The sequence below is a fragment of the Podarcis melisellensis genome, assembly GCF_964234715.1.
Source record: "Podarcis melisellensis genome assembly, chromosome: 3".
Classification (NCBI taxonomy): domain Eukaryota; kingdom Metazoa; phylum Chordata; class Lepidosauria; order Squamata; family Lacertidae; genus Podarcis; species Podarcis melisellensis.
The window spans coordinates 25394189-25508195 of record NC_138530.1 but is presented as its reverse complement, the minus strand read 5'-3'; the positions used below and the strand labels follow the sequence as shown (position 1 = coordinate 25508195).

General features: G+C 43.4%; 2 protein-coding genes across 3 annotated transcripts; one reads left to right on the top strand and one right to left on the bottom strand.

Moving 5' to 3' along the window:
- Positions 1 to 32011: 32011 nt before the first annotated feature.
- Positions 32012 to 61558, bottom strand: DTL (denticleless E3 ubiquitin protein ligase homolog). Its single transcript, XM_081903954.1, has 15 exons — positions 61234 to 61558; positions 58963 to 59088; positions 58382 to 58480; positions 57947 to 58008; positions 56914 to 57034; positions 55775 to 55840; positions 55458 to 55573; positions 54906 to 54979; positions 54154 to 54257; positions 53110 to 53214; positions 49817 to 49929; positions 41593 to 41682; positions 39746 to 39881; positions 33965 to 34761; positions 32012 to 32605 (listed from the first exon to the last, which is right to left on the bottom strand). The coding sequence occupies exons 1-15, from the start codon at positions 61418 to 61420 to the stop codon at positions 32537 to 32539; spliced, it is 2265 nt and encodes a 754-aa protein (XP_081760080.1). The 5' UTR covers positions 61421 to 61558; the 3' UTR covers positions 32012 to 32536.
- Positions 61559 to 61682: 124 nt separating this feature from the next.
- On the top strand, positions 61683 to 104356 carry INTS7 (integrator complex subunit 7). 2 transcript variants are annotated; one of them, XM_081903836.1, is made up of 20 exons: positions 61683 to 61883; positions 64133 to 64262; positions 64663 to 64809; positions 65209 to 65346; positions 66184 to 66230; positions 67019 to 67218; positions 67963 to 68085; positions 78409 to 78526; positions 80076 to 80210; positions 80843 to 80940; positions 81836 to 82075; positions 85063 to 85200; positions 86395 to 86601; positions 89308 to 89502; positions 91254 to 91357; positions 92115 to 92183; positions 96555 to 96687; positions 98690 to 98788; positions 101242 to 101427; positions 102070 to 104356. In XM_081903836.1, the coding sequence occupies exons 1-20, from the start codon at positions 61793 to 61795 to the stop codon at positions 102361 to 102363; spliced, it is 2892 nt and encodes a 963-aa protein (XP_081759962.1). In that variant the 5' UTR covers positions 61683 to 61792; the 3' UTR covers positions 102364 to 104356. The 2 variants fall into 2 exon arrangements, with proteins under 2 accessions (XP_081759962.1, XP_081759963.1); XM_081903837.1 differs by lacking the exon at positions 64133 to 64262 and having other exon boundaries at positions 61744 to 61883.
- Positions 104357 to 114007: the final 9651 nt, after the last annotated feature.

Below are 114007 nucleotides of genomic sequence, written 5' to 3'. Positions count from 1 at the left end.
TCTGGAGGGCCACAGGTTCCCCATTGTTGCTTTCAAGGATGGGGTTGTTGCTGCCTGTGCCATTGGACTGATGGGTTGGGAGTGCTGTGACATCACATTATTAATAATAATAAATAATAAAATTTTATTTATCTCCCGCCCTCCCCAGCCGAAGCCGGGCTCAGAGCGGCTAACAACAATAAAAGTAACACAGCATTCTAAAATCAATTCATTCTAAAATCAATTCAAAATCAAATTAATGGCAACCACTGAGCTAGAGTTCTATGAGGATTACCAAAGGAGGGGATCAGACTGTGCCTTGGCCAAAGGCCTGGTGGAACAGCTCTGTCTTGCAGGCCCTGTGGAAAGATGTCATGTCCTACAGGGCCCTAGTCTCTTGTGACAGAGCGTTCCACCAGATCGGGGCCACAGTCAAAAAAGCCCTGGCTCTGGTTGAGGCCAGCCTAACCTCCCTGTGGCCCAGGACCTCCAAGATGTTTTTGTTTGACGACTGTAAGGTCCTCTGTGGGACATACCAGGAGAGGCGGTAGCCTGTATGAGTCTGTGTCCCCACTGACCACAGTTAATTGGCTGTGTGTCATATATATAGGTGTTGTCAATGACACAGTCTTTGTTTCTATGGATCCTGGGTGTGTGCCTGCCCTTTTGTGCCATTTTCCGTTATTTATATTCCCCCCCTCCCCTTATGGAATGAGAGGGTATGGCATAGCAGTGGTATCTCTCTTTCGCTTCACCCTGTGCCACGATATAATTGTGGTGTAAGATTGCCCAGTTAATCCTCTTAACTGCGACACTTTGCATTTGGGTCTGCAAACTAGTTCTTTTGTTTTGCTGGCTTTACTAGCTGCCATTTGTATTTCATGTGACTGTGCTATTTATGGAGGAGTAAATATCGCCACGGGGGTCTGTTTAAAAAGGCCAATGACCTGGATTTTTTTTTCCATTTGAATTAACTGCAAAAATCAGACATGTTTAACCACTGATCTTTTCCCTTATAGCTGTGGACTATAAGTCATTTTAACATTTTTGACACACTATCAGGCAGAAAAGAAGATTCATTTATATGAGCTTAGTTCAGAAGGCTAATGCCTTTTAACAGCTATTTATTTTTATGGAAATGTAATGAATTACCAAAAGAAAAAAAAAGGAACTTATTTTTAACAAGGACTGAGATTTAATATGTTTCTATGGTAAATATAGTAAGAACATTTTGTTGTTGCGTAATAACATGAAACCAAAATAGCTCAAATAACAAGGCCAGTGTTCTGTGGCTTCAGCATGTATTTATTTATTTAGTTCTAGCATTTATTCTGCCATTTAACCCAAAGTGTTCTAGTGTACAAATTGCCTACAGGAAATAATAATAAATATGGCTCTTGGGGGAAATGCTTTAAAAACAAACAAACCCCCAAAAACCACCAGACATGTCAAATGCATAGCATTATATACTTACAATAAGAAAATAAGAAGAGCCCTGTAGGATCAGACCATTTTATTCTCATAGTGGCGAATGTTATTCTCATAGTGGCGAACCAGATGCCTATGGAAACACACAAGCAGGCCAAGCTTTCCTGCTCATGTTCCCCAGTAACTGGTATTTTCCAAGTTAAAAAGCTACAGATATTGTAACTTTTACAGAGGAATTGCTCCAGCCCCTTGGTTATTCTGGTAGCTTTTTCTGCCCTTTTCCTAGTATTATAATATTATTTTTGAGGTGCGGTGGCCAGAATTACATAGCCGACTGTTGTACACTGTAGATTTATATGAATGCATTTCAGCACTGGCAATTTTATTTCCAATACCTTTCCTAAAGACCCCCAGCGTGGAATTTGCCCCTCTCTTTTTCACGGCAGCTGCATGCCATGTATAAAATGTCTCCGTCGCTGTCAAGCAAAAGAGTAGACTTGAAAGTGAGGTCTTTTGGAACATGTGATATCCTTGATGTGGCAGACAGCCTTTCCGCCACAGAGGTCAATTTGTTTATTTTATTTTTTTACGCTCTCAGATTAACGGACATTTTTCGGTTGTCATCTTCGAATTAATGCAGTTTAAACATGGGGCAGAAAATATAGAGCTGTGACCCTGTCTTTCCAGTCACCCACTGCCTGATCCTTTTCTGAAGGGTTAACAGAACCAGGGCTTTTTCCTACCTGGGTTCCTAATTCTGCAAACCCACCTGGATAAAGAGCAGCTTAGGTGCTTTAAGGTGTGTCCCTCTTTGACCCCATTTCTGCCTTTTTCTCATTACAGGTGCAGAAGTCTGCTTGCATTATGTCAAGTACAGTCCTGGAGCCTAAGGTGATGCTGTAGCCCAGCTTGTAACCCATTTACCGCTGTTTATATTCTCCTTGGCATTTAGATGACAAGCCCTAATTAAAACAAACAGACATTTTTGTTAAGAATATGCAAGATGTATTACCGTAACTATTTTTACTGGAGCAGGAGGAGGGTTTTTTGTTAACTCTTTCTTTCCTTCCCTATTAATAAATCCGTGCATACGTTGTGTTTATTAAAGACATCGTTGGCTGCAGCTAAACACAGAGCAGGCATTGTGCTTGCTTTTATACACACAGCGCTGTCCCTCATCATCACACAGGAAGCTCATTATATGCAGATCTTGGGGACTTAACTACATGGGGAGAATGGGGCAAGGACATAGTTGCCACCAGCTGAGTTTCCCTTTCATGCCTCACTGGTAATTACCATATTTTCCATGTATAACATGCCGCCATGTATAAGATGCCCTCTATTTTTGGGGACTCCAAATTAAGAAAATGAGGGGAGATTGCCCAGAGTTGCTGAGCTTTTTTGGGGGATGATTGCCCATAGTTGTTGAGCTGTATGGGGGGAGGCAGAGTGGCTGAGCTTTTTTTAGGGGGGATTACAGAAAATCGCTCACCCACCTGAACTACACTGCCACTTGCACTATCATCTGTCACCTCGCCGGCAAAAGCCGCCAATTGCCTGCCCAATCGCCGTAGCAACGTCCAATCAACGCCAGCCCTTGCCACAGCCACCAATAACACACCCAATAGCCATCTCCGACTTGCTATGCACTATCCGTGTATAAGACGACCCCCAATTCTTAACATAATTTTAAAATAAAAAAAAAACTCGTCTTATACACGGAAAAGTACGGTAATAGTAAAAGAAATGTGTGACATGACAACACATCCAGGATTCACGCTCCTTCATTTGGTAGCCAGTGGAGGGTCGAGGGAAATGTTGAACAGGACGACATTATATCGCCTGTTGGCCAAGGAGGGATTTGAACCCAAGTCTCCCAAGTCCTAGTCCGATACTCTAACCCCATTTAGCACAAGGGCTTTTTCCTAGTCATTTAAGTGAGCTGGAACAAAGCTTACCGAAGCATACGTGGACTTAAGACACTGCTTTTGAATCCCCCAAAGTAAAATGGGTTAAAGAAAAGAAAAGCAGATTACTAGAGGAAACATATACCATAACATCAGGCATACAGGCTAACACACACAAAAATAGCATATTAGATATTAAAGGATACAATATACACAGATTGTCATTGTCCAGGGAGTTTTCTTTGAAACATTTTATGCAGGCAGAAGAGTTCAAACCTAGATAGCGAAACTATCTGCACAGGCTGTGTGTGCTCAGTTTCTTTAAAGAAAAATCACACCCCCAGTTTTGAGTACCAGCCTCTTAATTCCAGTAGTAATGTGGTTCTCTGCCAATCCAAACAGGCCTGGGTTACATTTACAAACTAGACAAAAGAACTTTAGAGAGGTGACTCATCACCCACAGGAAGAGGGGTAATTGCTAAGTACTTAGGAAGCACCTGCAGGAGTTGTCTTGCTTAGTGGTAAAAGTCAATGGTTATTCATTATGTGAAAACACATTTGGATATTAAACAAGATAGCTCAGTTTAAAGCTGTTGTGAACAGTTTGGCTCAGGCAATATAAATCAAACATATCTTTATATATCTGCCATACAGCTGCAAAGAGGAGTACTTTGTTTAATTAAGGCAGAGTATCCTTGCCTGTTGGGTACTATTCAGTCACAAGAGATGATGACTTGATTTAATGTCTGAATATGGGTGTAGCTTGCATTAGATACAGCACTGGATTCCAGAGTTAGTTGGGGCAGGGTGTGACCTGACAGTAAGGCTGACTAAGCTACAGTGGTTCCCCCAATTATAATTATGCTCTCATTGCTTTGACTAAAGCAAAGTTGCACACACACTTACAGGGCATGCACAGAGTTACAGCTGAATTTAGATTTTCAGTAACTGTGTGTGTCCATGTGTGAATCAGAGGCCTTTCTCTACACATCAATTTGTGTGTGAGTACCAATGACACCAATGTGTGACACCAATGAGCCAGTGTGGTGTAGTGGTTAAGAGCAGTGGACTTGTAATCTGGGGAACCGGGTTCGCGTCTCCGCTCCTCCACATGCAGCTGCTGGGTGACCTTGGGCTAGTCACACTTCTCTGAAGTCTCTCAGCCCCACTCACCTCACAGAGTGTTTGTTGTGGGGGAGGAAGGGAAAGGAGAATGTTAGCCGCTTTGAGACTCCTTTGGGTAGTGATAAAGCGGGATATCAAATCCAAACTCTTCTTCTTCACAATTCTCAACAATTCCAGATAATAAGTAAGGGGAAAGCTGTGTGTACCAGTATCTCAATTTGAAAACAACGATGTTTTGGAAACAAATCTATATCACAGATTGAAATGTGTATGGATTAGTTGCATCTAAAAGAGATACCATACGTAAATATATGCTTTCTAATCAGAAGAGAGGAATGCTAAGGAATTTTTTGGAAATGAAGCCTTTCAAAATGGTGGCCTGTCAGTTGCTTTCCCCCCCAATGTTCACTTTCAGGCCCACTGTGGGGAGGTACATTCTCTCACGACGAATCAACATGCCTGATTTTATATGGCAAATGTTGGAGGATGGACTTTTGGCCAGAATTTCACCATTCTTTGACTGGGTCTCTCCCCCGCCCCCACCCATCCCAGTCTCTTTTAATTCCCCATAGGTTGGTATACAGTTACAGATGGTGGCTTGCCCTGGGCCAGAATAAGAATGCTTCACCTCCCTTCAACCTTCATCTCTCAGCAGCCCTCAGTGCCTTTTGAAGCCTCAAATATTAATATTATTTAACTAGGAGTTGCCTCGCTCTAGTTTTCGGGGTGAATACCTTTGAGACCTCTCATTCGTATTGCTAAACAAGAATATGCAAGTTGCTTGCTGGCTGCATTATTTTTTTGTTCCAAATGAAACTTAACAGAAGACTTAATAGGCATTCAACTGCTCATAACAGATTGCAGTGACTTTATGTATGCCACTCCCTCCAGCCTCTGCCAACATTCAGAAAAAGCCTAAGGGGAGATATCAAAGCTGGCTGCTGTTGTATTTTAATGTATTGTACTTGAGATTTGTTTGAAGAAAAGAACAGCAAGCGTAGTTCTGCTTCCCATAAATAATTATAGAGTCCCCCTCCTTGGACATGTTTTCTGACAGTATATTTACCAAATTAAAACATGAAATGAGCTTAAAAGCAGTAATATCGGCGTTCTGAGGTAAATCTGACAGAACAGACATAATCTTCCCCTATTGCTTCTCTCTAAAGATTAAGGACTCTGTTGCCCCACATTTAAACAAGTTTTCTTGTGGGTTCCACTGAAGTCTAGAATAGGGCTAACTTACTAGGGAAATACATGTATAACAAGTGCATACATGGAGTGAAATCAATTCATGCTTTATTCCCATTTGAAGTTCCTACACAGGACAGGGTGCTGGAACAAGTCTTGAGTTCATCCACACCACAGGCAGAGACTTCAGGGTGATTTGGGTCTTAAGCTAAGGCTAGAAAACAGTTTTGCCATTCATCCCATGGAGACTTTGTGGCAGGACTGGCTGCAAATGGAGGGAGAATGAGCCTGCCTGGAAGCTTCCTCAGCGCATCCCTTTTCAGCCCCTTCCTGGTTCTGGGAGACAGTGGTGCAGGACTGGGGAAGCACCTGGCCCTTCACTTGTCTGACTTGCTTCTGCCTCCTCTTCTTCCCATCCATCTTGTGCTCTACCCTCCGGCTCCGAAGCTTCCCCTGCCTCTGATTCGTGCCTCCTGGCTGGTACAAGGCCCCACAAACCACTGCCCCCCATCCTAAGTTCCCCCTCCAGCTCCCCTGCCCCTAGGGCACACTCCTCAGCGTCCTGCCAGTCCCAAAGATCAAATCTTGAGAGTCACAATTGTTTGCACAATTACCAGCTCCTGCAGAGCAGCAAATGTTGCTTTCTTCCTTTTTAATAAATGGGCATTCGGACAGAAGAGAAATCCCACCTGTTGCAGCCAGTCAGTTAGAAGCTAGGCGGATTTGTTTTGAGATGTATTAGGACATTTTGTTCCAGGTCCAGAATATTTAAGCACAGCTAAAGACTGATTGTCTTTCATTGTGTACTCTGAGCGTCATTTCTCATGTTTTGAACAAGGGGCCGCAGTGTTATCGTTGGGTCTGTGTTCAAAACAGAGAAACAAAGTATTTTTTTAAATCTGCAAACAGACAATGCTACTTTTATATTTTGCCTCATAGCTTCGCTATCTCTATTAAAAACCAAAACAAAAACTCCTGTTTTGGCTTTAGACACTGATCATGCTCACAGATTGGCATAAAGCACTCACATTTTCAACTACCTTTCATCTGTCTTTATATTTGCTTTCTAATTCATGGTTGACATTAACTACAGCTGTTTCCCCCTCCACTAGAAAGGCAGATATTCTTTCTGTGGTTTGTTGTCTTGATGCTTACAAGAGATTCATATTAGCTCAAAGCCAGAGTAAATAGAACAAGCTTCTTGTGTTGCCCCAGAGCAGGTGGAAAGGGGTCTCTGCCCCCATGACTGGCTTTGCTCGCCGTTGCGTAAGTGGAGACAAGGAAAAGGCTCTTGAAGAGGGGGAGGGATAGGAAAAGTGTTATTTAATTCTTTACAGTTGTCCTCGGCTTTTCTCTAAAGTGCTCAAATCAACTGAGGTGTCTCCCAAGAACTCCTTAAATTGTAGGTTATCATGAGACCCAAGAACATATATGGAGTTTCACAGCCGATTAGAAATTTGAACTGGTTTCTAATATTCAGAACAAAATTTGGGCTCTTCAAACAAACAACAAGCATTTCTCTTGTACGAGTCTCACGCTTGCCTGTGCTGATCCTTCTAAATTTGCTTTGGCTTTGAAAAGTGCATTGAGATTGGAACAGTCCCCACCAGAAGCAGCACACCCAACTCAAAAAGTTTGCCTTCACCTGGAAGCGCCGTGTGTGTGTGTGTGTGTGTGTTGTGAATGACGGTCTATATGGCATATGCTGTTGCTTCTTGAAGGCACTGTTTTTGTGTTCTCTCTATTTCAGTGCCAATAGTTATATTTTTAAAATCGAATACATCTAGGATTCTGTTCTTGAGTCTCTTCTGCCGTGTGGATTTATGGATCAGTGAATATATGAACATTGGCCCGCCAACACCTACTCTTTTGTAGACATGTTTCATTTCATATGTAATGATCATCCTGGCTTCTCAGATAAGAAAATGTGTCCTGCTATTCATTACACCATTCTTCTGATATACTGTGTTTTGTTTTGTTTTTTAGGTCCAAAATACTACAAGAATGGTGACTGAGAAGTAATGAATAATTGTTAAGGGGATAAATGATGATTGTATTAAACATGGGGAAACACAATAAATTGGCATTGTGATGAGTTGATCAGTCAACTGTAGTCTCAAGACTGAAACTCCATTGAGTACTGAACTGGCATCCCAAGGAATGTGGGGCAGGGATTCAGTCTGTGCCACTGTATTTGGTTGAACCACTGTGTTTGGTTCAGATTTATGCTTAATCAAGGCTTAAGATCAAGAGGTTATAAGGCAACAAGAGGGTGCCAGACAGGCCACATGTAGCTTGCACAGCTCTAACATGACACCATTGCTCCCCACCCTCCAGCATCTGCTGCCTGAGGAGGTTATGTTATGCTGCCTAGTGCGAGTTCTGGCCCTGATATGTGTTGCGGTTAAACAGAAAATGTACAGCCAGCCTTGCCTGAGCCACTAAGGGATGGGTGAAAATAAACTGAATCAGCATTTGATTCACTGGCTGCTGCATGTGGGCGGAAGCGAGGTTTGTCTCACTGAAGAAAGAGGTGCTATAGCTCCCTTTTTCGGACCGATTGGTACATAGCTTATTTTTTGCTACTAGTTTTGGGTTCTAATGGATGTGCGTTATCCTTTTTTTTTCTTTTCCAAAAATACAGATAAATAAAAACCTATCTGAACAAGAAAGCCTGAATGTACTCTATGTCTACCTTTACTTAACACTTCCAAGCCTATTTGGCTTTAAAACAAGCTCTTTTAAACCTGGATGGTTAACCTGAGGGTCAAATCTGGCCCAAGAAACCACAGGAAGTTTCTCCACAAGTCCTGAAGCTTGATCTTCTGATCTCAGTCAGGCCAAATCCCTCTGCTTGCCCTTTAGTGATTGCTCTATGAAAACGAGTCAGAGCACCTCACAACCTGGTCTCAGTGCTGTGGTGGTCAGTATTGAGATTGGGAGATTTAAAATCTCTCTCTAAACAGCAGGCAGGAGGCCCTGATCTCCTGATCTCAGTGCTGAGCATCACCATAGAGAGATGTACAGTGAAAGGCAGTATTTTCCCATACTGCACTGGACAAGTCCTATATGTGATGGGGATGTCTTTATAAGAACCGTCATCCTGCCAAGGAAGAGAGCAAGTGCTGTATATATGTAGAAAGAGAAGGATTGTTGTGTGCCTGTATGCTTTGATTTAAGCTCTGAGTCATGCTAAGAAAACTTAACAACTGCTACTGGTAGCATAGCTAATAAATTCTGAAACAACACACACACACACACACGTGATACATACCATTTGGCTAGATGACACAGCTGTAATGAGTATACTTATAATTACCCCAAATATAATTTTAAATTTGGCTACAATTGTGACTATCAAAGCTATTAATAGGGGAGAAAGCCTTGGTAAGCAAAGAACAAATATCAGAATCAAATCCCTTCTGTATACATTTATTCAGAATTTTACAAAGCTTTAAAATCGGGAATGAGTCACCTTGCTAGCACTTATTCATGCAGAAAGAGGATTGTGTTTCCCTTTTAAGCTCCACAGTTTTGCACGCAGTTTTGGGGGTACTGCTCTTTTGCACCTAGAACATTTTAAAGTCAAACTACATGGAAACAGTGGTATGTGGGTGTGGGTGTAAGAGAGAGAGAGAGAGAGAGAGAGAGAGAGAGAGAGAGAGAGAGAGAACAAGAGAGACAGTAGTGTGACACTTTTTTTCTGCCCATGGCAGGCATTTTTTGCCAGCATCCACAGCATGTTTATCAAGATATGAGTACCAGCACCTCATTCTCCCACTCTCCCAAAAAGCACTGAGCACTGTATAGGAGACACATGCTGTGCGTGTGTGTTTGTGGTGTGTGAAAAACAACCTTGTAGGTTGTATAATCAGGAGCAGAACAGTTAGAGAGGGGCTGGTTAACCCTCTTTCTTCTTGCGTTTGGCTCAGAATCACTCCCTCGAGGGGTGGAGGAACAAAGATTGTAAAGACCTAGTTTGAACTTAAATCATTATCAAAGTCTGGGGAAGCACAACATTCGAGATCTCAAGCATTTATTTTGTATCTCCAGCTTGTGCGGAAACATTGCCTCAGGAAGCAGCTAAAGATGATTCATGCTCTAGTCTAGCTAGAATGTGTCTTAAAGCAATAACATTTCAACACCATTGTGGTTAACAGTTCATCATCAAGAATGAAAATTAAATAGAGCTTAATGAGGTAAATAGTTTTGTGCACCTTGTAGGTGATACCTTTAAAAATATGCAATTCGTCATTCTTTCGCCTCCAGAAAAAAATGGTGGTGGGGAAACTCTAGGACCCCGTCAGAGCCTCATGCTTCCTTTCCGAAGCATGCTTCTTCACTTAGCCAGCTCTGGGAAGTCAGCACAAGGGCTGGGGGTGGGCATCAAAATTTGGCCTTGTTTCCTCCACCCTCTGCATGACAATACAATGTGCGGCCTGCTGGTTCCATGTCAAAGTACTCTTGCAGCCCACTTGTTATGAGAAGTTGGATCGCCCTGAGCTAGGTCAAGCAATCAGCAGGGGAGCCCTGTCAGTGATGCCCTGTGACAGGGTCTTGTTGGTGGTGGTTCACCATTTGTGGAATTCCCTCCCTGCTGAAGTGTGTCTGTCTCCCTCATGATTGATTTTCAGGAGAAATGTAAATAGAGTACTGTTTGCCCAAGCAGTTGATGGCTAAAAAATACGGGCCTTGGCTACCTTGAACATAGCAACTGGAAGGGTATGTGATTGTTTTATGTGTTCTTTGATGTTCTAAATATTGCTTTACATTGTTTAAACCTTTAACATAGGCTTTTTTTTGTTTTAACTTGCACTGTTTCATCTTGCTTATGTTTGCTGCCCTGGGTTCCTTTGGGAGAGATGACAGAACTAATAATGACAATAACAACAATAATAACAATAATAGCACTCCTCCCTCCTGCCTGCCAATGCTCCTCTAGAAATTTTTCTTCTGCCCACTGAAAGTGAACATCACTTTCACCAATGCACTTGGGTTACCTCAGTAAATGCAGGTTCCTGGCCATGGGTTTGCCAGAATGATGTCTAGTTTGGCTTTCAGTCACCTAGCAGGATCTGAAAGGTTGGTTTGTGTTATGGAGATGGGCCCATCCCTGAAATACTCATAAATTTATTTGCTGTTTAATATATATATATATAAATCTAAACAAAGACTTTTTTGTACTTTAAGAGAACATTGAGGAAGTAAAGCACGAGAAGCCAGCCAGGTTAAAAGTACAGAAAACCAGGCTTTGAATGCAAGTGCTGGATTTGGACAAAGAAGGAATTTGGTTTTGGGGCAGAGACTGAAGTGTTATGAAAATGTTAGGAGGAGGTTTAGAACTCTCCTGTACTCCCATGAGCCATTGGCTCTTGCAATCAGCAGCTGCGTTTCTTCAAGGGAAACACCAAGTATTACAGAGGATGACTTGTAGAACAGCACACTGAGCAAGATTGAATAGGGTAACTGCCTAAGGTATGCCATAGATCATCTCCTTTTCGAAGGCTGTTTCCTGAGCAAGGCAAAGGGAAGATTCAACCAAACAGAAAGCTATTAAGTGTTTTCCTTTCTTAAGTGTGGAGCTTTTACAGTTTGTGTGTGTTTGGAATGCTTCCCAGTCAGATGCCATGTGCTGCGAAACAGGTTTTGGACTTCAGGTAAGAAGCACCCTGTGCAAGAGAAGGAAAATCATGCCCCACAATCCCTCATTGCCTCTCTCCCTCAGGTGCAAATCTCCATTCCAATCTCATTCGGGGACTGGAGAGATAAGCTTCCCCTATCTGCATGCTGTCTTCAGAGTGATAATCGGGCTCCTCTGCTCCATAATTCATTAAGGAGGCTCAGGGCTGGCACTGCTTGGAGAGGTTTTTGTTCAAGTAGTTTATACATTTTCTAAAGCAAATAAATAAAATATGGTGCACCCACAATCCAACTCCTCTTTGCTCCTCTCTCGCCATTCCCAGCTTAACTTTCTTCTGTTTTGTTCTTGGTGAAGCGGCAACACCTAAGGATTGGTAACAACAGCAACTGAAGCACCACTTTTTCAAAATTATAGCAAACAAGTAAAAGTGGATTCAGTTGTAAGCTGAAGAAGAGGCACTAAAGCACTTGGATGATTTGTTCTGGATAGTGTTCTCGAAGCTACCAGCATGAGTTTGACCAAACTGCGGGAGGCAGTGGAAGACAGGAGTGCCTGGTGTGCTCTGGTCCATGGGGTCACGAAGAGTCGGACATGACTAAACGACTAAATAGCAGTAACAACAACATGCTAAAATAGGCATGGATCCACACACCAACTCACAGTGTTTACTTGCTGTGGGAATGAAGCCTTTCATAGATTAATAACGTTATAAATTGCAGGGGTCAATCTGGATGACACACCTGAGGTTCCTTCCAAATCTGTGACCCTGTAATCAGTGAGGCAAAATGAGTGAGTGGGAACCTGGTGGACCAGCCAAACAAGTCCCTTTGCAAAGGTAATGGATCTATCTAGGATCAATTGGCCTCCAGCCAGATAAGGGGGGGGAGGCCTCCCCTCTCATTGGAGAGAACTAGCTCTATGAGAGGCTGATGAGCAATTAACCGACCAGCTAAAGCCATTACCTTTGAGAAGACATAGATACAGCCCTACTCAAAAATTACAACTTCAACATTTCAAAATATAAGTTACAAATGAAAAATAGGGTATTAAAAGGTAATGTGAATACTCTAATATACTGTAGCTCTCCTACCTACCACAAATGTATACCTATGCTATTTTATATTTGACTTTTCTTCTTATTTAATTGTATTTACTGATGCCTGTCACTACTGCATGGTATGCACAACTGACATATCGCTAATTAACAGTACTTATTAATGAATCTCTCACTTTGAATGTCCTTTGTCCTTTTAGAGAATGTACAACTCATTTTTCAGTGTGAAAATTTTCAAAGTGAGAAACGCGCACGCACAAACACACACTTCCCATATGTTTCTGGCTGCCGCAAAGGTCATTCTATTTAAAGTGCCTCCTTATACTTCTCTCAGGTTAAATCAAGAGCTAATTTGCATGGCGAAGTCTCATGCTCCATTGACTTGCTTGCATGTAGTCTGCTTTTACTTTTAAGTTGTCAAAATCCAAATTAAAAATGCCAACACATTCTGCACATAAAGAACAGACCCAAGTTAGAGCAGGGACCACTATCTTGGATGCTAACTTCCTGCTCCAACCCCCTCAACTACAGGCTGAGGTAACTCATGCACAGGAGTGATACATTAACATACGTTCTTGTGGACCCCTGCATGTACAGAATGTACTATTGTGAGTTGGGGGGGGGGAGGTGGGTCAGGCTGCATGCTTGAGTCCCTTCTAATTCCTGGATCCGACAATGATTCAATTGCTGGTATACTTAGGCCAGCTTCCTGGTGAAGCAACGGCCTAAGTATGGGTTGTTGTTGTTGTTGTTTAGTTGTGTCTGACTCTTCGTGACCCCATGGACCAGAGCACGCCAGGCACTCCTGTCTTCCACTGCTTCCCACAGTTTGGTCAAACTCATGCTGGTAGCTTCGAGAACACTGTCCAACCATCTCGTCCTCTGTCGTCCCCTTCTCCTTGTGCCCTCCATCTTTCCCAACATCAAGGTCTTTTCCAATGAGTCTTCTCTTCTCATGAGGTGGCCAAAGTATTGGAGCCTCAGCTTCAGGATCTGTCCTTCCAGTGAGCACTCAGGGCTGATTTCCTTAAGAATGGATAGGTCTGATCTTCTTGCAGTCCATGGGACTCTCAAGAGTCTCCACCAGCACCATAACTGAAAAGCATCAATTCTTCGGCAATCAGCCTTCTTTATGGTCCAGCTCTCACTTCCATACATCACTACTGGGAAAACCATAGCTTTAACTAGTTAAGGTAATAGACCCCCTTCCTCAACTAGCTGTTAGTTAGAAGGGGAAAAGCCAGAATTTTGTGTGAGAGTTAGAAGCAGAGTGCAGGCCAGGCATGCCATCTCCAGGGAGTCCTGGAGGCCTGTTCATTGTGGGTGCCCGGGCCGCCATTCCTTCCTTGCCATGGCCTCCTCCTCCTCTGGTGTGTACAGTGACATGCAAAAGCAATTTGAAACACAGTACAGAAAATAACCTTACCACTAATGTGTTTTTAAGCCGTTAATGTATACACAGCCTTTGTTATGCCTACAGAATGCTGACTGATAATTGAAGGGGAACTGGAGAAGGGGGGCAATGCAATGGATTATTCTGAACAAGAGCACTCCATTTCACACTGCAACACTTTGTTGCAGATTCCAGTTTATCTCTTACATTTCAAGCTCTGTGAATCTGGGTAACTTGGTGAGAAGGAATCTGTCATCTCAGCAGAGCTTTGCAAAGTCGTAGCTATGATTATCTTAACAAAAAGCCTGTTTGATGGAGATGCATCAGAAAAGTGACAGGTCAAAGGGCTGCCTCTTGACACTTGTTTACCTCATGGGCTGTATTCAGCTGAGACACAAGTAGTCACAACTCCTCCTTAAACTGAATCAGAGATGCATTTGCCGGAAGCTGAGGCACAATCTAACCACATATGCTGAGCATCAAAATGACTGCGGTTTCTGTTTGATTCCAAGCCAACCGTAAATAGGATTGCCACCTTATTTTATGAACAAATGGCCGTGTCAGTCTCCCAGAAGAAATACAGAAGTAAAACCAGTATGTGCAAATGAATGCATGTGGCCCCAATATGTTTTAACTCCCACTGGTTCTTCTTCAAGAAAAACATGAAAATTTTATGATAATATTATCTAATAATACTTCTTTTTTTGCCACAGCAAACACTCTCAAAAATAATACTGTTTCCAATTTCTCATTTCAAGTGGTAAACAGTCTCAGGGCAACTTTTTTATTGCAGGGTCAATTGCCATGCAAGAACAGAGCACTAGAGAATCATGGCATGTTTGTAGCATATCTGTCTAGTTAGAAAAACAGAAACTGAACAGAGTGGAGAAACTGCCACACAGGCTGGCAGTACTGAAAAAGCATCAGGTCCTTGCAGTCAGCAGGACAACCGTGCAGCTCCTTGACACTCTGAAATATACTCGGAGATGAGTGTGAATTTCATGCTCTTTATTCAGCTCATAGTAGCAATGAACAAAACTTTTCCCAAAAACGTCTAGCTATATATACATTATTTACACAATGGGCCCCACGTGATTGGCTAATTCCGGGCTGCTCCTGCAAGCCAATCAGGTTGCTGATTCAATTCATCCAGGAGCCTGATTGGCTGCTCCTGCAGGCCAATCAGGTTGCGGACTCACTTCCACCTAGAGCTGGATTGGGTGGCTCCTGCGGACCAATCAGACCGCTCCATTCTGGATCCTATTGTTCTAGGATTCAGCTCAATACATAACACACTCCTTGGTAGTCATGTGCAAAAATTTAAGCCCAATCTATATAAAGTGGTGCCTCGGGTTAAGAACTTAATTCATTCTGGAGGTCCATTCTTAACCTGAAACTGTTCTTAACCTGAGGTACCACTTTAGCTAATGGGGCCTCCCGCTGCCACATGATTTCTGTTCTCATCCTGAAGCAAAGTTCTGAACCTGAGGTACTATTTCTGGGTTAGCAGAGTCTGTAACCTGAAGTGTCTGCAACCCGGGGTACCACTGTATAATAATGGGCTACATTCAGGTGTTACCAACCAGAAGTTGCCAGTATGGAGACGCCTCCTGCGGCACCCAATAATGCTTGAAAGAAGCATTATTTTAAGCTCCATACATTCAGTTGCAGAAGGTGCTTGTTTACAGGATGAGAATAGTGCCCACAACAATTTATCTGATTTGCAGATGCCTCCATAATCCCACAAAGGTTGAAAACCCTTGCTGTGAAGCAGGGTTCCCTTCCCCAAACTTATCTCTCCAACTGTTTTGGGGCTACAATTCCCATCATCCTTGACCACTAGTCCTGCGAGCTAGGGATGATGGGAGTTGTAGTCCAAAAACAGCTGAAGACCCAAGTTTGGGAAACCCTGCTCTAAAGCAGAGTCTAGCCTGACATGAACGAGTGTTAGCGTCAAGAACTGCTGATCGTTGTCCCTGATGCAGTGAACTTCTCAACGGCAACATCTCAGTAAAGAGCCTTCTGGCTCTGAACTGACTCAGCCTGCTAGGCATTGGCTCCTCCTGGAGAGGAAGGAATGTAAGAAGACTTCCTGCTTTGCTTGAGCAAGAAGGCCAACCTGAACTGTGCTATGCCTCTGTGTTTCTTTTGGTCCTGCCTCTTCTTGCCCTGATTGCCCTTTTATCCTGACTCTGGTTCCCTTCCTGTTTCCATACTGGTGCCCATGGCTCAACCCGTAGACTAGGTGACCAACAGGCAGGGGCAAAACTAGACTTTATTTCACCTGGCTCAAAGAACCAGTTTGGCAAAAAACAGAGAACCCCACATTTGCTTACACACACACAAATGCACACACACGCACGCAGAGGCTGGGAGCCTTAATGGTACTCCTCAGGAGGCTTCCCCTGGGGCAAAACCCCCAGCTAGGCCCCCACCCCATAGCTATGGCACTGCCATCAGGCATGCACTCTTGCCCCTTTCCCTAGGCTTACTCATGCCATACTAAGCCATGCTTTAGCATGCCATCCAAAAAATGCAGCCGTTGGGTTTCTTCAATTGACTTGCAGGGCAGATCATAAAACTCTTATTATTGTGCTTGCGCTGCGGGGCAAGAGAGGTAATGCTGTTGCAACAAAACAAAGCAAAACAAAACACCAAAGCAGTTATGCTAAATAAAACTATTAATGTCTTCTGTTTTGAAAAGAATGGCTGTCAAAGTGCAGGGCATTTTATAGTGAAAGAGACTCTGTCTTGAGCAGTAATAAGGTGTTGTGAGTCACGCTGTCCTCCTAGGGTGGGACCTGATTAGAGTGCGGTGGAGCAGTCAGTAAGCTGCTCATTCCCTAAAACCTCCTTTAAAATTCAAGAGGGGGAGCCTTGCTTATTCTGTAGCAACAAAAAGAACAAACAGTGTTGTGGCGCGTTAAAGACCGCTAAGTTTATTGTGGCAGAAGCTGGTGTGGGCCAGAGCCATCTCTAATGACTGCATCAAGGGGAGCCTAAGTGCTTGGGATGTATACCGGTACCTTGAGTGCAGAGAGAAGAGCGCTGTTTCTATTTTGTTTTTGTCCGTCCCCCCAAAGTAAAAGGTCATAAAGGTCAAGCAATGCAAGAGATAGCTGTAGGTAACCTGGGTCACACCTGCCTCCAAGGTATGCTGCAGATAAAACTGGTTTACCCAGTCTGGTCGCAGGGAGTGGGGGAAAGGAGAGTTGAACAGAGTAATTTGTTTGGCAGGTGAGAGGAGAATGAATTGGTTCTTGATTTTTGCAGGGAGAGGACAGGCCTTGCTTTGGAGATAACAGTGACCGCCTCTATCTGCTTGCTTTTAAACCCCTATACCAGTGGTTTTCAACCAGGGTGCCTTGAACGATGGTCAGGGGCAGTGGCGTAGCATGGGTTGTCAGCACCCGGGGCAAGGCAAGTAATTTGTGCCCCCTAACCCGTGGATTTGCGCCCCCTAACCCTAACCCCCAGATGTTGTGCCCGGTGCGGCCGGGCCCCCCTGCACCCCCCACGCTACGCCACTGGTCAGGGGTGTTGTGGGCAACACTGGCCTCTGTCCCTCTTTCCTTCCCTCCCTCCTCTGATGCCCTCTTGTGTCTCTGCCTCCAAAAGGCTTGCACAGGTATTCGTTGCAGCAGCCCTAGCTACAAGCTCCCCAGGTGAGTGGTGCCTCTAGGGCTGGCAGGGGGGGCTTCCCAGGCCTCTGTAGGGCAGTGTGAGGAGGCACCTCTCCTTGGGGTGGGGGCAGGGCAGCTCAGAGACCAGGGGCGTCAGCAGTGGCTACCCGGAGGACTCCCAAGGAGAGGGAAGAGGAGAGGAGGCTGAGGGAACACTCCACAAAGGAGGGTGTTCGAAAAGGAGTGAGGGGCTGCTGGCTCTGTAGGCAAGGGGTGACATAACTGGGCTCCTGAGCCCCACAGGGGTGCTACAGAAAGAATGTAGTTGGTCGAGGGAGCCGTGGACCCAAAAAGGTTGAAAGCCTCTGACCTACACTATAGTAATTGCTCAAACTATGCTTAAGAGAGCCAGTGTGGTGTAGTAGTTAGAGTGTTGGACCAGGGAGACTAGGGTTCAAATCTACTTAGCCATGAAACTCCCTAGGTGACTGAAATATACTCAGAGTCGAGAGTGGATTTCATGCTCTTTATTCAGCTCATAGTAGTGAGGAATGGAAGTTCCCCCGAAATGTCTGCTTTATACATTATTTACATAATGGGCCCCACGTGATTGGCTAGTTCCAGGATTCTCCTGTAGGCGAATCAGGTTGCGGACTCACTTCCACCTGGAGTTGGATTGGGTGGCTCCTGCGGACCAATCAGACTGCTGCATTCTGGATCCTATTCAGCTCAGTACATAACAGTGACTTTGCTTTAGTCATTTCCTCTCAGCCTAACCTACCTCACAGAGGTGTTGTGGGAATTATATAAGGAGGGGGTGAACAGTGTACACCACCTTGAGCTCATTGGACGAAAATATATAAACGTAATAAATTACAAACTTTTGTAAATAGATGGTTTCAAAGACAATAGATGTTTCCAGTGTTGCATTATTGAAAGGAAAGGGTTGCTCCAAACTTTCCATAGTCTGGGAAAGGACAAGCACACAGAACAATAGATTATTCCCTAATGCTATTTAATTATGCTGTACCTAAGGATATATATCGGAAAGGAAAGAGGTTTAGAAAGCACTGCTCAACCCTGGAGGGTAAAAAGGTATTATACCAACTCAGAGAGCTGTTGACATGAAGCATTTGATAATAATAGATTTCATCATTTCCTTCCTTAAACAGTTCTTTAAGGTTGCTGTGCAGCCGAGAATCTTTGCAAAAGCAATGCAGAGTGGGTGGGGGAAGAGTATGGGCAATATTTGCTGTGTTTTACCATGAATCCCACTGAATGAATCCACAGGGTGGCCCAGTTCAGATGCCATGAGAAGACTATGCTTTGGCCCTTTGGAACATGCTGCGGACACAGGTCCTCCTTTCTCCCACTTTCTCAGCTTCTTCTCCCCTCTTCCTGGTTTCTCGTAACAATAGTAATAATAGTAATAATGATAATAATAATAATAATACCGCTTCAAACCATTTCCCCCAATTATGATTTGAAGGCAAGCTATGGTACAGTCTGTAGCAATACATGCCCAGTTTGGACACCAATGTAAACTATGATGACCGCAAATCAAAAAGGAGAATCAGTGTATGGGAGGAGAGAAGGGGAGAGAGCACATGACCTCTGCAGTTCATTTCTAACTACCGTATTTTTTCGCTCCATAAGGTGCACTGGACCATAAGGAGCACCTAGTTTTTAGAGGGGGAAATAAATAAATAAATAAATAAATAAATAAATAAATAAAAATTCTCCCAGAGCTTCTCCCAGAGCTTCTCGGGACTGCTGGGGGAAGCTGGCTGTCTTGGCTTTTGCCATAGCCACGCGCAGCCTCTCCCAGCTGGAGAGGTTGCACGTGGCTAAAGAAGAAGCCAAGACAGCGAGCGCGATGGATCCCGCTCGCTGTCTTGGCTCCTTTAGCTGCGCGCAGCCTCTATGGCAATTCCCCCACCTCCCGCAAAAGCCCACAGGAGCCGCGCACCCTTTAAGGAGCGTGCGGCTCCTGTGGGTTTTTCTACGCTGCGTCAGCCCCTTCTCCCTCCTGGGGAAAAGTCAGCAAGAGCTGCGCGGAGCTTGTGTGCGGCTCTTGGGGGCTTTTCCTGCCTGCCTCCCCCCTGCATTCGCTCCATAAGACGCACACACATTTCCCCTTACTTTTTAGGAGGGAAAAAGTGCGTCTTATGGAGCGAAAAATACGGTATGTTTTGACCATGACGTTGAAACTAAGCTTGAGAATCAGAACCTACCAGCACAGCAACACCATAAAGATATTTCTTTCAGGACAGCACCGCCATGCTGAGACCTATGGATAAAGGACGATATACAAAATTAATAAAGAATAATAAAAGTACACAGGCAAGCTGGTTGAGCTCCAGCCAGGGTCACACTGAGATTTTTATTCAACAGAACACACAATCAAGCCTGACTATCCAGAATCTGCTTTGCATGCCTGTGGTTAACTCACCAATAAGCAGAGGTTCATCCTGCACAAGTTCTGATCAGTTGCACCTCCAGCCTCTCAGAGGATTCAGTGAACGTTGTTTTGGTCATGCTTGACACTGCAATAAAACAGGAGGGAAGTACCTGTCAGGCTATGATACATGGCTGGTGGATGGGACTTGGCTTGGCAAACCACAAGTTACGCAAGTCTGGTTTAAGGCTGTGCACACGTTATTTGTTTAGTCCATTGCTAGTGTTTGCTCATGACATTAGCCACACTCCTTATGTATCCTGAAGTCCCAGGAGCTGAGAAGGTCAGCAATAAAACACCCAGTGTCAGTGAAGTTAACTCTTTATTCGAATAAACCAAAACAGCACAGGCCTAGTGATCACAGGTGGTCTTGCTCCAATGAGGTAGTTGCAAGGAACGAAGATCCCTGCCTTCCTACAGCTCCCAGTGTGGTGAGTGGTTAAGAGCCAGTGTGGTGTAGTGGTTAAGAGCGGTAGTCTCGTAATCTGGGGAACCGGGTTCGCGTCTCCACTCCTCCACATGCAGCTGCTGGGTGACCTTGGGCCTGTCACACTTCTTTGAAGTCTCTCAGCCCCACTCACCTCACAGAGTGTTTGTTGTGGGGGAAGAAGGGAAAGGAGAAGGTTAGCCGCTTTGAGACTCCTTAAAGGGAGTGAAAGGCGGGATATCAAATCCAAACTCCTCCTCCTCCTCTTCTTCTTCTTCTTCTTCTTCTTCTTCTTCTTCTTCTTCTTCTTCTTCTTCTTCTTCTTCTTCTTCTTCTTCTTCTTCCCTGTCTCCTTCCCCAGGTCCTTACCCATCAAGCTGAGGCTCTTTTGCCATGTCTCTCTTTGCTCCACCCTCTTCATTCCTCTTCTGGTTCTGCGAGACCAAGGGGAGGGGAGCTGGTCGCAGCAGAAGGGGATGACTCTCTGGCTTCTTCACCAGCCTCTTTCCACTGTGCCTCTTGCCTCCGCTCCTCTCTAAGCCTTGTTTTCAGTTTGTACCTTTCCAACCACATCCATCCCAACAGACCTTTCCAGACAACCCTACAATTCTCTTCTTTTCCTGCTGTCCCCATTGTCCCCAAATATTTGTTTTCTCCTTGTGGTGAATGCTGGCATCGCACTCCCAGGCACAGTGCGATCATACAAAGCTGTTCATGCTCAAGCATGTGCAGATGAGCAGTGCTCTTCCAGAACCACATCAGCAGAGATGTATGACAGGCAGTGGCAAGACAAGGGCGGGGTTAGGGCAATGAGCCCCATAATTTAACCAACGACAAATTTAAACCCTTCCTTTGTTAAACCACGTTACACCAGTCAGCAGCTGGCGTAGCCCCCAAGATGAAAATCAGTGTTGGAATAAACTTTTATCAGCTGCATACTGTATCATTAAAGGCTTGCCTACTTTGCAACAGTAGTAATTTTTTAATTCCAGAAAAAGCAGATGAGCTTGCATCACTGTCAAGCGAGCTCGGTCAGGGTATGGTGGTTCAGCGCGGAATCATTATCTTACCGCCTGTGGTTTTGTTTGACATTGCCGTGTAACCTGCTTTGTTTTTACCCAGCTTTTGCACAGGAAGTTCATTCAGTCACGTATGTATTTGCAGGTGCCTTCTGCTCATCCCCCAATGTATTTCCCATCAATTAAAAAAATGGGTGTGGCATGAGCAAGTTTTTATTCTGAAGGTTTGGCCCAGAGAATGAAATTTTGGAACTACTGGGTCAGAGCACACAACAATATGAAGCGGCCCCACCTTCCCACAGAAAAGTTGGGCGCAGAATAAGAGAGTTGTGAGAAAGCGCTGGCAGATCCACTGGCAGAAATTAGAATTCTTCTGAGGCAAGAGATTTAAGGCTCCCTGGGCTTCTCAAGAGTTAGCGATGGCATCAGAAATGCATACCACTGCTCAGCTCTGAATACAGTGGTACCTCAGGTTACAGACGCTTCAGGTTTCAGACGTTTCAGGTTACAGACTCCGCTAACTCAGAAATAGTACCTCAGGTTAAGAACTTTGCTTCAGGATGAGAACAGAAATTGCGCGGCGGTGGCGCGGCAGCAGCTGGAGGCCCCATTAGCTAAAGTGGTACGTCAGGTTAAGAACATTTTCAGGTTAAGAACGGACCTCCAGAATGAATTAAGTTCTTAACCTGAGGTACCACCGTACTGAGGTTTGTTCACCTGTAAGTTGTTGGTTCTGGGCCACTGGTTTCTGGTAGGCGACATCTTTGATACTGTGGCTATCTCATCTGGGGGAAACAAATATACGCAAACTGGAAATGCCAGTGTGAAACTTTTCCATTGCTTAGCTAGGGAGCTGTTTAAAAAACAAAAACAAAAAAAGAGCAGGAAAACACCGCCTCGATATGGCCAAATGGATCTGGTTAGCAAGCTGCCAAAAGTACAAGCTGTCTGGAGGCCATTCCGTCAGCACACAACAAATAATTTGGAATGCTGCCTTCACCGACATCCAGCTCAGCAGCCAGGAAGTGTGTGGGATCCTGTTTCACTATCAGACACCTAAGGGACTTCATAGCTCTGCTCTGGTACAAAGCAACTGGGGACAAAAAATACCTTAGCACCATCAACAAGAGCTTTTTCACACACCCACACCCTCTGGAGTCGATATTTTGCCTACGGAGTTTTACAAAGTTTCACTGGCAGACATTTCTTTTAAATTAGAATTTGTTTTATGGGTGATCTCAATTTACTGGTGTAATTTCGCTTTTACATTTAAAACAATCAGCCCATCAATATATAAACAACTAGCAGCCTTGTGCGTGGTGTTACTTAGGAATTGTAAGAAACCAAAAAATGGATGCAGATTTGAAATCAGTGGTTAAAATCACTGCAGTTTTGAAAGGTTCGGTCTGTCATCTTGATTCAAAATCCGTGCAGTCCACTATTTCTAAACGTAGACAGAAACCTGCTCTTTGATCTCAGGAACCATCATGCAAAATTTGGTTATGGTATTTTCAGAAAGATGTCCAAATGCATAGTAGGATGACTTTCCAAAATATATAGTGGTATAAGGAGTTCAATATGGTAGACATGCTTTCCCCACCAACTGCATTATCACAACAACCCTGTTCAGACTCTCTCTCTCTCTCAGCCTAACTGGCCCAAGGTCACCCAGTGAACTTCATGGCTCAGTGTGGTGCTGAACCTGGTTCTCCCTGCTATTACCTTCAGCTCCAACCACTTTAGCATAATAGTATACTTGGCTAATGCAATAATGTGCAGAATATGTATATTTTTGATAGATACACATGTGACTATTTCCCCCCTACGTGCTTCTGAAATTCAGCGAAACTTTTTTTAAAAACCCTACTTGTTACTGTTTGTTTTTTAATCCCAGTGGATTACATAACCAATGTCTTTTTTTAAAAATAGAGATGCATGCGTATTAACCTCAAGAGACAAGTAGTCAAATGGGGACAAAGTTACAAATAGACAGTGACTTTGCCAAGACCGAACTTCACACAGTGAAACTGAACCATCCCTAGACCTTATATGCGGAGATAAACTAGAGATTGCTTTGTTTGAAAAGGAGAAAAGTGGGAGGCAAAATTAAATTTCTCTGCAACTTTCTACAGTGTGAATTTAATGCACATTCAAGGTCCATTTTGGACATGGCACAAAGGCATAGTTTAGCATTGTGTCAGGGGTGGGGAACCTTAGGTCCAGGTGTCAAATGTGGCCCTCTAGGCATCTTTACTTGGCCCCTGAGATGATCCCCAGGTCACGCCCTCCTTAACTGCTTTTGCCCGACTGGAATGTATTTGAACTATAGTGATGGTTCTTGTATGCCTGGGAGAGTGTGTGTGTGTGTGTGTGTGTGTGTGTGTGTGTGTGTGAGAGAGAGAGAGAGAGAGAGAGAGAGAGAGAGAGAGATTTGTAGAAACTTCTAGCTTCTGCATAGCTGTAATGTAAGGTAAGTGTCCCACCATTGCTCCATTTTGCTTCTGGCCCTGCCCACCACCTTTCCAGACTGCTCTTTTCCTTTGGTGTGCAGCTCTACCTACCTAGAAGAACAGGAAGCCTTTCTGAAATGTATCCTTGAGAGGACATGCATTGTTGGAAAAGTCACTTAAATAACGCAGGCGACATCCAGAGAGAAAATAAATCCTGGTGCCAAAAGCTGAACAAAAAACACCCAGCATATAATCTGAGGAGAAAGAAACAGAGAGATTTTGTCTTTCTTACTTCAGGCCTTGTTCATAGCAGGGACACATTCAAGCAAATATACAGACAAAAACTCCTTCAGAACTACACAGCCAATCAGATCCCTTGCCTCTCTGGGGAGAGCATTCCACAATCGGGGAGCCACCACACAAAAGACACGTTCTCTTGTTGCCATCCTCCAAAACTTTCTGGGTTGTGGGGAGGGGGAAGGGGAGAGACATAGAGAAGTGTCTCAGATGACAAGCGCAGGGTCGGGGTCAGTTTGTATGAAGAGAGACGATCCCTGAGGTATTGAGGTCCATAGCCGTTTAGTAGTCATCAATTACCTTTGTCCTCCAGGAATTTGGTTAATTCTCTTTGAAAGCCATCCAAGTTGGTGTCCACCATGAAGGATATGTAGCACCCTGCTTGTGGTTAACGCTTAGCTGGAATGAAATATTCAACGCAGCAACAGAGAAATTAAAATAATAATTTATTTGTCAGACAAATAAATGAGAGGCACAGTGGTATATGGTTACCAAGCTCTGGCCTGCCTCCTGCCATTATGGCCAGCACTTATATTCCCTTAATCCAGCCCCCTTTGCTCCTCCTTGGGCTGCCTCTGTTCAATCAGCCTGGTTGGATTTCCTATTGGCTGATTGCTATAACTAATCACAAAAAGATACACCCATATCCTCCTGTCCTTATATGGAACACAAAGAGCTATATATAAATGACAAATAAGTAATAATATATCTTACATGGAATCTTAATTACCAGCTCACCTCTTGCCCTCCTTGCCCTATTGCCTTCTAAAACAAATGGTTAATCTTACATTTTTATCTTCAAGGATCTTGAGTTAATCATCATTGAAAGATCTCCTTCATTTGAGGGTCTTTTAAACAAATGCCTGACAACTATATATCAGAAGTGTTCGATGGCGTCTCCTGTCTGGCAAGGGGGGCTAGGCTCATTTGCCCCTCTGGTCTCCTATTGCAATATGACTCTATGAATCTAGCATTTCTTAAATCCTTTGCATAATTACATTTAAGCCAATATATTTAAGCTAATATATTTCATACATTATCATAGGTAGCCTTTTAAAAAAATAAAACCTTTGTAAAATAAAAAGGAAGGAACTCAGTAAAAAACAGCTTTTAAAGATTTCCCAAAAATGCTCTCATTCTTCCAGCCAGTTGCCTTTTTCACTGCTCTAATGAAAGGCCCATGGTATCATTTTACTATTTGCCCATTCCTAATTGTGTTTTCTCAGCCTTTTTTATGTTCTGTAACATGCAGGATCAGTGTCCTTGCTCTCAGTCTGTAATTTCCTCTTTTTTTTAACGACTTTGAGAATTGTTTTTCCTGCTATAAATCAGGGGGGGGGGCCCTTGTTCAGGAGGAAAACATTGCCAAGGTTCCTCTGCCTGGCATGAAACATTTGAAAATCTAAGCCCATTTAATTTAGGAACCTGATCAAGATATAAGCCAATATAAGTCTTGATTAAAAATGCAGTCTATATTCAGATGCCACAGATAAGCCTATAAATAAGTCAGGATGGCTATGATCTACCTGCACGGTTGAAAGCAGTATGCCTGTAAAAAACAGTTTCTGGGAATTACAAGACTCAGCTCCTGAACCCGTTGGGCCTTTGGCCTGAGGCAGCAGGTCTTCTGTTCTTCCTAGTCTATGTTTCTAAGCTGTTCCACATAAGAATGATTTTTTCCTTCCAAGTGCTGGGTTTCCTCACCTGCGTACGTCTTGGCTTCTTCAGGTCTCTCCGTTAAAAGACAAAAATAGCGAGAAACGCACACTCTCAATTTCAAGCCACGGTTACCATTCAGCTGTTTCTTTTGTGTTTTACATTTTGTCACGTCATTCTGATTTGTGAGCCTACAGCCTGGCAGTTATACAAATTCCATCCAGGAAACTTCTCTGTTTAAGTGACGGGAGAGGAGAACGGATGTACCACCGAGCGCCAACACTTCAAATAAGCCAACAGGCCCTCCGTGATCCTGGAACCTGATATACGAAAGCCTCACAATTCAACCGCTTAAGTGTTTTGATTCCATTTTAAAAATATCTCTGGGCTGGATGCGTTGTTTTCCCCCCCTGGGGTCGCCTGAAGAAAGGAACCATTCCATTTTTAGCCAAGGTGCATGTTCTCCTAACAAGAAAAGCAGAACTGTAGAGATTGTGTAACATTTGTTCGAATGGGGTTGCCTGGCAACCAGCAGGAACTGCGCTGGAGAATGAGACAGGCCTCAGATAAAGGAAAGCCTCTTAGGGGTGGGGGAGAGAAAGAGAACCCTGGCCACAAAATGCATTCCTCATGCCCATGTAGGAAACTTTCTGCCTGCTCTATAGTCTCTCATTGCGGTGGGCAGGAGCTGTGCTTCCTGCTGAAGCTGCCTGCTTATCAGAGTGTCATTTCCAGCATTTTACCAATGAAAATAGGGACGTGCCATTCCATAATGATAATTTTACTATTTATACCCCTCCACATCTTACTGGGTTGCCCTAGTCACTCTGGGCAGCTTCCAACATATATAAAAGCATAATAAAATATTAAACATTTTAAAAAAACCTTCCCTATACATCTGATTCCCTTCAGATGGTTCCCAGGTTGGATAACTCCAACATTTCTCCATTGAAAATAGGGACATGCTAAGGAAAAGTGGGACTTTCTGGGATCAAATCAGAAACCGGGATGGCTTCCCCAAATTTGAGACGTCCCTGGAAAATATGGACACTTGGAGGGTCTTGGAATGTAGTAATTATAATTTAATTAGGGGAAAGGTTTTGGGGTGGAGAGAGTCCAAGCTTCCTATGATTTTGTTGGAGTTTCAACCATGGAGGCTTCTTTTGAATGCATAGAAAATGAATTAGAAAGTTGTGAAACTCTGGCTTAAGCAAATTGGATCTTCAGCCAGACCTGCTAAGCAGATTGGGAAGAGAGCAGCAGAGTGCCTGAATAGCACCTCAGATTCTATCCCTGGTATCTCCAGTTAAAAGGATAAAGTCGTGGGGTCAATGCTACAATCCTGGCTTAGATGGACAAAATAGTTTGATCTGGTGTGAGGCAGCACCCTGTCCTCAGAGATCAAGCAAGTTCTAAACTCTAAAAATGAAGTTTACTTTAACCGCGACACCACTCACCTTCTTAGAAAACATAGCTTTCAAAATAATGTATGTGGGTTTACATACTCCTTAAGAAACAGTCCTTTGCTTCAGATAATTTAAGCTACAGGCCAACAGCAAATGTCCCATTCTTGGGGAAGGTATTCAAGTGAATGGTTGTCAACTAGATCTTGGGTCTGCTGGATGAAACCAAGATCTGATTAGGTTCAGGCTTGGTTTTGGCACAGATATCACCTTGTCTGTAGGAGTGAAAATAAAGGATGTAATGCTTATCTGAACACTTGCATATCACAAGTTCTTTAGGATGACCTATAGACACAGGGGAAGTGTGACATTGCAGGTTCTCCTTGATCGCTCAGCTAATGTAGGCACCATTATGGTATTTTTTCTGGGACAGCTGTTGGAGCTAGGGTGGAGGGCAGCACTTTGTGGTTCTGCTGCTACTTGAATACTGGTCTCAAAAGGTTGCTTAGTCCCATGGACCCTCTAAATTTGGGGTTCCACGTGGCTCTGTCTTATTCTCCATGAAAATAAACATGAAGCCACGGAGTGGGATCATCCTGTTCTGCCCCTTAGCATATCAGGGAGCTAAGGGCAACCTTTCAACAGTATGCCAAAGATACCCATCTCTATTTCACTGTAGCATCTGGATCAGAAGAGGCTATGCATGCCCTGGACCAGTGCCGAGACTCAGTGGTGGACTGGATGAGGGCCAAGAAGCAGACTCCAAACACTGGCAAGATCAAGATCATCATCATCATCAACAACATGGCAAGATCAAGATCATCATCATCATCATATTATTATTATTATTTATACCCTGTCCATCTGGCTGGGCTTTCCCAGCCATTCTGGGCAGCTTCCAACAAAACATTAAAATACAATAAATCATCAGATATTAAAAGCTTCCCTAAATAGGGCTGCCTTCAGATGTCTTCTAAAAGTTGGGTAATTGTTAATTTATTTGACATCTGATGGGAGGGTGTTCCACAGGGCGGGTGCCACTACCGAGAAGGCCCTCTGCCTGGTTCCCTGTAACCAATCACAATGCTCTTGTAGATACTATCTGTACAAGGCAGGACTCAGGCCTTTAGTGTGGAAACAGCCCCTCTTTGGAACTTCCTCCCTTCATATATCAGATATATTGTCTTTTTAGACTGATGAATGTCTTCGTTTTCCAACAAGGCTTTTAATTAGAGATCTTTATCCCAGTTTGTACTGGATTTGAAACTGTGTTTATTTATGGAATGTTTCAGTTTTGTCGCTGAAGTCATTTTTCATATTGCCGTTTTATTGTTAACCGCTTTGAGATCTTTCATAGGAAGTGATTCATAAATGGAACTGAATAAATGATATTTTTTCCACTGTTGATACGGCATCGGTGCCATTAATTCCAGTCAGGTGTTCTTTTGTTTCACATATCTAAGCACTACAGCAGTTATTTGAATATAAACCCCCGTGATGTGCTTCGTTCCTGCGGTGATATTGTGAGGAAAAACTTGACTTTAGTATTGTGTCCTCAAGCTTTGCCAATGAAACAATTAGCATTTGGTGCAGTGTGTATTATTCCCCAGTCTCTATTCTTTCCAAGGTTTAGGAGTTTAATCTCCTAAACTTGTACAATTAAAAAAGGTGCTGAAAACCACACTTCTACCTAAATAACAGGGCTTAAATCACTGTTGATGACACTTCACTTGAGGGGGGAAAATAGGGCATGATGAACTCACCTACTTTTCCGCTGCCTCATTGTGAAAGAAGGCTTGCTTCCAGGTAAACACAGATAGGACCTGGCTGCAAAGCCCGAAACTATAAAAAGCACCTTGCAGCGAAACTGGATTATGAGAAGTTCCAGAGAAGTGTCTGCATTAAGTGTGCCACAGCAAATACAAGAAGCCCACAGCACCTGGAAAGGCTCTAATAAGCTGCAGCATAAACTTTCATTTGGTAGACCCTATTTCATCAAATACACGAAGTCATGTCTTAAGTGGGTAGGTATATATACTCCAGAGAAGAAAAACAAACTCAAAAAGGTCTAGCGATGCAAAGCAGGAATAGGTGTGTCACGGTACTAGGCAGTGTGCCAGTGAATCGAGGCTCTGATCACAGGATATTGTAAACAAACACTCTAAAGGCGGGCAAATTACTTTCTGCGGTGATCCAGCCATTTGCAGGATTTGCTGAGATCAAGCTCCACTTTGCTAAATAATCCTTTGCATTGCTTGACCCTTTGGACTCCCTTTGCCCAAATAATAATCTCCCCCTTTGTTACTCAGGTGCCTGCTCTGGCTGGGATCCCAGAGCAAGAGCTCTGAGTGTATGCTAATGCTCAACTCGGCATTTGATCTGTTTGCTAGGTGCTGCCTTCCAGCACAAGCATGCGCCTCCATTTGGCCATGAAATTTTCAGCTCTGGCTGGTTCAACCAACTACAGCCACTCTTGTACTCCATGCTCTGGGAACTTCCAGACTGGATGATTGCAACATGCTCTATGCAGAGCTGTCCTTGAAGACAACTCAAAAACATCAATTGGTTTAAAATGCAGTGGCCAGATTATTGGCTGGGTTCCATTTAGAGCTCACATAACCTGTCTGAAAACAGGTTCAGGGTGCTCATGTTAGTGTTTAAAGCCCTAGATCGCTCAGCTTTGACTCAGGCTCCAAATAGCTGAAATGCTGCCTCCTTCCTTACAGACATCCTTGGGTGTTAAGACCGGCAGAAGGGGCCCTCTTGGTTGTTCTACTGCCCTCAGAAGTGGAGGGTGTGGCGGCCTGGAAAAACGCCTTCTCTGTGGCAGCCCCAAACTTGCAGAATTTCTTCCCCCAGAGGTGTGTCTGGCACCTTCACAAAAACATTTCATTGAATGCTGAAGACATACTTCTTTAGCCTGGGATTTGACACACCGGCTCCCTTGGCCAGTAAAGCGAGATGAGCGCTGCAACCCCAGAGTTGTCCGCGACTGGACCTAACAGTCAGGGGTCCCTTTACCTTTTATATGAGTGTAAGACACCAGAGATTTGTGCGAGTGCAAGTTGTTTTAAACGGATTTTAACATTGTGTCTTAGCTGTTGTAACCTGTCTTGGGACCTAAGGGTGACAGGCAGGTTACTGATATTAATAGCAGCCCTGACAAAAATAAAGTCGTCCTCAATTAGTATTGTCCCTACCAGTCAGTAGATGTTTGTATCACTTAAGGATGGATTCACACTCAAGGCCTCTTCTAGTCTCGGCCATTTGATTTGTGTCTCAGCTCTCAGGTGCCTTCTCCTCTCAAAAGCCCAAGTTATTTTAAGTGCTTGTCTATGGAGGACCATGCTGTTCAGCTTTCCTGGGAACTCTCTCCTAAGACAGAAAGCTCCAAATGTCACTAGTTTCCCTCCCCTACCTGTTCCCTTGCCTCCTACCTGTTTTTCCCCTCGTACTATCCAGAGATGCTTGAGAGAATATGAAGGCATGCATTGTCCCCTTAAATCAATTTTCTATTCTAGGAACTGTACTTGGAAGGTTCTGAAAAGAACCATTCAGTGATTAAGATTACCTACAAAGGCATACTTACCTTTGGCCACTCACAACTGACATTTTCCTGGATAAACCAGACTGATTTTCAGTGCGTGCAGTCTATGGGTTGTGTTCTGCCACTATAATAGCCTTGGTATCCAGTCTTAGTCCTTGACCCCTTGGTCACAGTGAAGGTTTCTCCTTCTATTATCCTTGGAACAGGAGTTTCAATCCTTCTGTTTTTGTCATTTCTTCCCTTGGGTGGTTCAATTCCCTACCATTTACATTTGAACTTTTCCTGGAATACGTAGGCCTCATTTATTACAGCCTGGGAGATTCCTCCCACCAGTTCCCATTCCCTATACAGTAACAGTAATACCGTATTTTTCGTGCTATAGGGAATACCGGCCCATAGGGGGCACCTGGTTTTTTGGGGGGTGGGGGAATAAAGGGAAAAAAAAAATTCCCCCCAGGCGCAGGAAATAAATTTTTTTTTTCCTGACCCCAGCCCCCAGAACAGGCTGCTATCCGCAAGCCTTGGGAGCCCTGCAGGAAGTTCCGCCGGGCTCCCAAGGCTTGCGGAGATGAAGGCTGCTATCCGCAAGCCTAGGGAGCCCGGGGGGAACTCCTGCCGGTCTCCCCAGGCTTGCGGATATCTGCCCGAAGCCTGGAGAGCGAGAGGGGTCAGTGCGCACCAACCCCTATCACTCTCCAGGCTTCAGCGAAAGCATGCATTCGCCCCATAGGACGCACACACATTTCCCCTTCATTTTTGGAGGGGGAAAAGTGCATCCTATAGGGCGAAAAATACGGTATTCCTTAGAATACCTAGATTTGTCCCTATCATAGAAACTAGTAGAGTAGAAGATGCTAGGTCCAGGGAGGGTGGAGCATTGAAGGCTGTGCACACATTTTACTTGAACTAACCATTGTAATCTCTGCAACTATGTCGCTCTAGCAATTGAACTACACAACTATTTCAGTCTTTGACCCCAATTTGGACATCTGTAACAAATGAATTTCTCTTGCATCTAACTGGGACTCAGGGGTTTTTGCTAATTCATCCTAGTAACTTTCTTACGGGACATGACTCTGAGCTCAGGTTCCTGAAGTTATTTTTGAGATGTCCACTCCATGTATTTTGTAAATATCTTAGAGGCTGCTGTTGTGCAACCAAGCAATCTATAAATTTTGTTAAAAGAAAATAAAAACAGAGGGTTGAGAAAAGAAGTGAGTCTTTCGCATGTCAGGGTGTTAGGCTTTCTGCCTCACTTCTCTGAACTACGGTGACAATAATGCTCTCACTTAGGAATTCCTTCAAATGACGCTTCAAGGCATGGGTGAAGTATTTCCCCCAGTACTGTATTAAATGTTTTTCCCTCCTCCCATTCATATGAACTCCATTAGAAAAGAAGGAAAAAGTAGCCACGGGTGTTAAGAAACTTTGCATTCATATAAAACAAGTCACATTTACACTGTTGCAAAAATGGAAGAATGAGCAGCACAAAATATATTTATTTCAATGGGAGTCAGAGGCTCAGCTAAATATCTAATTTTACCATTAAAGGCAGGGCGCTAATGTTGTACTTGAAACCTCCTTCCATTGAAAGCAGTATGCCAGACATGGCAAAACATATTTCCAACAAAGAAATACAAAGGATTTGAGAAAAAGGTTGTTAGAAACATTACAATTAAAAACACACACTACAGTTTATATTTTAAAATCTATCTGTTCCTATACATTAACTGAGCAGATATCCCCCCTTAGTTGGTGTATTAACTAATTAAATGCAATAAATGGATAACAGATTTTATAATTTTTTTAAAAAAATGAATCAGGAAGTTAATTTTATTAAGGTCCAAAGACAACAGTGTCTTTCATTGGGTGGTACAAATCCACTCACAGTAATATCAAGTATGCTACAACTTTACAGAAAGTCTAGAAGAATGCTACTCGTCAGTTTTTCTGCAATTTTCGCTCAAAGTATGTGCAAATCTTCCTCATGGGAACCAAAGTAGCTACGCCCTGTGAGGGGAAAAGAAATACAGAGTTATTTATCAGGTCAGACACACTTATACACATTGGATATGTATTTTCTTTTTGAAAATGTTATCCTCTCTAGAGACATTCTAGTTCAGAAATTCAAATCCTAATAATGAACTTCCTCAGGATCCTCATGTAGCCAAAACAACACCATTAATGCTGAGGTGCCAGCAGTCTCTGGGGAACCCCAAGGTTTGCAAAAGTACCAAAAGGGACCTTATTTTAGAATACTTTTGTCGCATTCCTCTCCCCACCACAAAGTTCTCCAACTGGCACAATATGGTTGTCCCCCCACTGCAGACAACATAGTTGTGCATGGATGTGAACCTAGATGCTATCAAGCATCATGTCAAGTCTTACACCTTACTGGCTCTTGAGAAGACAACAAACCGCAGAATGCAAGCCTTGCAGTCCATAAGTATCAAATTGATGCTGCTGACCAAGGGCAGAACTCCCTTCTTCTCTCAAGGAAAGGGCAGCCCTGAGTTACCCACTCATCATCTGAGTGAGGTAGTGTTATTCTCACTGCAACTCTCAGAGTGCAGGATCTGCACTATGAAGTACCACTGCCTTCCAGAAAACATAATCAGAGAAATTAAGCAAGGTGAAGCAAGAGAGCCCCAATTCTGTCCTGGTCTCCAAAATGGCAAATACGTTTCCCATAACCCCAAAGCAAAGTGTCCTTCCTATCACGGAATGGAATGCAGCAGTCCTGTTATAAATGTTTCCATCCCCATTACACAGCTAAGCTCCACTTCCTTGTATCTATTGCTGCAGCTTTGCCTGCTGTGACAGAGCAGGAAAAGAAACTCAGATAACAATGGATGATTTGCTTCCCGGTGCTGTTTCCCGCTGTCAGCAACAACCCTCATCAAAGCCTTTAAAATGGGATTGAAGGGAAGGCAGAAAACACTTAAAAATGCTCAAGCCACTCTGAGCAATAGAAAAAGGGTGGGGTAAACATTCACATAAATGGGCTGCCCTACTTCATCTGTGCCTGGTATGTCCTAGTAAAAGGTAAAGGGATCCCTGACTATTAGGTACAGTCGTGACCTACTCTGGGGTTGTGGCGCTCATCTCGCTTTATTGGCCGAGGGAGCCGGCGTACAGCTTCCAGGTCGTGTGGCCAGCATGACTAAGCCGGTTCTGGCGAACCAGAGCAGCGCCAAAATTTTTTGAAAGGGGGAAACCTCCAAAAATAGCATAAATTAAACATTGGGAGTGGCATGTAACAAGTGGAGTATCTGAGGGACTGCAGGGTCTCCTCAGGCACCACACACTGGAACCCCCAGAAATAAACTCAAACATCAAAGATGCGGTAGCCACGTTTAATGTACTTACAGGCCCTGGTGACACAATTCCTGTCCCAGATTCCTGTCGCCTCGTGCTCAGATTCCGCAATGGCTGGGAGCTGCAGCCAGACCCATTTGGACAAGTAGGCTTGTTATTCCGTAGCTTGTCCCCTAAAGCAGACAGCCAGTTTCTTTTGTCTGGAGAACCGTTCTCCTTGTCAGCCATTTTCCCACAAGGGGCCTTGAGAGGAAGTGAAAGGTTTGAGAAGATTGCAGGGGAACAAGGATTTCCAGGTGGGGAAGGCCCTTCCAGGCTTTCAGTGGCCTGAGCTTGACCACTGAGGGTCAGGCAGCCTTCCCCTTCTAAGTCTGTTTCCAAAGTGTCCTGCTGCGGCCTGGATTTTTTAGGCACCGGGTGAAGATCAGTCACGCAGTTGCAGGTTCTTAGGCACTTGGTAGGTCCTTCCTTGCTGGAGTCTAGCCTCCTCTTGGCTCGCACCTCAAACCTCAGACGTGGTGATTCAGAAGTGGCGAGGACCTGAGAAATCTCTGCCATGGCTTTCACATGGGAAGATACATTTGGAGTCTTGGTAACCCACTGCCGTATGGACATAACTGAAGCAGGAGCTGGTTTGGGCACTGTATCTGTAGCGGTTTCCTTCTGCCTTGTTGGAATGTAGGCCGATGTGGCTGGAGGTTTGACCGATGACGATGTTGCTGTGCTGGAGGGAAGAGGAAGATCTCCAGTGTAAGCTGGAGCGCACGCTGCAGGCTGCGGCGAAGAAATAGGGGGGCTGCCCGTCAGAGAGGCTTTAGCAGGAGTTCCCTGGCTGCTGCTTTGAGTTCCTGAAGGTAAAACACAAAGCCCAGATGAGGACAAAGAATTCCAAGTGTGAAGAAAGCAAGGGCACAATCAGGACATACTAGCATTCCACATAGTCAAAGGGTCTCTCATTGCAAACTTCTGAGGATTGCAGCCTAAAATTATGGATGTGCGTGCAAGTAAAACAAACACTGAAGCAAGACTCATCTTCTTGAAGGATTCAAATACTTGTACGGCGCCCTGCCTCCCAGCTTATAGCTCTGAAGTGAGAGGGAAGAAGAGCTTGCTCTATATTGCAGTCAGTTTAATAGTCTCTGCACAGCTGCAGCTTTTGCCAATCACTAGCTGGTGCAAGTTTTATTCAAATAAAATAGTACCTGGTTAAGGCAACAGTGAATCGGAGTGCAAATAACTATTGTGTGCACATAGCACATGTTTGGTGTTCGAAAAGCCAAAGTATGTAGGAAGCCTGCTTATATCTGCATGATCCTTGCACTTCCTTTTCCATTCCTGAGCTGAATAAAGAATAAGGTATCACATTTTTTTCCTAACAAGAGCCAACTTTTTGACTGTAAATATCCAGCACGGACATCACTTGCAGTTTTCAAGCTGGGAGATTTAACAACTACTTCTGTATCAATAGGAAGTTGTTTTTTTAAAAGTAGGTTTCCTAAGAGGACAATGACGTATGCATGTGTACACGAGATACACACAGCACGAAAGAACTGGCACATACCCTCCTATTGTTCTGCAAGTTTCCTGCGAGTGAATTCTATGTTGGCAAAACAATCCCTTTCTTCCATTTCTCTGGGTTGAAAGAAGCCATTTGTGAAGGTGAAAAGCAGTATCTGGGATACCCTCTCTTGTGGGTCTGGCATAGGGGTTCTTACATACCTTTTGGGTTTGTTAGGGGTTTTTTTTAAGACAAACTCATGGGATTTGGGATAGAATTGAAAAACTTCTGGTCCCCAAGATCAAGATATTAGGTCTGGTGCCAATAACTTGCTACACAGCTGCAGACCCATACAAAATTGCTTTAGTACATCAATTGGACCTTCACAAATTGTAGTGGTTATTAATAGTTTGAAGTTCTAGCTCATTTACTTGTAAAACTAAGCTGAACAGAAAGGCAAGGACTGCAAAGCTTCTCGATTCAGACAGAAACAGCAGCAACTGCAATTGTTCAAGGCAAATCCCTACAAGCTCCCTGCTCTTTTGCACAAGCCACACTTCCAATTTGCTATTCAGAACCTAGGGCATGCTAATGTCCTCTTTTATCCTCTCCACTAATGCCCCCTTTTCCTGCAAATAACATGTAAGGAAGAAGAACACTGTCCTGAATAATTTGCCACACTATTTCTATTTGCTCTGAATGGACTGTAGGGCAGGAAAAGTCAAGTCATAATTTAGTGGCCTGGACTGAATGCATATCCTTCCTGTTACCTCCACAGAGTAGGGATCTGTCTTGCACTCACCCTGTTAAGTGCCAAGCACACTGACAACAGTACAATAAATAGCGTAAACCTGCCTGGTAATTCTGTTCACAGTAGGATTTCTGGATTTGAGATTACAGTTTAGCAACTATGATTGTATCTGCCACTGGAGTCCCATGGATAGGCAGGATACAACCCAAGGAGGTGCTTAGGGCTGTGGACAAAGCCCAGGAGTACTGATTTTACTCAGGAAACTTTTGGGGTGGGGATGGAGGTTGTATAAACCTTAGCTCTGAACCACTAGTTCAGCACTACATAACTAGAATTCCTCTTAATCCAAATATTTGTATGCCCTACCCAGAGGATTTAGATAAAGATGGTTTTATTATTATTTATACAAGCCAGGTTGAACCAGGAAACTCCATTTGTTTACATTCCTTGTGCTGCATTGTCCTAGAACAGTAATAGACACATGCACACCCCTTCCCAAACATAGCTTGGCCAGGTAAATAAGCTTTAAAGATAAGTGTAAACATACAGCTGCTGCCATGATTGCATCTCACAGCTTCCCAGAATTTGATGGCTTCCAGATGTTGGACTCAAATTCCCATCAATCCCAGCCAGCATGGCCAACGATTAGGACAATGTGAGTTCAGCAACATCTGGAGGGCCACAGGGTCCCCACCACTGCTGTGAAGAACAGCACTGCCATGAAGAATAGGAGCTCTTTAACTTTTAACCATTTCATTAGTCTTGTAATGCGGTGGTTCCCAATTAGCTAAGTACTACAGACTCCCTGTTTTTTCAAAAGCCAAGCCATTGACCCCCTACTTTTGAAAAAGTTGATATCTCTTGGTAGTTTTTGTTATGTGAATTGTGCTACCATACCCTCCAACATGTTCCAGCACAAAACCGGGCTGTACTCCTGCATGAGTCATGTGACCCACACAAGAGCATAGTACCCCAAAATGAGATGTCCCGGACAGCTGGTGGTTATGTGCTACAGAACCCCTGGGAGGATTACACAGATCCCCAATTGGGAACCACTGCTGTAAGACATTTGCTCCCAGCAGGGCATCTTTCCCACAATTCAGCAATGCATGCATGCTTATTTATTTATTTAACTTTACTTTTTCATTGAACAAAAACCAAACACTACTTTTCCTTCAGAGCGGGTACCTCTTTCAGGATTTTTATTTATTTATGAGTTGCTAAGAGGACTCTAGCCAGCTTCTTCTGTTTCCTGTCTGTAGATATCATCAATCTTTTTAGCAACTGGGAAAACTACTCCAAAAGCTTTTATTTTTATGTGGTGGAATAGAGGGGAAGAGCTCTCCCTGCCCTCTAGGTAGGAATACAACACAAAAGCAGCCCAGCTGGATTAGACAAAATGTCCACCTAGCCTGGCATTGTTTTGCTCAGATATAGGTCCAAAGAAGACTTCACAGGGCATGAGCATGAGGGTTCCACACACCCCCATCCCTATTTATGTTCCCAGCATCTGACATTCCGAGGTATATTGCTTCCAGACATCAGGCTCCATTAAGGCTTATGGTTAATAGCCATGGCCAAAGCTCCTCCATGTATTACTCCAGCCCATTTTAAAGTCCTCTAATCTAGTGGTCATTATGTTTTGAGGCAGTGAATTACATCACGGTAATCATGCATTTCTAGTCTCCTGAGCCTAGAGCCCATCAATTTCATTAGCTGATCTTGGAGATCTCATTTTATGGAGGCAGAAACTTTTCTCCTTATTGACTCATTCCATTCCTCATTATGCACATGCAGCTTCCAGGTTGCCTCCGCCACTCCAAACGCTACCCTTTCCTCAAAGAAAAGGTGCCTCATCCCTTTGGCAATCTGGGCTGCCCCTTTTTCAGTGATATCCACAGAGCGAGCATGCATGTGATAGGTGCACTTCACTCTACAGTATGCAGTTGAATTTCTGGTATTTTTGTTTATTGACATCTATTATACAATTCTTATGGAATTAGGGTGTGTGGCTATCTTAGCCACAAGATGGTTGCTAAGTCACTCCTTGGGATGAAAAGCTCTCTAACTACATATTGGGAACAGAGAAAGAATGATCCGAACACCATGAAGAGATCAGCAGCATAGGATGCTGCAACTAGATCTGAACTGAAGGAAGGAGAATGTCTTGGCACATCTCAAGAGACCTGAACTTTTGCTTTTGTTTCAGTTTACTGACTTTACTTTCTTTGCTTAAAATAGACTGTGTGTGAATGGACTGTATGCTTGTACCTGTAATTGTATGGTTGCAAATGAGGCTATGGAGAACATATTATGAGAGAGGCTTTATGCCTCAAGCAGAAAGACAGCCTGTTTCCCTATTACTGTGAAATCCCAGGGCAGGGAGCATGATCCAGAGAGTATTGTTGTTTTAAACTGTACCATAGGATCAGTCTATCACCAATAATAAATGTTGTGCTAGCAAGTGGTCTATGCCATTGTCTTATGCCTTAGCGCGTAGGTGTGAATAGTGTGATTCAATCACAATCCACTGAAACAGTTTTACCATGTTGGTGGTTCTTTTTCTTCTTTGTTATTGAGTTGTGGGAAGAAAAGGATAGGGGGAAGAGTGTTTCCATGGGTATGCTTCAGCAATTGTGAAGTGACAGATTACTGAATTTTCCACATGATCACAAAACAATAAAACTGTATTTTTTGGAAGAAGATTAAATAATCCAGAACCAATTGTTTGTGGGATAACATACTTAATTAAACATCTATAATTAAAACATGAAGGGGTTAAAACCATAAGACTAAGCTGTCGTGTAATGTTTAGCTTGCCTTGGGAGGGCCTAGTCAGGCATGGCCAAATTTGGCTCTCCAGCTATTTTGGGACTTCAGTTCCCATCTTCCCTGACCACTGGCCCTGTTAGCTAGGTGGGAAGGAAGGCTGCCTGATTATGACTGGTGAGCTTCAGTAATTGTCTCAAGTGGGCCCTGGGAGCACAATGTCTGAGAACCTCTGGACTATGCAATACAACCAATTGTAAATTTTCTTTATTTGCATAATTCACAGAAAATCCTTAAAAGATAAATAAGAAAAATTATCCTTGATTTCAGGGCCAACATAATCAGCTTCAGGTGACCAGCTTACTGCATTAACTTGCAGAGCTGTTTGAATGCTTCCACTTCTTACAAATGTGTGGCAAGATTGGGTTTTACCATGCCTTCAAATGCTGTTTTAAGCTGGTAATCACCGAGCGACCATTTTGCCACATGTCTGCAATGCTTTTTGACATTCAACCTGTTACCTTGCATACACACATTCAGATTCTGTGGCAGCTGTATCCTCTCAGCTGCACATCAAACTGATAACCTGAATTAGTCTTATGTACTTTTAATTACTAGTCTTCCATGAGCTATGCAGAGGGGTGGGAAAAAATCATCTTCCGGCTACACAGGTATTTCACACACTGACAAGACATCAGTTTCATATAGCTGTTGCGAAAACTGTTCTCGAACCTAATTTCTGCCATGCCTCTGCTTTATTAAAGAAATTGCCCCCAAGCTACGAATCTACTGTCAGCGTCTCAGAAGTTCTTACCTGTTCCACTTTGTTCTCCCACTTTCTTCTGGCAGGCCCAACCCACCAAGCTGCTTTTGTCTAGACAGTTCTCTTCTTCGGTTCCTCGCTTTAAGCGCCAAATCTTGATGGTGTTGTCGTCTGAACATGTGGAAATCTGCAAAAGAGCACAGGGAGCCGGTTGAGAAATGCCGCACTTCGCTAACAAGTGAAGATGTTGACTTTCTAACAAACAGTGGAAGAGTGGCGAGTTTTGGGGATGGTAAATGTGTCAAAGAAGGGACTTGCAGCTATCCTGCTACATTGAGAACCTCAGGCTCTCTCTTTATTAGCTGAAATTTAAAGGATGTAATGCTATCTCATTTCAGATTAGAGCCTGGTAGAATTATGAGTCAGTAGTATTTTTTTTTACCACCTCTCTTATTAAGCTTAAATCAATAGATTTCTATACCACCTCTTAAATAAATTTCAGAGCTGTTATGGAATTAAAATATAATAAAACATAGCAAGAGGAAAAAAAAGGTATGAAATGGGCCTTTAGGCTATAACATCTGGTTCCAATAATTGCCAAATATGTCTCTATGCTACCAAGATGAGATACTGGCTGTAGTTTTTGCATTTTCTGCTGCTGCTTTTTATAGATTGTTTTATGTTGTTGTTTCATTCTGTAAATCCATAAAAAATATTTTATTGTTTTAACAGTGGTGTTGTTAGCTGTCTTTGACAATCTATTGGAATGGTGAGATATTCAGTTTCAAAACATGTAACTTTGTAAATGATGAAATATTAAAAACCTTATTGGGGAAAGAATTCCACAAAGAGGACTAGCTCTTCAGTTGACAGGATTTTTTAATCCACTCTTTAGCTTACAAATCAAACACACACACAAAACAAACAAAGGAGATAGCCCCTGTCTTTAGGCTTACAATCTTGACAAGACACATCACAAGAGGAAAAGGGATTGGGAGAAATGAAGAACTAAGCAAACACATGTTCCACGTACAAGAACATGTGAGAATAAAAAAAGGGTTTGCCTGGTGCAAAGATAACCTTGCCAGACAAAGCCTTAAAAATAAATAAAATTATTGTTATTAAAAAGTTTCTTAGTTTACAAAAGTATGTGCATTGTCTCTTTTTTCAAGTTGTGTTTTCTACAGATCAATTACATTTGTTGTGAGACATTAGTGTTGTATATAGTAGAAGGCTGGGGAAGAAAAGATGGGGTTGGGGTGGTAAAACTTATATTCTTTTACTTAGTGCATGTGTGAAATTTTATGTCAGAGTCACTTGGGTAGGTTCTCTTTCTATTTGTTTATTGCATTCCTTGGTAGTGAGAGGGATGGGGGGGGGCTAGGGTATGGTAGGTTGTCTTTAGTTGGTTGTAGTGAGATTTTTTTTGCTTGTGTGGGGTGGGGGGTGGGGTGGGGTGGGGGAGGCTAGCCATATTGATTCATATGCTATTGGTGGGTTCTTGTTGTCTTGTTGGGCTGTGTATGTGATAAAGGGGAGTTATACCAAAGTGAAGGCGTACTCTTCTATTTGTCCCCATGTCAGTTTCAGTCTACTGATTAGCTTTTCTAGTAAGGCACATAGTTTGATACCAGTGGCCCATGTATACTCCTGACAGGTCTTTCCAGTGGTCCTTCTGAGCTCCACAAATGGTGCTCTACAACCAAAAAAGGTCCTTTCATCTGCCTCATCTCATAGCGGGAGAAGCAGTTGTAAAGCCAAGGGCTTAAGGCTATCTAGGCAGGAGAAGCTACTTTTGCTTTGAAGCAAATGAAAAGAAATTATATTTAGGCTTTTGTTAGTGGAGTTTGTTCCAAAAGGCAGGTATAAGGAGAGACTTTGAAAACGTGGAAGCAAACCTTAGTGAAGTCAGATGGACACCAGGCAACAGAGGTGACCTCCTGCAAGTGGCCAATGAGCATCGTGGGGGGAAGTTGGGGCTCAGATACCTATAGAAAGGAAGAATTGCAGAGAAAGTCAGAAAAGCGAAGGCTGTGGAGCATCAAAACATCTAGCTGTCAGAAGGACAAACATCAGTCTGGGATATTTTCCAGCCCGGCACTCTCTGAATGTTTTGTACTACAACTCCCATCAGCCCCAGCCAGCACAGCTGGGATTGATGGGAGTTGTAGTACAAAACATGTGGAGGATGCCAGGTTAGCAAAATCTGCTCTGTAATCCACAATTACCAAACAGTGCTGCCTTTCAAACAGCGCAAGTTTAAAAGGAAATTGAGAAACCAGCGGCATGCTGAGGAAATGTGTGTGTGCGCACACACAAAATGTTAAAAGCCATAAAATTCTGCATCTAAAAAAGCTGTACAAATCACGCACATTTGCAAGGCCTTTTTTATTTTGCTCAGTTTGCGCCAATTGTCTCACTTGTAGCAAGGGGCAAAGAATGATGCAAGACACAACCTTCAATTCCCAACCACTGGAAATGTAACTCAGCTGCCACATCAATTCCTGGCTTCAGAGATATCAGCAGCTGTTGGCTGCACACTTTCAAGCATATCTTATGATAGAATCATAGAATTGTAGAGTTGGAAGGGGTCATGAGGGTCATCTAGTCCTACCCCGCCCCCCCCCATGCAGGAATCTTTCACGCAATGTGGGGTTCAAACCCACAACCCTGGGATTAAGAGTCTCATGCTCTACCGACTGAGATATCTTGTCAGCCATAAATCCCATGAGCTTCTTTTAAAAATTATATGTATTCCCCACCCCACAACCTGCTCGGTGTTTTAAGTAACATGATTTAAAAACAAACAAATAAGGTTGTCAGAAGTCTAAATTCTGTACTCAGAATCACCATTCCTGCTTTTTCCTTCCCCATCTTCCCCTAGGACTGATATAGGGGAAACCTGTGGCTTTCCGGATGTTGTTGGACTATAACTCCCTTATCCCCAACCTTTGGCCATTCTGGCAGAGGGTTTGGAGTCCAACAACATCTGGAGTGCCATAACTTCCACATCCTTGCTCTAGAATCACACACACAAACCTGGCACATACAAAACAGGCATCATAAGCCCAGCTCATCAGTGGCGCTTAAAAAATCTCCATTTCTTAACACCTTAGAGTTATATTTTGCAGACAGCCTTGGTACGAATGACGTCTTTAAAAAAAAAAGACAAGCATGTTTAACCCAGGAAAAGTAATAGGGAATAAATTTAAGTGTGCAGGTACGGAAAGCTAGAAATCCATACATATCCTGTATTACATCAGCCAGGGTTGGGGAACCTGCAGTCCTCCAAATATTGCTGGACTCTCAACTCTTATCAGCTCCAACCAACATGAGAAATGCTCAGGGATGATGGGGGAGTTGGAGGCCAGCAATATTTGAAGGATCACAGCTTCTCTGACGCTGGCATACAGCCAAAACTCTGTACTGTACCCTGTCAAGAACCTGCAAAATTAACAGCTATGTATGTGTCACTTAAAGTGCAATCTTTTCCATTCTCAAATAATGCAGAATAGTTTGGAAAGGTCTGTGGTGGCAACAAAGATTATGAGACAGGTGGCGTGGGGAGCAGGGGAGAGTAGAAAGAAGTACTGATTTTTTTTCAGTCACCCTTGCACAGCCTGCTGTAACTCCAAAAAGCTCAGAGCAGCTTACCTCTGGTTCCCTGACAGGCTCATACCCAGAGAGCTTATGGGGACAGATCTGCTTAGCTTCAGCAGCGTAGCATGTGCCTTCAGACTATCCTCTGGCCCATGTAGGGCACAGCACAAAAATCCCCATCACCTCCCAAACACACACAACTTCAGCACTCCTGCTTTTCCGTTTGAGACTCCTTGGTTGATTTACCAGGACACTTTCAAACACTTCTGCAAAGAAGCTATCTGTAAATCAGAATTCTTTTCTTGAAAGGTCAAGGCAACACCCTTCTGCTTCTCATACAGAAACAACCGGTTCTGTTTGACTGCGATGCATTCAGAAATCTTAGTAGGCCTTGTTGCTAGATTTGCTTACTGTGAGTCTAAGGCGACTATGGGGTGTGGCCTTTATCCACTTTCAGGGGGGCTGAGTGCCACAGCCTACCCGGGGCCTCTTCACTTGCCTGGTCCACCTCTTAGCTATGCCATGGCATTTTGACAGGACTAATGTCATGACCAGCAGCTCCTTGTATGCTGTGTGGCAGAGGCGCTAGGGGTGTGTGTGTGTGTGTGTGTGAGAGAGAGAGAGAGAGAGAGAGAGAGGGAGAGAGAGAGAGAGAGAGAGAGAAGGAAGGAAGGAAGGAAGGAAGGAAGGAAGGAAGGAAGGAAGGAAGCAGGCTCCCTTCTTAGAGGGGAAAGGGCCAGAGATGTTGAAGAGTATCAGAAAGCAAGATAAAAGGTTAGTGTGTTATTTATTATTATATAAATAAAAAACTTGGGATATAAAGGAAGGAGATAGGAAATAGGAAAGCTATTAAAAGGAGGAAGACGTGAACTTAAAGAGGCAAGGGAGTATGGATAAAAAGAAACCAGAAACTGCAGAGAGCTCAGTATGAAAGGAGAATGGGAGATGTTAGAGGGACAAAAGGCATATGGGGGTGTGAAGGGAAAAAAATATAAAAGAATGTCTTCTCTGGTGCAGCAAATACTGCCTAAAATGGGATACCTAAGTTGTACTTGGGTTGAGGAAAGTCAAGCTTTGGAACGCCTTGCCACACTGTGGTGTTCTAGCTATTTGCAAAGATGGATTAGATAAATCAGTAGAAGCTGTCAGTAATTTCCAGCTGGTTATGATGAACTCTGCCTCCATCCGCTGTCATTTTGTAACTGGCATGGACCACTGATCACTGTTTTGCGACTGGTGGGAGTCAGTAATTTCCAGCTGCCTCAACTGGTCCCTGAGGAGTGGACAGTTTGAGGACCCCTGTTCTACGGTTTCTTTCTGGAGAGACACCAAGAGGGACAGGCGACATGACATGGGACCTCCACTTTCTGGACCTTGCATGCCCACCCCATCCTGAAAGTGCCTTAGGCGTAATAATTCTTTCAGTACAGTCCTCTGTGCATAACTCCTCCTGGCTATCTGTACTGACCAAGGCAGAAAACCTCCTAGCAATGCCGCAGGTGAGGGAGCAATTGGGAGAAAATGCCACGCCACCTACTCTGAGACTCATTAGGCCGCTAATGAATAAGGAGTAACCTAAGCTAACCTCAAGCTGCAGCAGATTCTCAGATGCTCGATTCTATTTTTCAGCTGCTCTCTTTCCCAAAGCTGTGAGTCACCGTCAGCAATGTGATATTTGACGAGGATTTGCACTGATGACTAAGCGAACTTTATTAAATTCTTCACCATGTGGGTAAATGAAGCTTTGCAAGGATGTATGAAAAGCAAAAAAAGGATGCTCTACTTTTCCTGATCTAGTTCCTCTTTATTGTTCTGGCAGCTTGAAAAGCTATCCATAAAGTTCTTAAGTAGAATACTGAGGATTGGGTTTAAGTCAGGTTGGTGCATTTTAAAGGGGTTTTTGCCCCCTCTGAGTTTAGGTCAGCTTCTTGCCTATATATATTTAGAAAATGCCCTGTTCAAAACCCATCCTCTTTGCCAAAGGAGGCAACAACATGGAAACCAGAGCCCTTTTAAGGAGAACAGCTAAAGCTAAAGCTCTTGGTAGAGAGAGTATCTGTGTTTACATTTAGCCACTTCCCCCTTCCACAGTGTGTAGCAATGTCTCACAATCCCTTATTAATGAGAGCAGGCCGAAAAAAGACATACTTCTTGCTGGGTCTGGACTCAACGTTCATAAGGAATAATAATAAAAAAAGCCCTAAGCAGCTGGTCCCAGTCCTAGGGATTGCATTGAGGGTTAACTGACACCTTTGAGCACATCCTTCCTTGCAAAAGCTCATCTTTAGAGCAATAATCAATGCACGATGAAGCAATAAATGGATAAGCCCAGCTTTGGCTTAGCTCTACTATAGTTAGAAAACACTACCCACCCCCTGCCATAAAGCTTGTGAAATTGTAACTACCCAGACTTTCTGTGGCCCATAAGTTCAAAACCTGTTTTATGATTTTGAATTCCCTGAATAGCCATTTTATTTGTTTTTAATATGCTTTTATACTCCTGTTTCATGCTGCACTTCTGTTTTGATGAAAATGGTTATTTTATGTTGCGCAGTGCCAAGAGATTTACAAAACTTTAAGCAGCTTATAAATGCTCTTAAACCAAATAAACAAACAGACAACCCCAAATGTCAGCCTACAATTCAAGCCTGGCATGCTGGCAAGACGCTCCTGTCCAGAACAGCCAATCTCTGCATGGAAACAAATCTGCACTAATGGCAGAGCCAATTCATGTGCAGAAAAGGCAGAGTGGTGGCAGACCCCACAGCAAATACCCAGGCCCTCCATTAGACCTGGATAGGGAACATGCAGCCCTCCAGATCTGGACTACAGTTGCTGCCATCTCTGGCCACTAGTGATGGAAGTTGGAATTCAACTTCTGGAGGGCCCAAGGTCCTTGTCCCTCGTCTAAGACATAACCAGTGCTTTCACCTCCAATGGCTGCCTTCTCCCCTACCAGCACTCAGGCTTCTTAGAATTAATCACATTTGAAGCTGTGCTGCATGTGGGGTGCCTATAGTGGCCAATAAGGACAATAGATATTCTGCAGCCTCCTCTTGCCCTGGCAAGAGAAAGCCATAGTTTTCAGCCACAACAAGTTGTGTACACAACAAAAGAAACTACCAGGATACTTTTTGTGGAGTACTGCCTCAAGGTATCCCAAAATGCTGAGGTAACAATAAAACTTGCTCTTTATTACTAATGCACCTCCTTTCCTTACAGCATATTGATTACACTGCTTCCAGAGGAGGTTATGGCGCTGAGGGAACTTTACCTCAGGTCACTAGGTTGGAACTGGAAGCAATGATTTAACTCCAGTGTGCTCAATGAAGTGACAGACGTCTTAATAAATTTCCCTCCTATTGGACAATCAGGTTGCGGGACAAGGAGTTGGAGGGTTGGGCCAGGCAGCCATGTAATACAAGGAGGATGGCAGGAACATCTCTTGAGAAGTTAAGCCCATGGGTTCAACATGCAGTGCAGACAAAAAGTGAGGCAAGTTCAGCCAGGGAGTGATGGTTATTATCTCCATGCAGTCTTACACCTGATAGGCCACAATGAAGAACGACTTGTTAGTGTCGTGACTGGCTACTTTGCTTGTGTGAACCAGCCTCAACGCCAAGACTTAGCTCAGAGAAATGGCCAATGGCTCAGTGGTAGAATGCAAGTTTTGCGTGCGCAAGATTCCAGGTCTAATTCCTAGACTGTTCAGGTAGATTTGGGGAAAATCCCTACCCTAAAGAGCCACTGCCAGCCTGTGTTGACAGTACCAAGCAACATGGACCACTGTAAGACTTGGTGAGAGGTAGTCTCCTATGCTCCTTTGAAGGTGGAAGAGGTTATTGCTTTGCGCAGAGACAACAGCTAATGAATAATGGTTTTTCAGTACCTAACAAGCAAGGCAATGTATAGTACATAACGTAAGATTAACAGAACACAAAACTGTATCTGCAAGATAATAACCTAACTAAACATATACTTGAGGTAAAGTAAGGAGGAGGAACATAAGGGAAGGACAATTAAAGGACACCAGTTAAAATCTCAGTGGAACAGAGAAGGCTGGTAGATAACGGAGTATTTCAACTTTCAAAAAGGCTTTGACAGAAGTCTCTCAACCAAAGGTTCCTAAGGAAACTGTGCAATCACGAGGTAAAAGGATAAATCCTCTTAAGGGCCAGAAACTGGATAAAAAACAGGAAGCGGAGAACAGAAATAAATTGACAACTCTCACAACGGAGGGATGCAAGAATGGAGGGAGATTCCCCCAAGGATCTCTGTTGGAACTGCTGCTTTTTAACTTGCCAAGAGAGAGACAGTCAGAAAAAGTATGAGACAAGAGATCTATTGTTTGGTCCAGCTAAGGATCTGGAATCAGGAGGCATATAAAGAGGGATTAAAGAAGACAGACAGGAGCAACAGAGCACAAACATTTTTTTATACAACAACAACAATGGAACTTTACAGTGAACTAAAGAGAAAGGGGGCCAGAGTAGAGAGAAGACAAGGAGAAAGGTGGTCACATTTATGAAAAGCTGCAGAGTGGGTCTCTTCCAACTCAGAAGCTGACAACTTAAGGGCTGGACAGATTGTGTATTGAAAATACAGAAGATATACATGTTTCTGCTGTTGCTTTGCAGCAAAAGGCTTGGCTCTCTTTTTTGGGGGGGGGCGTCTCTTGAGCTACCCACCTTTCTGTAGTGCACTTGATCTCTGCATATGGCACAGCGACTTGGAATGCAGTGGGGAAAGGGAGGCACTGGAAGGCAGAGGATCATTCTTTGGGGCAAGGGGGTGAGGGGGATATATAGCCTTCTGTTCTTTCCAATGCTATGATTTTGGCTTCTCTGCTCAAAATAAGGAAAGGAATCATGTAGATGTCAGTATGGTGTGATTCAATTTCATTCTTTGTTCCCCTCTTAGGATCTGACGTGTTCCTGGTGTGGAACAGTGTGGTGGGAAGGAACTTGTATCCAGTTTTTGGTAGCTGAGAGATGAATGAATCCAAACGCTAACATTCCAGAATTTAGGACAGAAGTTTTAAGAATCACACATGAGGAAAGGCCGCACATTACACAGTTTAAAAGTGCAACCACAGATTTGTACCTGCTGTGTCCAAAGTCAACCCAAGTTGACAGGTGAAGAAGTGGCCACTCTAGATTCTTATTCTGGACAGGGACAGCCTAATTTGTGTTGTCTATGCTGTGGTAATCTCTAGGTTAGATTACTGCAATGTGTTCTACACAGGGCTGTCTCTGAAGACTGTTCTGAAACTTCAGCTAGTGCAGAATTTGGTGGCCAGGTTGCTCACCAGGGCAAGATGGTTTGAGCATATAACACTGATCCAATGGCACTGGCTGCCAATTAGCTTCTGGGCCCAATTCAAAGTGCTGGTGTTCACCTGTAAAGCCTTAAACAGCTGAAGACCGCAATACCTCAAGGACCACCTCTTTCCGTATGAATCTACTTGGACCCTGAGATCATCATCCTAGGCCCCTCTTTGTGTGCCTACTCCATGAGAGGTGTGGAAGGTGGCAACAAAAGAATAGGCCCTTTCTGCAGTGGCTTCCCACTTGTGAAATGCTTTACCCAGGGAGGTTTGCCTGGTGCCTTCATTATACACCTTTAGGCGCCTGGCAAAAATGTTCCTCTTTAACCAGGACTTTGGCTGATTGACACCCAATGCCCTTTTAAATGTGTTGTGGGAGCGTTATTGGCTTTTTCTTGTTCTTATTTTTATTATGTATTTTGTGTTTTTTTACTTTGCAATTTTACGTTGTGAACTGCCCTGAGATCTATGGACAAAGGGCGGTATTGAATATTTAATAAATAAAATTTAGCAGAAGTCATCTCTTACCGAGGTTTTACACTGGATGGGGTGGACGAAAAAGAAAGAAAAAAAGCCTACATAAATAAGTGCCCTTGGGTGGAGAAATAGTAATACAAAAGCCGTTTGCATTCCTCCTCACATCATCTCAGTGTGCCAGCTAAGCTTCTCAGCTGCTAGCCGGTGCTTGGGAATTTTGCTGAAAGCTCTGGCTCAGCCACCCTAATAATGCAGAGGCCTTAACTCCCGAATACTAAGCAGCTAGGAAGGTGAAAGGTGGAGCAGGAGGAGAGGAAGAAGAGAGACAAACCTGACAAAAGAGCTTGTGAAGTGGGTAAAGTGCGGGGGGGGGGGGAGAATCAAAACAATTAAACCATTAGACTCTGTTAAATATGAAGCAAGAACTTTCAGCTTGTCATAGCAGGCTGAGTAAACAGGACTGAAAGGGATTTTTTAAAGGCCTATTAAAACCAGATTAAGATCAGCAGCTTGAAATAAGCAGGAGCCAGGAGCCATGAAAGAAAGTAGAAGCAGGAAGTTAGCTGTTTTCTATCAGCACTTGCATTTGGGCTTGACAGTTGTATACTCTTGGCATAGTAATGCTAGGAGCAGCCCCTGCACCAATGATCCTGTCTCTGCCTCCTCTCCGTGTTCACTGGGTGTGGAAGAGACCAGCCGCAGGGGATGGGGCTGCTTACCTTCCAGATGTAGGCATTCTGGTCACTTGAGCCGCTAATCAAGAACTGGTCATCTGGGCTGATGCTGGATTTGACATAGAAACTGGAATTTTGATGCCCACTGAAAATGGACCCTGAGATTCAACAAAGAAAACCAAACTTTCAGGATTAGTCAGTAGTTATAGACGCACAGACCAATAGTGCGTCCATTTCCTGCCAGGTCACATACACTGAGGATCAGGGCCCCTTCCGCACTACACATTTAAAGCAGTATCACGCCACTGTTAAACAGTCATGGCTTCCACAGAAGAATCTTAGGTACTGCTGTTTGTTAAGGTTGCCAAGAGTTGTTAGGCGACCCCTATTCCCCACCCAGAGCTACAGTTGGAAGAGTGGTTTAACAATCGGTCCTGCTTCCCAGGGAACTCTGGGGAATTGTAGCCCTGGATCTGAAGCTCTAGCCATCCCTGACAATTGGCCATGCTGACTGATGGGAGTTCAACATCTGGAGGGCACCAGGTTGGGGAGGCTGCTAGATCCTCTTGTCTGCTGAAGAAGCATCCCTTTGCAATAAAATATGAGAGGACAAATAATACTCCCAGCAGACTTTCATCAATCCTTCATAATACTTCGCACCATTTAGTAAAATTTGAGTGGCTGACTTCAGAAGCGAAAGTATTAGAAGCTGGGCTTGTTGGGAAACAGCTGCGCTCAGTTAAGCAACAAGTGAAATGGTTGGGAAACTTGCCTCACTTGACACAAAGCCTACATGGAAGAAGAGCAAAGTGGAAGTTCAGCCCAAAGCTTTTCAGAAGTCATCTTCAAAAGGCTTTCGTTTCAGGCTGGGAGGGCCTTGGCTTGCGGAGGGCAGGGGTGGACACACAATTAAGGGAAAGCTCACACAGTCAACAGAAGCACACTCTGCCCCAAGGAAACACTGCCAGTGCCTTATTAACATTTCAGGGCAAGGGCAAGCAACCACCACAATGCAGTTCCTAACTTTTACCCACAATGAATGCTGGTGGTAACTAAATGTTTGTGTATATATGCTGGATTCTGCCTGTAAGTTCAGGTGTCTCATCTTATGGTCCACACGCTGATCAAACAGGAATCATGCTGTAAAGTAAATGTGTGTCTGCATGGCAAAAGGTGGGCAAGTTTCAGACTTGTCAGATCCACTTTGCCTTTTACTAGCAAACTCCCCCCCCCCCCAACTTCTACCTTCTACCAAGTAGAAGAGCCAGGTGCAGCAACAACAAAAGTCGCAAGAATTTTAAAAAGATCGCCTCTGAGCACATTCTGAGTTTAGGGACTTATTTCCAAAACTGAAACTTTCACACAAAAGTCCCCATTTTTAGGCGGCTTATTTAGGTGGAAAAGGTTGTTTCGTTATTGCTACTACTGCTGAGCAACCAGGAGTCAGAAACTTGGGCCTGTCTGCAGCTCATGACCCAGAGATTGACCATTAGATCCTGATCTGCCTTCTGCTCAACCCTGCTGTACAGCCCAGGAGGCTCTTACTGTAGTCTGGCATTCCAAAACTGACAAGGATTTCACCAGGTTTATGATAAAACAAAATTATTTTGGCAAGTGATTTATACCCTGCTTTTCAAAAGGCTCCTGGTTTGGCTTAAGAAAAGATCACAATAAAACAAATCTGACCCACTCTTCCCTTTACCCCAGTCAGTTACCCTATGTACTCCTTGCAGTGCAGTTTTGCTCTGCTTCTCAGTCTTCAAAGCCCCCAGTTATGGCAGCTTCCTTAAACCTCTTAGCATTCAGCACTTCTTGGATAGAGAATGAAGCTCCAGCATCTGTCAGGGAAGCTGCTCCTCTCTCACTTCCTGCCTCTGGTATCCTATTTCTCAAGGAGGATATGCACCGGCTCGGTGACACGGGTCAGTGGGCTATTTTTAAGGGCTCCGTAACAGCTCACCTGATCGATTACGCCTTGGAACTACTGCCCCAAATAGATGTGACTCTTGGCACATCAAGAACTGGAAGTGGCTGTCACTAATGGGGAGAGTTACGTGCAGATGCCAAAGAGCTCTGGGTTGACTGTGAAGGGGGAAAGGGTGCATTCCTAGACTTAGCACAGAACGTTACCGAGGCCTCCCTCAGTCCTGAAAGAGAGGCTCATTGCGGCACCCATCATATAGACGGCAATACCATAATCTGCAGTGATAACTGACTTCAGAACAGTAAAGGCGGAAGGAGTTTCTTTGGTATGTGGATTTGACATATTGGGCTATTGGCTTCCTAACATTAAGGAAATACATACACTTGCTACCTTTGCAGTCTCCTTCCTTTAAGTACACCCAGCTGCCAGCAGCCTCTATGTTTTTCTTATACTGCTACCTCCCACCACAGTTCCCTGCCAAGAAATAAATAAAAATCCAGGTGCCACTAGAACAATGCTATTACTACAGCCAGAAATGTATATGTTTGCACAACTGCTTAATTAAAAAAATCAAGTATTTGACTATAAATGCAGGGCTCGGGATAAGGTGTTTAAAATTGCCTTTGGCGAAGTCACCCAACACACCCAAAAAAGTTCATTGGACCTAGCCAATTTTTATTAAAATTGTACAAAATTAAATTACAGGATATAGTATGAACTCAGATGCTTGGAATGTAGACAGACGTCCATGAAAAGTTTGTCTCAGACCACATTTCCTCCAAAGGGGGATGGGTGGAGAAGAAAGTTTAAGTAATTATGCTCTATAAACTCTATAGCGAAGAGACTTGAATTAGAGGAAGTACAAAAGGGAAAGCGAGCAGCACCTGCTCTTTCCAGGCTTTCAGTATTTGCTGCTCTCTGGTGGCCTAAGAACAGATTTTGAAGAGAAGCCACTGGCTAAAGTGGCAGAGTGGGGGAAAAAAGACAAGAACAACTTCTCTCCATTATAACAGGATATGGAACTCAACATGGTAACAATTCACAACTATATTTCATGGGTATTTATTTAATCACTTATAACCCATTACAAGCAGATCCTCTATGGATGTGTATAGGGTGCATTATAGTAATCAAGCAAATATTTTGATTTTATGAATACAGTGGCCCTACTTCTCGGTAAATGTAGGTGGAGATAACTGTGCAGCTTTGCCAACCTGGTGCCCCCAGATGTGTTAGACTAAAATTCCCATTAGCCCCAGTCAGCAAGGAGCAAGGCTCATTGAACACTGCAGAGGTTCTTTTACAGGAAATACACATAGGATTTGACGACGTACACACAAATGCCATATTCACCTAAGCTTCATGAGCACCTAGGTTTAAGGATAATCTAGTGTGCAATATTAATCATTCTTACCTGGAGTGGTCTTTGTAGTCGACATACTGAACATGTATATATTGTCATCAGTGCAATTAGCGAATAGGCTGGTACCACTCGAGTCCAAAACAAGACTAGAATAACCTAGAAGAGAAAAAGCTCTATGTCAAATGTACGATAAACAAGTAGCTGCTTCAAAGGGAATAAGTAGAAACTGCAGAAAAATGGTGCAGTGTGGAATGCTCCCATCTGGAGTCCCACCCAGCTCTCTCTTTTCTGTCCTAGGGTCATAGCAATACAGTGGTACCTTGGGTTAAGTACTTAATTTGTTCCAGAGGTCTGTTCTTAACCTGAAACTGTTCTTAACCTGAGGCACCACTTTAGCTAATGGGGCCTCCCGCTGCGCGGCTATTTCTGTTCTCATCCTGCAGCAAAGTTCTTAAACCAAGGTACTATTTCTGGGTTAGCGCAGTCTGTAACCTGAAGCATATGTAACCCAAGGTACCACTGTACTGCAAACTTCTATCCAGCAGGCTGATCATTACCAACCCACACAAGTCACCCACCAGCAGTTCCTCCACCTTCTCTGGATTGAGTTCCAGTTGGTTAGCATTCATCCAGCCCTTCTAAACTGAATTATGTGTTAAAGGAGTGGAGTTTATTGATATCACGCTCCGTATTTCCAGATGACCCCACTCAGAGCCTTCATGTTGATGTTGAAAAGCATGGGGGCGGCGGCAATACAGATGCTACGGGGCCAAGCAGCAGTCCCCAGACACCATCTACTAGAATCAGTCCTTCAGTAGGAACAGAAGACCAAAGTTCTGTGCCCTTAAATCCTAATCCATAAAGCCTATCCAGAAGGAGACCATGGTCAATAGTATTGAAAGCAACTAGAAGGTCCAGGAAAATTAGGACCGCACTCCCCACCTTTCTCCTGGAACAGTTCATCGAAGCTGAAGCCAGATGGACAGATCTACATAATGTGTCTCACCGTAAAGTGAGAAAGCAGAGGAAGGCCTGCTGTTTCGTTTTAAGGGATTCTGGTTCCCTTCAGTTCTTCAGCACAATGCTAAGACATACCAAGCTTACGAGTGCTGGTCCCAGGGTAGCTGAAAGATCTGGATGGCACTGGATCCTGTCGATACGTGGTGTAGTTCTTGCGCAGGTCCCATACCTTGATTACGCTAAAATTCAAGACAGGCCCTCTCAGAACTCCACAGTTCTTTCTCATTTGTAACACACATACCAAGGGGAATGGAATGTTGCGGGAGGGCGCGAGATTGGAGGCCATGCCTTTTCCTCCGGAGCCCTGTGTCAAGATAAGGCATTCCACGCTCCATTGCCTCCACCTCCCCCACCAATGACTGCATGGGTGGATATTTGCTTTAAAATGTGATCAGCTTATATGGGCACTCACAAATGAATAGGGCGATATGCTGATCCATAGTTTGCTGTATGTATGCCCCCATTCTGGGACAAGGGTAAGAATCAGCTCAACCGTATGCACGTAACCAAGAGCCACCACCTATTTCCTCCCCATCTCCTTTTATCTCATTAGGTAACTTTTTTCTTTCCTGGTAAAAAAATTTACTTGTGGTAAAATGGATCCCCGCAGGGAAATGAGGGAGTTTTTCCTGAGCGAACTCAAAATTGAGGACACATATAGCAAAGGAGCAGTGTTTATTCCAAATTGGCTTTCCATCTTTGCCCTTCACCTGTAAAATGCAGCTATATTTCTTACTTGTTTGTTGTTGTTTTAGTACCAGATGGGCTTGATGTGGGACAGGAGCTAAGGAGGGTTTATTAAAGAATTGCCGCAATTGCTTCCTTACCCATCAACTGCCCCAGCTGAGATTAAGGTGTGTTCATCTTGAAGTAGCACCACTGTCACACTCTGCTGAAAATCCTAGGGAGAAGGAAGAAATTCTGTCTGAAAACCACAGAAAAGTTATGCGAGGTAGTTTCAGCCTTGATTTATCCTAAACATTCCCTGTAAACAGCTTCATTAAGCAGCTTCTCCTTGCTCCCCAATTGCTGCCCTAATATTAACAGAAGGTGGAAACTGAGGCTATGAAGTGGCATAGATGGAATATGCGTTCATGCCCTGAAACCAGACTGTGTGGGCACTAATTTGGAGAAAAGCCTAACAGAATAGTCTCTTTATCTCTTGCTGGAAGCAAGGCTAGCTATTGATAGAGGCTTATGTGGACCTATTTCATTCAATTTGCTCACTCCTCGCCCCCACTCTCTAGTATTTACAATGTCCACAGTTTATTTTCAAGCCAAGGCAAAGCTCAACCTTATGCAGCAGACCATTCTATAAAGCTAGTCTCTTTTCTTTGCACAAGCGGGTGCTGAATGGCCTTCAGCTTCCAAATCCTTACCACTGAGGGAGCAAGTCCTCTCACATTCTGCTTCTTCTTCTTTAGTTTGGATGGAGTCTGCTTGTCTACTATGTTGTGGGCCCCACTTATTTGCTTCACCTGCCTGTAAAATCCATCTGAAAGGCAATTTCAATAAACAATATTAAAAGGACCTCCACTGCAGGGCAGTTCCACACAGAGAATGAGCTCGTAAATAAACTAAATTGGAAGGCTACTATCACACCACTACAAAGAAAAGAAAAAAAAGTCAGCAATCATTATGAATGCTGCACTCAGCCCATATTAAGTGAACAGACCTGAATTATAATAGGATGTACCTTTCTTATTGCACCGTGTGTCCCAAACCATGATGTTTCCATCCCTTCCTCCAGTACAGAACACAGCTGTGGAATATACAGTGCAAAATTATTAATAATAATTATATTTCTATTCTGCCCTTCATTCAAGGACCACAGGGCAGCTGTACATATACATAAATATGTAACATAGTAACAAGCAAAAAACAGTATCTCCCTCCTGCTGTTTAAAAGACCATTGACTTGAGAAGAGAAATAGAAGAGAAACATTTTTACCAGGCACCTAAAGTTATGTAACAAAGGCATCAGGCAAGGCTTCTTGGGTAGGGCATTCTCCAAGCGAGGAGCCACTGCAAAAAGGGCCCAATCTCGTGTTGCCACCCACCAGACCTCTCACAGGCATACGAAGATGAGCCTCAAATGATTGTGGGGTCCAGGTTGGTTAATATGGAGAGACACCGTCCTTGAGGTATGACAGTCCTGAGCCATTTAATACTCTCAGAGTACAAAATCGTACTCTCAGTTTGAAATACTGAAACATTTTTCATATGCAAGCCTGCAATTTAAATTTAAACTCTGTAATTATTTAGGAGGTATTCTGCATAACAACTTGAGGTTTAAGAAACTTGCTGTTACAAGGAATCTCTAATTCTTTTAACATCAGGTTTTGGCTCTGGACTCTATGACATCTCTATTTTCTATTTCTTCACCTGCACCAAGCATGGGGCAGTAGGAGTCCTGTTTAGATGGCTGAGAAAGACTCAAAAAACACCTTGAGGAGCTAAGCTGGAATCACTGCCTTTTCACTCACCGAAGCTCTGAAAAGGACACAATATCACCACAGAAGCAAAGGCATCAAAGGCTGCCAACATACCTAGATGTACCAACATGAGACTTCTACCCCATTTATGCAGGACTAGCCACAATCTCGTCTATTCAAAGGAAAGCCAAGGATTTCCAAACTTTCCTGGTAACACTGGAGCAGCTTTTTAAAAAAGCTGTGATAAATCTATAGAAATACTGTAACTCAGTGGCAGAAAGCAAACTTTGCATGAAGCAAGTCTCAGGCTCATTTACTGGCATTTCCAGTTAACAGGGTCAATTAGCAGATGACCTCAAAAGTGGCGAGATACACTGAAATATAAAATAGGAATATTTACCCCTTTCAAATTTAGAGAAAGCAACCGACTTGAGGCTGCACTGGTGCCCTTTGCAGACTCCCAGTAGCTCACTAGTCCGTACATCCCAGACTTTTGCAGTTTGGTCTCCTGAAGCGGTAACCTTAAAAGATAAAGAAGTTAGCTAGTTGTAGTAAAAAAGAAAAGAAAGGCAGAGTCCTGTTGCCCTCCAAGACTATAGCTTGTATTGGCATGAACTTTTGAAGGTAAAACATGTTTCCTTCACTCTTGACACTCTCAGTGCAAACCTATGGGTGTTTACTCCAGCAAGTTCAAAGGGACTACTCCCAAGTCTGCATATGATTGCAGCCTTAGAAGGTGGCAGCAACAATATGACTCAGATATGAAAGTGGAAGTTTCAAAGGTAACAGAACCACAAATAACCAGGCCCCAATTTTTGGAGTTGTAGCCAAATGGATCTTCTACTCAGAGAAGATCCATTGCAATTACTAGACCTAAGTTATGTAAATTTCAGCGATTCTGCTTTGAATGGTACTGAATGCAGTGTAAAACAAACGTACATTATAAAACAAACATACATTATAAGTTGTAAATTTTATATGCAGCTGCTGGGTCAAAGCATGGGATCTAAACTACTGTAAAGGCATTCTGTAAACAGAGAATCAATCATGAATTTTAGGTAAACCGCAAAATACAGAATCGGATTCATTAATGGATACTGTCCATTTACATTTTTTTAAAGAATGGCTAACAAGGTCAGCAGATATCCAAAAGGTTAAAAATGCCCCCTACTAATGGCCATCCTTGTGTACATTTCCATCTTTAAGAATCCACTTGTGGACAATTCTTTAATAGATTGATTGCCTCCTTTGGCCTATGAAATAACAGAACACAATGATTTACCTGCATATCAGGTAAACCAACTTTTGCAAGTATGAGTGAGGTTACTGGGTCTGCTAGTGATCTTATCATAGACGAGATGGAAAGAACACTGGAATTTGTGACGGAATTTGTAAAGGGCCAAATAAGGAAGGGATAGTTTTAGCTTACTCACAATTTTATGTTCTCCAGGCACCCAAGCAAGATCAAAAACAGCATTTGAGTGAGCCTGCCACTCTATTGGGAAAATAAAAGCCTGTGTTAGTTCCTAACAAACAGCTGTTGAAAAACACTGAAACAACTACAATTTACTGTATTGTGTGCACGTAACTTTCATATAAACACAACTTATACCGTACGCATATACCGTACGAAGGAGGGGGCAAGGAACTAATCATCCTCTCAAGTTTTGACTTGCCATCAACCAAGTAAGAAAGAAGTAATGGAAGCAGACATAAGAATTACAATGAAAGGTATACTATGCTACTTTTTAAATACTGAAGTTCTTGTTCCCAATAACTGCCAATTATTTAATCAGTCAAAACTTTTTTTGTTTACTGCCTTTATCAACTAATTCAGCTCATAGTTCCCATCAAGGTTTCCCTTTTACCTCTAAAAATCCCCTTGTTACTTTTTCGTGTGTGGGTGTCATAGAGCCTAACAAATCCTTCTTCATTTGCAACGGCAAGTACATGCTGCACGTCTGGAGCTGTAAAACAAAGCAGTTTTTGTACGTTTGAAAACATTTTTAAAAGTGCTTTGGATAACACTCCACTAAAGAGGGTCCAATCTAACAGCACGAAATGTCAGGATAAAAATGTTAAGTAATCACAGAACTAAAGTAAGAACATATATAAAATAACGTATCACAGCCCTGTTATTTTATTATATGGCAGCGTAGATATACTTCTATAAATAAGCAATCATAATGAATGGTGCGCATCTGAACTGGAATTGTTATAAACATGTTTTTATTGGTAGTTGTTTTACCACCTTGGGTTCATATGGGAGGTAGAATGGGATATAAGTTTAATAATAAATAAATAATAAATATAGCCCCTGCAGGTTTATATGAAAGGCCCAAACATTACAGTATAACCTTTCTTCACAGAGGAGTTGCTCTAGGCCTTGACCATTTCGGTTGCCCTTTTCTGCCACACTGCAATGTTTACAGATAAAATTCCCCCATACCTGTTGAAAAGGTGCAGCCAAAAGGAGGAACGGGCATTCCTGTTTCTCCATATGAAGCATGTTCATCTCCTTTAGTACACCGATAGCACTCCAAAAGGTGGTTTAAGGAAAACCTTGGTGGAAGACCTGGGGAAAATGATTTTTGTAAAGATAAGCAGTGTTTGAAACTCAGATATTTAAGGTAGGAGCCAAATGGCTCCTTAAACCAGGTTACAGTCGCCAAAACGGAATGCCTAGTTACCATTTTTTGGGCCAGGTAGCTTGAAAATTATATTTTTCAATACAATTTGCTGGTTCCTGAAATTAATTCTGCAGATAAAATATAATGGATAGAATTCTACAGCAAAGAATTGAAAACAGTCAAGATCCAAGGATCCCCAGGCATGCACCCCAGATGGAGATGTCAGATGACATTGTGGCACCCGGGCATCTTCACTTGGTCACAAGTGGCCGACTGTTGCTATTTAGTTGAGTCCGACTCTTTGTGACCCCATGGACCAAAGCATGCCAGGCACTCCTGTCTTCCACTGTCTCCCACATTTTGGTCAGACACATGTTAGTAGCTTGTTAGTAAGTGGCTGATAGCCATGTGCAAAATGCCTGATGATTTTGAATGCTGAAGGTAAGTACCAAAAACTCTGCAAACAAGTTTATAAAACTGCAGCTGACATTTATGTTGTCCTCAGATCTACTATTTCACTGGTTCTGAGCATCATTCAGATGGTCCATGGCATGTCGACATTAAATAAGTGTCTTGATTATTAATTGTATTTTATTGCTTCTTTTATTTATTATTTAATATCTCCACTGACTGATTTCTGATACTGGACACCCCAAGATAGGTTAAACTGTTGTCTGGAGTGAAATAGTGGAGGGGGAGGGGAGATGAGGAATCAGGAGCGCTGCATGTTAAGAGCGGATTCCCCTGCTTAGTTTTGACGCTCACTGGGCGATCTTGTGGCAAGGCTTGCCCTGTATGGCATAAAGTATAAGAGTCCTTTGGAGAAAATGTGGAATTAAAAATGGATACAACTTATTTATTAAATTGATACACTGTCCTTCAAAGATCACAGGGTGGTTTACAGCATAAAAAATACATGAAAACACATAAAATAAATAAACAAATAACAAGCACATTTAAAAGGCCACTGATTGTTTAATTAGTCAAAGGCCTGGGAGAAAAGGAATGTTTTTGCCTGGTGCCTAAGGACATGTAGTGAAGGCACCAGGTGAGCGTCCCTGGAGAGAGCATTCCACAAATGGGGAGCCACCACAGAAAAGGCCCGTTCTTGTGTTGCCACCCTCAGATCCTCTCGCAGAGGAGGCACCCGAATGATTGTAGGGTCCTGGTCGGTTCATATGGAGAGAGGCAGTCCTGAGGCTTCAGAGTTCAAACCCGCACCTTGAACTGGGCCCCAAAACTGGCATCCAGTGGCTGTCGGCACAGGCTTGGTGTACAGTGGTACCTTGGGTTATAGGCGCTTCAGGTTACAGACTCCGCTAACCTAGAAACAGTACCTCAGGTTAAGAACTTTGCTTCAGGATGAGAACAGAAATTGTGCGGCAGCAGTGCAAGGCCCCATTAGCTAAAGTGGTACCTCAGGTTAAAAACAGTTTCAGGTTAAGAACAGACCTCCAGAACAAATTAAGTTCTTAACCTGAGGTACCACTGTAATTTGCTCCAGTTGTCTTGCCCTGGTGAGCAACCTGGGATTAAGTTCTTAACCTGAGGAACCACTGTACAGTGGCACCTCGGGTTAAATACTTAATTTGTTCTGGAGGTCTGTTCTTAACCTGAAACTGTTCTTGACCTGAAACACCACTTTAGCTAATGGGGCCTCCTGCTGCTGCCGCGCCGCCGGAGCACGATTTCTGGTCTTATGCTGAAGCAAATTTCTTAACCTGAAGCACTATTTCTGGGTTAGCGGAGTCTGTAACCTGAAGCATATGTAACCTGAAGCGTATGTAACCCGAGGTACCACTGGAATTTGCTCCAGTTGTCCTGGTGAGCAACCTGGCCGTTGAATTCTGCCCCAACTGACGTTTCCCAACCGTCTTCATGAGGTAGCCCCAATTAAAAGGGGGGCTCAAGGCAGCACTCGAATTAAAAGGGACGCAGAAGGGGCCTGGCCCGCTTTCTGCAAAGGGGAAGCGCGTGGTTTGGCCAAAATTAGGGTGAGGGGTGAAGAAAGGGGCTGTATCTCCCCCCCCCCGCCATGACTGGAGCGCTGGTGAAGTGGCGCAGAGGGAGACGTTGCCTCAGATACTCACCCTGCGGCCCAGCCTGGCAGCGGCGAACGAGAGAACGGCACAGCATGGTAACGACGGCCGCAGCGCACACTCCTGCCTTCTCCCCGCGCAACGACCACCGGGAGCAATGAGCGGCCGGCCCCCTGCTTCGCGACGCTATCTCCCGCCAGCCCAAAGTACGCGCCAAAGTCGCCTCGCGCGTAGCCATTGGACAGCGCAGAGGAATAGACCCCGCCTCCTGCTCGCCATTGGTTTCTCCTTTCCCACCGGCAAGGGTGAGGCCACGCCTCCCGCCGGCTATGAAATTGTAACAGGCACTTCTCTTCCATCAAGACGCATGCGCGACAGCGTCATGCAAACTCACGTTTCATTCGACCGCAAAGGGAGCGCGACTACGACACGCGTGCGCACTAGAATAGCGGAGGGGAGGTTCCACCGCGCAAGCGCAGCTGACAGTCCGGCGTCTGCACATGCGCAGTGAATGGCCGTTAAACACTGGGAAGAGGGAAGTTAAGCGCGTGTGCGCGTCTGTGTGGTGGATAAGTGCCCTCCTCCCCGCCCCCTCTGGGCCTTGGCTGCCATGGCCTCTGCTTCCAAATCCTTCCTCGCCGATGCCGGCTACGGGGAGCAGGAGTTGGACGCCAACTCCGCCCTCATGGAGCTGGATAAAGGTAAGTCGAGGAACGGCAGCCCCGCCGCCGAGCGACATGTGCGCATGCGCCGATAGCGGCGCGAGGAAGTCCCGCCCCTTTTGATGGACGGTGGGGAGTTTGAAGGCGGATTTAGGTTGTGTTTAGCTGGTGTCACAAGCCATGCATGGGGATGTGTGAGACGATAAAAGCAACAGAGAGGCTTGTTGTTCTCCGTTTCACAGTGTCATCCTATGCACGCCTGTGCAGAACTAAGGCCCGTGGAGTTCAGTGCGTCAGACTAATAATAATAATTTATACCCCTCCCTCCTCAGCCAAGGCCGGGCTCAGGGCGGCTAACAAGCAATAATAAAAACAAGCTGAAAGAATGCAACTTAAAAACAAGATTAAAATACAACAATTAAAATATTGACTAGGGATGTGTGAGATTGCAGCTTTGTATTGTGGCACCTTAAGCTGCAACAGTTTTATTATAACGTATTTTATGATAGCCCATTACGTGTGGGATAATCAACCTTGGTACACTCCATGGCAAAATTTTACACAGACTTAGATGTGTAGCGGTTGTGTAAGCGGGGCTGCCACCCGCATTGTAACAATCAAGGTTTCAGCTGCTTAGCCATCTACCGATAAGGCACCCAAGACTAATTATCCGAACCGAATCTTGTATTTCTTCAGCCCAGCTAATGCAGTGTGTCCACATGCCATGAATGAGATGCCTGCTTCTTCCATGGCTGCAGAACTCCATTTCACAGATAACACAGTCGCCCAGTGGAATTTGTTGTTGTACTACGACAGCTGTTACGTCTGCACAGGCATACCGGTGTGCTAGATGGAATGATACCTTCCTCCCCTGTTGCGGGTTTCCCAACACCCTCCCGAGCCAATATGGGGGGGGGGGCAAGGGATGGTGATGGGGAAGGCCCTGTTGCTTAAGTGGAAATCCTTGCCCAGGGCTCCCACTGTCAATGTTCGTTCAGTGAATCCTCCCCCCGCCCCCATCAAAGTACTTCGCATGGTAGATTGTTAAGGTTCAGAATTCACATCCACACAGTATTTTTATGGCCAGTGTCAGAGCTGCCCAAGGTCCCAGCTCACAGAGGACCAACGCCAGTTCTTGTTATATACAAAAGTCTTTATTAAGGTTCAGTTTCGATTCCAAAGCCACGGCGCGCAGCTCTACGTCTCTACCCTAGACCGCTGAAGCTCCGTCTGAATCTCCTCCCCCCAGACACCAGTTCAAGACCCTAGCCTTGCTCCACCTCTTCCTTTGCTCCTTTCTCCTCTGGGTCCTTCTGCCCGCCGGGGTGTTGCCCTTTCTGGACTCTTCTGATGCTGAAGAGTCTCCGGATTCTTCCCCCTCCCTCCGGCGTGCTTTAGGACCTGGCTCCCAATCCTCGCTCCCAGCTGTCCCGCGCGCCTGTGTATTTGAACTTGGCGCGCGCGCCCAGCTGGCAACTTTCCTCCTGACCGTTACGCTGCTTCTGTCACTGCTTCCCCCTTGGGGGGGCTCGCTGGATCTGACTTCCCCTCTATTTCCTCACTCAGCGACAGGGGCGTGGTCAGCCCTGCCTCATCTTCTCTTTCCCCTGGAGTGGAAACCGGTCCTGACATCTGGGACTCTTCCCCCCCCCCCCGCCACGCTCTGGTGGGGAAACTGGTCCCGATCTCCAGCTGCTGCTTTGGGAGTCACCGCTGGCTCCTTGCTCCTGGTGCCTCCCTCCCGGGAACCCCCTTGCCCTGGCTATGGGTGCCCCCTTCTGTGAATCTTCCGACTCACTGGACAGACTCATGGAATCTCTTGCCCCACTGTCTTCCTCACCTACACTGCCCTCGGTTTGTTCCCCTTCGCTCTCCGCATCCTCCTTCTCCTGTGCCTCCACTCCTGAACCCCTGACAGCCAGCATCTTAGATGGCTTTAAAAGCAGATTAGACTTTATGGAGGGCACAGTTTTCAGTGGCTACTAGGCTCTGTTAGGAGGAAGGGTAGGGTATAAATAAATTTAATTAAGAAGCCATTTTTAATACTTCTTCAAGCTTAAGAGGCAGTTGTGGAACACGAGCTTGGAGAGCAGTATTGTGCCTGTTTCTTGCTAGTAGACTTCCAGTAGGTACCGTGTCTGGTTGGCCACTGTGGGAACACGATGCTGGACTAGGTGGGTACTTTGGTTCAGTCTAGGAAAGCTGCTTTTATATTGCATGTCAGTTTGCTTCAGTTTTTAAAAGACCAGAGTTTTTAACTGCTATGGTGGTATTCTTATTTGTCACAGGTCTCCGATCTGGCAAACTGGGGGAGCAGTGTGAAGCAGTTGTACGTTTTCCCAGACTCTTTCAGAAATACCCATTCCCAATTCTAATTAACTCAGCATTTTTAAAGCTAGCTGATGTTTTCAGAGTGGGGTAAGTAAAATTAGTTTGTTCCCGATTCTTAGTGTTCAAGAAACTGGTGTTTTCAGTTCAAAGTACTGGCGATGACTCTTTAAAGCCCTTTTATGGTTTGGTTTTAAGATACCTGAATTACCACTATCTCCCATATGAATGTTGCTTGCTCAGTAAGGGGGTCCTCTTGCATGTCTCAAAGATGCTCGTAGTGGATTTGGTGTTCTTTTCCCCATTCTTCTTGATCTTCTTTCCTGTTGCATGTTTTATTTTGCCGCTTCTGGGCCTTTAAATGTTATGTTGTGAATATTTGATATTGTTACATTGTTTGTATTTATGAACTGCTAACTGCCTTAGACCTTTCTAAGAAAGGCAGGGTACAATTGTTGTAGGTAAATAAATAAAATTTGTTTTAAAACAGAAACAACTTCCTGCGGCTGTGTGTTTTGAAAGTTACTCAGCAGAGTGAGAAGCATTTGGAAAAAATCCTGAATGTGGATGAGTTTGTGAAAAGAGTTTTCTCAGTTATTCACAGCAATGATCCAGTTGCTCGAGCGATCACACTCAGGTATGCATGTTTCATGAGCAAGAACCTGCCCAAATGCTATATTCTTCAGAGTACTGTCAATGCAGTAAATGCAGGGCCAATGTACATAGGAAGTTGCCTTATACCAAGTGAGGATATTGGTTTGTGTAGCCCAGTACTATTTATTCTGGCTGCTAAAATATCTTTAGGGTTTTTCCCCCCATCTCTGCTAGGGAGTGAACTAGGGACTTCCTTCACAGATGTGTTCTTTCACTGAGTTCTATCTGCCCAAGTCTTGAATTTATCTTGTTTGTCATGCATAGAATGGAATGTTCACATTTTCTTTCATCTTTACAAAACACTACCTGGGTGACTGCAGATTTATCTTGTAGGCATCCTCCTCCTTTATAGCAGGTTCAGTCCCTCTGTTTTATTTTCCAGGATGTTAGGCAGTATGGCATCCATAATTCCAGAAAGGAAGAATGCACATCACAGTATTCGTCAGAGCTTGGACTCGCATGACAATGTAGAGGTTGAAGCTGCTATCTTTGCTGCAGCTAATTTTTCTGCCCAGTCCAAGTAAGTGGAACATCTGGTGTAATTCCATCTTTCCTGAATGTTCAGGCAGTACTTTTCAATTGCATAATGCTTTGCTTTCATTATCTTAGTAATCTTTACAGCAGTCCTATCAGGTAGGTCCCATCTTGTTGATGGGAGGGCAGCCGAGTCTGCCTCAGATCACCAGTTTAGTGATTTATACATTTTCATGGTTTTAAAAGATTTTTATTTCATTACCCTGAGAGCTAAGATGATGAAGAGGAGCATATATTAAGAAAATTAATAAATAGTGAGTTCAGGAATGGCCCAAAATATAAACTAGGGGCCTCCTGGTTTGTAGCTCAGGCTGCAATTTTGTGCACATGTAGCTGGAAGCAATTCCTACTGAACTTAGTTTAACTTATTTGTGCTGTATAGGTTTGTTCTGCATACAATTATGCTGTTCATTTTTCAACCGTTGTGCAACTCTAGCTTTCACCTGCAACTTCTCTGTATGTGTACAGTGGTGCCTCGCAAGACGAAATTAATTCGTTCTGCGAGTTTCTTCGTCTTGTGGATTTTTCGTCTTGCGAAGCACAGATGCACCCTGGTATTAACGGTTTTAAGAAAACGGAAACAAACTCGCAAGACATTTCGTCTTGCGAAGCAAGCCCATAGGGAAAATCGTCCTGCGAAGCAACTAAAAAAACGAAAAACCCTTTTGTCTTGCGCGTTTTTCGTCTTGCGAGGCATTCATCTTGCGAGGTACCACTGTACATTTCACATTCATTTTGCTTACCCAGATGTGGGAGTTGGTTTCTTTAGTTTGTTCAGGTTGTATGACTGATTTATCCTGCTTCACCTTCTTGTTCTTGACAGAGACTTTGCTGGAGGGATTTGTAACAAAATCAGTGAAATGATTCAAGGTATGGACATTTTATCCAACAAATAATGAAAAGCAATAAAAAGATTTTGATTTTGTTAAAGGCTATTGTATCTTAAGTAACTATTCTTTTGAACTAACTGTTCTTTTCTTTTAAAAAAAAGTGAATCTTTTTAGTTGTTGGAAGTTTCCCTGCATTCAGTTGCCCCTGCATTTGATGCTCAATTTCAATACTTGGTGTTAAGAATGCTTTTTCTGTCTTCTTTCCATAGGGTTGGATTTTATTTTGATCTGGCATGCAGTGTTTTTAATGTTATCTGTTGAAAGCGTAGTACTTTATTTTACAAGGTGGTGCTATACAATAGAAACTTTCTTTGACATTTCCATTTGTTTTTAAAATGTGGGTTATATTATGTTGGTAGCTATGTGGGAAAGCAGCAAGATGCTAAGCTGATTTGAACTTGAATACTACTAGCATTGGATATTGTCTTTTTTAAATTGACTAGATGAGTCTAGTATTTAATTTCACACTTAAGTATTTGTATTATTTGTGATATCTGTGATATCTGTGTCCATGGTGTGTGGTAGAGTGCCATAAGCAAAAATGACAGGTCTGCACATTGAGGAGCTTATGGTCTAAATTTCAAGTGGAGTAGAAGGGATTTTTAAAAATCATCATCATCATCATCCAGCTGCATGGTCCTTGTTCTGTGACTCTAGTACTGAAATTAGTCATATTATTTTTATTTGCCCCACAGCTCTCAATATTCACATTTCATCATGGGCGCACCACATGTCACCCTGAAAGGTATTTTTCTTTTCATGTACTAGGCTTAGCCACTCCTGTAGACTTGAAGCTGAAGTTGATCCCCATCCTGCAGCATATGCATCATGATGCCAGCCTGGCCTCCAGTGCCCGCCAGTTACTCCAGCAGCTGGTGACATCCTACCCTTCTACCAAGATGGTCATTGTTACTTTACACACCTTTACCTTGCTTGCTGCCTCCTCTTTGGTTGACATTCCCAAGCAGGTAATATTTTCTTTGAAGTGCTTAGTGTACTCAAGTAAAATTGTCATGGTTCAGTTGAAGGGATCGTATTCAGCAAGACTTCATAGGCTTCATCAGACCTTTCTTAAACATTTCAAGCCTATCTTGGAAGTCGTAAGAACTGGCAAATTGTGTTTTTTAATTTTTAGGGGGGAAATATGTAAACTAAGATTTTTAGGTAACCCAAGGTCTGTACCACATTTTGTGTCCATACTTCATTTGTGCAAGATTACAAAATATCCAGATCCTGTCTGCTTAGATGGTATCATGGTGAGTTAAATCTACAGAGGCATCAAAAGCTCTATGTAATTAAAATTTTTGATTACTTGTTGAAGTTTCTTAAAGCTTTAAGCTTATCTATACCAAATGTGTCCATGACTGATAGCTGTATGATCCAGGGGAGACTTCCATTGGTGGAAAAGTGGAGGTGATTTTCATTTATTTGCCCTTCTTTCTTTTGCTCTCCCTTGCTTATGCAAGTCATCTTTTGGAACAATATGTTGATGGTGCAAGGAACTGCAAGAGAGAGGGGCAATTTATGAAAAATCTCTTCCTTTTGGTTAATTGAAGCCTCTGCTGAATCAAGGAGATTTCCATCAGTGGAGAGACTCAGAATCAACCCTTCATGTTCAGGATTCCCTTTTTATTTGCTTGTACTCACATGCATGTTGAGAAATACAAGAAAGTAGTCAAAAGCAGTTTCATCTAAAACTCGCTTTCTTACAGATACAGCTCTTATTGCAATACTTGAAGAATGACCCAAGAGAGGCTGTGAAGAGGCTTGCTATTCAAGATCTAAAGTTACTTGCAAATAAAACGCCACATACATGGAGCAGAGACAATATTCAGGTATCGTAAACACTATCATGCTTGTTTTGGAACTGAACCACTAGGCCTTCTTTCAGATAAGACCTGTTGAACTCTTTGTTGTTGACTTTCAAGTAGATCTGCTTAGCATCACACTCCAGATGTAGGTCTCTGTTCATCATTTTAGAGATGTAACTTTTTGTTTAAGAGCTGATTTACCCACCATGTTTTATAAGTAGTAGAAGAAGAGGAGTTTGGATTTGATACCCCGCTTTATTACTTTATCACTACCTGAAGGAGTCTCAAAGCGGCTAACATTCTCCTTTCCCTTCCTCCCCCACAATAAACACTCTGTGAGGTGAGTGGGGCTGAAAGAAGTATGACTTATTTGAAGTGTGACTGGCCCAAGGTCACCCAGTAGCTGCATGTGGCGGAGCAGAGACACGAACCCGGTTCACCAGATTACGAGTCCACCGCTCTTAATCACTACACCACACTGCTATAGAAGAAGCTTCTCACATTCTGCTTGGAGAAACCTCCCAGCACTGCTCCTATACCCTGTAGCATCTCTCATAAAGTGGTGACTCTTCATCACACTCCTCAGGTGCTAAGGTAGAAAAGCTCTGTGCGAGGATTGAGGAACAAGGTGATGAGGTTTCCAAATGTTGCTGGCCTATGGCTCTCTCCATCCCTGACCATGTTGAGTGGGACTGTTTTGAACCCAAAATAAAAAAAAAATCCTTCCAGTAGCATGTTAGAGACCAACTAAGTTTGTTATTGGTATGAACTTTCGTGTGCATGCACACTTCTTCAGTTTTGAACCCAGTAACATCTGGAGGGCCACATTCACCAAGGTCATTTTTCAAGCACGTAATAGGCCAATCTTCCGTAACAGTATATTGAGTTTATGTTACGCTCCAGTTTCTTAAACGTATGGTTTTTATTGTATTGTACTTTGGTATTTGCTTCTCTGTCTGTTGCTTTGTGAGTCATTCAGAGAGCTCCTGTTATGGGGAAGTTATATAAAAGGGGCCAATAAATATTAAATAAAAATAATAAATCAATCATTAGGAATTTGTAGGCAGTCTAGAGTAAGCCACCCACAGATCACCATCCACTTGCCACTCAGCCAACTGTACCTTTATAGCAGATTAAAAACAGCCTTTTAGCCTTAGCCAGCCATAACTGGTTTCAGGAGTACAAGTGTTACCAGAAATGCATTTTGGCTTTGGTGTTAATTTGTGTCCCGTCTTTTGATGGGAGTCCCCACAAGCAGCCCACGGCATTAGTAAAATACAAGAGGAAGACGTGTGATTTGGTGCCTTTGCCCTGCTTCTATCCTTCTTTGTATGTTGATTACCCGTACGTGCCAAAAATATGAACAAGGATGGTCAGATAGCAGTAATAGAAAGAGTAGAGAGATACAGAAACCTGCTAGGATGGAACTTTTTGGAAAACCATTTCTGCCGGGAAAGGTTTACTTGGAATAAATGAAATGAGAATTTGTGAGGATTCTGGTGATTGGTTGCTTGGAGAATAGGGGACTCCAAGCTTCCTTTTTCTTAGGAATCCAGGGCTCCTTTGCATTGTGTGTGTGAGGCAGGGGACAGAGGCTCAAATCTCCAGGCTATTCATTCTTGTTCAGTTGTGCATCCTTGCCTGCTCTCTGGATCCCTGCCTTCCTTGATACCTTGCCCTTCCTAGAGTTCTGGAACCCAGGACATCAGTGTATTTTCCTGGAGTATTGTTCTATAAAGATTACAAGATTTCCTTGGGAGCACCAGCCTGTTTGTGTTTGAGAAAACCTTTGATTCTAGGGCTGGGGCCTGCCAGCAAGCCCTTGACAGAACTGAATTCTGCAAGATAGAGAAGTGCTTTAAAAATGCTTCCCTGGGGCAGTGTCAGAGGCTTCTGATGCGTATTGCTCACACTGAGTCATTAAGACGTTATGTTCCTTAACATTTGCAGGGCTTGTACAGAAAGTGGGCAAGGCAGTATGATTTGTGGTGTGTCTGCACTTGGATTCCTATGTGTGGTTCTGGCTGCCTCGCCTCAAAAAGTTGTACAATTGGGAAAGGTTCAGAAAAGGACAACCAAGATGATCAGGAGGATAACTCCCTTCTTAGGAAAGGTTGCAGCATTTAGAGAAATGACATGATGGAACTTTGAGTGTGGCATGGAGGAAGTGGGCAGAGAAAAGTTTTGCTCCTACAAGAAGTAGTGACAGCTTTAGACAAATTCATGGAGGACAAGACTATCAATGACTATTAGCCTGTATGATCTACCTCCACTGTCAGAGGCAGTATTCTTCTGAATACCAGTTGTTGGGAGTTGCATGTGGGGAGAGGGCAGTTGCATTTGGGTCCTTCTTGCAGGCTTCTCATGTGCATCTGGTAGGCAGCTGTGAAAATTGAGGGGTAGACCTGATCCAACAGAGCTCCTCTTCATTTTGGTGCAGATTTGCTTTGCCCAGTGTTCTCCCATACTATATTCTGGAGTTGCATCACAATGTGCAATGCAGCCAGCCACCTTCTCTTCCCTGGACTTATGCATTCATGGGTGCATCGCTGAATTTGTCACAGGAAAGCAATTGAGCCATTTATTTTTCTCAGAATGGAATTTTCACCCTCCTCTTAACAAATTCACCTTGTCAGTTTCTGTGTAAGTTCTGGTTCCGCCTTTATTCTGATCAGATCTTTAATAAAGAGTTTTGATGGATTGCCTAGTTAACAAATGAATCATTTTTTTTCTTCAAATGCAGCTTTTGATTAAATTTTTACTCCAGATTGACTTTTTCTTATTTGGTAAATAAATGAAAAAATGCAGCGAGCCATGCAAAAACATGTCAGCAGCTTCAGATGGCTTGACACATCATAAATGATAGTGGGGCTTAGACAATTTGAAGCAAGTTTAGTTGTTGTCCAAATTATCCTTTACATGCAGCCAGCTAGAAGTGGCTGTTTCCCACTTACTTGTTTGTGAGCTGCCCCCACCCTACCCCCCAAACTATCTGCTGAGCTGCTGTATTGTCACAGCATGTTCACAACTATTCAGGAAAAAGCTGGAGCTTTGGAGCATCTTCTGTGAAGGAAGTAAAAGGTCAATTTGGCTAGAAAAAATCCCACTTGGAGCTTAGAGACAGAAGGTGTTAAGTGTGTGTTTTGGGAGGAGGGAGAGACTGAGACATGGCTGCCGGGAAGCAGGAAGGCTTGGAAATTGTCTGAAAAAGGCCAAGGACCTGCAGAACAGAGAGTTCAGAGGAAGAGTAGCTGAAGCAAGGGCAGAATAAGAAGTGAGCTGACAAGTAGTGTGGGGCCTACAGATGGAGGAGGCCAAGTCTGAAGTTAAATTAAGAGGGAAATTAAGAAAGGGGAAGCTTAACTTAGGAAGCTGCCTTATGCTGAGTCAGGCCATTGGTCCATCTAGCTCAGTATTGTCCACACTGGAGACTTCCGGGATAGCGCGAACGGCTAATGGCGGATTCCCTCCGAGCTCCGGAGGGAATCGGCTCTGCTGAGGACGGGTCTTGCCGTGCCGGCGACACGGGGACCCTCAGAAACCGCAGGCGCGGAAGCCTGCGGACTTGGTGACTTGGCAGGCACCTTAAGCGCCCTCCCCGACCCCCGAAGAGCCTTTTTAAAGGCTACGGAGAGGACCAGAGAGTGGCGTGGTGCTGAGAGTAGATCGCTACCTCAGCGGAGCGAAGCCGCGAGCCATGGCCGGAGAGCGCTGTCTTTCTTCCTGAAATTTGGACTGAAACAAAGAACCCGTGAGTAAAATGAAATTTCGACATTAAAGTTTTACCATTGATTGGAGTACGATCGGGGGATGTGTTAAAAGGAAGTCCGCACTCCCCCCCCCCCACAAAAAGATTTAAAGCAAGGAGAGGAGCACTAAGGTGGAAAGACATTTGTGCTTAGACAGACAACTTGCACGAATTGGATTAAAAAGTTATTGTGCTGGAGAGGAGAGAGGAATTTTAGAAGCTTTTGTGTAATCCCCCCCCCCCCTTTTTTGGACCCGGGAGCGCCCTGCGTGTGAGCCCGAGGAAAAAGAGCAAAAAGTTTGACAGCTGTCAAAAGAGCTGTCAAACGGGTGGTTAAAGTCTGGAACTGTGATATTTAATATTTTTTTGGATTAAAGGTGGTACATTGAAACTGAACTGATTGGAAACAAAGTAATTTTGAACAACAAAGTAACGGATTGTTGGAAAAGAACTATTGGACTGGTAATCCCCCTGGAGGGAACAAAAGATATTGCAATGGCTGCAGAAGGAAAATTACTGGCAGAGATAGAAAGGATGTTCTTTCTCGTGGGAATCTTACAAGAGCAGAGTGCGGATATGAACAAACAACTTATGACCTTGAACTTTAAATTGAGCAACTCTGCTGATGACATAAAGTGGGTGGAAAAAAACCCGGCAGCTGAAACAGAAGAGACAGCTTTGGAAATGGGGGGAAAAGAAGAAGAAGAAGGAGAGGAAGTTCAGATGGAAAGTATTAATCAAAAGCCTGCAGCTTCAGGAAACAAAGGAATTAAAGAAGACGACCAGTGGATTATAAATCTGCAAAAGGAGAGAAAGATAAAGGAAGAAGCCCCTGGAATATCTGAAATACTGGAATACAAAAGAACAAACAAGTATGATTGGGACTGCTTCTTCAAGTTTGAGTATGGGAGACTGGCAGATCCTTGGCAGCAATTGCTACTGACTGATTTGGAGGAAGGAAAGAATAGGGAGCTTGGGACACAACCTCTTCGAGAATTGAAGGCCAACAAGCAACAAAACCGACGGAGAGAGACTAACTGGGGCCTAAGAGCCTCGGATGTGAGAAATCCGGGCTAAAACTGTCTTTTTAGGATATTGATTTGGGAAGGGACAGAAACCGGGTCAGGGAGGGAGGGGGAGAGTAGAATAGTAAAAATTTATGATTTATGATTTTTGAATTTGGATATGTTTTTGTTTAATATAAAAAGGGAGGAATTCGTGGGAGAGAATTTAGGTCGACCTTAGAGAAAGGAGCTAATGTGTAAAAATTGGATAAGTAAAATTGAGCCTAATAAAAAGTGTTAAATATTAAGAACAGATAATAATAATATAATAGAGAGAAGAGGAAATAACTTGCTGAATTAATTAATGAAATTGGGATGTGGGAAGGGGAGATGTGGGGAAGTCAATGAAAGAGGGTAAAGAAAGTAAGAGATGAAATTATATATGTTTTGTTTTGTATTTGTGTGTGTGTTTGTCTATAAAAAATGTGAAAACTCAATAAAATTTTTATAAAAAAAAAAAAAAGTATTGTCCACACTGACTGACAGCAACACTCCAGGGTTTCAAGGCAGGGGTCTTTCTTAGCTCTACAGTGGTACCTCTGGTTACATACGCTTCAGGTTACATATGCCTCAGGTTACAGACTCTGCTAACCCAGAAATAGTACCTCGGGTTAAGAACTTTGCTTCAGGATAAGAACAGAAATCGCGCTCCGGCGGCGCAGCAGCAGGAGGAGGCCCCATTAGCTAAAGTGGTGCTTCAGGTTAAGAACAGTTTCAGGTTAAGAACGGACCTCTGGAACGAATTAAGTACTTAACCCAAGGTACCACTGTACTTGGAAATGCCAAGCATTGAACTTGGGACCTTCTGCAACCCAAGCAAATGTTGTACTACTGAGCTACCACCCTTCTCCTTCAGCTGGAGGCCAACCTTACACAGGACCCAAGGACAAGGAGAGCTTTGTGGTTTTTGCATAAAAGGAATTTGGAAACTGAGGGGGTCGTGGCTAGGGATCTGCACAGCAAGTTCAAGAGCTGGAGTGTGCGTTTGAACTAACCGCCCAAGTCTCTATCTGTAGGCCTCTCATCTTGTAAACATTAGAGCATTTGTTGGGACAGACTACTTGTTTAGATGAGCGCTGTTTTCATTTTGTTCTATTCTTCCATGGCTAATGATGTGAAACAAAGGTACATGTCAGCTGCAGTGTTTTTTAATACGGTTTTCTTCCTTTCAGCCATGCTCAGTGATGCGTTGAAACGTTCTAGCAAGAGGTGTTGTGATACAGACAGATGGTGGTATTTTAAATCTCTGCTATTTTCAGTCTAAAGTCAAAGGCTGGAGAGAGAAATAATTGGTGGTGCACCTTTTGCTGACAACCCTGTTTTGCTCTCCCTCACTCCTCTCAGTATTGAATTCTGTCAGGTGCTCCTGCTCTATTCTGCAGAACATTTTGATGGCTCCTGATCCCATGAGCAGGACACAGTATAGTGCGACTTGGCTCTTGTTTCAGTTGCCATTGATCAGAAGTGTTCTGCTAATACTGTTTTGCATGTAAGCCATACTAATTCTACTCAAGATCTGTGCAAAAGAATGAGGTGGGGAACAATGTCAAAACATGTGGGCTTTTAGCACTTTGTAGAACTGTATTTGTTTGTTTAAATTTACATCTTGTTCCTTGGCCTCTGTGGTAACTTCTGTCTCTTACATCATGGATGTTGGCAAATTGGCTTTTAAAAAAGCAAAATAATATTAGAATTAGAGCTATCAGCAATGCACAAGGGAAGCTGTTTTAGCGCTCTGGAACTTGACAAAGTGTTTTATATTATGGATGGATGTTTTGTATTATTTTAAAACAAAAAAAAATTCCTTCCAGTAGCACCTTAAAGACCAACTAAGTTAGTTCTTGGTATGAGCTTTCGTGTGCATGCACACTTCTTCAGATACACTGAAACAGAAGTCACCAGACCCTTCTATATAGTGAGAAGGTGGGGAGGGCTATTACTCAGAAGGGTGGTGGGAATGGGTGACTGGCAGATAGCTGTGATGAGCCTGTTGACGACTCTTAACAACTGCAATAGGTCTTATAGGAAAAAGCAAGGGGTGAGAAGGTGAAAAATGGCTTTGTCATGTATAATGAGATAAGAATCCAATGTCTTTGTTCAGACCAGATCTCTCCATGGTTTTAAGTTTGGTAATAAGTTGCAATTCAGCAGCTTCTCTTTCCAGTCTATTTCTGAAATTCCTTTGTAGTAAAACAGCTACTTTGAGATCTTGTATAGAATGTCCTGGGAGATTGAAGTGTTCTCCTACTGGTTTCTCTGTCTTGTGATTCCTGATGTCCGATTTATGTCCGTTTATTCTTTGGCGTAAGGTTTGGCCTGTTTGTCCAATATAGAGAGCTGAAGGACACTGTTGGCATTTGATGGCATACACAATGTTAGACGATGAGCAATTAAATAGTCCCGAGATGGTATGTGTGATGTTGTTGGGGCCAGTAATGGTGTTGTCCGGGTGTATGTGGCAGCAAAGTTGGCATCTGGGTTTATTGCAGGCTCTGGTGCCAGTGTCCGTGTTAAGTCTGGTTGTAGTATTATTGTGGGTTAGGAGTTGTTAGGTGCTACTGGAGGGAATTTTGTTTTGTTTTGTTTTGTTTTGTTTTGACTATGGCAGACCAACACGGCTACCTATCTGTAACTTGTATTATTTTATTAATACTATTGCCTAATACGAGTTTGTCCTGGCCTTCGACTGGAACAATAAGCTTAAGAAAGGAACTGAGTGCAAATACTGGTGCAAGTCTTGGAAAGCTGGATTTTCATTTTATTTTGGTTAATATGAAGAGTTAACAAGGAAAGAGTCATGAGAAAATGAAAACATATGGGCTGAATATGTGGGATATGACATGCTTTATTATTTGAATGTGCTGCTGAGTGCTGAATTTGAGCTAGGGTTCAAAGCTGAGCAAATATAACCAGCTCCCATAGATCTGGGGAAAAGGTAGGGCCTGGGCAATTTAGTTTTGTATCTGTGACACGGAAAGAGGGATTCCTGCCTTTGGTCACTATTCTGAAGATTACTAAAGATTTATATCACTCTTGCAAAATGTCAATAATGTGGTTTTCTGATAAAAAACTAGAGGAAGTGGTGGGAAAATGTGAAAGATGACTGCAAGTCTTTAACTTTCCTATAAGGTGTATTCTGACTGCTGAGATCAATGTAGTATGGTACTGTATTACCTATTTTAGAAGACAATGGCAAACTGAGTTATTTAGTTTTAAACACTCTAGGGGCACAATCAAATTTCACTTTCGTTTTCTCTGTAATTTATGGTTGTACATGAATGGAACAAATGTAATTTCTTTAGAGAGTTCTGTTAAGCACTGGAGCATTGTGTAGCAATGGCAAGGAAATTCATTAATGAATTGGAGGGGTTCTATTGATGGGTGTAACATACACAGTTTCATTTAAAACAAAAACAAACCTGGTCTTTCCCCCTTGCAAATCTGACTGTCTTCAGAATTCTATTTTGTTCTTAAAGCTTTCCTTTCTCACGGAGGTGGGTGAAACTTTGAAATACACAGGCGCTATCTGCTGAAAAGCCAAAATTAGAACAGATTTGTCTGTGACTTCTTTTGGCCTGCATAGTTTCTTCTCCTTCCCCACACATCTGTCTGTTCCATTAATCTTGCCACTTCCTCCTCCTGCCCTATTTTTCCTTTCTTCCACATCCAATCTCTGCTCAAGCATCATTAATTCTGTAAAAATCCAAAAATGACAGCTAGAATAGATTATTCTAATCTGATGCTGAAAAAGATTCTTTGCATGCTTTATTCCATGCAGATGCTGTCTTATCTCGCTCCCCCCCCCTTTGTACGGAGGGGAGAAGGTCCTTCCACCAGGTCTTGCGTCCCCTTTTATTAGGCCACTAGTAAAAAGACCACTTTTCAGAACAAATAAACAAGTCAGTACTTAGTAAGGACTGTTGCTCTAAAAGGAAACAATTTTTTCTATGACTATGAAAGTTTACAATGAGGAAAATAACTTTTGCATATCAGCAGCAGCTGCTGATATTAGTTAAGGACAGATAGAGATGCTCTGTGCTTATTTTTGAGGCTTCTGTATTCCTTAGGTTGTGTGGGCTACCAAGACGTATCAGAGACTTTCTCCCTCCTTTCACTTTTTTACCCTTGAAGGTATGTTGCTTAAGTGAGAAGCGTTTTGCCTAGAAGGGGGCAGGGGCTATAAATGCATTCAGTTGTACCTGAACTTTAAATGATGATGCCCCATTAGTGAATGTTGTGCATAGGATTTTATTCTACCTCCTGCAGCAGCACAAAGGAAGCTACCAGTGTACTTCATAGTGACATTTAATCTTTCCCAGTTGAGAGACATATACTTGCATGGAATGAGACTTCCTTTCCTGGTGTGAATGAATGGGAAATATCAGGCTGGTAATTCAGCTCAAAAATCCTTGACTTAGTGAAGTGCATAGCACACTGATTCTCATGACCGTCCTCAGCTTCTGTGACTGATTTCATACTGGCATGCTCATCACCCATGGCTCCAGTAACAAATGTTGACTTGCATGTTTGAGGCAGCCATCACTTGTGAGAAAGACCACAGGTAAAGCTTACCTGTCACCTCACATAACCTCAAACAGGACCTGGCATGGTGTAGTGACTAAGAGCTATTGAGATGTGAGCCTGGAAGCCAAAAAATTCAAGGGTGTTATTCAGCACACTCACTCCATCAGCTCAAGGACTTTTGGCTGTCCAGTGGGACTACCTCACTCCAGGCACCCTGTAAATCTCTTCTGGGTTTTCCCCCAACCTTCAAGAGTGGACTTGGAGAGGGTGGAGGCACATGCAGAGAGAGGAGGGGGAGACAGTTCTGTTGCACAAAAAGAAATCCTTGAGCTAATGGAATGTGCATACTGGATACCTCCCCAAATCCCATAGTGTAGAATTATAGAATTTAGAGCTGAAATGGCCTTTGGTGGTTATCCATTACAAGAGAAGACATTGTTCCTGTGCCTAAATTGCTCCAGAAAATGAGAGCTGGCCACCTCCTGAGGTGGCCTTTCCCTCTATCAAACAGCTCTTTGCATTAGGAAGTGTTTTTTCCTCTGATGTTTAGCTGAAATTATGTTCCTTGCCATTTCAAAACCCATTAGTTTAGGTCCTGCCCACTGGAGCAACAGAGAACAAATCTGCCTTCTCCTCATTGGGCAGCCTTAGGCGACATGCTTTCTCTCTTTCTCAGCTCCCCAACCTACAGTATGTGGATAATATTGAACAGCTTTATAGGGGTATTATAAGGACTGCTGAGATAATGTGTGTGAAGAATTTTGAATACCCAGGCCTTATACAATTGCCAAGTATTTAAGGTTACTAATAATCCCCCCCCCCATGCAGGTACTTTGCATCCTCAACCAGGAATCATTAGGTTGTTATTATTTACTATTATTATACATTACATTTCTGTTATATTAATGTTATGTATGCGTGCGTGTGAATCAAGCGTGATGAACACATGTTAATAATTTTTAATTCATTTTCCTTCCTTGTACTAAAATTGTCCTCTCTCCTGGCTTTTAGGCACTATGTGAATGTGCTCTGCAAACTCCTTATGACAGTATGAAACTAGGCATGCTATCTGTACTGTCCACACTGTCGGGGACAATAGCCATCAAACAGTACTTCAGCATTGCTCCAGGTATGAATAGATTAGATCAGCCAAATTTTGGCACACTTTCAATTTTTCCCCGGTGTTGTTGCAGATATTAGTATAAGTGCTGCTTTTCAGTCTTTTGAACACTGTAAATAATGTTGGAAAGTGTGTTTCCTTGGAAGGCACTGCAGCAGTTCAAAAACTGCAGAGCTAATTTTAATCGCATTGTAAGACTACGATAATGATCGAAATTATAAACCAAGAAACTAGTCCTGCACTACAGTTGCCTTCCACATTAGTATTCTCTGATACCCTTCTTCTCTGCATATGATCATTTTAAAACCTGCACTTCTCTAACGTGAATTAATATGTTAGACAATAAGATAGAATACATTATTTACCTTTTAAAGTTGCTTGAGTTGCCTGGTTTGCTGTTTTTGCTACACACAGCATTGCAACTGATTGGCACATCTGATCTAAACCATCCTCCGCTCTCCTGCTATGTCTAGGATGGTCTCTAAGTTAATCAGATTGTTGATGCATTCTGTGTTTTGAGTCCTGATTTGGTTTGTGTGAAGGCCTATTGATTTTGGAGAAGTTTAAACCCACTAATCTTTGGTAGCTCTTTGAATCTGAATGAATGATTTGTTGTCTTCATATTCCGCTCCTTCTCCAATGAACTTGGAACAGTCTTTCAACCTTGAAACAAGCCCCCTGAAGCAAGGTAGACTGAGAAACGATGAGGATCCCAAAGCCACCCTGCAGCCTATTTTTCTGCAAGGGTGTGGAGTATCTACCATTTCACTTAAAAATAAATAAATGGAGGGGCTGATGGAATCTAGGGTATATTGTAGTGATTGGAACGTGCATAAATTTGAGGTAAGATGGATGTGGATAGTGGCCATCTGGCTGTTCTGTGTTTTGGAAGAGCAGTATAGTTCTGTGCAGGTTCTACAATGTTGGCTTAAAAGCCAACATTATTTGTAGTCATCTTTGGGTCCTCCCTTCTCCTGTGCATGCTGTTTCTGAAAAAATGCTCATGATAAAGCAAAAACTCAGCTCTTGGACCCCCAACACCCAGGACTTGTGTCATGAACAAATCACTTGGGTGGGAGGGACAGAGTCATATTTCACCCTGTGTGAGCCATTGAAGAAGCTGAAAAATGACAGCAGCATCCCCTTCCCCAAAGCCTCTAGAGGTGCTGAGAAATAAAGAAATTTAGAAAGGGACTCGTGCTGCTGCTTCCCTTTCTGGAAGCTTTGCAGCTTGCTCCGACGGATGAACTACACCAGTCTTATTTCTTATTAGAAGACATCTGAAGGCAGACCTGTATAGGGAGTTTTTAATGTTTGATGTATTACTGTGTTTTAATTTGTTGGAAGCCACCCAGAGTGGCTGGGGTAACCCAGTCCGATGGGTGGCGTTATTGTTATTAAAATAAATATCCCTTTATAGCTTTGTTGGAGGTTAGGCAATGCTTATAACCAGACCATCTTCCTAGTTTTCCCTTGCTCTTAAACTGTGGAAAAGAAAATACTGTATGTAATGAACAAGGCTTTGCTGTTTAAAAGTATCCCACTATTTCTCCCTTAGGAGCAACAGCTACGACAACAAGATCATCTGATATAGTCAGACTAGCACAGGAATGCTGTTACCATAATAACCAGGGTATTGCGGCTCATGGAGTCCGAGTTCTGACAAACATAGCTGCTTCATGCCAGGAAAAAGGTAAATTCTAAAAGGATGGGTGGGTGGGTGTCATAGTATATCTCCCCATGGTTGATGTAATGTGCTGTGTTTTCCTTTGGAAACAAGTTGAACTCATGTGGACGTCTACCTTTGATGCTAAACTAGAGAGCTCAAGTAATTGCTGTTTACTTTCACTATTTTTCCATTGCTTATGCAGTATTTTGTTGGAATGAGAGCTAACCATGGTCATCCTAATGGAAATCAGTGCACTGCTCTTAAGTTGACTGGGTGTGAACTGCAGACATCCTGCTCATTTCTCTGCCAATGTAATGAAAGAGAAATTTTAAGGTGGTGTTGCTGCCTTCCAGTTTATAGCCAAATCTAATGTCATGTGGTTTGTTTTGTTTTTCATTTCACCATTTTCTCCTCCCTAACACTAAGAAATGCATGCAAGCTAGAACTGACAGCATTTCAGTTCTTGGTGTTTTAAAATTGATGGGATTTATTTGAAACTCATTTGGCTGTGCTGTATTACTGCATCAAGGCATTTCTAGATCCCAGATTTCCAAATTATGTTAAAGGGGAAATGTTTTGTTCTCTTTCATGGCCATGAGGACCACAGTGGCTAGTATTAAAACTGTCAGGAATTAAAGTTTAAATCTTTGTCCTAGATCTTTTGCCGTTGGAGCAGGATGCTGTCTTTGGCCTTGAATCCCTCCTTGTTCTTTGTAGTCAAGACAGCAGTTCAGGTACTCAAGCGACCTTAAAGGTAAATAATAAATCCACCCCCACCAACCCAGTTGTCTCCCATATTAATCTATGTAAGAGCAATGCAGGTTGTTTTAGTGGGGCCGCTTTTTGTGGTTAACTACTTAAAGTAGAAATAAATGCCCAAGCACTACCGAATGCACACAGATCAAGGGCAGGACTCAATAAGTTAGCAAGTCTGGAATAGCCCAACATTTACCTAACTGTGCTCTTGTGAACTGGCCACCCCATATAACCAAAGAGTGAGGACTGACATGCAAATGAGTTAATGCCCTTTGTGGAGCAGGTAGTTAGGAAAAATACTTGGGATAGGTGAATATGTAGTTTGTCTCATTGTCGTTCCATACAATAAGTAGTAATATTATATGTGTTGACTGTATATCGCATGAGTCTCATCTTTGTAAAAAACAGAACGTAGATGGGACTAGAGTGCTATCCTATGTTTAAACCACATAAACCACAGTTTGATCCTGGCTTCTTCCAATGAATCATACTTTAAGCTAATCACAGTTTATCCTTTTTAGGCAGGATGTAATCAGCCCAGCTTAGTTTTAAGTTTAGAAGCAGCTGATGATTCCCAAAGCTGGAAGGGTCTGCTGTACAGAAGCTTAAAGGCAGTATCCAACAAAACATTTCCATTAGTGCAAGGACTTCTGGCTCTGCAGTGTAACTTCCATTCCCTCTCCTCTCTCTGTGCACTTCCTAAATCTGAATCCTCCCTGCATGTTCTTTAGTTTAGAGGGTTTGGTGGTTTGGCAGAATGCCTTTGTGTTTTTTGGTTTCTCCTTTATTTTGCAGCTTCATGGTTACATGAGTGTTGTGACCAAAAGCAAGTAGCGTTTGACAGATTTGTGATGAATGTTGAACGAGCGTTTTTTTGTTTTCCCCCAATGCAGATAGCGCTCACTTGCATGGTGAAGCTGGCCAAGTGCCGCCCCCACCTGAGCCAGTCCATTGTGGAGTCCTTGTTGACACAGCTGCACAGCGCACAAGATGCTGCCAGGATTCTCATGTGCCACTGCTTGGCAGCCATTGCCATGCAGTTACCGGTCTTGGGAGACGGAATGCTGGGGGACCTGATGGATCTCTATAAAGTGATTGGACGATCTGCATCTGATAAACAGCAAGAGCTTTTGGTGAGCAACATTGATTCCAGATATAGCAACTGGACCTGGGTACCATTGGATTGAATAATCATTTTGTAAACATGTAGTATTGCATGTTGTGTAACAGTCAACTTGCCTCATTGCAGTTCAAACCATGATGCAGTTACAACATTGCTGTGTTTTTTGCTTTCTCTTCTCACCATGGGGTTTCTTTCTCTTTTTTTTGTATCCTTGTATCCTTTGCCATGTTTTTTTCTATCCCATTCTTTCACGGCATTAGCTTTCATGTTTAAAAGACTTGTTACTTCTCTTTTCATTTTTGGTTATCAAACCTGTTGTAGAGAAATGCATAGTGGTTTTGGATAACAATTTTACACGAAAGGATTTCATTGCTTCTCGTTTCCTACCTGTGGTACTGGAGGAATGTGTCTATGAACTTGTGAGAGAGTGAAAGCACATTATGACAAACCACTGGTCCAACAAGTTTGAAAGCATATATGTGGGCAGACCTATCCTTCATCTAACCTATGGTTGCCACTAGTCATGATTCTTTAAAAAAAAAAACCCTTTATTTTCAAAGTCGACATGCTTCTGTCTAACAAATATGAGGGATTAGCATCAGAGCACTGTTTTAGATATCAACTGAATGTTCAGTCAGTAGAGAAGCTTGTTTGGCTACTAGATGCAGTGCTAGATAGACAGTTGGCTTTTTTAATTAAATAATGATTTCACTGGAACACCTTGGATTTCATGAAGTCAATGTGATTACTGAAAGAGCTCTGTGTGTGTGTGTGTGTGTGTGTGTGTGTGTAGAGGAAGAGAGCATTTTTAATAAAGTAAATGAAAAAAAATCCCATTGAACTTGATGATACAGGGGAATGGCATGTTAAATATGGTAGTTTAACTTCTATTAAGTAAGCATCAAACAGATGTTTTTTAGCAAGTAAAGGAAACTTAAAAGTCTGCATCCCAAACCTGAAACACATCCATTTAGGAGTATATTTGCAGTCTTATTAATCTTAATCCTCCTTCAGTCCAGTAGGTGGCACTTGTTTTACATGGGTGGTCAGCTTGGCCTGGAAATGACAGCACCACTGTAAAAAGTCTTACCCACTTCCACCATGGCTGTAGACACAGGACAGCTCAAAGTGGATTTGATGCATCTTATGTCTGCATGGTTTTTGTATTGCCCAAGTGGCAGCCCTTATGCACACCCCATTTGATTTGAATCTTGCCCAATCCACGGATAATATGGGTTGGGGAGTGACTTTACTCAACTGTGGAGGTGTTGAAGTACATTGTGTGGGTGCAGGTATCAGTTGAGGGCAGCAGGCAACAACTCAGCATTTGAACACATTGCCATCAAGTGCCACAAACATGCACAAACTGCCTTGCCAGTGCTAGCCAAGGCAGAGAGGAAGTTCCCTCAGCTCTCTTGCTGATGCACAGGGAACAGGCCCTGGGAAGTGGCAGGCTTTGGGCAGAGCTGCCTGATCCCACACACTGCTGTATGTGAAAATAATAAAGGTGTTTCAGATATAATGGGCAGAGGGCTGAAACAGCCTGTTGTTTGCTATACAACATTTTCATGTAATTTTGTTCCAGTTATTTATTGGGATTGTGTTGCTGAATGTTTTTCTACTTTTTAATATCTTTGTAAATCTCAATAACAAATGGGAAAGTGTAGAAAAGGACCACCAGAATCAAGGGATTAGAACGCCTTCCGTACCAGAAAAGGCTTTTTTGTTTAGGAAAGAACATGTCTAAAGGCTGGATATAGTAGAGGCTCGTGAAATTATGTCTGGTGTGGAGAAAGCAGGGTTTTTTGCCCTCTCATATAAGACTAGAAATTGGATCAGTCGGTGAAATGGATTAGCAGTAGATGCAGGACAGACAAGAAGAAGCACTTCAAATAGCACATAATTTATGGAATTGTGCTCATAAGATGTGAAGGTGACATTAGCTTAAATGGCTTTAAAGGGGGGATTAAGCAAATTCTCACATCAATCATTAGCCATGAGGCAGTGCTGAATGCAAGTTGCAAAGCAATAATGCAGAGCTGTTGTTTTAATGCCCTTCTGGTGATACCTGAATGATCACAGGTGCTGGATTCGTAATTTGATTTAACGGGGCTTTTATGAGGGCATAAAGCCATTTCACTACCATTGGTTGTATCCAGCTAAGTTGTTCTCAGAGTAGACCAGTTGAAATCAGTGGCCTTAAGCTAGACCTACACATTGATTTCAGTGCTCCAGTTGTATATAACCCCATGTTTACTTGCCAGAGCTTGCAATCCTTTTCAGACAGACCCACTTGCAAGCAATACCACTTGTTTGGTATTAGAGTGGTTAACCTTTCAAAGAAAGTAACAGAAAACTATTCAAATGTAGCACTAAACTGTGGTTTAAGGAATATGAACCTTGAACTCTGCCTTCCCCTTCTATATTCCTCCTGTTGTGGTGGTCAGAGATTGAATAAAGTACTTACCACTCCTGGTTTAGCAGCAATGCTGTTTTGTCTAAACCTAGCAAACTATGGTTTGTGTAACCCCCCGTTTCCCCACAAACCAGGATTGCATTGTAGTTTGATCCTAATTTGTCATTGTGATTCTGATTGGAAGACAAATTTACTAGTTTTTTACTAGCAAATTTACTAGTGAACCAGGTACATAACTACAGTTGTACCTTGGATGTCAAACGGAATCTGTTCTGGAAGTCTGTTTGCCTTCCAAAGTGTTCAGAAACCAAGGCACGGCTTCCGATTGGCTGCAGGATTCCAAAGAACGTTCGCAAACTGGAACACTCACTCTGGGTTTTCGGTGTTCAGGATCCAAAACGTTCGACTCGCAAGGTGTTTGGGATCCAAGGTACAACTGTATTCATTGTGCAAGTGGGGGGTGGACCTGATGAGACCAAAGCTCATGCTGGTGATGGCAGACTATGATTCCACATTATTTGTGGCTAGGGTCTGTGTGATCTATTTTTTCATTCAGCTTTGCACTATTCCTTCCTTGTTAGGTATCTCTTGCTACTGTGATATTTGTTGCCAGCCAGAAGACTTTATCCTCTGAAGTGAAAACTGTTATCAAACAACAGCTTGAAAATGTCTCCAATGGATGGACAGCTTACAGGATTGCCAGACAAGCTTCCAGAATGGTATGTGTGATCCATATTTTATAATTTCTGGTTTCCCCAATAAGCAAAGCTAATTGACTGAGTTGAAAGTACCGTATTTTTCGCTCCATAGGGCGCTCCAGCCCATAGGACGCACCTAGTTTTTTTGGGGGGGGGAATAAAGAAAAAAAAATATTTCGCCCCCCAGGCACGGGGCTGGGGCGGGAGAAGCCCGAGCTTCCCCCGACCCCAGCCCCCAGAACAGGCAGCTCTCAGCAAGCCTTGGGAGACCGTCGCGACTTCCCGCCGGGCTCCGACGCCTTGCGGATATCTGCCTGAAGCCCAAACCAGGTTGGGGAACAGCGGGATGGCGGCGCTCCGCCTCCCCGCTGTCCCCTGAGCTTGTGGGGCTGGCAATGGGGAGAAGTGCGCTTCTCCCCGCCGCCAGCCTCCAAACCAGGTCGGGGAACCAAAGCCCAGGGTGCGCTGTGCAGCTCGCCCCAGGCTTCGAGATGCAGGCTGCTATCCACAAGCCTAGGGAGCCCGACGGGAACTCCCGCGGGCTCCCAAGGCTTGCGGAGAGCTTCCTGAAGCCTGCATTCTCCCCATAGGACGCATACACATTTCCCCTTAATTTTTGGAGGGGAAAAAGTGCGACCTATAGGGCGAAAAATACGGTAACTCTTTGTACTCCTTAAATTCCCCATGAAGGCTGTAACCTTTTGGGGAGATAATTGCCCCACCTACGTGATATAAAGTGGCTGCATTTTTTTGTGCTGTACTAGGGTCTTTTTTAAAGAATAAGTAGAGTTAAAATATGTGAAAGCATGCTAAATTAAAACAATTCTACCTGCCAGATTGCAGCTATTGATGGACCAATTCCCCTCAGCTAATTTTACAACAAAAAAGTCAGCTGATTTCATTGGAGACATAGTAGGGTCTGGATACCATTTTGTAGAGTCCCATTTTGGCAGCTGTTAACTGGAGCACTCATCTTGAGCAGGGGCACTATTTTAGATTTCATTGGGAAAAACTAAGGCCTTTCAGTGGGGAGAGCAAGTTTCTCAGCAAGGTTCCACTTGTGGGATATATTCAAGCTTTAAATGGCAAGAACAACTTTGAAATGTTTTTGACGATTTCATATTACTGTATTCTGATCCTGTTTTATCGTTTGGTTTAAGTGCAGAGTTTTGTTTTGTTTTTGTCTGTAAATCTCTCTCTTGTTGCCCTGCACAGGGTAACCATGGCATGGCCAGAGAGCTGTATCAAAGCTTGCTGACTCAGGTGGCTTCAGAACACTTCTACTTCTGGCTAAACAGCTTGAAGGAGTTCTCCCATGCAGAGCAGGGCCTGACAGGGCTGCAAAAGGATGATTATAGTTCAGCACTTTCCTGTATTGCTGAGTCACTGAAATCTTACCACAAAGGAATAGCATCCTTAACGGTCAGTGTGAATTCTCCCCCCCCCACCCTTTACTTGTTGTAGACCTGTGGGTTAAAGCAATTGTCCTTTTTCACTACTGTTTCTAACTAGACTCTTCTTCAGATGTCTTGGAAGAACAAATGTTGCGCTTACACCTACTTTCTTAAGCAGCAGTAGCTTATTCCAGCAAGAACTTTAGCGTTTAAGATCTTCCCCTTCTTTCTGTCTACATGGCCGTCTGAGTGGATTGGTCGCTACCGAATTGGCATGTTGGCAGTGCAAGACTCCAGCAATAATTTCATCAGTAAGGTAGCTTACTCCTGTAATAATTAAACCAGTAAACTACTGCTGTTTGACAGAGTAGGTATGAACCCACTGCTTTCATGCTCACATTAACATTTATCATCACATGAGTGCACAGGAGGCAGAGATTGAACAATAGCAGTCTTGGCTGCAGTGTGAACGATCTCGGATTCCTTGTGCAATCAGCCAAGAGTCATGGGAGTTCTCCTCGTAAAACGAAGACCTTTCCTCCCCTTTTGTTTACTTTCGGTTGCATTTGCCGGAATGGAACTGTGTTCTGCATTCTTGAAATGCTTAGCCAGGGAGAGGGACTTGCCCTGCTGCACTGGAAATATATTATGCAGTAGAGAAACAGCAACTAATTTGTATTTTGGTTACATGAACAACGACATCATTTGTGGATTATTTGCATTAATGTGTTGGAGGCTCGGCTTGACCTTATTATGGACCATGTTGCATAAGCTTATTCTGACATAAATAACCAATCCAAGAAATTCTGGATCTACCACTTAAAATGGGTGTGGGAAGCATGAGACGTGGCCAAGTAATGAATATGCATTCTTAAGCTTCTTCATTTTCAAAGCTTTGCTCAGTTCAGTGTGTTGTTGTGGTTAGAACATTGGACTGAATTCAGACAGGCAGAGATCAATCCAGCCTCACCCCAGAGGTAAATTTGGCTTGGTCTCTCCTTAATCTACCTTGCAGGTTTGTAGTGAGGATAGGAATGGCCCTATACCCTCTGTCCTGATTTTTCATTGCCATGGCTATTCAAAGAGCCAGAAAAGCCATTTTCTCCTCAGGGAAGGGGGAGAGCCTGCAGAAAAGCACCTTGAGGGGGATACATGTTGTGGTGAGACACAGTTTGTCCAAATTTGATCTCAAAAATTACAGGATATAAATACATTGTCTTCAAAGTGAGTCCCTTGATGTGGTAGGAAGAAGACAAGCTCAAGGTTTATTTAACTTGCCAGTTCTATTGAATTGCTGCAGTCCTGTGTTGCACAATGTGTGCGTGAACATTTCTGACTCCAGAAGAAGGCAATTTGTCAGCTCAGGCAAGCAGAAATAAGATAGAGCTTGGTTTATATGGAGCAGAAAATGTATTTAATTGCTTATCGTGACAAAAATAGTGCCCGTTTCAATAGAAGAACCACAGTATGAGAAAATTGATGTTTTAGGTTGCCTTTGCAATGTATGTGCCCTAGTTTGAGCCTTTTATTAACCAGTAATTGTTTCTTATGAAGCTTTAAAAAGGCAGCTAAGTAGTTTGTTCATCTCTCTGGGCAAATACTGATTTGGTTGTTTCATGTGCCTTTTATTGTGCCCTTTGTATATGGAAATCACAGAGCTTTGTTTATTAGCTTGGACATCCGCAGAACTCTGACAAATATGTTAATTCAGAAAGTATTGCTGCTGAATGCATACAAGCTGTGTGTCTACATGCCATTTACAAATGCATATGCTCTGTCCTTTTCTTTCTCCTCTGTCTCCATCTACATCTTTGGCCCTTAACTTGGGTTCTCAAGCCAATCTAGGATCAGAATATCATCCTTCACAAAGGCTGGGCAGATACATATCCTTATATCCTTCCTTAGAAATCTGCTGCTATTGTGGCTGCTCATTTTTTAAATTGGCACTGGAAAACACGGCTGCTTCTCCCTTTTCTTCAGCTCTGGCCACACATTATCCTAATGCTTGCGTGATGATAAATTTTTGAAGGTGCCTAGTGCAGAGAGAAAGGAGGTATTGGAAATTAGGACCTTTCTCTACTCGGCAGAGACCTCTACTGGGGTGATTATGAGTTTGAGGGAGATGTGACGGGGTGGAGGGATGGGGTCATTGGTTCTAGCAGGGTTACAGATAGCCCATTTCTGGACTCCCCAATCCTGGGTCTTTTGCGTATGAAGCTGCTCATCTGCCGGACCTTCTGATTTAATTGTGGATGAGGGAACTGGCCTGGCATGCATCTCCTTGAGCTGGGTGAGCTAATTGGGTGGAGTGGATCTGAGGGCTGACTTAGAAGGTCTGAGACACTGACAGGTTGGGGATTCTGCTGTTTTTTGCATCGGACTTGGTAATTCTTGCGGTACTTGTAAAAAACAAAGTAGATCTCACAGGCCTGAACTCTACCCACTCCTAATCTAAATTACGTTTCCTTATTAATCTAAATCTTGTAAAAGTCTATCCCCCTGCTCCAAGCAGCAGTAGCAACTTCTGAATATCTGTGGGAGCTGTCATCCATAAAGTTCACCCGTGGAATGTTCTTCTGAATACTAATACATAATCCCCCAAATATCCCACATTATCTAAACAAAGTGTTCTTCTAGAGAAATGATTTCTAAAATCGAAAGGGCATTCTTCAATGGCTTTTGGCTTGGGTCACCAGTCTCAAAGTTCTGACTCTGTGTTTTGTTTGTCTTTCAGGCTGCCAGCACACCCCTTAACCCTTTGAGCTTTCAGTGCGGGTTTGTCAAACTCCGGATTGACCTCCTTCAGGCTTTCTCTCAGCTCATCTGCACTTGTAATAGCCTGAAGACTAGTCCTCCACCTGCCATTGCCACAACCATTGTCATGACCTCAGGCAGTGACCTTCAGCGGTGTGGACGCATTTCCAACCAGGCATGTGCTCCAGTTTCCCCTGTTATGAACGTGCAGTTATATTTTTACGTGGCTTGGTGTGCTGAGATGAAAACAATGAACAGTGGACACTGACCAAAAAAGTGACCATTAGCTGCAATTCAGCCGATCATTAAAGAATGAGGCTCCTTTTGCAATGGGCAGAAGCCACCGTGTTCTCCTATAAACATGTTGAAAAGGTACAGACCTTCTGCAGAAAGAATGTTGCTTAGCGCCTGTGCCCAGGAGCTATGAACTCCCATCATCCCCGACCACAGGTCACACTGGCAGGGAATTATGGGAGCTGGAGTCCAACAACATTTAGAGGCCTACATGTTCCCCATCTCTGATTTAGCATAGTAAGATCTGTTTCATGATGCCCTGCTAAAGGTTCTACCTTATATGGAGGCCAGAAACATAGCTTTTTCAGTGAAAGGTACTCCCAGTGGAAGTACTTAGTCTCTCCTTGCTTGCTTGCATTCTGGGGTATGTTAGCACTTTGACTTCACAGAATTCATATGGCAGTTGATTTGTTTAGATGTTCCTGCCCTGCTTTAGTCTTGCTTGCACCAGAGTTAATCTCTTACAGTGAATGCTCCAATCTTGTCCCCTTTGCTCCTCCCTCCTAGTGCACAGAGGAAACTAAACAAAATCTCTGGCTTACAAGAATGCCAGAACTGGGGGTGGTGGTTTGTTTCAGTTCAGCAAACCATGATAAGTAAGCCAAAAACAAACCATGATAAGTAAGCCAAAAACAAACCTAGTTCAGTCGTCACATCAAGCCATAGTTAGGGGTATTCACAATGACTCATTATGTGGGCTATTTTGACCCATTCCCCAATATACAAGCACTCCCCTTGTAAGGGAGGGGGAAAATATATCAACCTTGGACCTTATTTTCCCTCTGTCAGCCCCCTTGACCTTCTGCCTGGGCTGGTATTAGACTGGAAAGGGTTTGGATTCTCCCTTCCCCACTGAACTGCTTTGTCCCGTAAATGAGTACCCTGCATTTTGACACACAAGGATCCTCCAAAATTGCCACAAAACACACTTTGAAAATTCATAAAGCAAACTAGAGCAAATTAATAATCCTTTTAAAAATCTAGTATCAGAGATTTCAACCTTCAGATTCCAAAAGTCTGGCAGAGTGCCGTGGTTTTCATTTGCCTCTTAAAAGCAAGAATTGATTTAGCCAGGCAGGTCTTACAGAAGAGAATATTCCACAATAGAAAAGGCCCTGCTCCTAATAGAGCCTAACCTAATTTAGATGGGCAGGGTGGCAGAAAGGCACGAATCGGATTGTGAAACCAGGATCAGGGAGAAATCTGAAGAGCAAATTGACAGGGAGGAGGGACTTGGACGGTGCAAGAAGTGAGGCAAAGGCAAAGAGAGAAGTGATACGTTTGAGGTGCAAGTTGTAATTGCCAAGAATCACCTGCTGGTTCTATATGTTAGGGGCTGCTAATGGGAGCCAAAGAAAGCAGGGAAGCTCAGTTGGCTTCAGGCGAGCCTGCATCCCAAGACAGGATGGAGAGAAGGTACAGTCTTGCCAGTTGAGCCAGTGATATGAGGGCCCAGTGCAGGGGTTCTGCGGTGTATTTGTTTGACCTTTTCAATTTATGACCTAATGGAAACAAATGAGAAAAGTGAGCATAGCACAAGGATATACAAAGAAACAAAAATATTAGTTCAGTTCAGTGCAATCAATCATGAGTAGTGCTTTGTTTTTGTCCCCGCCCCTTTTGCTGCTACAGATGAAACTCTCCATGGAAGAATTCAGGAACCTAGCTGCAAGATACGGAGATCTCTATCAATCATCTTTTGATGCAGACTCAGCAACTTTGAGGAATGTGGAGCTGTATCCTACTTTTCAAAGCGCAGGGCTTGGTTATTTTTCTCTAAGGATATGCCTTGTAAAGATGACTCTTAAGAATTTATTACTGGAGCTTAGGACATGGGGAGAACATAACTTTCTTACAAATTCAGCGTGCCAGTTTTCTTTGAAAGCCAACACCAAACACCAGAGTTTGTTTGCCAGAACTTAGCACTTGAGATCATTGTGTCAGGCCATTACCCAGCTGTCAAGCATCATACCTAGAAGGCTCTTCTTCAGCGCCTTCTGGAAGACAATGCAATGTAGAGATTTGGCACAGGTTCAGTGGGAGGGAGCTCTGTAGCTATGATGCCACCATGGGCAAGGATCTCTCCCTCACGGTCACCCACCCTGCTGACCTGAGGGTTGGGCACAGAAGGTGAGCTTCCAAAACGGTGATGTTGGCAGATTAGTATGGGTGCAGGCAAACCAGTAAATAGCTTGAGTCCAAACGTTTCAAATCTCCTGTTCATGACCAAAATGGGGGAGGGGGGGGAGTGCATGGACCTGACGCTCCCTTGCATAGGGCTAAACTCTGGTTCAGCAATTGTATCCAAACCAGGTATATGTGTGAAGTGGTCTGTAGAATCAAGTTGCTTAAATTCAAGTTGCTCAAATTAATGATCTCCCCAGAAATTAAGGCCATGCTGATTTTAGTAACTTACGGCCATTATTTTAATGAACCATGTAATATTAATTTGATTTTGCCAGTTTCATTTGTTCACCTTTAACATCACGTCAGACAGCAGCAAGGTTGCTTATTGATATCGCATGCAATCGAAGCCCTGATTTTAGATCCTGAATCTGCAAGGTAAATATGACGTAGACTTAACTTTCTTCAGCCTCTTGTCACCCAGTCTTGCCATTATTTTCTAATTTAAGTAGCCATTAATCAAGGCGAAAATGTCTAGCAGTAGTTTAGCCAGGGCTCCTGTGAAATAAAGTTGCACAAAGTTAAACATTTTGAGTATATGGAAGAGTCCATTCAAATTACCTTTAGTTTATTTGCTTATCTGAAAGAAACTTCAGCTGCATTTCACTGAAATGCACTATTTCATGGGAAGCAATTCATTAACTATATGTAGTGCATGCTCATTGTCATTCAGAAAGTATTTTTTTAAAAACCGTATTAGTTCTTTAGCAACTTTGCCTTTTTCCTTGGCTCCAAAATTAAAGATAAATGTATACTTTTTAAAATTTTCTGTATACTTTTTAAAATGTGACAGTGACTTCATACATCAATTTTTTGATTTAAACAAAAAATTTATAGAAGTATTAAAATAAAATACTGTCGGCACTGTGCTGTGCTGATAACGAAATGCATGAACTAACACATGAACTTGTCATGTGGAAGAGTAGTAATGTAAAATTCAGCAGGTTATTGTTCATACTGATAGACATCAGGACAGCAAAAATTAGAAATCTTTTGAAAGGAGTCCTGATTTCCTTAAAGTGGGTTGATGATTGGGCTAAATCAGGGATGGGGGAACCTGTAGCCCTCTAGCTGTTGTTGGACTTCAATTCCTATCAGCACCAACCATTCGCCATTCTGCCTGCGGCTGATAGGAGTTTGAAGTCAACAGCTAAATGAAGCTGGCTGGGAGTGGCAGAAAATGTTTAGAAAAAATTCAGATTCAAGTAATATGGTTATAATATTTTAGCTAGGCAATCCTTACTTTAAACATTCTCAGGGCTATATCCAACTAACATGTCCCATCAGTGTAAAGATTTCAGCTTGCACAACAGGACTTCCTCTTCTCCCTCCACCCTCTCCCAGTCTCCTCTGGGTGGATGGAGAAACCCACAGACACATTTAGGGGGTGTGCAGGGGAAGGAGGCAGGAAGTCCTGTTGCACAAGTGGAAATTATTGTGTTGTTTGGAGACGTATTACTGCCACTTTGGATGCAACCCTTAGTGATTTTTTTCTCTAGGGATGAAAGCATTGCGGACATTGCACCTTGGTGAAACTGAGATTCTATAGTTTAGTGCTTTTCAGTCTTCCTTCTAGGAAGGATTTTCACATTGACATCTCCTGTGGAAACCTTGCATGTCTGCCATGGAACCCCTAATGTTAAGGAGGATGTTTTACAATATTATAACAATAGCAATAATATTTATTTATTTGCCACCTTTTCCCCAAGGCAACTTACAGGTAAAACAGAGAAAGCAAAAAAGCATAGAAAAGAGAGTCATTACACATTCAGTTCCCTGGCTTGGGCCTCCTCACTGACCCATGTGAACTTAAAGCACAGACAAGAGCATGCATCAACGCATTGCAGTGGAAGGTCACTAGTGTTGCACAAGCCATCTTTTAGGAGAGCTTGTCTGTCATTTCTGTTCTCACTGAGAAGCCTCCATTAAGCTTTAAGAGAACCCTGGCATTCTTAGAAATAGTTCAGGATGAGATGCCACAAGATCTTGTTGAAGTTAAAAATAAAATAAATGACAAATACTTCTTCTTGTATTGCTTGTATACCTGGTGCTAAATAAACTTTATTTGATATAAGCACTAATAATTTCAATGGCACTAAATTCCAAATAAGTTTACTTAAAAAGCCAGGGCTCCCCTCCCCCAATACCATTGGGCTCTCTTGAATAGTCCCTGTTTTCCTCCTTAGCTTTTGAAATCCCCTAAATTAACCAGATAATTAATCTCTGGTGTAATGCCATTGACTTTGATGAAGTTTCTCGAGGGACAAAGATAGCCATGTAAGCCTTCTTGGTACTAGTAAAAGGTCTCCCTTTGGGCTGACTCTGATTTCTGTTGATAGAACGTAAGTTGATCAGATCCTGTGAGACTGGAAATCGGAAAGAATTGCTCAGAAGTAGTAATGGCTCATTTAAACATGGGAATTACAGGACTGAACTGATGCCTAGTAGATCTTAATCCACATAGACAGTACACACTTTTTAAAACAATGGCCCGATTCAGAGGTAATGCTAAAACTGTTGTGCACAGCTTTTGGCTCCTGCATTTTTCACTTTCCTCTTCACTGCTGTTGAACAGAAATGATTGGAAGCTGTCACTTCTGTTTTCTATTAGCTGCAGTTTATCATTACACCCAAACCTGAAATGTTACCCAAGCAAAAAGATTTTCAAGCCCTGCACTGCACTTTGACGTCCTGACGATCAGGGCTTCCGAGGGCAGCATCACCTGGCGACAGTGGCGTAGCGTGGGGGGTGCAAGGGGGGCCGGCCGCACCGGGCGCAACTTCTGGGGGGGCGCGCTCGCTGCCTCCGGAGTCGCCCAGAGCCCCATGGCAGCGGCTCTCAGCGCTCGCTGCGGAAGGCGCGCCAGGCAGCCCCTCCTCACCGACGGGCAGCGTTCACCTGCGGGGCTCGGCCAGCGCGCAGGGCTGGCCGCATGGAGTTGCCGGGGAGCCGCCGCCGCCTGCCATGCCGCCCTGGCTGCTTCAGCCGCGTCCGACAGCCGGCTCGAGGCTCCTTCCGGCTGGGTCTCCCGATGGGGTGCTGCGGGCGGAGGCTTCGGCACCAAGCGCCACGCCACCCACCCGCCCCGACGGGGCCCGCCCACCCGCGCCGGAGGCTGGCCAACCCACTGGCCCCAGAGGCGCCCCCTCCCCGCGCCAGAAAGAAGCCGCGTCGGGGCTAGCCGGGCCGGGGAGGGAGACCGAGAAGGCTGCGCCGCGACGCCCAAAGACGTGCGTCTTGGCGCAAAGGGGCCCGCGGCACCCAGACGCGGAAGGGACCCTCTCCCCCTGACCCGCCACTGAACTGCAATTCCCAGCTCCCTTGGCAAATCCCAGTGCCCAATCCCCAAGATGCTTTATTTGAGGCAGGGGTCCTTTAATTGCAAAAACAACACCACGGAGGGCAGTAGTCACTACGAAGTTTGCCCCAGAGTAGAGCCGTCAGTATTAATGACCATGGTTAGGGGTTAGGGGCGCAAATTACTTGCCTTGCCCCGGGCTAGGGGGCGCAAATTACTTGCCTTGCCCCGGGTGCTGACTACCCACGCTACGCCGCTGCCTGGCGATAGTGATGCCAGGTGATTAGCAGGCAGCATCTTCACCCACATGTCAGATTTGGTCCAGAGGAGAAGGAAAACCATGTTTGCCAGACACAACAACCACATCATTGTTTTGGTGAACCAGTGCAGAGAAAGCATTGTGTGGAGGTGGCTTCCATGTGTCAGTGCAGGCTACTTCAGCAAAACTGAGCCATCTGCCTTTTCAGTTCAGGGGACACTTCTTGTATACAGTGGTACCCCGCAAGACGAATGCCTCGGAAGACGAAAAACTCGCTAGACGAAGGAGTTTTTCATTTTCTTAGCCGCTTCACAAGACGCATTTCCCTATGGGCTTGCTTCGCAAAATGAAGCTTGCCCTGCAAGCTCCGGGGATAGCGGGGAAGCGCAGCGCATCTTCCCCGCTGTCCCCGGACCTCTTTTGAAGCAAGGGGCGGCGGGGAGAAGATCGCTTCTCCCCGTTGCCAGCCCCGCAATCTCCGGGGACAGAGGGGAAGGCGCGCGCGCCTTCCCCTCTGTCCCCGGACCCCTTTTGAACCAAGGGGCGGCAACGGGGAAAAGCGATGCTCCCCGCTGCCCCATCCCTTGCTTTAAAACAGGTCCGGGGACAGAGGGGAAGGCGCGCGGCGCTTCCCCTCTGTCCCCGGATGGTCTCCATAGGAACGCATTGATTGATTTTCAATGCATTCCTATGTGAAACTCTGCTTCGCAAGACGAAAAACTCGCAAGAAGAAAAAACTTGCGGAACGAATTAATTTCATCTTGCGAGGCACCACTGTATTCAATTCGGCGCTGAATGCACAAGCAACTGCTTTGCAGATGTGTCACAAATTTATTCCAAGATTTTTTATTTTATTTTTTAATTGAGTAAGGAAGAAATGTTTAAGTGAATTGGAGATGTTCAGATTAAGTGTGAAATTCCTATAAAGATGGGGAGGGTTATCCATGGAGTCCAGCATTTACAAGGACAAAGGAACCTGTCAGAGAGGCTGTGCTATTTCCAGGAAATTATTTGTTTTCCCATGAATGGTTAAGTATATAAAGACAAGATGATGATGATTTTATAGAATCTTTATCTCACCTTCTTATCCAGCCTAGAGTCCCAAAGCATTGTGTAAAAGTACCCAAGACACTTTGGAAAAGTTAGAGAAAGGCACACATTGGGCATCACCGGAATGAATTTCTTTTCTAGTTTACAGGAATATGGCTCTGCTGGAGTGGCACATGCCACAAGTGAATATGAAAGGAGAATGATGTCTGTGTTCAGTCATGTGCTGGAAGAAGTGGAATCACTGAACAGAAAATATGCCCCCGTGTCTTACATGGCAAGTAATAGCCACTTTGTCATAGAGACTTTCAAAATAGTAGGTCTTTACATTCCTTTGAAACCAGAAGTCAAAAGATAGATGACCCCAGGTTTTGTATTGGTCACAAATAACATATAACCAGAGAGATGGAATAAAATCAGTTTCTACCATAGAGCAACATTGGAGATTTATTTTATGCTTTAGAGGGTATAATTTTTAATGATTCACAGTACCAGATTTGTATTTCTGAGGAGATGTGTATAGGATTCAGTGGTCAAGGTGGAAGTGACAAGTCAAGACTTGGCTTCAATCTGTAATTTATTAACTAAAGCTATAGGAATGGTGGAAGCAGCATTGATATTTAGGTATAATGAATTAACCAATACAAACATAAGTATAATCCAGATATTGTCATGCATATTAAAAAGCTGAAAGAACGTGCAGAAAAGTAAAAAAAAAATTTTGTTTGTAATAAGTCTTCACTCATTCTCAAAATTTTTGACCAGCTGTAGCAAAATTTGTCTACTTTTTAATGAGTAGCATGTTTCTTTATCCACAGCTGTTTAGATTTTGGCCCTTTCCCCTCTCCTAAATTTGAGAATGGAAAGCTTCAACTTGAAAAGCATTATATACATCTTTGGTATACGTCAGTAGCAACAGACGGAAATATTTGTAATTTGAAATAAAGGGATGAGGCTTGTAGTGACATGAGGAGCTATATCATTGTTCTTTGGACTGCTTATAATTTTACTCAGTTTTCTAGGAGCTGTGTTATTTAATACCTTTCTGATTCTGACGCTGTGATGGCTGTCATGCAGAAAGTTCATGTGTGGAACATCCTAGAGGCCACCTGCCATTGCTCCACCTTGGCTTCATTCATTGAAGCTGATTGTGTTTCAGTACAACTTTTCACTGGTGTAGAGTTTCTCTTATCAGGTCAGGTCATCCGAGAACACATGCGCTAGCTGATGTAGCTCCAAACACAAGGCGGAGAAGAGTTCTAAATGAGCTTAATCTATCGACTAGAACCAGGGTTTCAGATACTGACTTTAGGATATCTCTGATCTCTCTGAGAGCAAGCAGTCTGATGTCCTTCCATGCGTGTATGAATAAAAATGTACGCAGAGTCCTGTATAAAAACTAAAGCAATTATTCAGATAGCAGCAGGGGGCCACTATTGCCCTAATTTCTTGCTTGTGGGTTTCCCAGAATCATCTCACTGGCCACGGTGAGAAGCGAGATATTGAACTAGATAGACCTTTGGCCTGATCCAGCAGGACTCCTCATAGTTAATTTCTCGCTGGCCATATTTTTGCTCTCGTTTTATTGCAGAAAGCACTGTGGGACCAGAATAGAGAACAAGCCGTTTTCCCTAAAACTTCAGAATTTCCCCATATTTAATCTTCAGCTCCATTCATGGCTTGTCTTTCTTTGTTGTAGGGACTCCCCACTGCTACTTAGTTTCTCTCAAGCCAGTACTGCCTTGCCCTGCCTTGCCCCATTTGGCTGCATTCTTCCTCCTGGTGGCCTCTGGTCTCCAGGAAGCCCTTGCCTTGAGATCTAATGTGCCAGGCTGCATTGGCCACCATTTTTTCTTTCCATATATTCTTGATCAAATGATGCACTTAGGAATAGGGGGTGTTGGGGAAAACAACAACTTTTCCCCAAATTCCTTTAGAGCTGCTACAGAGCTATTTTCGGAGCTATTCAATGCCTCTCTTGTCCTGATACAGAAAGGAAACTGGATTTGTTTCCACCAGCTCTATAGGCTATTCCAGCCTGGTGCCCACCAGACGTTTTGGACTGCAACTCTCATCAGGTCATAGAAGCTGTAGTCTAAAACACCTGGAGCCCCCCAGGCTGGTGAGGGCTGCGCTCTTCCATATTCTTGATGATGCATTGTCTTGGCTTCCTAATAAGTGCTGGTGAATGCAACGCTAATGCACAAAGTACATTCTGTTTCCGATCCCTGCTGTAAAAAGGATTAGTTCTGATCTGGCTTGGCATTGTTTTGTTCCAGCACACGGCTTGTCTATGCAATGCAGTCATTGCCTTGCTGAAAGTTCCCTTGTCATTCCAGAGGTATTTTTTCCAGAAGCTGCAGTCGACTAGCATTAAGGTAAGCTTACGGTGTCACCGAATTTTAACTGCGGTTAATGCAGAGAAATGTCTACAATCCCTTCGCTGTCAGGAAGAGGAATGGGAAGGAGGATTGCTGCTAATCCAGCTCTCAAATTTCTCACTGTTTGTAGGTTAAAATGTAATTGGATTTGGACATGCAGATCCCTACGTCTGCTTTGATTCTTTAATTATTGCTATTTTTCAGTGGGAGATTCTGTTCAGATCGCTCACTGCATTCTGTTTGGCCCTGGCTCTTCTATAGGAGAGAGAATGGGAGCCGTTAGTGATTGTATGGCACCCAATACAGCAGTTATTTTTTTCCAGAGCTTTTATTTGTTTATTTAAACAATGCCTACTAGCAACTCCCCATTTACACACAATCTATTTGCATGAGTGTCCTCCTGGCTCATAAAGAAGACCCTCTCCAGAGCCTGAAGAGGACAGAGGCACAGCGGGGCATTGTTGAGGCTTCCCGCCTAACAGCTTCCCCATGCATCAGCTGAGCAGCCTCAGCAAAGCCCCTCTGCCCGTCCGGCTCACGGAGGTCCATAACATAACCCTGTATAAATGGGGAGTCACAGAGGGCCTTCTCGGTAGTGGCACCCACCCTGTGGCACACCCTCCCATCAGATGTCAAGGAAATAAACAACTATCTGACTTTTAGAAGACATTTGAAGGCAGCCCTGTTTAGGGAAGTTTTTAATGTTTGATCTTTTATCGTGTTTTTAATATTCTGTTGGGAGCTACCCAGAGTGGCTGGGGAAACCCAACCAGATGGGCGAGGTATGAATAAGTTGTTGTAGTAGTAGTAGTAGTATAAATAAGTTGTTGTTGTATCACTTAACTACAACCTTATCTAAGCAGTGTACAAGAAATAGGTAAAGGTAAATAAAAAATGGAAATAGAAAAGGTAAAAATGGATTAAAACTGTACAGTCAGACTTAAATGCCTGCTGGGATATATAAAAAAAAGTCTTCAGTAGGCACCAGAAGTTCATCAGGAAGGGGCCCTGCATCACCTCAACTGGCAGGCAGTTCCACAAAATGGGTCCATCATCCCACACTCATGGTTTCTGATGGATTCGAGCCAAGCATCAGAACCATGGAGAGCCACTAACAGTGACTGGGCTAGGGATATAAGGGATTAGGCAGCCCTTGAGCTGTCCTGGACATACGTTGTTCAGGGCCATGTCAATTAAGACAATACTCTAGAACCTGGCCCATTAGTATATGGGCAGCCAGTGCAAGCTTTTGAGCACCAGGGTTACAGGCTAGTGATTCTCCCCACTGACAATCTAGCTGCCAAAGATCTAAAGAACTGCCCATCAGAGTAGGCAAAACAGAGTTAAGATGGGGGCACGGTCTTGCATGTGAGTAAGGCTGCTTTGTATGCCCTGACTACTGGTTCATGTAATTTCATTTTCTAAGGCTTGTACCCTGGCATCTGGAATCATAACATTTGAGATTTTTAGGCCAGTGGCAAGTTACAGATACTTCAGTTAAGTAAATAATAGTAAAAACAGTAGTGAGATAAAGTTTGTAATTACAATATCAAGCAACAAACAAATTTGCCACAAAGTTTAATTAATACACACACAGAGAGAGAGAGAGAGAGAGAGAGAGCGCCAGGATTGCTCCCCAAAGAGCACATACTTTGCCAGAAAGGAAGGTCTTTGCTAGCTTTCTGAAACTCACCAAGAAGCCTGCCAGAAGTACCTCTCTAGAAGGGATCTCCGCAGCACAGGTACATCTGCTAAGGTTTCTCTTTACAGCAGACTCATGGAACTTCCTTCAGGACTCCTTCGGCTAATCAGTTGCCTGTGTCAACAGCAGTCTATTTGGAGTCGTTTAGAGTATGTGTACTTAAGATTGTCAGAGTCAAAAGCTAAGGGCTCTTAACAAGCAAAAAAGCTTACTTGAAAGATTATCAAATGTTGCAGAATCCATGCCCCAGAGCATAAGTCGTCTCTCTGGTTGGGGTAACAGGGCTGTTTGGAATATAAAAACACAAAAATGCATAACATAGCAACAAACAAAAACAATACCCTTCTCACAGTTCAAAAGACCATAGATTGTTTAATTAGCCAAAGGCTGATTTCCTGCTTGGTTTCAAACACAGTTTTTAGGCTGTCATCCAGCCTTCCAGCTGCTGCCCAAAGTGCAGAGAAAGCTTTACTGCTTGATTGTACTGAAATATTAAAGCTGCCCTAATATGGAGGTATTAAGGACAGCATCTTCATTGTGTAAAATAACGTTCTAACAGAAAAGTTAGCTGCAATTCAGTTTAGAGAAAATGCATTTCAAGTTTGGAGTGCTTGAAAACGTGTATTTTTTTCCTGACAGTGCACTACTCATAAATTGTGTTGATTATATCTCGAGCATTGTAATATCCCTCGCCATCTTCCATGCGCTTCTTGTTTCAGTTGCTTTTTTTATTTTATCTGTACTTCAGCTTGCCCTGTCACCGTCCCCACGCAACCCTGCTGAGCCCATTGTCGTTCAGAATAACCAGCAAATGGCATTGAAGGTAGAAGGAGTGGTTCAGCACGGCTCCAAACCAGGCCTTTTCCGCAAGATTCAGTCGATCTGTCTAAATGTATCTTCAACACTGCAGACCAAATCTGGGCAAGAGTACAAGGTACGAAGTTGTATACTGTCACCATTTTACAGTGTCTGAAACCTATGAAGAATTTAAATGGAAATATCATTTTCTGCTGTTGGGTGGCGAGGATTTTAATCTCAGCGGGGGAGGGGTGTGTGGGTGTGTAGGCATTTCTGGCAGCTTCTTTGAAGATAAAACCTGTAAGTAAGATCTTGTGGTGGTGTTGTGTTCATATCCCCATGGGAAAAAGCCTGTGCCTTGTGCATTTGCATCTGGGTGGAAAGGGGAAGGTGGAACAGATAATCCTTTTCCACACTTGCTGTCTTGGCAGTAGCACTGAAAAGTCCTAACATTACAATCGACTAAGAACACACAGCTGTCTGGCAGCAGGAAGCAAATCTGCTCAAGTAAGAGAATGCTGATCACTTGGGATGGCTAATCACTTAGAGGTTCCCAAGCCCTGCTATGAACAGCTGAGCAGTTTGCAATAGCTTTAGCAGAGAGCGCTAAATGGCTTCTTACATTTTGCTTAGACATGCTGAACAAAAGCAAAGGACAACAGTTCTGATATTGTCCTCTGTGAGCCAAACCTTTGCTTATATGGCAGAATTGAAACATTGAACACCCTCTTAGAGAAGCTGTGGAAAATGCCATTCCTACTCCTGTTTTCTTTCCCAGATGCCCATTGACAGCCTGACAAATGAGATGGAGCAGATGGTTGAGCCTCACAACGATTACTTCAGCACACAGTTCCTCTTGAACTTTATTATTGTTGGCACCCACAGCATCACAGTGGAGTCTTCTGTTAGAGATCTCAATGGTATCATATGGAAGACGGGGCCCAAAACCACTCTGTTGATTAAGTCTCTTGAAGATCCGTACTCCCAGCAAATTCGACTTCAGCAACAGCAAGGACAGCAGCCACCACAACAGCCGCAGCCACAGCAACGAACTGCCTATTCCCGTTTTTAGCACTGTTCTTATCATTCATCAGCCCAAGTGAAAGGCATTCCATTTTATGTGGACGTTGTCATTTCTCCCATCTGTTTCCCATGATGCTGTCCTTCCTTCCTTCCTTCCTTCCTTCCTTCCTTCCTTCCTTCCTTCCTTCCTTCCTTCCTTCCTTCCTTCCTTCCTTCCTTCTTTCCTTGGCAACTGCAATGATCACACCTATAAAATGCAGCTCGGTCACTGAAACCCAATCCTCTTGAGGCACTCCATATAACAAGCTGGTTGAATGAAGTGGCTCTGCTCACAGTTCCAGCTGTTTCCACCATGCCACCGAAATTGCTCTAGCAGTGGAGTGCAGAAATTTGCTAAAGCAGAACAAAGCCTTGGTTATGTACTTTAAAGCCTTTTTTCAGGTTCTTATGGCCCTGTTCATGTGATGTGGGTCACTAAGGGCCTGAGGGGGCTAAATCCATGTTTTTATGGCTTCAGCTCTTCTCGCCATCATTCAGCACAGATTTTAGGATGGTGTGATGAACTGAAGCCATACATTACATGATCCATCCATTCACTGTTTTATTGTGCTTTCCGTGTGCCTTGTAACCTGCATTCCACCACACACAATAGAAAAGCCACTTTAAAGCCTCAGATAAGAATGGGCCAAGTTGGTTTCCCTTTGCATCGTTGTTGATGGCTTCCAATTGGAAGATAGTGAGCAGTGAAAGGTCTGCAAGAATTTCCTGGGTTGCATCCCAACATATTGGCTGTTTGAGTAATCCAGTTGCCACTTCCTGAGGAGCATGACTTTCGATTCTACATTTAGTCTTTCAAATTGCATTGGGTTTTTATGTATGCAAAACTGTGTTCCTCTGTGTTATTCAGTACATCTACAAATGCAAAAAAGTTTCAACAAACATCCAGACATTCTGGGTGGTTAAATGTAAATAATCATTTTGAATGCTGCTAAGTTAGAACGAGGTTTGGATATCATTCCAAATATCGGGGTGGTGTTCTTTAATGCCTCTGAATCTTGCAGCTGCTCATATTTGTTGCTTCTCTATATAATAATGCTTGAGCTATGCCATTGTGGGGAAAGGGAGATTGCCTTGCTTTATAGGAAAAGGCATTTCAGATTGGTTGGGATCCTTGACCCGCCCCCCAACACAAAGTCCCCCAGAAAGAAATATATTCATCTTTGAAAGGTTAGAAAGTTGAAAGATCAGAAAGGGTTGTGTTATAACTGTTCTTCCTTTAACAACAATATGAAGGAAATGCGCATTGAAGCTACGTGAGTACTTTTTAATAGGGTTTTGTTTTTGTTTTTTGGAAGAGGCAACTGATTCTAAAGCAAAATGCAGCTTGAAGTGCAACAGATGACCAGGCCCTGTACCCTATAACGTAAAGAGGGTATATTTTGTATGGTGTTATGAGTTACTTCAAGAGAGCAAGGAGACAAGTAATGATCTTGGAGCCTGCTCCACATGGACTCTTGCCCCTACCACCTCCAGGCCAGCTATCCAGTGAGAAGAATCCTGTTATTTTTTAAAAAGCAAACATACGTTATAAAGTACTTTAATTTTACCAGTAAGGCTTGGAAGCATTTGGTATCCTGAAAGGCAGGATGAGAATAATTCTAATACTAATAATTCCCTGCTTTATTCTGTACCAGAGTTGTGAATGGAGAGCCTTCTTCCATTAAATACTCTTGTGGTTGGTGGAGTGCATGCCATAGCTGTGCAGGAAGAACTTGACTTTGCATTCTCTTACTGAACGTGCAGTGCGTCCATTCCTCTTGCTTTCAGATGTGAGAAGTTCACTCAGCTCTTGATGATACAGGTATGCAGGTTGAGGGTTTCTTTCATTGTAAATACTGGGGGGGGGGGTTTGGAGGTTACTTGCAACATGCTCCTTTTTGAGAAACTACTCAGGTGTAGTTTCTTACTTCATCTTACATCAAGCAAATGCCTCCTTGTTATGTATAGAATATCCTAATAAACCCATTTGTTTCCCATTTGAATCTGATCAGCAAAACCAGAACTTCTTGTGGGGGAAAAAGACACTGGCATTCTTTAAACTCCAATACTTGATTCACTGGCTGCCTTGGGTTTCAAAGTGTCTCTCCAATTTAACAAAGAAACATTTCACCTCTTCTGTCCCCAGCATGTTGATTTTGCAAATTATGAATAATCTCCAGTGTTAGAAACTCAGATATATAAACTAGGAGCCAAATGGCTCCTTAAACCAGGGTTACAGTTGCTGAAACAGAATGCCTAGTTTCCATTTTGGGGCCAGACGACTTGAAAGTCATATTTTTCAATATGACTTTTTTGGGTCCTGAAATTCATTCTGAATGTGCAGATAAAAGATAATGGATAGAATTCTACAGAATGGGGTATTAGCGTGTGAAAAGAGTGTAGATCCAATGATCCCCAGGCATGCACCTCCAGATGGTGGACATGTCTGCCGCCAATCCTGGCACCCGGGCATCTTCACTTGATCGCAAGTGGCCGATAGCCAGCCAAATGCGCCTGGCAAATTTCTAACGCTGCCTCTGACAGCAAGCAGTGGGAAATGTGCTGCTTGACATACGTAGGTAGATGGAGCTTCGTGTTGATCAGCTGGCTAGCTTCACAGTTTGTTCCCCATTTTTATCTTTTAGCCACCTTCATCTAGCACTGACTTAGATGAAGTCAAACCTATGTAAACCCAATCCAAAGGCTTTTCACCCAAGTTACATAGCGGTCACTGGAGCTAGGTGTGCATACCATCAACTGACCATGGGGAATCCCTGAATATTTCCACCTTGTGCTGTAAAATCCAATTTCTGATTGAATAAGCTATTTCCCTTCAGGACTCCTCTTTCCCTAAATTTACTTAATTGAAAAAGGAGTTCTGTGCCTATAGATACTGGACTTGTTTAGAAGCCACTTACCCCACTGCTGGAATACTGAGCGTCCCTTTGTTTCTACATGAGACTGCTAGGGGTGATTTGGAGTTGGATATCTTCAACATGCTGATGACACTTAGCTGTCTCTCCTTTCCACCGACTCTAGGAGGTCTTGGAAGTCTTTAATTGGTCTGAAATCAGTAATGGAATCAATGTGGGCTAGCAAATTTTTGGTTTAATCCTGACAACTCTGGGAATTGTAGCTCTGTGAGGGGTACAGGGATTGCCTAACAACTCTTAGCACCCATAACAAATTACAGTCCGCAGGAATCTTTGGGGAAACCCATGACTGTTTAAATTGGCATAATTCTGCTTTATGGTGTAGTATATGGTGCCCAGTTGAAATGGAAGGTGAATGGTTTTGCATAATCTCTAACTTTGCTCAAGAAGAAAAGTTGTCCGTTGTGTTAATAGCCATATATGACAATCCAATTCATGCTCATTTATGACTAAGGAAAGCAGAAAAGGAAAGTGTGATACCAGGAGCAAGAAGAAGGAGCTGAAACATGGTTAGAAAATATTCTGATGTTGGCTGGCCATTAGGGACATTGAAATAAACCTGGGAAGTAAGGGGAGCAGAGATGAAGCTAGAATTTCTGCATACCAGCACGGAGGTAAATTCTACAAGTTGAAACCATTGGAGGAAGAAAGATATGGAGTGGTAAGCTTTTTTTTTTTTAAAAAAAGTGTAATCCATTATGATGATTAGGCAGTTCCCACATACAGAATAATACAGATTTTCATGTTGGTTCCTTCCTCTGGTGCATCAGAAATAGCCGTAGCTGGAGATGGGATTTCAAACAGGATGGACTGGCTGAAAGGCAATAGAATTCAAAGCAGGGAAGAAATTCAATATTTTTTCCTCATTTTTGTGTGGCTGCACTTTTAAGAAAGATACTTAATTCAGGGTTTTATGGGCCTTATGTCTGAAGTTCTGAGGCTGATGAAAACGGAGCCATGACCAACATCAGCATCTGGAGTCCTTGGAGTCATGGCCCCAGCCTCAAGCTTGAGCCAGATATCCTGGTCAGAGGCAGCAATACTTCTGCATACAGCTGCCTCCACTGAAAAGCATAGTGATCTGGGTCATAGGAAATTTCTTGCCTGAGTGTTTTACCTGCAGTTATGACCCACACATTATGATCAGGGATGGGGAATCTCTTGCATCCCACAATCTGTGTTCCTTTGTGGGACGAGACTTTAGGTAAGCACATACGTGATCATGAATTCAAGCATTGTATGCAAGTTAGGACTTCTTTTCCTTGACCAAATTCTGTTGTATTTATTTCATTTGTTCTCTCAGGAATGGTCAAGTCTGGGAGAAGCTATTGCACATCAGCTGTGCTGGATTTTAAGGACCCACTGGAAATGTTTCTTTGCTTCATATTTCAAGTACCTTGAAGAACTGTTTGTACCGCATAAAATCAGAATTTTACAGAATCTTAGAATTGTGATTTTATTATATAATGCATTTTGAAGGTTATCTTCACAACATGGAAACGAGGTTGCATATTAAAAGAGGCTTGCAAAAATATTTCCCAGTAAGCAGCCATTCAGAATGCAAATGCTGATTGTCCAAAAGACGAACACATAAAAGGGAACATTCGGCATAGAGCAGCTTTCCATTTGCATAGAGAAAAAGGCAAATTATATATAGCCTACTCTGAATCTCTTATATCAGTGCTAGAGATTCTCTTCTTCGAGATTACTAATGCCACCACTTCTGTAGAACATCTCATGAGAATATATATCATTTCGGTAATTTTCACAACAGCTCTATAATGTTGGTGAATGTTACCTCCATCTTCCCAGTGGGGTAGGGGCAAGACTGAGAATTTATTGCCTGTAATTGTCTAGCAAGTTTGTGGTAAAGGAGAGACTCTGAAAGATTTCCTGTTCATACCCATAGCCACCATATGCTATAACTGCTTTACAATAGATCATGGATGGGAGTGGACCAAGGGTGGGAAATAAGTGTCTCTCCAGTATCGTGATGCTATAAGTATTGTGATGCGATCTGTCCAGCGGGAAGAATTAACTTTTTATTGTCAAAAGTACACTTACAAGTTAGGAGAAGGCATGTCCATCAGTCCTACGTCTCTCAGCTACTCCTAGGTGATCCAGCAGCAATGGAGAATGAAAATACTAACAAGGTGTGCACCCAATGTGGCAGTTGCCACAACAGAGAGGTCCCAACCTTGGCTTTTGGATCTCCCCTACCCGAGGTGTGTGCAAGCGAGAGAAGACTCTGCCTGCATGTCACCTCCTGCTCCTCCCACTTCAGTCCTCTCCTGGTCCTGGGAGACAGAGGATCAGGAGGAGGTGTGGAAGCCCTTGACTCTCCACCAAAAAATATATTCTTGCTCAGAAATATATTATTATACACTGTAATAGGAACCAATAAAAGTACAGGGGAACCTTGGTAGTCAAATGCCTTAGTTGTCGAACAAATCTGCTTCTGAACGTCGCAAACCCAGAAGTGAGTGTTCTGATTTGTGGACGTTTTTCGGAAGCCGAACATCGAACGCGGCTTCCGCTTGAGTGCAAGAAGCTCCTGCAGCCAATCAGAAGCCACGCCTTGGTTTTCAAACCGTTTCAGGAGTCGAACGGACTCCCAGAACGGATTCCATTCGAGAACCAAGGTACGACTGTAACTGCTAAAAGGAACTGAAGTTTACCCTGTATTTCCTAATGCACTTAAATTACAGCATTCTTACAAAAAAAAAATGCTGCAAAAATGAGGCCTACTGAAAAATGAATAAGAGGGTGGTATTGCTGTTCTCAAGGTCATCCCAAGGTTTGCAGAAGACAACCCCCCCACACACACACATGGATTTCACATTTATGCAGAGTGTGCTTGAAGAAAGCTGAGCAGTGGAACGCCTTAACATGAGGAAAATGCTGTGGTAAAGAATCTAGCAATTTCCAAAAATGCTTTAGATATTGGTAGAAAAATTATGTTGATAATTACTGGCCAATTGCTGAATTCTGCCTCCATCTGCCACCCTTTTGTGACTGGTGGGCCTCAGCAATAATCTCAAGTGGGACTGAAAATCTGACACCTCTGCCATACAGGAAAGACTTATTAATGAGAAATCAGCAAAGCCTGGATTCCTGCACTAATAAATTTCTCTCCCCGCCCCCCAATGGATAACCATGCATACATTTGCTAAATTTTCCTAATTTATTTCTGGTAGCAGAATCTGTGTGTTTGCATAATATGAAATCCTCTTACATGAGGCAGATCAGCCAAGAAGGCAAGAGCCAGGAAGATGGAAAGCCAGTTCTCAAGGTGGTAAGAAGGTCGCTCAGTCTGGAAAAGCTACCCTCCAAACTTCACTCTGTTGCTTGACTTGGGAAGGAGCAGGCTTGATGCTTGGTGAGTTATTTTATAGCTCGGGGGGGGGGTCATTAGGGGCAGATTGTTGACCCCACCCATCAGTGTCCCATGACTTTCTCCCATGTTAATGAGGGCCATTCCCACCCCCCAAATAAGGAAACATTCATAGGGAAAATATTGAGTAACCTGACTCTCATTGTTTGAAATCTCCTCAATTCTGGGCAATGTGTTTTGGACCTCGCAGGCAGCCCATCGGTTGTGATGACAATCTTGCCTCTCTAAATGAAACCAGTTTCCCAACATTCTGCCACAACTATAGCGCAGAGATCGCCAAAGGGTTGTCCTCTTGATGTTGGGCGCCAACTCCCATCAGCCTCAACCAGAATGGCCTGTGGTCAGGGCAGATGGAAGTTGTAGTTGAACAGCACAAAGCACGCAGTGTGTTGTCTCTTATTACTTAAGACATTTATTTGTCGCTTACAAAAACATCTCAAAGCTGCTTACAATTATAAAAGCAGACGGGATACAGTGGTACCTCGGGTTAAGAACTTATTTCGTTCTGGAGGTCTGTTCTTAACCTGAAGCACCACTTCAGCTAATGGGGCCTCCCACTGCTGCCGCCGCACAATTTCTGTTCTCATCCTGAAGCAAAGTTCTTAACCCAAGGTACTATTTCTGGGTTAGCGGAGTCTGTAACCTGAAGCGTCTGTAACCCAAGGTACCACTGTACAAAGATTAAAAAATATCAACAAAGTTAAAAGGAGCATTCATTGCCTAAATGTGCCCATCCTTCAAAAACATAAAAATAACAAATCTTTCCCCATCCTACCATTATGGACTTGGGTATATCATACCTTATGACCCCCAATTAAAAGCCAAATTCTAGGGTGAGCAGGAATGACTTTTCCTGGCTAAGAAGTTGCTCCTATGATGGCACCAGGCAACTTTATCTGAGGAGAGCAAGCCGCAATTGGGAAGCCACAACTGAAAAGGCCCATTCTTGTGTTGCCACCCTCCAAATCTCAGAGGTGGGACAAGAAGCAGGGCCTCAGGTGATGAGCGTAGTCTGGCATAAGCAAGATAGTGAACTGGTGCCAGGGTTACACCAGGCAGGGGCAGACACAGTCCTTGGTGGATCCCCTTCTAAAATATTGTCTGTTGGTGAAAGCAAGATTGGAGGGAGAGGAGAACCTCAATAGAGAGGCAGTGCACACAGGGGGCTGGGTCTTTCCTTGGACAAAGAGTCCATAGTTCAGTGGTAGAGAACATGGTTTGCATGCAGAAGGACCCTAGTTATATTATTTAGTAATTTAGTAATATTATTTAGTAGTATTATTATTTATTAAATCTATATACTGCCCTATACCCACAGGTCTCAAGGCCGTTTACAGAATAAAATCAAAATATAAAACTATAAATTCCATATTCAAAATAAAAACAACAACCCAATAACAGTCCCTTCAAAAAAAAAACATTTAAAAAGGGCATAGGATGTTGATCATAAATTTAATGTACGTAGCTGGTAATGAGGCCGACAAAATAGTCAGGGCTGGCACAAGCCATTTTGCTGCCTGAGGCAAAGCATCAAATGGCAACCCTCAAGTCATAGTACCCAAGATCAACCATAAATATTTTGACATCTGGGGCAGGATATCCCACAAACGGTTCTTTCCCCTTCAAGGCAGCAGACGTACAGTGGTACCTCGGGTTACATACGCTTCAGGTTACATACGCTTCAGGTTACACACTCCGCTAACCCAGAAATAGTGCTTCAGGTTAAGAACTTTGCTGCAGGATAAGAACAGAAATCGGGGTCCGGCGGCGCAGTGGCAGCAGGAGACCCAATTAGGTAAAGTGGTGCTTCAGATTAAGAACAGTTTCAGGTTAAGAATGGACCTCCGGAACGAATTAAGTACTTAACGTGAGGTACCACTGTACATTAAATGATAATAATTTGCTGCCCTTTCATGAGGCTTAAATCAGTTGCCCGAGGCAGCCATGTCCTAATAGTTAAGACCAGTCCTGCTAGATTTCTACATTGTTTGAACCAACTTTTCATTTTGGGCCATATGGAGAAAGTCCCAGACTCGATCTCTAGTATCTGTAGTTAGAAAAAGGATCAGGTGATGGAAAGGCCTCTCTTGCCTGAGACCCCGGAAAGCAGGTCTAAATCTGTGGTAGCGGTGCTCCTCCAAGGCACCTTCCTCTCTCTAGTCCTTTTGCCTGTCAGAATGAGTGTTGGCTTTTCAACACTGCAGGTCAGAAACCTATTCCATCAGAGGATGCCGTGGTTTTGGTGTTGCTGCCTCTGCCAAGTCCCAAATGACTTCCTTGTGGCGTGTCACGATGGCTTCTTGATCCTAGTTAGTGCCATTATGTCTCCACCTCTGAAGAAGGATGCCAACTGTCATTCTAAATTTATTTTGCTTTGAGTGCTTGTTATCACTGGCATATTTCCTCATGCATTCTGCTAGCTGCATTTCCCAAGAGGAGACACTGAAATTGCACCTTGTTTAGGAACCAGCAAATTCCTGTAATTGGGGTTTGTTTTTTTTAAATTTGCCATTTTTAAAAATAAATAAGTTTCAGAGCTTCCATGACTTGGAGGGTGGTGGAGGCACTGTTAAGCATGATCGTTTCCACTCTCCATGCTTACATGTAGGTTAAACACATAAGCAGAGTGCCCAAATAGGGTTTCTGATGTATATTGATTGCTTTAAAATATTGCTTTTTAGCACCATATTTTGGATCGTACAGTTTTCTTGGTTTTTAAAAATCATATACTGTACATTTCCCAGAGAATGTTGGTTATTGGATAACTAAAATGCAATAAATTAGATAGATTTACATTTATCTGTAAATATTAATATTGATCATTTATTTATTTCATAAAATGTATACATCACTTGATTGTTAAAAAAAACACAACAACACTCAAAAGACAAAACAGTGAAATCAAAAGAAATCTCAAGTATACTTTAAAACACAAAAAAGTTAAAATACTAAAACAGATTAAAATCACCTCAACTTTCTGATTTTCATGTATTTAATCAAATATTGTTTATTTTCTTTCTTGGGCAGGGACTTTGGCTGTTCTGGGGTGGGAAGGAGAAGTTAAGTCTCCAGGCTGATTCAGTTAAATCATCAACTTATATAAGCACAATAAAAATACATACATACAGGCACTCAGTTTGATTGCAGAGTACAGTACAGGGAATAATGATGTTTGGAAATGCATTTTCTTACCACAGTGCCACCGAGTGCCCTTCCTATAGCCTCTACTCAGGTCAAATGCAGGCCTAAAACATGTCCCTATGTATGTCAACCGCTGCAAACAATTTCCTGTGCGAAAAACTGATTTAATTTGCAAGGATGGGTTTGTCTGAGCTTAATGCCAGTCACTACCAAGCTGAACTTGATTTAACCAGCAGCTGGCTATCGGTGCAGGAGCACTGGAAATTCAGTTTGCACAGTTCAAGTCGCAGCTTTTTGAAGAACGGAAAATGTTGCCTCCTGAATTTAACCGTATTAAATTTATGGAGACGTGCATCCGCCTTAATCCCATGGCTGGCCGTTGTAATTGCCATGTGATGGTGAAGCTGGCCTGTCCTTGTACCGTTCCTGCAGCTGCCTCTGTCCATTTTGCCTGCCGCAAGACTTGCGTATCGGGCAAGCCTGCTCTCTGTGACCTTTCCCCTCCCTTTTAGTACTTCTGATCAACATCATCTATAAATGCAAAAGTGCTTCAAAGAGAATCTGGCTACTTTAATAGGTTTGCACCCTAATTTTGTTCCAGTCTAACTTGCATTCAGTCCAAATGTTCATTGCATTCACACAGTGGGAATAACCTCCAGTTTAGCCCTGAGCATAACTGACATACAGGCCTCTTTGTGTGCTGTTAGTTCGTGATCCAAATCAAGGTCAGCACAGGCCATGCCAAAGCCAAAGTCAGGCCAACACACTTGCAGCCATTGGATCCCAGTCGAAGTTAGATTTTGCTCAATAGCAACCTGGGTAAACGGAGGTAAGCTTACAGTCCAAGAAAACCCACAAACAATTGCATGTGACTGAAACAAATTACTCCGTTAATATTTATTTATTTTTAATAAAAAATATATACAGTTTAAATATATTGCAGTGGTTTAGGTTAAAAGAAAAGTAAAGGTCCCCTGGACGGTTAAGTCCAGTCAAAGGCAACTAGGGGTTTGTGGCGCTCATCTCGCTTTCAGGCCAAGGGAGCCAGTGTTTGTCCACAGAGAGCTTTTCCGGGTTATGCAGCCAGCATGACTAAACCGCTTCTGGCACAACGGGACACCATGACAAGTGCCAGAGCACACAAACGCCGTTTATCTTCCCACGACAGCGGTACCTATTTATCTACTTGCACTGGAGTGCTTTCAAACTGCTAGGTTGGCAGGCGCTGGGACAGAACAAAGGGAGCTCACCCCGTCAAAGGGATTCGAACCACCAACCTTCCGACTGGCAAGCCCAAGAGGCTCAGTGGTTTAGAGCACAGCGCCACCCGCGTCCCAACAATAGAACAGCAACAACAACAGCAACAATAGAAAAGCATAAAGGATATACAAAGCTTAATAGATATGGAAAATGACACTGATGTGAAATAGAATTGTGAATGATACAGAATGCATACAGAAAATGGAAAATATAATATATAAAAAGCTATACAAAATCAGGTAGCTCATTGACAAAGCAATCAATCAAAGTGAATCAGGTCGTGTATCCACAGAGGAGTAGGAATGACTGCTGGAAGGAGCACAGAGAAGAAATGCCATGGTGCATCTGCAGCAGCACAACCGGACACTTTCATCCTCCCCAGATTCCACAAAACATGTCTCTTCCATATCATTCTTTACAGCCACAGCAGGCTCTATAACTCTCCATTGGTTTGACTTCACCCCCAAAGATGCACTCCTCCATTGTCTCCCGAGATACCAGATACAAGACTCTTCATCACAGGATCGTGGGTTTGAGCACCACATTGGGCAAAAGATTCCTGCCTGGCAGGATGTTGGACTAGATGACCCTTGTGGTCCCTTACAATTCTATGATTCTAGAGAAGATGGACCTCCTCAAGAAAAGACCTAAAGCAATCTCTAAGCACAGACCTATAGCAGAAACGTTTAAAAGAGACTACAATCTGTGGCGGCTGGCTCATTTTACATTTTTGGTCTTCATCTATTTTTTAGTAAGTCATTGCTAACCTTGGGGCAAGATGAAACCCCAATGGGCAGAGAAATAATTGTACCTGGAAATTGACCTAACTGAATACGTTTGAGCCTCTAGGCAAGGAAATCCAGCCCTTTTCTCGCAAAAGGTTCATGTGTGTACTTGTTAGCTGGTATGTTCAATCTTCTTGGCAA

Bases quoted from the DNA above. Each gene is read 5' to 3' on its own strand.
- DTL (XM_081903954.1), bottom strand. From the start codon at position 61,420: ATGGCTACGCGCGAGGCGACTTTGGCGCGTACTTTGGGCTGGCGGGAG. The intron at 55,574-55,774 runs GTACATCCTATT...ATTGCCTTTCAG, and splicing joins CACACGGTGCAATAAGAAAG to ATGGATTTTACAGGCAGGTG. The intron at 54,980-55,457 runs GTAAGGATTTGG...CCTTCTCCCTAG, and splicing joins GAGGACTTGCTCCCTCAGTG to GATTTTCAGCAGAGTGTGAC.
- INTS7 (XM_081903836.1), top strand. From the start codon at position 61,793: ATGGCCTCTGCTTCCAAATCCTTCCTCGCCGATGCCGGCTACGGGGAG. The intron at 78,527-80,075 runs GTATGAATAGAT...TTTCTCCCTTAG, and splicing joins GTACTTCAGCATTGCTCCAG to GAGCAACAGCTACGACAACA. The intron at 80,941-81,835 runs GTAAATAATAAA...CCCCCAATGCAG, and splicing joins GTACTCAAGCGACCTTAAAG to ATAGCGCTCACTTGCATGGT.